General features: G+C 41.2%; 8 protein-coding genes across 31 annotated transcripts; 2 read left to right on the top strand and 6 right to left on the bottom strand.

Annotated features, from left to right (window-relative positions):
• Positions 1-4,234: 4,234 nt before the first annotated feature.
• Positions 4,235-42,912, top strand: cast (calpastatin). 22 transcript variants are annotated; one of them, XM_075460444.1, is made up of 29 exons: positions 4,235-4,344; positions 27,048-27,116; positions 29,520-29,663; positions 30,404-30,505; positions 31,095-31,244; positions 31,584-31,628; positions 31,700-31,801; positions 31,923-32,003; positions 32,840-32,878; positions 34,760-34,846; positions 35,098-35,229; positions 35,758-35,856; positions 36,020-36,124; positions 36,264-36,380; positions 37,054-37,167; positions 37,345-37,458; positions 37,605-37,688; positions 37,850-37,954; positions 38,143-38,259; positions 39,322-39,435; positions 39,522-39,626; positions 39,730-39,834; positions 39,941-40,033; positions 40,201-40,245; positions 40,341-40,472; positions 40,683-40,769; positions 41,059-41,088; positions 41,258-41,358; positions 41,442-42,912. In XM_075460444.1, exons 1-28 carry the CDS (start codon positions 4,297-4,299, stop codon positions 41,348-41,350), a joined length of 2,658 nt encoding a protein of 885 aa, XP_075316559.1. In that variant the 5' UTR covers positions 4,235-4,296; the 3' UTR covers positions 41,351-41,358; positions 41,442-42,912. The 22 variants fall into 22 exon arrangements, with proteins under 22 accessions (XP_075316559.1, XP_075316562.1, XP_075316570.1 ...); XM_075460447.1 differs by lacking the exon at positions 4,235-4,344 and adding an exon at positions 4,787-5,091; XM_075460443.1 differs by lacking the exon at positions 4,235-4,344 and adding an exon at positions 12,531-12,691.
• Positions 42,913-43,167: 255 nt separating this feature from the next.
• On the bottom strand, positions 43,168-45,734 carry cd8a (CD8a molecule). 2 transcript variants are annotated; one of them, XM_075460468.1, is made up of 6 exons: positions 45,445-45,734; positions 45,002-45,337; positions 44,823-44,912; positions 44,628-44,735; positions 44,378-44,417; positions 43,168-43,783 (listed from the first exon to the last, which is right to left on the bottom strand). In XM_075460468.1, exons 1-6 carry the CDS (start codon positions 45,491-45,493, stop codon positions 43,732-43,734), a joined length of 675 nt encoding a protein of 224 aa, XP_075316583.1. In that variant the 5' UTR covers positions 45,494-45,734; the 3' UTR covers positions 43,168-43,731. The 2 variants fall into 2 exon arrangements, with proteins under 2 accessions (XP_075316583.1, XP_075316582.1); XM_075460467.1 differs by having other exon boundaries at positions 43,169-43,783; positions 44,628-44,738; positions 45,445-45,733.
• Positions 45,735-51,933: 6,199 nt separating this feature from the next.
• On the bottom strand, positions 51,934-56,131 carry cd8b (cd8 beta). The gene is made up of 7 exons (XM_075460441.1): positions 56,001-56,131; positions 54,512-54,865; positions 53,548-53,622; positions 53,203-53,292; positions 52,949-52,982; positions 52,769-52,820; positions 51,934-52,670 (listed from the first exon to the last, which is right to left on the bottom strand). The coding sequence occupies exons 1-6, from the start codon at positions 56,050-56,052 to the stop codon at positions 52,802-52,804; spliced, it is 624 nt and encodes a 207-aa protein (XP_075316556.1). The 5' UTR covers positions 56,053-56,131; the 3' UTR covers positions 51,934-52,670; positions 52,769-52,801.
• A 1,181-nt stretch (positions 56,132-57,312) lies between these two features.
• Positions 57,313-65,611, bottom strand: zmat1 (zinc finger matrin-type 1). The gene is made up of 7 exons (XM_075460442.1): positions 65,461-65,611; positions 63,123-63,229; positions 62,943-63,014; positions 62,519-62,654; positions 62,082-62,375; positions 61,678-61,768; positions 57,313-60,032 (listed from the first exon to the last, which is right to left on the bottom strand). The coding sequence occupies exons 1-7, from the start codon at positions 65,597-65,599 to the stop codon at positions 59,093-59,095; spliced, it is 1,779 nt and encodes a 592-aa protein (XP_075316557.1). The 5' UTR covers positions 65,600-65,611; the 3' UTR covers positions 57,313-59,092.
• A 4,125-nt stretch (positions 65,612-69,736) lies between these two features.
• Positions 69,737-71,062, bottom strand: gnrh2 (gonadotropin-releasing hormone 2). Its single transcript, XM_075462047.1, has 4 exons — positions 70,975-71,062; positions 70,392-70,531; positions 70,198-70,281; positions 69,737-69,950 (listed from the first exon to the last, which is right to left on the bottom strand). The coding sequence occupies exons 2-4, from the start codon at positions 70,518-70,520 to the stop codon at positions 69,912-69,914; spliced, it is 252 nt and encodes an 83-aa protein (XP_075318162.1). The 5' UTR covers positions 70,521-70,531; positions 70,975-71,062; the 3' UTR covers positions 69,737-69,911.
• A 4,092-nt stretch (positions 71,063-75,154) lies between these two features.
• Positions 75,155-102,060, bottom strand: ptpra (protein tyrosine phosphatase receptor type A). The gene is made up of 22 exons (XM_075460438.1): positions 101,206-102,060; positions 90,654-90,700; positions 90,383-90,464; positions 89,826-90,281; positions 85,466-85,559; positions 85,274-85,347; positions 84,639-84,775; positions 83,931-84,021; positions 83,390-83,466; positions 83,240-83,276; positions 83,038-83,135; positions 82,614-82,733; positions 82,119-82,285; positions 81,895-82,030; positions 81,610-81,759; positions 81,403-81,496; positions 81,184-81,260; positions 80,868-81,002; positions 80,323-80,448; positions 79,763-79,914; positions 79,348-79,483; positions 75,155-78,926 (listed from the first exon to the last, which is right to left on the bottom strand). Exons 3-22 carry the CDS (start codon positions 90,456-90,458, stop codon positions 78,852-78,854), a joined length of 2,508 nt encoding a protein of 835 aa, XP_075316553.1. The 5' UTR covers positions 90,459-90,464; positions 90,654-90,700; positions 101,206-102,060; the 3' UTR covers positions 75,155-78,851.
• Positions 102,061-102,150: 90 nt separating this feature from the next.
• On the bottom strand, positions 102,151-110,663 carry idh3b (isocitrate dehydrogenase (NAD(+)) 3 non-catalytic subunit beta). 2 transcript variants are annotated; one of them, XM_075460440.1, is made up of 11 exons: positions 110,563-110,663; positions 107,885-108,058; positions 107,292-107,412; positions 107,117-107,177; positions 106,883-107,015; positions 105,988-106,121; positions 105,586-105,688; positions 105,335-105,481; positions 105,068-105,162; positions 104,879-104,939; positions 102,151-102,604 (listed from the first exon to the last, which is right to left on the bottom strand). In XM_075460440.1, the coding sequence occupies exons 1-11, from the start codon at positions 110,614-110,616 to the stop codon at positions 102,527-102,529; spliced, it is 1,161 nt and encodes a 386-aa protein (XP_075316555.1). In that variant the 5' UTR covers positions 110,617-110,663; the 3' UTR covers positions 102,151-102,526. The 2 variants fall into 2 exon arrangements, with proteins under 2 accessions (XP_075316555.1, XP_075316554.1); XM_075460439.1 differs by lacking the exon at positions 102,151-102,604 and adding an exon at positions 102,943-103,990.
• A 1,608-nt stretch (positions 110,664-112,271) lies between these two features.
• Positions 112,272-123,054, top strand: wdr1 (WD repeat domain 1). Its single transcript, XM_075460437.1, has 15 exons — positions 112,272-112,409; positions 113,827-113,948; positions 114,568-114,658; positions 114,753-114,900; positions 115,171-115,351; positions 117,282-117,359; positions 117,742-117,822; positions 118,128-118,361; positions 119,537-119,626; positions 120,708-120,862; positions 120,957-121,044; positions 121,172-121,282; positions 121,502-121,675; positions 121,773-121,917; positions 122,219-123,054. The coding sequence occupies exons 1-15, from the start codon at positions 112,394-112,396 to the stop codon at positions 122,323-122,325; spliced, it is 1,821 nt and encodes a 606-aa protein (XP_075316552.1). The 5' UTR covers positions 112,272-112,393; the 3' UTR covers positions 122,326-123,054.
• The last annotated feature ends 290 nt before the right edge of the window (positions 123,055-123,344 follow it).

Genomic DNA, 123,344 nt, shown 5'->3' with positions numbered 1-123,344 from the left:
ATACAACACGTGGGTGCATGTGTGATAGCATCGTCAGCCTGACAGAGCCCACATAAACTGGTTGAATGCTTTCCTTTCATCCCTCACTACACACATGAATATTTCTGATTGTGTTGATGTCAACATGTTGATGTTAAAACAACATAAATGGATACACTGAAGCTATAAATTCATGTTGGCACGCTTAATCCACAAAACAGGACAAGTTAGTAAAAAACGGTTAGTGTGATTATGAAATAAACACTTGATGTAATTGTTTTTTATGGATATTAGATGGGACATTTGCAAATGCCCAACAAAATATGATATGACCAAAAAGAGTCATACACATATTTCTGTTTATGTTTCATCTCACAGTGTAGCACATATTCAAGGCCAATTCAGGGTTTGGTGTGGATATGGTCAATCATTTGGTGATTCCAAACTAATAATGTTCACTGTGTGAAAAAATATTACCAAAAGATGGATAAATAATAATAATGTCCCAATTTTGTGATTAAAAAGACTCTTCAGACTGGGCTTTTGTGACTCAAAATCAGCAGATGGATCGGAACTCTTTCCCTCACTCTGAAAACCAGCATGCTTTAAAGTGGGTTTAATTACAATGTGTCCGCTCCTTTTGTTTTCCTATCAAACAATGACCACAGGCAGATATTGATGGAAATGATGTGGCCTACCTTGGGTGCTGCTCAGGTTGTTTACTCATGGAAACTGTGTGTCAGTGATTTAATGTTATGTGTTCAATGATCCAGAGATAGTGGCGCTGTCTGAGTGGGGGATATTTTTTCCTCTTGGACACAGTAGAGATAATGCAAATGCAGTTCCTGACGGACGAAATTTAGAACAAAGAAACACAACAATGAGAGCACCACTGCAGTGAAGGACTCTTCAGTTCCCATTCCGATGAGCTGTGGTTTTCTATTCTAGAGAGTTTGTAGTCATTACATGTGGTCATGTGTTCATGTGGCCATGTGTAAACAGGTCTATGCCAGATCTGCAGTATAATCCTTCTTTACCTAGCAACAACTGTTTGCTCTCACCCAGGCACTCACTCAGGCGCGCAGAAACGCACAACCGACGAGCTGCAGAAATATTAGTAAGCTGGGCGGTTTATGTCAGGAAATGCTGCTGTGCTTACAGATCACTGAATCTTTGACCTTGTTCCTCTGTATCTTCCGTCTTTACCTCCGAGATGACTGTTTGTTTTCGTGGAAGGAGATCACTCATCCAGCCTTCCTTATTCCACTGAGGAAAGACTCACATCAATGTACATAACACACACACTCCCACACTCACACACATCCTTCCCATCAAATGAGTTCAGAGGTCTGACTGTGTTTTGTATTCTAATTATTTTTCCAGTTGCACGGACACACGATGTTAAAGGAAAGCTTTTAGCTGGAGGGTGACGCAGATGCAGACGTGGTGGCTGGAAAGCTCCCTCAACACATGATAATTCAACCAAAATCAATTAGGCGTGGCAAATAGATGGGAAGACTTCTACTGCACTTCCTGCTGGTTCATTGGAGGTTGGAGTATTCTGCTTTTACTTCACCATTTTCACTGCAAAAGAAAAAAATGTTATACATAAAAATGCTAATAGATAAAGTCAGTGAAACCAAATCTGCCATCCAACTGGCGGCATCGTCTAATGTGATCAGAAAACAAACCACTATGAAGTAAAGAGACACATTACAACACTGTATGGGATCGATTCAGTCCCGTATTCCTCTCCAACGAAGTAAACTCTGCTGCCCGCATTGACCACGCCGAGAACACATGGTTGCCATGTCAACCCCCTCCTTTTGTCATCTATGATGTGAGTGCGGCCATGAGAGTTCAATTCGTGTGAGGCATCATCAGCCAAGTCACTGAAAGTACAATGAAATCAAAAGTATGCACTTAAGTTTGTCTCAAATACATTTTCCTAAAGTTCTTCAGATTGGTGTTTTGACTGAAATTATGTTAACACGGAGCTGTTGAATATTCTAAATAGCAAATTAGAATTCTATCTTAGTGACTATGGCCAAAGAACTCCCTTTAGTCAGACAGATGTTGCTTTCCACTTATCTTCTGCTTGTTTGACGACCTTTAAAAACTCATGATGAAGCTGCAGAAGAAAAAAAAACAGTCCATTGTTCATCTAAAAACTAGGCTGACATTTTAGCTGGAGCAATATCAGTAATAACAGAAACAAAAACACAAGTTAAGAGTTTGTTTCAGTCATTCGAGACAGCAAAGTTCAAGCGGTATCGTAAATGTCACCTGTTATCTGCGTGTGCTCGGGAAATGTCGTTGCTCTGGTGTCAGAGAGATGGACATCAGTTTGCAGGTGATAGACTGAGGAAACAAGTCTAAGTCTTAATCAATCTCAGAATTTTGCTGGGGTCTGCACTCTTATCAGGAGGTGTGGCGGTCCAGCATCAAGGAGACATGCATGTCATTACTTTGTTCTTTCTGTGCCGCTGACATCAGAATGGTCACTGAACAGATAGAGAAAATGAAGGATATGAGTCTTCACAACAGGCAGATCTGACAGAAAGTACACACCTCAGTGCGGATTTTATTTGGATTTGTTGCCTTACTTCTTAATGTCTTGCAATAAATGTCATTATTTGTTAGTGTTTACGCATGTATCCAAGCCCACAGATAAAAGTGAAATAATGGAAGTACAGAGATGCTGACTTGCCTGGCATACTCTGGCAAATAGATAGAAACATGAGAGTTTTCAAAAATACTTCAGAACAGTACTATAAAACAGCCTGAAAAGGTAATCTGTATGTTTGAATTTAATCAAATGTAATATCAAAGATATTGGAAAACATTAACACAAGAAAAAGCTAAATTACTGGCCGTGACTTGAAAACGTGTTTACAATTAAATATTTGTACCCAGGCTGTATCTGCTGTGTTATCACATGCTAGATTTGACTGGCTGCATCTGGATGCAGATGACACTTCCTTTTTTGGCTTAAAAAGCCATTTTCAACATAATTTAAAAAAATATAAAAAAAGATACTAAGTGTAAATCCCAATCATTATTCAACTTATAACTGTCAAAAAAAGGCTGTGTATCATGATACCATTCACATGTGCCACAATATTTCTACTGTAGTAGAGTGCTCTCTCAGGGTAAAGTGATTGTGGGGTGAAAATCCAACAAAATTAAACTTCTAATTCTGACATAGGAGAATTGTACGTCTATAAAGATGAACTCAACTAGTACGGAGCAGTACAGATGGAATGACTGGGTGTGTCATCGAAAGTTTTAACATTCGTGTGGCGCAGCATACAGTTGGTGCAACTGAGGTGATGAGTCGGTCTCAATAATTGTCAATACAATGGCAGCTCCCATAAATTCACAGCGCCCGGGGAGCATGGGGGTACAGTGACTTGCACAAGGGAACCTCGTCCGTCGCAAGGAGTTGGACTGAGACGGCCTCCAGCACAAGTGGCGAGAGTGGGAATCGAAACCGCCAACTTTCCGGTTATTGGACGACCGACTCTAAACACTGAGCCACGACCGCCCTCCCATGTACAGGGAAATGTATAACAGCAAGGGGTTGCTACAGGCTGTGGAGGCCTCTCTTCTGTAATAATTAACTAGATTTTTTTCCCTTTTTTTTTCTTTCAACAAGCAGTCCCCCTCCCCGCTTAAAAAAAAAAAAAAAAAAAAAAACGAGTCAACGCCAGATGCGGTTTTGTTGACTCGGTCGAGTTCGTGATTTGGCCAGCAGAGGAAGGCATTGCGCTCCTTAAACGTCTCTCTGTGGGAGGAAAAGGATGGTATCTACGGGTGACTCAACTCTTCCGCGGGGTGTGCGGGGTGCGGGGTTGGCCCTGTCAAAAAATCCAGTAAAAGTAAAAGTTTGTTGTTTGTTCGTGAATTCGCAAACATCTTAAATTACGAACCGAATCATACACTTATATCAGATACTGAACCAGATTCAGCAGTTTCTCTTCAAGCATCCGTATTATTATAAATCATGGAAACAGATGATCTGTTTTGATAATGTACTTTAACCAAACCATCCGAGCGACCGTAATTAACCCTAGGCTATATATCTATTAAAGTAGCGACAAAACAAGGCATTACATGTTGCTCCTCGATCAAAGCTACATCTGGTTGAAACAATTTTGGCGTTATCCTCTTCTGTCATCGAAGCCGCGAGCTTTCACGGCGGGAGGGGCATCTTAATACAATCCGCGGGGACGAGCTTCTAAAAATCAGATTTTCCTAAAGTGTGCTGAGGACGCGAAGAGAGCTTAAAAAGTTGGTTCAATCGGGTTTTTAAAAATGCCTCATAAGAGAAAGAGCCATGGTCATCACAAGGACAAAAATGAGGTAGGGTTGCTTTCTTTGCTGCATCAGACACGCAGGAAAAAAAAAGGATCTGTAACACACGTCGATGGTTTATTTTAGCACGTCTTTGCAATAGTTGTTATGGGCGAACAAAGAAAATTCAAGTGGGTTTGCATATGAAAGATGCTTCCTTAGAATATTTGGATTTGCAGGTCGATGCACTGGGCAGCCAAACACTTACAACCAAAATCTATTACAAAAAAAAAAAAAAAAAAACTGTTCCAGAGAGCTGAATTCACTCATTTAGACCACATTCAGATCACCATTTATCGATTATATGTGTGTGTGAGAAATTCCTTCATTGTGGTGTGGACATTTGATTCATTCTTCAACCAGTAAAGCATCCGATCAAACCATTTGGCCAAACCTCCAGCAGCGCGATGTCCTACTGGAAACGATGATGAAGGCGGTGAAGTTGGTGTGTGTTTGTGAGTGTTTTTGTTCATCCGTGTTGGTATAGGAGAGAGGAGGAGTGGTGTTGCGAAGAGATCAATGCTTGATTGTACTTGTTTATGCGGAAAAAGCCGCAAAGTTCTTTGGAAAGAGTTCAACTTAAGCGATTTCACTGAATCAGAGAGACGAAGAGGACGCAGCCGTGCGTAACGATTGTATGAGCCGTGCGGGGAGTGGCACACCTTTAAGGCAGGAAAGCGAGGATGTGAGAGAGTGGCTCAGGATTAAGCCAACATTTGGTTCATCATGGCGTATGCTGCATATTGGATGAGTCTTGTGAGTATATCTGCTTCTTTTCGCCCCCCTCCTTTTCTCTCTCCTTTCGACCCTCCGGCTACACGCTCACTAACTTCCATGTCAAGCTTGGCATCTGTGTGGACGCTGCGTGTGTTTTTAAAGCAGAAAACCAGCACAAGTCGTCTGAAACGGTTTGCTTTTAAAACTTGGCACAGGCTGCACAAGATAACTTTAGAAAATTCAATGAAGTATTGTTAAGGGCTTTGCCTATGTTCTACCATCGCACACGCACTGTTTATATAGGAGGGTGTGTGACTATTTAAACTGAGACAGGCTTCGAAACACACTTGAGAGCTGAGTTGGTCCCAGAGTGTCTTGTGTGGTAGGCTAGTAGTGTTACTGATTGCACAACAACTGAAGACATTGTCTGCTCATACTGATTGCAAAATATGATATAATCTGCCTCAACATGTTTGTTTTTTGTTGATTAAATTAGGTAGCATTACACTCTCTGTCAAAAATGGTTAAAGAAAAAAAAAAGTCAGAGCTACTTTGAGTGACCCACCAACACAATAGGTAAACCCCTGATTTATACCTCTTTTAACTGCCCTTGCGCTTGCGTTAAAGGCGGGGTAGGGGATCTTTTTCTGGAACATTTTTTTACATATTGCTTGAAATACTCTTCACACCCTCATTGCAACCAATTAATTAAAAGTTTTGACACAAATATGAAAAGTTTTAGTGGCCTCTAGAACGTACAATCTAGGAAAAACAGTATCCAATCATTGTGAACGGACCGTTCACAATGATTGGATACTGATGCCGTCTATCAAACTGCAATCTGCTCCTCCCTCCCCCTCCTTCCCCCTGTGCGCGTACCCTGCTCCGTGAACGTCCAGAAGCTTGGCAGGAAGCTAAACTAGAGCCAGCTTGGCTAGCACCTAGCATTATTAAACGTATAGTTAGCATAAACTAAATACTAAATACTAAATACAGAAATGATCGATGCTTGCTGTCAGAACAGCGCTCGTGCACCTTCGTGCTCGTGCGCGTTCATGTACTCTAGAGGCGTGCCTTCGGGGGAAAAGTGAAGAAAAGGGTTGGGACTTTTTACCTGTGTATTTTCAAAATGCAGCTTCGCTGGACTCAAAATCCAGGATCTCCTACCCTACCTTTAATGGCTCGAGATGTTTATGCTTCATTTTGCTTTGTTGGCGGTTGCGTGTGCTGCGTGGCGATTCACCGCCAGGACAGTAGGTGGAGCAGCGGGTTTTTTTCAATGACAAGCCTACTACAATGAAAGGAAATTCACCGCCAGGACCTCTTCGGCAAGTCTATCTTTGAGTGGATTCATGCGTCTTCTTCTTCTTCTTCTTCTTCTTCGCTTTCTCCCATGGCGTTTGAAAACAGCGGTCTTTTATTAGGGGATGAAACCGGAAGATGAACACACCGCCGGATGTGATGTAGATAGTGGCTTGTGCTCGCGTCCAGAGTGGCTATTCTATAGCTCAGCTTGCGTCTTGCGTGAAGTTTAGAAAATTGAGGTGACACACACAAGCATGCAAGGGGGGGGGGGGGGGGGGCTTGCAACCGGGCAAGGGCTTGCGTTGCGTCTTGGGTCACAGACCATAAATCAGGCTATTAAAAGCATTGGATCCCACCCCCATCCAAGCCCATAGTAGCAAATCTTCCGTCTATATTATTACCCAACTGCAGGGTCCCATTATGGAAAGGTACTGACATCACCCATTCCTGAATCCTCATACACGGACACCGAATCATTTTGCACCACTCAAAAAGAATCTTGTGGTATAAATATACACACACACACACATCTATAAGTGTTTACATCTATAATAAGTTTATTGGCCAGCAGAGTAAATTCCATCCATCCATCCATTATCTTCCGCTGGTCCGGGGATCAGGTCGTGGGGCAGCAGCTTTAGCAGGGAGACCCAGACATCCCTGTCCCCGGCCACTTCCTCCAGCTCTTCTGGGGGGACCCTGAGGCGTTCCCAGGCCAGCCGAGAAACATAGTCTCTCCAACGTGTCCTGGGTCTTCCCCGGGGCCTCTTCCCAGTGGGACGGGCCCGGAACACCTCACCAGGGAGGCGTCCAGGAGTCATTCTCATCAGATGCCCGAGCCACCTCATCTGACTCCTCTCGATGCGGAGGAGCAGCGGTTCTACTCCGAGCCCCTCCCGGATGACCGAGCTTCTCACCCTATCTCTAAGGGAGAGCCCAGACACCCTGTGGAGGAAACTCATTTCGGCCGCTTGTATTCGCGATCTCGTTCTTTCGGTCACTACCCACAGCTCGTGACCATAGGTGAGGGTAGGAACATAGATTGACCGGTAAATCGAGAGCTTCGCCTTCTGGCTCAGCTCCTTCTTCACCACGACGGGCCGGTGCAGAGCCCGCATCACTGCAGACGCCGCACCGATCCGTCTGTCAATCTCCTGCTCCATTCGTCCCTCACTCGTGAACAAGACCCCGAGATACTTGAACTCCTCCACTTGGGGAAGGATCTCATTCCCGACCCGGAAAGGGCATTCCACCCTTTTCCGGCCGGAGACCATGGTCTCAGATTTGGAGGTGCTGATTCTCACCCCAGCCGCTTCACACTCGGCTGCGAACCGCTCCAGTGAGAGCTGAAGGTCACGGCCTGAGGACGCCAACAGAACCACATCGTCTGCAAAAAGCAGAGACCCGATTCTGAGGTCGCCAAACCGGACCCCCTCAACGCCCTGGCTGCGCCTAGAAATTCTGTCCATAAAAATTATGAACAGAATCGGTGACAAAGGGCAGCCCTGACGGAGTCCAACCCTCACAGGAAACATGTCCGACTTACTGCCGGCAATGCGGACCAAACTCTGACACCGGTCATACAGAGACCGAACAGCCCATATCACTCCATACCCCCGGAGCACCCCCCACAAGAGTCCCCGAGGGACACGGTCGAAAGCCTTCTCCAAGTCCACAAAACACATGTAGACCGGTTGGGCGAACTCCCATGCTCCCTCTAGGATCCTGCGGAGGGTATAGAGCTGGTCCACTGTTCCACGGCCAGGACGAAAACCACACTGCACCTCCTGAATCCAAGATTCGACTATCCGGCGGATCCTCCTCTCCAGTACCCCCGAAAAGACCTTACCAGGGAGGCTGAGGAGTGTGATCCCCCTATAGTTGGAACACACCCTCCGTTCCCCCTTTTTAAAGAGGGGGACCACCACCCCGATCTGCCAGTCCAGAGGCACTGCCCCCGAAGTCCACGCGATGCTGCAGAGGCGTGTCAACCAAGACAGCCCCACAACATCCAGAGCCTTGAGGAACTCAGGACGGACCTCATCCACCCCCGGGGCCTTGCTACCAAGGAGTTTTTTGACCACCTCACGTCCGAGCTCCCCAACTCTGCTTCCTCATCGGAAGGCGTGTCGGTAGGATTGAGGAGGCCCTCGAAGTATTCCCCCCACCGACTCACGACGTCCCTAGTTGAAGTCAACAGAGCCCCGCCCTCACCATACACGGTGTTGACGGTGCACCGCTTTCCCCCCCTGAGCCGCCGGATGGTGGACCAGAATCTCCTCGAGGCCGTCCGGAAGTCGTTCTCCATGGCCTCCCCGAACTCCTCCCAAGCCCGAGTTTTTACCTCAGCAACCGCCGAGGCTGCGTTCCGCTTGGCCTGTCGGTACCCATCAGCTGCTTCCAGAGTCCCACTGGCCAAAAAGGCCCGATAGGACTCCTTCTTCAGCTTGACGGCTTCCCTCACCACTGGGGTCCACCAGCGTGTTCGGGGATTGCCGCCACGACAGGCCCCGACCACCTTACGGCCACAGCTCCGGTCGGCTGCCTCAACAATGGAGGCACGGAACATGGCCCATTCGGGCTCAATGTCCCCCACCTCCCCCGGGACATGGCTGAAGCTCTGCCGGAGGTGGGAGTTGAAACTCCTCCTTACAGGGGATTCCGCCAGCCGTTCCCAACAGACCCTCACAATACGTTTGGGCCTGCCAGGTCTGACCGGCTTCCTCCCCCACCAGCGGCGCCAACTCACCACCAGGTGGTGATCAGTTGACAGCTCCACCCCTCTCTTCACCCGAGTGTCCAGGACATACGGCCGCAAGTCCGACGATACGACCACAAAGTCGATCATCGAGCTGCGGCCTAGGGTGTCCTGGTGCCAAGTGCACATATGGACACCCTTATGCCTGAACATGGTGTTCGTTATGGACAGTCCGTGACGAGCACAGAAGTCCAATAACAAAACACCACTCTGATTCAGATCGGAGGGCCGTTCCTCCCAGTCATGCCCCTCCAGGTCTCACTGTCATTGCCCACGTGAGCATTGAAGTCCCCCAGCAGGATGAGGGAGTCTCCCGGAGGAGCACTCTCCAGTGCCCCCTCCAGGGACTCCAAAAACAGACAGAGTAAATTGAAAAACTTGAAAATCGTGTACAACAATTCTAACTTTTTGCTGTTTCTCTGAGAATTTTGGAACCCAAAGATGGGGCCACGCAAGGACAGAAATGAGAGATTTTTTTCAGTTTTAATCTGCAACCTGCTTTTCATTTGATTATCTTCATACAGTCCACCAATGGTATGTAGACATTATATAAATCCTGCACAATCGTTCATAGAGGGATGTGACGTGTGAGGTTATTATGGACCGAATTTGTAGTGGAGATGGTGACAATTTAAGTGCTGCATGAGTCTTAATATAAACTTGAACCCCAGCTTACTCTGGGAGTCCAGTTACGTATACTGCATATAGTTTTGTTGATAGCAGCATCTTTTAGTTCCCTACTCATTTTTAGATGCGTATCTATATGTTGAGTATGTCTCCATAAGTTGCTGCTAGAAATACCATGACCTCAGCAAAGGTGAAAAATGTTGTATTTGGGTATTTGTGACTCCATATTTGACCGACAAGAGTTTTGACTTCAGATGGGTATTTGTGAGGTAACAGCTCAACATCTAATTTCCCATGGTGCAACAGCTAGTTTTACAGGCTGGGCCAGCCATCACTTTATGTTGCCAAAGGTGTGTCTGTCAGACAGGGAATGCATAGTGCCTTGAGTTATGTGGGAAAGCCTGTGTTTGAGGTTTGCATCTGTGAGCAATCCTGGCCATTTGTGTATGTGAAGTGCATCAGCACAAAACATTTACAGTATTTCTTTAGGTGTTTGTGTTTGGAGCCGTTATTATGTTAAACCTGCAAAAAAAAAATTCTGTTTCACTAATGCTCATCAGATCGTGTTACTCCTATGTTGTTTCTTCATCCCATTTTGTTTGTTCCACCTTTAGTGATCTGTGTTGTGCTGGGATGTGGTGGACATGCTTGAAAACACATCGCCCCTCTTAGTGTCCCACCCTCATGTGTGTGCTGGGTGGTGGTGTGTGAGCAGGGGGAAGTTGCTTCCAGTGGGCCACCCTCCACTTCAAACAGATCATATCGCCACATGATTTTGGGGGAGTAAACAGGAAGTTTGCCTAATGTTGTTAAAGAGTAAGTGACGGGGCGGTCGGTGGCGTAGTGGGTTAAGCAGGCGCCCCATGTACAGAGGCTACAGTCCTCGCTGCAGCTGGCCCATGTTCGAGTCCTGCACCGGGCGGCCCTGTGCTGCGTGTCTTTCCCCTCTCTCTGCCCCCTGCTTCCTGTCTCTCTCAAACTGTCCTAACATTAAAGGCATAAAAAGCCCCAAAAAATACTTTAAAAAAGAGTAAGTGAGTGAAGTAAGGGTTAAAAAATTGACTCGATATATGTGAATTTTTTGCTTTTACTTACATTTTTGGCACAATTGGATTGAGTACAAGTATGCTAAATAAGCTATTATGATCAGTCCCTGTTTGTAATTGACCCATAAGTCTACAGACTGATTTCACTGAAGATATTTGATACCAAACAAATCATTAGAATTCAAAGATTCTCAGGCAAGTTCTGCCTTTTATAAATCATGTCCTTTGTCTCGAAGTCTCAAATTATGTATTTTATTAGCTTGTGTTGGAGATTATTTCCTCTTGCGCTCTGTTTCTCCTATCAAACACATTTTTTTTGTACAACAATTCTGCTATTAGCTTCAGTCTAGTATAGAGTATATATCCATGAGCTGTGCCTGCATGGTTGCTAGCCATTGCTGATTTTGATGCTAAACGGGCCAAATCACATGGATTTCCTTTGGGACACAACTGCCTACTCCTGGAACCCAAAGCATGCTATTTTTTCAATTTTTTTAAATAGATTGCTGAGTCATTTAGTTTCTTCTTTCATATTCTATTTATTACTCTTGTTCGTTTTTTCTTATCATCACTACTTTATTGTTGCTTGCTGCAATCAAAGTAAATTTATGCTGTTTAAAGGGGCGGTTCTGTTCCTGTACTCGTAGATTTTGCGATTTGACTTCTGAGCAGCACAAACAGGAGTTTCTTGTCAAGCTGGATGTAGCATGTTAATTATCAAGTGGAATTATTTCCACCATGTGCTGAGGTGCTCTTCTAAAACCCTCCATAATGAACAACGACTCAGCTGCCAGACTGATTTTTGTTTCTCTCAATGACTTACTCAAAGGCCTTATTATCTGTTCACTCCACCCATGAACCACCCAGAGGTTTTATACATAGTTGTAAAGGAAGGGAGGCCTTAAAGATATGGCTGAGATTGCACTTTGCACTGTCATTGACTTTAAATGTAAAGTAATGAAAGTAATTCTCCTCGTCCCTGTGTCTGACTTTATTTTGTCACACTGTAATGTGATTAAGTATCAGGACGTACTACAACAACACACATTTATGGTTTTTTTTTTTTTTGCATTATTGTACATAATTAGACGTTTAAATCAATTTTAAAGTCAAATATCTGTCGCAGAAAAACAAAAAAGCTAGTGGATAGATGTAGATGAAGGTACAAAAAGCCAACGCCCATGTCTTAAGCTTCAGAAAATCTATTAGTCATCTATTCATAGAAACCCTCCCTACATTCCTGTTTGTGAAAAACAATTGTGCTGACTTTTGCACAGGTTGATCTGGTGCATCAAATCATGATAAAATCCCCTCCACTTCTCTTAGATTGGCTTTCTTTGGTTCAACCAGACACCAATAAAACCAGTGTGTAATCAATATGTCTTCCTGTTATTGTTTTTAAGAGGTGATATTACTGTAAGAGGGAAATGGGCTCAAGTTTTCGTTTGCTCTCAGTGGTAATTAGGCAGCCTGGGAAGTTGCACAAGTATTTATGCTGCTTGTGGGCATTTGTGCCTGTGTAGAAGCTGTATCTGTTTCCCTGAGAAGCAGCTCAGATGTGGCCCCTCAATCAGGTGGGTGTCAGTCCATGGTCAGCTTGCTTCCCTTTATAGCTCAGTTACAGCCCAGCCTCCTGCAACTTCCTCATCTGATCCCTCTTTGCTGGCTGACCACACCTCCACCTCCCCACCCCTCCCCTTCGGTTTTTCTGCCCTCCCTTTTCCCCTTCTTTCCCTCCCTGCTGGAATCATGCTGCAAGCCCATAGATAAAGCAGGGGCCAACAGACTTACGCACACAGACACACGGTTGGAGACACATTGAGCTAACATGGGCCAGATACTGAGCTGGATCCGAGGCCCACGGGACACCCAGGGCCTGCAAGATGTGGCTGTGGAGGAGCAGGTCTGTGCAAAATGTGTTTATGTTTGTCTGTTTGGGACATGTGTCGATTGACAAATCCAGAAGTATCCACGTGTGTTTTGTCTCGTTAATGTAAGTCATCCTACAAATGTAAAACTATGTTGTTGTTTTGTTAGTCTTCCAAGTCTAGTTTGTACCGCATGTACCAAAGGACTTATAGGGAAACACCAGTCAAAATGTCTTTCACTCCCTCTCTGTTGGAATGTGTGAGGCTCCCGGTCAGCCTCTGAGAGTTCAGTGTGTCTTTTCAGAGTGAGTTATTAAAACAAGACAAGGACAAGGCCTACATTGTTTGCCATTATCTGCTACAAGCGTCAAACTACAGGAAAACTAGATAGAATCATAGTAGTAAACCCTGTTTTGAACTGTGTTGGAGTGTGTTTTTGTTCTCAGACTGTCATGATTTTGCGTTAATAGAAAAAGAACATTTGGTTCTATTTAGGATTTTACATAAAGAGTTAGATTTTTCTCCCCCACCCCAAATAGCAATCCCCTGTGATAATCTGCAGGAGTAGATGAAGCAATCTGACAGTGTGTGTGGCTGGAATAAGCTTAATGGTTCATCTTGAAATTGCATGTATTGTATGTCATGTCCTGTAGCCTCAAAATCGTCTGTTGTGTTTAAAGATGGCAGCCAGAGAATGTGATTGCTACACGCTACACTGGCTGTCTTGATGCGACTACTTTCTTATCAGGGCTGTGCTAGTTTGTTCTGAGTCACTTTATGTGTTAAAGGTTGAAGATAAATGTTTCCCGGACGGAGGGCTGCACACAGAAAACATTCAGAGCTGTGGTGGGAGAAATTTTTCAGGAAAATATTTCCCAGCTCTGGACTGCAGCAGTCTGCTTTCTTTGCAGTTCACAGTCATCTGGCATAATTCGTTGAATTAGAACCAGGCACAACTAAAACAGCAAATGCTTCAAAAGACAAAATAACATCCAATAAACTTCCATTGTCAAATTGGCACATTTATCAAGTCCTAAAGAAGTTGCACAAGTCACTGTGCTGACATTTATACAGTATTACAATTAAAAAAAAATTCAGGGTTTAAATTAATAAGAAGAGAAAAAGAATTGTCATTTGAATGGGAAGCACCCCTTAAGTTGAGCTATATACAGTTAATTGTTAAACTGTCATGGTCAGCAATGTGCTCCATTGGTTTACTCTTAGTGCTCTCATAGGACCATTCCACCAACAAACTGCTTTCTACTAATCTGACAGCCACTGAATGTGTTGTTGCCACATGCATGAGGAAATATTAGTAGGTCAGATAAACAGATGGGTATACAAACAGTAGAATGGTTCCTAAGTTGCCTTATGATCTACTTACTGGAGGAAATCCAACAGATCACGTTAGCCAACAGATGACAGTGTTGTTCTGATTAAGCAGGCATGTAAATGGAAGGACGGGTGTTTTCTGCTTCTGTGTGTTTTACGCAACCATGATACACTTGCATGCTAATATGAGTTGCTTTCAGCAATATGACATGATGTTGTGAGAACTCTATGGGCTTAAAATCGACTGAATGTACAAATCTCAAGCGAGTGGCATGTATTGAGTGTGTACAGTGGCTCACTCAGTTGCTGTCAAAGTTATCTCTGAGTAAAGTTGTGAGGAATGCAGAAGGACTGTCACTTATGTCTGAATGACTGAACGCTGTCGCTTTAACAGATTGATGAACGCTCCAGCTGTTTTGAATGGAAAATCTACACTCAGCCGTTCTTTACTTGCTCAGTAATAAACAAGGAGAAACAAAGTTAGATATACGTTGGTGAACATAGTGAAGCGCAGTGAAAGAAATGCATTTTTCCTTTAAGAGTGGTTTGTGACCAAAAAACAAAGAGCTGAAAGAGAGAAAATATTGGACTTGTGTTTGCCAGTTTCCAACGTATGGTAAGCTCATGTTTACTAACAGACAGTCTTGCTCTGATGGTTATCATCGCCTGTTGATCAGTGGAATTATGTGACACTATTGGCAGTAATATTAGGCATTTCATCACTCATCCTCACGCATGTGCTAGTAATGAATGGGAATAGACGGGACCCACTCAGAAAAAACAACACTCCACAGAACTATCAGAAGTCTTGTGAAAATACTGTGTTGGCAGCCAGAACTGGATCATGTGTGGTTGGTCATGTGCAGCTTACTGACATCATATCATGTGGTGTCTGGGTAATGATGTTCAACATCGTAAATAATTTTCACCCTCTCTCAATCTACCACTAGCTTAAAGTTCTCAGTCAGGAGAGAGGAAAAAAAAAAACAATAGAAAAACTGATATGCATTAACTCTACAGTTTCTAAAAGACTGGAGGGGTGTGAGAAAAAGCATTATTGATGAGATGCTTTAGCATTTGGAGCACAGCCCTAAACCCTCAGGCTGTGTGTGTGCTTGTGTGATAGAGGAAAGGCTCGTTGTGTACATGTTGTCATAAATAAGCATGCACTTTTGTTGACATATATCCAGCTCAGCTCAACATTGTCCTGCCATCTCCTGTAAAAATCGTTATTAAAGCAGAAGTTTGTTTTTTTAAAACCTGGACCTTATTTCTGGCATAAAATACGTTCATCTACTCACAGATGACAGTTTGGTGAAAGTCGGCGTCCTTCGGAAGCTATTTAGATCCGCGTATATCCATATATAGGGGCATCGACCGATGCCCCCTTTATCCGACTTTCACCAAACTGTTATCTGTGAGTAGATGAACGTATTTTATGCCAGAAATAAGGTCCAGGTTTAAAAAAAAAAAAAAAAAAAGTGCTCCTTTAAGTAAAGGAGTTTATCTCATGATTAGGCGGTGACACTCGTTGAGAATTCTGTTCAGATTTTGCATGTAGCCTGGCTTTAGCTTGACTTTTGACCCAAATGTTCTCAGTTATGTAAAAGCAGCCCGGGACAGCTTCCAGGCTTTTGGACATAGCTGAGAAAATGCGTCAGCGATGTGTTGTGCTCGGCATCGAGCTCTTTATGTTTCATCTTCTTTCTGTTTACAGCTGCCATGTTTGAGAAAAAGCATGTAGCCACATGATGTTTGTCCTTAGGAGCAAGGCTGAGTAATGAAGACGCTGCGGCCTCACACTGACTAGAAATTGTAATGTGATACAATGATTGAGGACTTTGGTTTTGCTCTTTATGAAAGCAAGCCAAAGTTATTGATGGCGGTTGCTGACAAATCCCAGCTACTGTTTGATAGCCTTGTAAATCTTGTGCTGTATTCTTTAATTTGGCGATTGGCTCTTTACTCTGTAGGATGAGTGCATGTCATACAATAAGCCTGAGCTATCATATGGTTACAGGTAATAGCAAATTTTTAAGTATCTCTGGTGTTGACTAAAACACGGGTCAACAAACGGGTCTAAAACCTGGGGTCGGTCGCTAAATTTAGAGAGCAAAGGACATCTACTGCTGACTTTGAGCATGAGGGCTGTCAGGCACATGACGGAACCAGAGGAGCGAAGTTACGCGTCAGTCATTCTATTTGTACTCGTGTACCAATATAACACAGGTTTAAAACTGACCACATTTCTTGTCCCGGCATACACGCACTGGAGTGGGTTCATTTTGACTGAAGTGTGTCAGATGCCGTGGACTGTGAGAACATTGGGCGAAACATTCTACCGTGTCTTACTTCTGCAAAATTCAGCAGCTTAATTTTGTCATCAAGAGGCAAACAAACATCAGTTGAGGATGGTCCCTTTTTGGTCTAATATTTTGCCATGTGGCCTTTATGACAAGCTGGTATCCCAGCCTATCACAGCTGCCATCGGACAAGAGGCAGGGGACACTCTGAAGAGGTCACCTGTCCATCAAAGGGCCAACACAGAGACAGACAGGACAAACACCCACGCACACTCACTCCTACAGTCAATTTAAAGTCACCAATTGACCTAGCATGCATGTTTTTGGATTGTGGGAGCTAGCCATAGTACCCAGAGAAAAGACACAGGAGAAAAATGCAAGCTGTCAAATTGTTCGTCATATAACGTCATATATTGCACTGACAGTTTCCTAGACTTTAGTCAACACCAGTGTTGATTTGAAATTATATTGTTAAGAAACTGATAACCAGTTGCTAACGCCCTTTAGATCCGTAACACCTAGATACTATCTTTGCTTTCTGTTGCTTGGTGATGAAAAGCCTTATAACTCCCTAGTTTCTTTATCTATGGTGTTATTTAGTAGCCTGGGTGCCAGCCGAACTTAGCCCCGCCCATAAAATTTTTGGTCGGGAAGTTCGGTCTGGCTCTGCTCAGTTGGGAAATCTCTATGCTCGACATCAAAACAGTCGACCCAATCAGATTGCCAGGGCGGGCTTTATACGATGATGGACAGATGATCAACAAGGACATTATCGACTACGTCACTAAAGAGCGCTTGGTTTGAATTCGTTTGAAACAAACATGGCTGCCGCTGGAGAGCTAGGGTGTGTAGATTCTGCCATCGAGTCTGTTCTACAGGATCTCCACATTGCATTCATTTTGAAAGACGAACAGAGGAACGCGATAAAGACTTTTATCGATAGAAAATATTTTTTTGCCGTGTGTGTCGCTTAATCTACGTCACATACTACGTTGCTCTGATTGGTTGTAGGTCTATCCAATTGAGCGAAGAGGCATTTTTTTTCTCCTGGTTCGGTTGAAACACGCCCCATACTCAAAACTCTATTGAGCGGTATCAGACTCACATTCTGACTAGAATCGTGAGGATGACGTAGTCAGGCTAGTTATTTAGCTACCTCTCTTGATATATTTTATTCTAGTTTCTTTAACTGAGCTGGGAAACGATAAACTCAACTGACTGACTGTATATAATGTCCCAGATACTTCAGAAATGAAAAACATTACTGAAGAACAATTCTTCACATTTCCCTCTCCTTGATGCTTTTTTTTCCCCGCCTCCTGTTTGTTTTCGGTTAGAACAACTATTTATTCTACTGAATTACAACCACTATTAATTATACTGTGACGCCAGGTTTATTTACTTCAAACCAGTCAGTGGAAACCTGTCTCACATCTTTTGAAAAGATCACTTCGTATTTGCTTTGCTAGAGGACGAAAAACCCCGACTTCCGTTCAATGCAGGTTTAATCCATGTTATAGTATTTCTTAAAAATGTATGAGTGATATGTCTCTGCAATTATTTCTGGTTATTTCAACATTGATTTAAAGTTTCCACATCTTAAAAGCGTCCCCATAACATAATCTTACTGATACATATTTCTTCTGGCAGCCAGTGATTATTTTTAGACTTAACATAATGAAGACTCCCTTAATTTCTCTAGTGTCTTTTGGGGAAAGTGTTCCTCTGCCGGTTTAACCTCACTCTGAAGTTCCAATTGGGATCTAAAGCCTGAGCTGAGGAAATACTTTACCATACTGCCTGACTCAGAGTTTTTGTGGGGATTTCAAGAAAAAGAACCACATTTTCAGACAAGTAACCTCCTTTTTCCAGCTTCATGGCTCTGACACTCTTAGAGTGGGTGGGTCTGCTGTAGCTCATTGGTGGGCAAAAACAATAAGTGTTCCCAGGGGTTACCACGTTAGGCATGTGGATCCAGTACAAGCATGTTTTTGTTTTTTTCTTTTAGAGACATACACACACATTCTCTCACACCTTAAACCTTAAAGACAGAAGCAGAGCACAGGTGCTCCTGTGTTTGTGAAGTCAGCAGGACCAAAGCTATTGGAAGAGATTTATTTGAAAGGGTCCCAAAGCAGACAAAATGCGCAACAGTGTGAGAACATCAGAGTTCCACTTGTTTGTCCTATTTTTAGAAAATGGGGTTAGAACCGATCAGACAAAAGGTAGAAGAATGCAAAGTATGAGAACTGTTCTCTTCTTGAGCTCTGTTTGTCATTGTTACATGGGATAACCCCATGTCCTAATCATCAGCTTGCTTCGGCTGATGTTTAAGCAACTATGCTTGAGGTCACGTCAGAGAAGCTTCCCAGGAGAACCAAAGTGTATCTTATAAAGTAGAGGGAATTTATTTCAGGCTGTTGTGGAAGGGGAAAGTTTGCCTATGTCTTTTAGTTTCCTGTAGATCTTACATCAAGTCTGCAGAGACTAAACAAACAAAAACAAACATGACACACATATTTTCCAGTCTTGTCTTTTTTGAGCATAAAACAACAGGTTGATACATTAGCTGACAGACACGGTAAGTGCACACAGCAGTACAGATGACACACATGAACACAGCCACCTTTTATTTTCCTCCAAGTGCCATAAGCATGTTCAGACAGAAGGGGGTGCTGCTCATAAAGCCCTGCCCCACAGGGCAAGGCTGACACTTTTTGTTTTGAGTCTTCCATCCATGAAAAGGGTTTAATTATTTGAATTAACAAAAGCTGATAGGAGACTATGAACTCGTTAGTGCTTTTAAAGTTGAATAGTGTTTGTGCAGAGAGAGGAAGGGTTACACTGTTATGCTTTTCCAAAACTCTTACATAACCATTGGCTGCTGTCCAGAAGCTGCTTCCTGTCTGAACCTTTGTCCAGGTTCTACTTTGAAGACCAGAGAAAATGTCTTGACGACCCCTCCTTGGGTTTTCTCTCTTATGTTTAGCTTTTTCTGTCTTAAATGTGGAGTTTCTTATTTTCTCTGCTCTGGGTGTGGTTTGAACACAACATGTGACATAATTCCCCTCCCACTTTTTTTCTTTTTTCTTGAATGCATGCCTGTCTCTGTTGTTCAAGTGCTTCTGCAGTCTAGATTCCTAAGGAGTGAGTCGATCTGACACACCCTGACTCTTCCAAATAGGACGGCTTCAGTAAATCCACATCAGCCTCTTCCCTGCTTCAGCCTTCAGCTCCACCTCAACTGTAACTCTTCCTGACTTATTGTCTGACTGTCATGTCTGTTATCCAACCACAACATCCCTCGTCACAGAGCCTGCCCTGATCCAACCCAAAGTCTCCCTTGAGCTGGTTTATTTAGTTTTCCTTGCAGGCAGCAAGTAAGGGGTGTGTCATTGTGTGACCTGCCGTCCAGTCTGACTGAACACGCTCTGCTGCCTTTTGGATGAAGAGGTGGCGCCTTATCTGAGTTAAGAGGGCGGACCGGCAGGTTTTTCACCACTGGGCGTGTATGTCGTGTGCTTCTGTGTGTGTTTTACATATGTGTATTTCTGTGCATTTGTCTGTTTGCTTGTTGTGAACTAAAGTGTTTCCAAAGCGAGCGTCCAAGGTGAACCAGGCTTAGGAGAGCATTTTTGGCAGAAAACACTCTCAGTAGAACCTATGGTATGTATCTGGAGGGTATTTCCCTTTATCCTTGCTCTTTTGTGAATGCTTGTGTTAAGAGCCTTCGTGTTAGACTGATACCAATCAGATGTGTTTGATGGCTGTTGTTTGGGAGAATATTTTTTCAGATCAGAGTTCAAGTGACAGCGTTCGGCAGCTACCCTCCATGTTGTGGTGTTGCACAAGTTTGCTGCTTTGTGCATGTCAAGTTAAGGAAAGTTGGCAAAGGACTAAAGTGTTGCTGTTACTTTTATGAACCCCAAGGGGAGTTGTTGCTAAGGTACAACAACAAAATCCAAATAAAAAGTTAATGGCTGCCTGTGTACTGAGGGAATACACACTTAAGTTTGACTTTTTTTGATTAACTATGAATTCAGGTTAAATGAAATCTTAACACTAGACATACTTCTGTGAGTCAGCTTGAACTTTTGATACTTGTGTAATGCAAAACTGTAGAAAAATTCCCTTGTTCCTTTATCAATGTGGAGCAGTTATGATAGACGAAGCGCTGTTGCAAAACTGGTGAAATGTAAAACAGGAGCTGTGAAGTAAAATAGGTATGGTTTACTTTATTTCCTTTGACAGTGCATTAACAGCACCACATCAGAAGAGAGAGCCTATGCCACTAGGTTTTACTGATTGCTTCACCGCTGAGTTCACCCAGCTGCCTGCTTGCTCATGAAACCTTCCTTGCAGCAATGATATTCAATCTCATTCAGTTCTGTGCTTGAACGGAAACTTTTACACTTCTGTACCAAGTTCTTCCCATGACAGACTGGCTGCAGTTTACTGCACTGTTGGGGTGACCTACATTATCTCCACAGACTGCTTAGAAAGTTGCCAGTGCTATTTTAAAACAGAGTTAGCAGCTAGCTAAGTAGTCCTTTCCAGCCATATGCCTGTTGGCGGTGTTGGGTGGGGCACAGCATTAGTCATCAGTTTTCATTACAGGGCCAAGCTTTTATCACTGCTTTTGGGTAAGGCCTGTATGCTTATTGCTCTGTCTATTCACTTCCTGTTGAAAATTGTTTCAGATTGCACCATGACACCCATTTCTACATTGTTTAACTGCACTGTCACTAGCTCCCCTTGTCATGTGATAGGCACTGCTTGCCTTTCCAGAATGACCATGATGTTGATATAAGTGTCCTATTATTAACATTGTCAATCAGTGTTGTCCTCACTGGTTACTGATATGTTGGTATTACCAAAAGCTGTATGCATGTGAGTGCATGTACAGTGTGTCAGTGGACAAAACAGCATGTTAGTTAAGGGTAGTTTTTGCTTTTGAGCGATTATTCACTTAAACAGTGAGCTAAACAGAAGACAACATGCTTTACTGGAGGTCCGTGTGACGTTCTGAATTTTGATGCCTTTCCCAATATTGAATGAGTTCATATCAAGTATTTACATATATGTCGTCAACTGCACTGATTCACTGCTCACTGTATCAACGCGTATACACTAAATAACACATGAATGGCAATTAAGGCCCCTTTTCCTGCACCAACAAGTTCTCTCGGCACTGCTACAAGGATTTTCTTTATCTGGACTCTTGTGTTTGGTCTGTGTGCTGTCAAAAGTGACATCACAAGTGTGTGACTGCACTGATAAAAGTGCTCTTTAAGAAAGTCTCTTTAAGATTACAAAAGGCAGGATTTTTCATGTGGGATACATTTACTTCGGTAGATTCAACCGCTTGGTGTTGGCTAGCATTCCACATTGTAGTTTCAGGTTATCTGTAAATATCTCAGAGATTTTCTTTTACAAATTCTGTGTTCAGTTGTTACCTATCAACATATTCATAATTTTACTAAAGTTCAGTAGCTTATATATTACAGCTAGCATCACAATATGATAGCATCTCTACTCTTTAGGTAAAACATCACAGGTTTGGTCCTTTTTTATTATTTTTTTCTTAAATAATCCCTGAAAAAAGAAGTCTTTGGGCAGAAGCATTTAACACAAAGAAGGTAGAGCATGGGTTTATTCTTCCAGCATCCACTTTCTAATTCAGTCTGGAGTCCCTTTGTCTGTACCATAGAAATCTCCCTTAAAGGTGCTTTAGATGAAAACTGCTATGTGCAACTTGTGCTAAAACAGCCTGTGCTGCATAAATACTGTTTGCTTTGTGTGTTTGTGGATGGACAGCCTGTCGACAAGCTGCGGTTGTAGAGATGATATGAGGAATGCAGGAATGTGACAGTCTGGTGTCACAGCAGCCAGAAATCTCACAAAGACTTTGGGTGGGTCATAGGTGAGCACTGAGAGCTCAATAGGATGACATAATAACCCTCTGCTTTAACTTTTAACAAACAGCTGAAAGCCGGAGACAAGTCAGAGCAGGTATTTCACTCAAAGTTGGGGCGAGTTCTGTGCTTCACTTTGGCTGAAGTTGATGTTTATTCAATTCAATTCAATTCAATTCAATTAAAAAATACTTTATTTATCCCAGAGGGAAATTAAATGTTGATGTAGCTCAATTAAATCAAGGAGTTATTTATGGTTCTTTTTGAATAATTTTTTGATTCCTTACCCTTAAGATTCTTTACCTTTCTGGGCTTATTTCCTGTTTGAGCAACCAGTTAAAACATTTTCGAAGTTTTTTTTCATACTTGTGGTACTCGACGGGCTCGACTTAATATTGCATTTTACATCACTGCGCAGTTGAGGTAAGAGACTGACTTGAAATCACATTAACAACAACTTATATCATTTCCTGATTTTAACAGCATTACTCAAGCTGATATACCATAATGTACCGTAATGGAGTGTGGACAAAATAAGCTGCTTGTTTGTTTATCTACTGCAACAAGAGTTTGTTTTAAGATCTACCTTCAAGGGAAGGCCGTGTTGTTTGTGTAGTGTACAGTGTCAAAGCTTGGTTTCAACATGAAATCGCTTCTGAGATAAAGGCAAATCCACACTGATGTGAGTTGATGCCGTAAAGCATTTATTTTGTTCTCATGTTAGATAGATTTATGTAATTAATGTGTTTAATGGCAACAGACGCATGTCCCTGTCAGGCTGCCATGGCTTTGGTTCAGTGCTTACTGATTTCTGCACAGATTGTGAATGGACAAATGCATTACCAACTTCCATTTTTAGGCCCGAGCAGCTAAGCGCTGCGAAGGCCTATTGTATAGCAGGATTTTACTATTATTATTCATCTTCCGTTTCTTCTCCGCGCGGAATCGCGAATGAGGATGCCTGAACGTATTCGAAAACTCACCAAACTTTACCCAAAATTGTCCCCCGCGTGAAATCACATGATTTTAATGGAGTCGAAAGTGGGCGTGGCCAAACTGCTTAACAGCGCCACCTAACGTGAGATAGCCCGAACCATACAGCGTAGAGATCTGAAACTCGGTATGTATGTAGATCGCCTCAAATCAAGAACAAAAGTCTCTTGGAGGTATGCTCTAAAACAGGGGTGTCAAACTGGTCCATGAAAGGGCCGTGTGGGTGCAGGTTTTTGTTCCAACCCTGCGACAGCACAGCTGACTTGTTTCATTCAATCAACTGCACTGAAGGTCTTACCAGTTCAAAAGTGTAAACGAAACGCCATAACTTTCACGTAAATAGTTAAATCTGCACCAAACTTGGTATGAGTCATCCATGTTGGATGCATGTCGATCCTACGTGGTCATATGCTGACGTCATCTAAGCCCCGCCCCCTCAGAACAGGAAGTCCCTTTTTTTACTTGGAAAGCTCCATCTCTGGCCCCCTTCACCTAATCAACATGATCTTGTGTCAGAATACAGAAAACAAGTTGGTCTCACTTGCTTTAAAGCACCAACAGTTTTCAGGTGAAGGCGTGGCTATGGCTGCTTGGTGAAGTCAGACATCACGCCGTTACCATACGTTTGGCTCTAAATTCTACAGTTTTGAGCCGAGATGCACCAAACTCACTGGGATCGATCCTAATCCACCCCCCAACAGGTGTGCGGTCCAATATTTGATGGGCGTGGCCTAATGCCTCCACAGCGCCCCCTAGAACAACTAAAAACATCAGCCCCAAACCATGCTTTCACCGACAATCATGAAACTCAGCACACCTGTGCGTCTTGTCAGGACCTACAAAATAGTGTGGGCGTGGCAGAATGGCACATTCCAATCCCTCGCCGTTTGCATACGTTCGGCTCTAAATCTCACATGCATCATCCGATTTGCACCAAACTAGATATGAATGACCTTTGTTAACATCTAAAGAGCCCAATAGGATTATATTGGAGTGTGACTCCACTGCGCCCCCTAGATCATTTAAACAGCTATATCTCCTTGAGACATCATCCGATCTGCACTATATTTTTTGTGCATCATTACGGAGCGGCGCTTGACACATTGGCGTGGGACACTTCTGACGTCTCTAAACCCCGCCCCCACAAAACAGGAAGTGACAGTAACTCCTGTCTGGAAGGTGAGATATTGCTCCAACTTTGAATAAGTGCCACTGGTGTCGTACTGTCGTGGCCTCTAGGCGATTTGGGAGATTCGTCGCACGCTCCGCCCGATGGACGGGCGCGGGAGACATGTGACTGCGTTGATGACCACGTCGGGACGGCGGTGCCGGCACTCAGGCGGTCGCAAGGCCGGAGCTGCGCTTGGCTGCGAGGGCCGATATCACTGCTCGCAGTTTTAATTTTAGTTATGATTGTGGTAACTTGGCAACCATTAGTGTTTACTGTGCCCACAGAGGCAGCGTGACTTCCCTTGTAGCTGGGGGAGGGGGTACCCAGGCCCACTGTGACCTCACTTCTTCCTCTGTGAAACTTCCAACTCAATCTCTTTTGAACATTATATTGACTTTTCTAACAGTTGGTTAGCCCATATTAAATAAACGCGTGTCATAAGAGGAAGAAGCAATAATGGCAGAAAAGTAGTGATAGTAATGATTTTACAACAGATTTTAAAGCTACTGGGTTTTATTGTTTGTTTGTTCTTTATATTGATGGTTTTAACACCTTAACTTGGAGTGAGAACCCCCCCCCCACCCCACCCCCAAAAAAAAGCCCGATAGAGAAATGAGGAAACTTCTAATCCTCAAAATTGCCCTTTAGTTGCAACTAAGTTGAACTCTGTGTGTGTGGTTCACTTTTGTGAGCAGGGTTGTGATCTAATTTGTGTTGGATGCACCACCAGTGTGTGAGGCAATCACTGACTGTGCTGAGGTGCAATCACTTCTTAGTCAGAGGTTCAAAATTGCAGATGCCTCAGTGAAAGTGGTGAAACATAAATATCACTCCAACTCTGTAGTTCATCTCCATTTCCCATCACTCACTATGACACACAAGCCTGGCTTTACCATCCGTCCTGTTTGCTTGTGACACTCAGCTGCTCGACAGGTTAAATCAGCCAGAGGCCCACTTGCGCTTTGAGGTGCGGTAATGTTAATCGGTGACTGTGTTTTGGTTTTTTTTCTTTTTTCTTTTTGTATCTGGACTCTTAAGTCCCCTTAACTGGTATTGGCATTTTCTTCGAAAGTCCCTCACACCCGGAGCAGTGATTTACTGCTTTTTCTTTTATATCCAGGTCAACTTGCTCTAGAAACTTCTATTATGAACAAACAAGCAGAGTAATGTTCACCGACAGGCAAGGTTAGGTCTGAATAAACAACTATATGACTCCACACAATGCACTGGGTTGGACATGAAACCAACAGCAGCAATCCTGGTATCAGAAGGGTGGAGGCTCTCTGCTCCTCATTCACACCATCTGTTAGATCTGGGCTTGGCTCTGCAGCATTCTCTGCTCCACCTGGAGACTGTGGCATGCTCACAAAATACAGTGGGGCATCATTTTCTTCTTCTTTTTCTTTTTGTACACTGTTAACAATACCTTTTAATTATCACCTCACACAAGGAGAATACACCAGAGTTGTATCATCGGGGCCTTTACAAATGATTCCAATTCTGTAAAAATGTAATATTTACTTTTTTTTTTGCAAGCATTCCCAAAGGTGTGAAGCTTGTTTTGGAGAACTAAACTGTTGAAGGAATTTTTAATGTACAAACAAATTGTTAAAGAAACCAATGCATGGTTTTTACCAATTCCGAGGCAATGTTATCCTACAACTCTATATGTAGCTTTTGCTGAAGCTGATAGAAGTGACACAAAAAGAAAGAGTTGTCTGACATGGGTTTGCAGGACTTGGGTTTTATCTCCGGAATGCATGGATGGAATGCAGATTACATTTACAACTGGCTAAAAGCCATTCACATTGCAAGTCTGACCACCTCTGAACGTGGTCTGACTGAACTGGTCACATTCTGATCGTGAAGCATTCTGCCTGCAGTTAGTCTGTCCATCAGTATTTATTTTCTCTTGTCTAGAGAGCAGGGGTTGCATGGAAAGCATTACATGTCAGACTTGTCCTATTTAAGAGGGATATGGTACTGATTTAGATTTAAATTGATCAATACTGTGCTGCCACAGATGCTTTGCTAAATATACTAAAGGTGGAGTAAAATAATTTAGCTCTGAAAGGGTCTGAAAGTCTTAGGGGTTATATCCAAAGCAGTGCAGCTCAAATATCGTAAATGTACTGTGCACGTGTTAGCATGAAACATGGCTACACTGAGGCCCTCGGCCCTGCAAAGTCAAAGGCTGACCTCTCCAGCTCTCTTTGAAGACGTATGTGAGCTATTTTAGCATCATATTTTAACACTGTGTGACCTCAGCTCGAGAGGAGCTAACTTTGGAATCATGCGCTGTCACTGCTGCCAGTTGCCAAGGTGATCAACTGCAACAATGCCGGGTCATTTTGCACTTTGCTGTCAACCAACAGTCACACTCTTCAGTGTGGACGTAGCTGAACTCCGACAGGAGTATGATGTCAATATTTATGTTCATTGTGGCGCAGTGCATTGTGCATCTGTGAAATTGAAGCTGTGGTGATTCATTCAGGCATATTTTCCTCTCCATACAGAAACGAGCTTCATGGAATGTGTTTTCCCACAAGTACTGCCCTTGTGAAATGGAGATGTCACTTTGTGGGGATCTTGATATAATTATGATGTTTTCTCGTGCTCACTGCACATGAGTAACTTTTCTCTCTCTTTCTGTATTGTCTGTCTTTCTCCTCTGCAGTCGCAGCCCAGTCAGGCAACACCCCAACCGGCAGCTCAGGTCTCCACTGTGAAGCCTGCACAGTTTGAGGTATGAAACATTCCTTTTGTAATGCTGTTTAACCGTTTCTCCCGCTCCACCTCTTTCTCCAAAGAAACTCATTCGTTAACATCCTGGTGTCCGGTGGACCCCCTCCCCCCACATTATCTGAGCCGTGTTCTTACTTCCTGTACCGTTCCAGCCTTGTGTTGTGTTTAAAAGTTGCAACCTATTTAATGAGAGTGCGGGGATAGGCTTTGGTGTGGTCTCAGAAACGCACAGAAAAGAGCATTTTCCTTTTCCTTCTGTTCAAACACATGGGAGGTAACACCCGGTTTAAGGCATAAAAGCTGCTCTGAAACAATGGATCAGATTGTTAGATTACTCATGTTGAGCTGCTGACTGGATTCATTTACAGACGTAAAGACTGCTCTGTAATCTGTTTTTTTTAATTTTTTTATCTGTATGACTTCTGTTGCTAGAAAACAAATGGCAGATATCAACAAAGACTTTTATGGTATTTGGCATAAAGAACTTTTTCATATACACTTACAGTCCCACGAGTGAAAGTACTGACTGACGGCCTTTTGCATTGACACCTCCTTTTGTTCCCACAACACAACCTGATTGTCTGAAAGGATTCTGTTTTACTTACGGCGTTCAAACAAAGCAGCCTGAAGTTCTTTCACTTGTCCCTCAACAGTGAGACTTAGGCTCTGTTTACATTAATTCATTTCACCATTTCTTCGTGTCGGCGTCTTGCAAACTATTTACATTTACACACAAACGGGGATCGGCTGATTCGCTAGTCACATGACTAATCAGCCATCACATCACATGATCGCCCTTGCTTTATTATTTATTATGCTTTATTATTTATTTCTTTATTATTTATTCTTCGGCGACAACAACTTGGTCCACGAAATTGACCCACCATGCGCTGCTTCTTCCAGGTCTAACCCAAAAGCGGCGCTCCATGTAGGCTACGGTACCAACGATACCAGCCTAGCGAATCAGGGAGGAGTACGTCCGCAGTAGCTGGAGCTCAGCACTGCGGATCCCCGTTTCTCCCCGTTTACAACTGCTAAAATCAGTATCGTATGCGAATGCTTACGTGGGTTCCGGCGTCTTTGAATCCTTCCACCTATGAAGTCGTATTCCAGTATTTTAATGTAAATGGACAGTGCATCCGCGATAGAAACGAGATAGAAACAGATTAGTATAAATGGCACCTTAGACATTGTCTATTTTTAGTTATGCAGGTAGTTTTGTGCAAAAAAGATTTTTTTTTAACCACTTAACTGAGCTCATCAGTCACAAACCTTCAGCTAAAAGCGACTCTTGTTCCTTCTTCCTACCTTGTTGACTCTCGTTTCTCTTCTTTGCTGATTATGCCACAGCTGCTGAAGTTTCATTGACGGCGTGGAAGGATTTGCGCAATGTAATATATTTATGATGCATCATCCAGTATGGTATATAAATCCAAAGACAGTGCCATGAATAACATAAATAGAAACAGAATTTACAAGTTTAAGTTTTTCCAACTCTGTTTTTGATAGAAAATGTTCCAAGATGATATTACATAGTCTTGCCCATTGACCGCTGGGATAGGCTCCAGCCCCCCCACGACCCGACCGACGGATTCAGCGGGTATCGAAAATGGATGGATGGATATTACATAGTCCATGTATCTAATGTTGGGACTAAAAATTGCTTTCTGAAAAATATATGCTCATTTTGAGGATATATTTTGAGCATTACATCTCACACTCAATTAAGTAAACTAGAAACAGAGCTGTAACATTATTGTGTATAAAATGAGCACTTTTCTAGGCCCTTATTCTGGGCCCTCCAGGAGGAAGGGGTACCATCTGGCTTGTTATCAACACTCTGTCCAAAAGCTTGTGATCATTATGGTATGAGTTGTGTGCATGGATGCACAAAACATCTTACACATCTTTAAAGGCATCATTAAAGCTGAATGATCCATTCAGTCTCTGGAGCAACACATGCAGGCATCCAATGCCACACTCTGCAAACAATATGGCTCCAGATGCTAAAGTGGCTCGTTCCTGGTGTCTGGTTTGTCCTTTTAAATCAAATTCTTAATGAGTATTCCTTTCTCAAAAAAAACCCCCAAATTGATATCTTATTTTTTTTTTTACAATTTTCTGTTTAATATAGAGTTTAAATGCTATGCAAATAATTGCATTTTGTTTTCATCTACATTTTACACATTGTCAACACTTTTTTGGAAACGGCACATGAGCTGCGCAGCAGCCGTTGTGAATAAATTTGGCAGTTTTGCACTTTAACATGCAATTTGATTTTCTCAAGAAACGGTGTGTACAAGTCACAGGCGTCACAAACATGTACACACGGGTGATGCAAGCGTCCAAAGAGCTGTGAGAACACTTATTGATGATCAACTTTTCCACACCTGATGCTTTGCAGAAAGCATCATCAGGATCTACCATGGCTACAAAGCCTGGGGTGGTCTCCACATCAAAAGGCGGAGCCACAGGGAGTGGTGTTACAGAAGGAGGAACTGCTACAGTTGGAACAGCAGGGAAGGGGGCATCTAAAGCCAAACCAGAGGTAGACGGACTCTGGGTGACTTGATGAAAGTTGAGCTTTTGGCGGTTTGGTGCAATATGAATCACAGCTTCCTTCTTTTTGGTCTCAACACTCGGTGTGTGCCCGTCATAAGGCAGCACGCACCTCTTCTTCACTTGCTTCATCCAGGTTCTTCATCTTGCAAAGCACTTTTACTTCTCTGTGTGAGATGTCTGTTTTAACTCAACCTTCCACACATCTTGATCTTTCACGTGCATCACAGCCTCGGCAGTCACTGTGCGACATTAATGAGCTCTCATATGTTCTTGCTTGGGATGTATGCTCCTCACGTACGGCCGCTCTGACCACGTGAATAACCTTCTCACGATTTCCTTTAAACTCATGACTTGAAGACTGTGCTGTCGGTTGTGAAGAGATGCCAAAGGTCATGATGTCATCATGACCTTAAAGCCTGGTGGTGCTTTTTCAAGTTGTTGGCTCAAGCATGTAAAAGCACCAGCATTTCAACATACATTGTGCAATGGTCTTAATTCGTCCATCCTGAATCACAGCACAGTTGAGGGTAGAATTACTACCTTAGACAGTATTTGAATTAGCATGACTGATCTGACCAGTTATCACTGTGTACTTTTCTAATGTCTGCTGCTCCTAACATCTTCAAAGTGTCAACACATCTCTTGCAACACATCTACTTTCTTTAGAGTTACTGTAATTCTTTCATCCTTGTGTTTTTGAGTAATCATTTGACTACGTGTTTGTAGACCACACCTCCCTCCCAAGTCAAAGCCACGGCTACAGTTCCCTCTCCTGCCTCTGGAACAGCTGCCACCTCTGCTGCGACCAAACCTAAAGAGGCAGCGAAGGTAGACTCGACTGCGACAGGCTACTCTGAGCCTTTGCCTTTACCACGACTCTTGTGATGTTTCTTTCAAGGCTGTTTTGCCCTTCTGTCTTTTTTTCTGCCTGTTTGTGTTGTTGGCTTTTATCAGGTTTTGTAACTGTTGTTACTTGAAAACGCTCAGGTTTCTGCTTTGGACAATGCTCAAAGAGTTTGCTTGAAAAGAAAATTCTGCTTCGGCTTTCTTCTTTCTACTTCAGAGGAACTTTTTGGAGGTTTCAAAGCTCTCTCTACTAAGCATGCCTCTGCTTGTTGTTCCACAGCGCCACTTTAATCATAGTTTAAACCTGAGTCAGTGAAGGGAAAGCAAGCAAGGAAGAGGAGAGGCCAACAGCTTGGTCATTTGTTTTTTTGGGGTAGTTTCGTAACACATCAACCACTGACATCATCCAGGTGCTTGAGGCTTTTCCTCTGCTGAAATCAACCCCTCGCTTTCCTGTCTTCCATTTGTTCTTTTTTACTGTATATTACAGAATTTGCATGTGTACACACAACCTGTGATTTCACTAGACATGCACCTGGCCTGTAACGGAATCCAATTCATTATATTTTAGAGTGCAACTGCTGCATCAACAGTCAAAGCTGACGTGCTTAAAGCTGATCCTGATAAAACTTCAAAGCCAGTTGCTACAGCTGCTACAGCTGCTGCAGCTGGAAATGTATCTGTGCACGGGAAGAAAGAAGCTAAAACAACACAAACAAAGGTAGCTGATCCTATAGCGACCATGGTGGAGGCTTGTCGACACATTATAATCTGCATTTTCTATCAAATATTGAGTGTCGGATTGGATGTTGTCATAGTCTACTCTAGATATAGCTCAAGGGATTTTTCATTGATGTAAAACTTACCCATTTTCTTGGCATAGTAGGCACATTTTCTTGGTGTAGTAAAAAATTGTCTCAAGGTGGAAACATGACACTTGGTCTGTTAACATTCTTTAAACCCCTATAAAAAATTCCAATAAACTACACTATTTGTTATAACTCAGTGATTTATTTATTTATTTTTCCTATATGGCACCAACTTTGGATCTGTGTTGCAGGTGCAGGTGGAGGTTTCTTCCTCAGCAGCGACGGCAGCCAAAAAGGTAAAGACATAGAGATGCTTTTAAAGGCATGTTGCTTGCCCCTGTATGCTGAGTTGTGTGTGCCTGTGCAGGCTCCTGCTGTGGATCCGTTTGACGCCCTGGCCAGCATACTACCATCAACAGATTCTGTGGCACCCTCGCAGCCTGTTTACACCGGGCCAGAGGTCAAAGAGGTACAGCATAGCTGCAGCTTGCATGCGTTTGTGTCTGTTTATGCAGAAAGGTGAAGAGTGAGTGATCACACTAAGCTGCATGTATCTGGTGTGTCTTCACTGTATGATGCATGTCTCACAGCATGGCGTCACTGATGAGAAGGGTCAGAAGTGTGGAGAGAAAGACAGCACACTGCCTCCAGGCTACAGATTCGAGGATATGGTCAGTTTGTCACAGTTTCTGCCTTCTTGGAAATTCATGAGATTCTCCTTGTTAGCTTTTTTTTTTAATGCATGTTTTATTTTCATACCTCACTGGACAGCTTTTTTTTTTCTTTTTTTTTTTTTTTTACAGGTTGGAATTAGTCCTATGTAAGCTGTTCAGAGTGAGGGTTGTTGAGCAATGAGGATATTTCTCTGACATCTTAAACAAAACTCCATACTCAGGCATATGAAAGAAACAACACCCTTTTTCAGTTCTCGATTTATTTATTTTTTTTTCGTATCGGCACATGATAAAATATCATCTGTCCCTTACCGTAGTCTTTAAAATTAGGTAGAGACGACCTCGGATGAGCAACAACACATGACATTTGACACCATGTCATTATGCAGTTGACAAAAGCAGTTCAAATACAAAATGTCGAAAACTACACCTCATGATGCAGTAGCTTGTAGTTTTATTGGTATTCGTCTACGGATAGCTCTCTTCAGCTCTGAACCCCTGCGTTTTAATCATTTTGAGGTCTGCACATTAGCATTGTGTTTGCAAACGAGAGTAAGTTTAAGGACGAACTCAGTTTTTGACACTCAGTAGATACACAATGTCAGAAAAGTGTCTTCAGTTATTTTGGATTCTTACAGAAGTGATTTGTTTGCTATAATTCCAAAGCCAGATGCATTTAGAGTTAACTTGGATCACCATGTTAGATCTTTTTTTAAATTTTCTTTTTCAATTTGGAACTTAACCTTCGAGGTAGTATTGACTTCTTAAATTATCTCAGTATTGTAATTGTTATTATTTTTTTGTTCTTAAACTAATTTACATGATTTTTCTAGACTCCAGCTCCTGTAGATGTCAAGCCCAAGGATGTGCCTGTAAGTAAAGCTTTCATCCCTTGCCTTTAGTGGACCCATCGCCTTGCACGCTGCTCATATAGCTCAATTTGGTCCGGATATAGTTAGTATAGGACACTCACTTTTTTATTAAAAAGCATAAGCAAGGACTCTCTCACAAAAACTTTGTTTCTCTATGTTTGTGGTGATTCACCATTGGTATAAAGCATTACCTAGCCCTCTGTGTTTGGCAACAAAGAGAAGAGGTTTGCTGTCAGTAAACATCTTGAGTCACTGTCTCTAGAAACTAAAGACCAAGTCCGGAACCTTGGCGTGCTGATAGACTCAGACCTGACCTTCAACAATCATATCAAATCAGTCACCAAATCAGCCTTTTATCAACTTAAGAACATATCCAGAATGAAGGGTTTCATGTCCCAAACAGATCAGGAGAAGCTGATTCATGCTTTCATCTCCAGCAGACTTGACTACTGTAACGGTCTTCTGACTGGACTCCCCCAAAAGAGTCTCAAACAGCTGCAGCTCAGTCAGAACGCTGCAGCCCGAGTTTTAACCAGAACAAAGAGATCAGATCACATCACCCCAGTTCTCAAGTCTTTACATCGGCTCCCGGTCAGATACAGAATAGATTTTAAAGTTCTGCTGCTCGTCTACAAATCACGGAATGGTTTAGGTCCAGAATACATGAATGACATGCTAGCAGAGTATAAACCCAGTAGAGCTCTGAGATCTACTGACTCAGGTCAGATAGTGGAGCCCAGAGTTCAAACTAGACACAGTGAAGCAGCTTTTAGCTGTTATGCTGCACACAACTGGAACAAACTACCAGCAGAACTGAAATCAGCCCAATGTAAGCACTTTTAAATCCAGGTTAAAAACATTTCTCTTTCGGTGAGCGTATGGTTGAGTTTATATCTTTCTTTTTCCCCTCTTCTTTGATTGCTTTTAACTGTGTTTTTATGCCTTGTCTTTATGTAAAGCAAATTGAGTTGCCTGTGGTATGAAATGCGCTATATAAATAAAGATGCCTTGCCTCTGACCCTAAACCTAACCATAAACTAATTCTAATTCTAACCCTGACCACAACACTAGGTTTTGACCCTCAAAAATCTCTTTGAACATGTGGGCCCTAAAAAACACATTGTCCCACAAGTATATATTTTTTTAACTTTAGAAAAACAAGTTCACAAATGCATACACACACATGCAGGAAGCACTATTTGTACTCTGCGACAAGCTTGTTCCTCTAGAGAGGGGAATGTTGCATTGCAATGGGGGGTGTTGGCTCAGCAAACAGCACAGGATCTACCTCCTCTGGCCGAGCCCAGCGACTCATGTCGGACCAAACCCAAACAGTCACATAAATATGTGCTCTTCAACTCATACGTGCATGCAGGGATGTATCCGTAGGTTAGTATTTACTCACCCTCAACACACCCACATTAGTTTCACAGCATACTTCAGCTTCATCATGTTGTCGTGGATCTTTGGTTCTGCGCATTATCTCTTTCAACCCCAGATAGCTCTCTTCCTGTGCAACTTTAGTGTTCAGTTTTTCTGTTGATACCCTTTTTGACACAGCAAATGAATTTTTTGGTGTCAAATCTGTGGTGCAAAAGCATTTATTTGTGATTTATTCGTTTTTAGTTTCAGTGGAATGTGAAGAAGGGTGTGTCTGTACTTTTCCTGCAACGTTGGTACATGTAGTCTGGCTTGTATTATTTTGCCCTATTGTTTACCCTTGTGACTTGGTTAGCTATGCCATCTAGTGGAAGATTATGTGACTGTTTTGGGGAATCATTGGAAGCTGTTTTTTCTAACTGAATCATGATATCGGTTTACCTAAATCTGATCTGGTTTGAAGTTGTTATCTGCAGGTGTTCCCTTTGTTTTTCATCTCAGAAACCTCTAAGCACAGACGAGGCCCTGGATTCCCTTTCAGCTGGTTTCATGACGTCCACTGTTCCTCCTGGACCCAAGAAGCAAGAGGTCAGTGTTAAAGCATGTAGCACTCAGATGTTATACCATCCAGTGTTTCCCTGCTGACAAGTCCATGTTGTATACAGTGTTTGCCACGGGGAGTAAAACCTTTCTCATCTGCAGTTGAGGGTTTATGATTATTCTTTCAATTCAAACAAATCTCATCTTCATGTTTCTAAACCATTAAAAGTAACCTCATTATTCTAGCATCAGACTTAAGAAGCTCAGATCTTTATTCAGTAATATGTTTTCTGTTGTAGAAAGCTGTAACACCTGTGGCCGTTCCTCCTGTGGCTGTGTGTCCTGCTCCTCCTGCTGATAAAAAAGCCAAGATGGAGAAAGTCTCAGATGATTTCTCACTGGAGGCTGGTCTGTCCGCTGCCACTGCTAAGGTACTGTACGGAAACATTACAGCTGCTTTTTTTTTGTATCTTTTGTATTTTTTGGGGCTTTTTCCTCTGCCAAGGCTAGAGTCTGAAGTAGAGGTATGTCTGACAGGCGCCAAAATTCAGCTTCTGTCAGCCGCACCCATGAACCCAGCAAGATATAACATGATGTTTTACTTTACTCTGTGACCAGTTTCTCTTCACACTATAAAGCAAAACAGAAATGCCCAGACATTTCTTCTCAGATCCCACCAGATTTCTTTGTCTGCAAGAAAAAGACGTTGTGATCCCACCCTGTAGCCGGACTCCTTGTGGGCAGTATGAGGACAAGCTGCTGAGGTTTTAAGCCAGAAATTGTCCTATTGACAACTGAGCTATTGACACAGAGATGTTTTGAGGTGTTATAAGAAATGGTTGATATAGAAGCTTTTCAATAGATTGATAATGTAGTAACTAAAATGACAAGACCCTTTCTGTGATTTGTGTGTGTTTAAGGTTGTTACCATAAAGTTGAATTTTGTCTGTGTTGTGTAGAGAGTGAAATCCTCTGCAGTTCCTCCCGTGGCTGTGTGCCCTGCTCCTCCTGCTGATAAGAAAGTCAAAGTAACTGCTGCTGAGTCCAAAACCAATCAGGTGTGATACAGGATTTCTGCAGTTTCCTCCCTTCTCCCCTGCTTCCTGTCTTGCATTTACATGGGAGAGACATTGTGTTTCATCAGTTAAACAAAAAATGTGTGACATAAAGATATACTGAGATAAAAAAAAATAAAAAAAACCTCTCTCACTCTCTCCTCAGGGTGACTCCTTGTCTATGGATGCTCTCAGCGCTCTTGGTGACACGTTGGCAGCAGATGAACCAAAACCTGAACCCCCCAAACTCAGGCCTGAGGACATCGTCTCTGTAAGAACAAGAAAAACGTTCACTGACTTGGAGCTTCAAGCTTTTTGACAGCAGGAAAAACTCCTATTGTTTACATATCGGTTGCATGTATGGCTAAGATCTTCACATGGCTCATTTAGTCTTCTTTTACCTTTTCCAGGAGGGCAAATTAAAGAAAGAGAAGGGTGTGCTTGTTGGAGAGAGGGAGGACACACTTCCTCCAAACTACAGATTTAATAAGGAAGAGCTCAAAAAACTGCCAGCTCCAAAACCAGAGGTGAGATAAGGACAGATGTCATTCGAAGCAGAACTAGAGAAATGTGTGAAAAACCTTAAAACTATGTACTTCTGACTAGTTTTGATGCCCATCAACCTTTGGTATGCACATTCCTGGGCCTGAAACAGCACACTAAACACTTGGTTTACATTCCAGCGCCACAGTTTTACAGCAACACGTCACCCAGCAACATCGATACCGGCGCACTTTTGCCTGTACAAGTAAAGATTGGGGGACAAAAAAAAAATCAATAAAGTGAAAAAGAAATAAAGGGTAGAATGAATATCAGACTGGCTTTTGCTGCTGGAGAGAGCTCAGAGAAAAACAGGACGACCAATTGACTCAGAGTTAACTTTGTTGCTGGTGAACTTGCAATTAAAAGCAGATTAGCTCTCTTGTTTAGTCTTGTATGATGTTGGCCGTGCTTGGCTTTGTGAGTAAAGTTTCCGGATGTGTAGGTTTATAACCCTAAAAAGAATATGACCTCAGTCATCTCTCCGTCTGCTCCGCGTAGGCTGGAAACCGCCCAACCACAACTATAGGGGGAGCCAAAGAACAAAAAATGGCCAGATTCTCTACTGATGCTTTAAGGGTTATGCTCAAGCACTTCTGGAATGAACTCCTCAGTAAATTTAGGATATTGATTGTTCTATCTCTCTCTGTCCCTCTGCAGCCCACCATGGGAACTGGTGATGCTCTGGACATTTTGTCTGGAGACTTCATGACCTCCTCTGCAGCTCCTGCTGTCCAAGCCCCTGTTGTAACCCCCAAAGCTCCTCCTGCACAGGTAATCTGAAGTTAAATCCTGCACATTTTATCACAGTAACGCATGTAGTTTTACAGGTGGTTTTGGATTAGGCCTGGCTAGCTGTTTCTTATCCATTTTTTTTCTTTTTCTTCCAGCATTTCCTTGTACATTTTTAAACAATGTGCTAAAAGCTGTGTCCTTTTTTGCTTTTTCTAGACAAAAGTAGAGGATTTGTCAGCTCTGGATATGCTGGCTGGAGACTTTGTAGCTTCCTCTAAAGCTGCAGGAGTTCAGGCGCCCGTCCCTCCTCCAACCAGAAAGGCACCAGAGGTAAGCACTTATGTGCAAATCTGTGGCCCATTTTCTATTTCTATTTATCTATTTTCTAAGCTGTGTGCCAGTTTTTTCATCCTCTCAACTCATGTCTTTTATTTCCATTCTGCATGTTCTTCATCGTGTGTCTGTGTTTTTTGCAGGTGACAGTTTGTCCCCTGGAGCAACATTCCCCACTTGAGGTCCTCCCTGCGAAACCCCAACACACAAAACCAAAGATGGAGAAGGTAACAACTTTCAACAACTTTCTTTTTGATGAAGTTTTCTTTAATCTAGAATTTTTGTTCTAATTTTATTTTTTAATTTTTTTTTAATTTTTTATTTTTTTTTTTACAATTTCCTCCTCAAGCATTACCTTGGAAAAAAACCTCTCTCACTCTCTCCTCAGGCTGACTCCTTGTCTCTGGATGCTCTCAGCGCTCTTGGCGACACGTTGGCAGCAGATGAACCAAAACCTGAACCCCCCAAACTCAGGCCTGAAGATATTGTCTCTGTAAGGGGAACACAAATGCACATACTACTGTTATGATTCAGTGTAGGAACTCCACACTGATGTTTCTTTGTTTGTTTCCATGATGTGCTTGTTTTAAAGTCGGTTTGTGTGCCTACAAGAGCAAACTAGCGCCAGAGAAAGGTGTTTGCGTTTGCCTTTTTTCATGTGTTCTTTTTCTCTTTTTACAGGTGGACAAACTCAAAAAGGAGAAGGGTGTGCGTGTGGGTGAGAGAGACGACACTCTCCCTCCAGAGTACAGGTTTAATGAGGAAGAGCTAAAAAAACTGCCAGCTCCAAAACCCAAGGTGAGCCCTGGACATCTTCACTTTAACCCATTGGCGCCTAAAGCACCTGCAAAAAAGGCTGCTCAATGCCTAAGCCAGTTTTTAGAAAAGGTCCCCAATGCCTGAGGGTTTTTTGAACTAAAAACAATTCATTGAAAACACCTAAGAAAAATTTAAAAAATTTTCGCTGGCTGGATTGTATTACTTTTTTTTTTATCAATGTTGGACATTTGGTTCATGTAGTTTTGCTTTATGATTCAGGATAATACCCAATGCTGCTATTTATTATACTACTATTACTATACTGTTACTATACTATAACTAAATCATAATCATAATATCAGCAATAATAATGAATGATAAAAAAAAACCTGCAATATATCTTGCATTGTGCAGTTATACTGTAAACTTCAGTGACACGACTTCTAAAACATCATAGTTGTCATACTGCAGTAATTAGCACCGGGCTCTCTTTTTTTTGACATAAGGGCAACGCCACTCAAATAAGAATGAGAAGTCGTCAGAATGCAGCGCAAGAATAAATAATTACATCATGTCGAAACGATCTCGTGCCATCACTCGGGCTACATTTGTCTGATACAGCCACTTGCTCTGCCTCCAGTAATCCCGGCGAGTTGGTAGTTTGATTATTCCAAAAGTTAGGCAGAGACCGATGAAAGATTTCATCTCCTGCTTTGACACGGGGCTCCACTTCGAGTTGGATGGTGTGTGGCCGCGCCAACTCCACATCACTTCCATCGCTGTCACAGTATGTCTCGTTAACCGCAGCCATTGTAGCCGAGCTGTCAAATTAGCTACAAACGCACTATTGCAGAACAGGCTAATCGAAAACACCCACCTCATGTGTATTTGAACCAATTATTGTGCATTACATGCTGCATGCGTCTTGAAAATAATGATAAATGAACAATGTTGCGCTACGCAACAACCGGCGTTAGGGACAATGTTGCGCTACGCAACAACCGGCGCGAGGGGCAATGTTGCGCTAAGTAACATCCGGCGTCAATGGGTTAACCAATCAGAATGAGAGTGAGTTCTTGATTGAAATTTCTCTTTTGGCAGCCCACCATGGGAACTGGTGAGGCTCTGGACATTCTGTCTGGAGACTTCCTGACCTCCTCAGCAGCTCCTGCTGTCCAGGCTCCCGTTGTCGCCCCATCAGCTCCTCCTGCACAGGTGCAGAATTGTGAAAATAATAAGAACAATTTGATGCTGAAAGTCACTTATTTCATACAGCGCATTTCAATCTGTCACACCCTCAGGCCTCTGACTTCGCTCTGGAAACCTTGGCAGGAGACTTTGTTGCCTCCACTGCTGCTCCGGCAGTGAAGGCTTCACCTTGTGTTTCAGTTGAAGCTGACCTGCAGGTGACCACCCAAGTGCAGCTTTTGCCTTTTTTTTTCCCGACTTTTTTTTTTCCTGCAGTTTCATCTGAACCTGTTTTTTTTTCTGTTTTTTTTGTGAACTCAGCTCCCAGGTGAAGCAGACAATGCCTTTGATGCTCTGTCGGACACACTGAAGGATATCACTCCCGCTCCTCAGCCTGCGCCAGTTCCTAGCAAAGACATAGTCAAGGTAGCCCGCATGCTTCAAATGCATGATTTTCTTTTTCAAAAAAGCACACTTAGGAAACACAGTCACTTTAGCTGCCTTGTTGTGTGTGCTTGCTGGGTTGTTGCAGGAGAAAAAGATTGTTGAAGAGAAGCTGATTAAGATGGGGGAGAGGGACGACTCGCTGCCTCCAGAGTATCGACCCACTGAGGAAGACCTCAAGGTAAACTGACAGCTGTCAGTACATTTGCTCAACTTTGAATTTACACTTCTTACAAGTGTGACAAGTAATTTGGCAACAGATTTTTTTTTTCTTTTTAGACATGCTTAATGGTGTAAAACCTTTTAAACTTCAGTTTGTGTTTGATATACATCTATCTGATTTCATAGAGCATGGCAGATCCAAATGTAAAAGCAGCTGCATCATTCAAGGAGGTGGGTCCTCGTGATAAAATCAAACAAACATGTCCTATACATGTTTACGGATGCAAAAGGAGGTTAATATCCTGTTTTTCTTCTTGGCCCTGCAGAAGAGTATGGATGATAACACAGCCTTGGATCTGCTGTCTGGTGACTTCTCTGCTGTTGCCCCGCCTCCTGCACCCGTCACCTCATCCACAACAAAGCTGGAACCTCCTGTGCTTGACTCGGATCCCCTGAAGGTAGCAGAGGGAAGTGCTCATAAAGCACAGGGATTTGGGGATCTTATAAAAAATAGACCATATTTGATATTTTCACTTCCAGCACTTAAGCTCTACTCTTTTTAGAGATCGCTTAAAAGATGCTTTCTGGCGATTTTCTTCAATTCATTAGGAGTCAATTATGTTTAAGAGTTAAAGTTTATTAATAATGTCTTTGTTTTTCTGTCCAAGCCAATGGCCGGTCCTGTTCTGGACTCCCTGGCTGGTACACTCCTCCCAGAAGCCTCCAAGTCCAAATCTAAAACGGATAAGCCGAAGGTAAACTCATGGGTCTGTATATATACACAGATTGGTAGATGCAGTAGTTAAATCTCTTGTTGGGGCCATTTTCTCTATCTGTCATCTGTCAATCAAAAGCGATAGATACCCTTTTAAATGCAGACTTATCTGCATATTTCCATACTGCAGGTCATCCTGCTCTGGTTTAGTTAATGTAACATGACTACCCCGTATAGATTGCTCACTAGCAGTTACTGCACCAGTGCTCACCACCACATGGAGCAGTGTGGAGCTGACGAGCATAACCAGTCTGTCAACTTTGTTGCAGGGCAAGAGCAAGTCAAAGTCAAAGTCTAAAGTAAGAGAAGTGCTTGCTGCATGAAGTTGAACATGCACGATGTTTGTCTTTTGTAGGATCTGTGTGCTTAACTGAGTCCATAAACCAAAACAGTTTGTAACAAGTACGTCGTGCCAGAATGCTGCTTCCCCAATGTACTTTATTAACTGCCTTAAACTTTGTACTTCAGACACAACATGCAGCTGAGCCATCTGCCACTGACCTGCCAACAGCTCAGCTAAGCTCAGATGTTGTACCTACAGCAAAGGGAGGCAAAAGCTAGTCCACTTGGTAAGGTTTGCTCCTAAAGTTTAAGTTGCTGAACATGACGAGGAGTCTTTCTACTGAACTGCTAAATGTTTTACTCCTTTCAGGTCGTGGGTGTAATTTGTCCTCCAGGCCACAGGGACTCATCGGCGAGGGAGCTGCTCTTCGGATAATGATTCTACTTTTCTAAATCGTCAAGAATGTATACTGGATGACCGACATACCTAGATATAGCCCCCCCCAACACTTGCTCAACACACCCACACATAACCATATCTGCAAGCACCGCCTTTTCTCACAAAGTTTTACTTTCAAAGACTTTCTGTCTTTGGAGAAAAAAGAACAGAGACTTTTTATGCCAAGATGGGTGTAAAGGATGAGTGTAGAAACAAAAACAGAAGGAACAAAGGGAAACTGTGGGGAAGCAGACGAGTTTGAGACACAAAATCTTTCATGCCACTGAAAGCCTTGCATCTACATCTCAGCTGACATTCTCCAGTGACGCACTAATATCGCAACCCAGCAGTTACGTAAGCCAGGTGTTGTGGTGTTGGTTGGAGCACTGGTGGCTGTCAGCTTATGTGGGAGCAGTGCGCATGTAGGTGTATCGTGTCGGGATGTTTGTGCAATCTTGATGTGCAAAGAAAAAGCCAAATTTATTATCATGTGCTCAGATGCCATTTAAAACACTAGTGTACAGCTTAGTTTGCATATATGTTTTAAACAGTGCCTAGTTTACATTATTAATTAAGTGGAGGATTTCCAGGAGATGTTTTGCTTTTCTTTTTTTTTCTTTTCTGTATCGGAGAGCTTTTTGCAAATGCTTCTTTCTTGTCTGCAGAGAAATGTCTCTCAAGAGAAGGATCTTTTGCATGTATTTGGCCTTAAAGAAAAAAAAATTCCTGGCATTCAGAAGTGCATTTAGTGAACCGAGGTGTTTACGAGATTTTTAAACTGCCATTGTTTGTATACTGTAAAAAAAGAAAAAAGACAACACTGTACGCATTTACAAAGGGCTGTAGCTTTCAACTGTGGTAAAAAGTCACTAAACGTCATTCTCAATGTTTTTGGTTTTTTTTGTGGGGTGGATACTTTACAGATGTGGGAATGCTGACTATATAATAGCAATAAAGAGAATGTAAAAAATAAAATAAATAAATATTAGAACCAGTAAGTCTGGTTATCATTTGTGCCTAAAAGAGAATTTAAAGCTTATATGAACTACCTTAAAATGTAAAATGCTGTAAGTAAAATCAACAGGCTTTGTCGTCTTGAAAGCGCAAGGGAAATAGGTATATCTGTGTGTGTGTGAGGCGGTGTGTGTGTGCGCATTAAAGTGAGAGGGAACAGAATCTCCTCTGAAAGTGTCTTTCTCTACTCCCTGACGGGTGGTTTTTCACTCTGCGTACGGTTGAAGCAGCCCACTTCCTTTTCGCTCAAGAGGGGGCTTAAAACAAACGTCTTTTTCTCAGATATTGTGCTTTTGTGCCAAGACGCTGAATGACTGATGGGGGACACAAATGAGTGAGTTTTATGTGTGGAAAAATAATAAAATAAAATTTCAGTTCACTACAGAAAGAGGGCATCTTTGCTCCCTTTTGATGTTTGGTTGTGTACGTTATTCTTAAAAAAAGACGAATGATCATTTTTTGTTTTTATAATCCATTTCCAGCCTTCGAAAACGTATGACTTCACCATAAATATCTTACAAAGACATCATAAATCAAAAGTAAAGAGTAAAATTTTAACATTTCAAAAGAAATTAAAACCTAACCCTAAAAAAAATTATTAATTTTCTTCTTTAAAAAAAAAAACAAACACATTAGAGGCAATGATTTTCTTAAATGTGCTTTTATTTAAAAAAGTATTTGTTCAAAAGAAAATGCAAAAAGAGATAAATCATCACTGGTATTTATGATTAACACAGATTTTAAGTGTAAACAACACAAAAGCAATAATAAGTATCTACATTCTGTATAAATTTTACTTGGTGGAAAAATGAGGATTAAAATATGGTCGTATATTCTCAGTATTACTTCCAGTTCCCATCAGCATGAATGTGAACTGGGTAAGTAAGTAAGTTGTTTCATGTTACATCATTTTATTTAAAAAGGAAAAAAAAAGAAAAGCAATTTCTGTTCAAATATCGCAGCACAGTGTTATCAGCCATCAAACTACAACACGGCAAAGACTCAACGAATGGCGCTGATGCGTTTAATTCTTGGACCTCTAAACATTTTCAATTGCACCGCAAAAGAGTTTAAAAAGTGAGCAGATCGGCTCGTTGTTTTGCCAAGACTTGGCAAAGCTGAATTGGGAGTTATTTCTGGCAAGAGATGCAATGCCTTGAAAAAAATGACTGCAGTTTGAAAATGAAATGAAATTTCAACTTTGAGCTCAGCTGTGTCGGTTTGTCATCGGTAGTTTGTCAGTCGCCTTCATCCTCGGCCTGCATGCCAGAGAAAAGTGAAAAACATGAAAAACATTTTAAATATAAACAAGGAAACGTAGCTACAAAAAAAAAAAAAAATCTACAGACAAATACAGAACAATGGGGCTGATATTTAGTGTGTTTACATTTCAGTTTGCAGTCATACATAAAATCTGCTATAAATAGACAAACAATTCACTATTTACAATGTATTTCCTGGGCATGCAGAAGGCTTTGAAATAGTTTAGATTTTTTTTTCATTGGTGGGTGGTAATACTATGAATAAGATGTACAAATATTTCTTATGAAGAGCTCAGGAAATAATTTAATTTGGGACTAATTACAAAGTAAATGCAGCAGTTTTCAGACAAAAACTCGAGTTTTGTTTCGTTTCAGTGAAAAGCAACATCTAAATAAAAGCTTAGTTAAGCTTAAAAAAATAAAATAAACTGAAATAATCGATGAACAATACGTACACACTTCAGTTTTTGGATTTTTTTAAATCTTTTTTTGTTTCAAGCTCTTTGGAGGAAATGGAAATACCCATTTCTAAACTGTGACTGCGGCCCCCAGGTGGAAAGAGGATTTGTGATTAAAGAATAAATAACTTACATTCTCTTGTGATGGTGGGGGCACCTGCGTGTTCTTACGTCTGCAACAAAGAGGGATTTTAAACTCAGCAAATGACTGCGTACAAATTACAGCAAATCCACAAACTTTACATCATTTTTCAGATGTAGAATCACACATAACAATTCTCAGATTTCCAGAGATATTCAATGACAAAATTTTAAAGGTCATACAATGACAAATTGGATGTACAAGGCTGCTGTTTTAGGTGTAATATATTCGATGGACTTACAGTTGCAGTATGAGGAAATGATGATGAGCAGCAGCAGAAGAAAGCCACAGCCGCCGACCAGTGGGGCCAGTATGATTGGAGCGCAAAACAGGGAATGACCGACTGGTGCTGCTAAACATGTACACCAGTTCAACATCACAGCATTATAATGTAGTGATAAAGAGTCATTACTTTGTTGTGTTTTGGGACCTTTACCTGGTTTGCTCCATTCTTTACAAGCACAGCTCGTGGTAGTTGTCGATGGAGTTCTTTTGGTTGTGAGCGGCGGCGATTCTCTTGTTGGCTCTTAGAAAAGAGGAAAAGGTACACGAGAGAGGTTATTCCTTTGAAAAGTATCATATGTGTTTTGGACCACATTAGAGAACAAAACTCACCTCCAACCAGTCGCGTGACTTCTCCAAAACTCAGCTTAGTTCCTCTGATGAGAGAAGCACAGCTGTAGATGCCTCTGTCGCTGTTTTTGAAGGACTTTAGTTTTAGAACATACTCATTTAATTTTGTGTTCCTGTGTTGGAAGATGCTGTCATAGTTAGGCCCGGATGCCTTTTTTGTACCACTGGGGCTGAATGATGCAATGAATTCCATGCCAGATACGTCCAGCACTCGAAACCAGATGACCATGGTCCCCCCCTCCTCAGAAGGTTGACAAGTAACATCAACTTCTTGCCCTTCCATTACCGTCTTCTCTTGAACAGCTCCTGAGGTGATTTCTTCAATGTTGTCGTAAAAGAAGAGCAGTGATTATTCACTTCTCACTTGATCAGAACACGACACAAAAGTAGAAAAAACATATCAAAAACATTTAGGTCTAACTTACGTTGAAAGAACACCAGAATCACCAGGATCTGAATCCATTTTCTGTCCATTTCCTTTTAGAAATCTTGCAGACAACAATAGCTGCTTTACCCGTCTTTGTGGTGTTTATTGGAATCTGTTGGGAGATAGTTCAGTGAGATATGAAACCACGCCCCAGCTGTAACCTTCTTCTCTGCTGTGTCGAATGGTATCATTGCAGTGGAGCGTTTGCAGAGCCCTCCTGCAACGCCGTCGTGGTCTGCACGACGTTTGAAGTGGAGCCTGCTAGATTTGTATTTCGCTCCTCTGCCGCTAGTTTGAAGCATCGAACAGCACGACCTGACCCACAAGTTATTGGCACACAAATGTAGCAGTTCACAGTATGTGGGCTGAAAAGGATGGGGTAGGAGGTGTAAAAAAAAAAAAAAGAGCATGGGGTACATGATATGAAGTCTTTCTGGCAGCTTTACACAATTTTACTTTGTTTTTGCACAAATCAAATGCTGAACTTCGTCCACACACGACGTTGGTAAAATCTCCAACCGACGAAGTTTCCAGAATCTCTGACAATTGCAGTCGGTGGTTGACCTTTGACCCCCCCTTTTGCACGTTGATAGGGATGGTTTACGCTTTTGAATTGAGTTCAAAGTGAAGAGTAAGAAAGTCCCAGATTCTGAAACAACGCAACAATTTTGTTTACGAAAAAGAAAACAGAAAAAAGAAAAAAAAGCCATAAATCTTTATCAAACACTGAATATTTTTTATATAATTATGATTCCAATAAAACTTTTGTTAACTGATCTCATATTCTGCTTACGGAAAAACATGCTCACATGCTGATCTGATGTTTTTTGGTTCCTTCTTTGAAAGACAAAAGGCAGAATCCACAAGAAAATAAGGAAGAACCTGAGCCACTGTTCCTGTCAGTGGTTTTCCTGTCTCTCCCGTCCTCTGCCAACTAGTAATGGGATCAGGTTTTGTCTTGTATTTACTCATCTGAAAAGTGCATCTACAAAAAATTATTGTTTTGGCTATACTGCATAGTCTTGTTCATCTGATAGCTGCCATTACGAGCCTGCACATACGTGTAAATGATCTTCTTTGTTGTCATTGTGCTCACCCTTTCAGGTGGATGTTATGTTGGTTTAACAGCATTTCCCAAATATTAGTATTGACGGCTTGCTGTAATGAAAAAGTGCTCATTTGTATTGTAAGAGTTTTGGCAGCATTTGCTGCAGAAACGAAGCCTTTAAGACACTAGATGGCAGCAGGAGCAGGATTCACAGCTGGGACGTTTTATCGAACAGTCGATAACCAAATGATGAGTCACATTAGAGCGGCTGATGTGCTGTGCAAGAGCCAAAACTTATCGAGAGTGTGCTGAATTTTTGTCAACACCCCCGTCATGACACGACAGGTGTTTCTACCCTTAAAAGAAGCTGAGGGAACTTCAGAAGAAAAACACCTGCTTTGACATCCGTGGTCGGGCTGTGGGCTGTGGCTGCACGCTCATTCAGTATGTTTGGACCAACAAAGAGAAAAACAGGGGGAAATTAATTACTCGTATGTTTTATGGCTTGAAGAGCTAGAGTGGGAATGGACATGACGATGAGGTGTGATTAACTGGAGAGATGGGGAGACACAGAACGTGTAAAGTCTGACAAGAAGAAAAAGCTGGTTCTTGGGTTTTGGCAGCTTGATCAAAACTTGCACAAAAAAGTCAGGATATATATATTCTATTCTATTCAAAAATAACAAAAAATAAAACTGTAGTTGTAGTATTTTTATTCAAGAGCCTGGAGCCATTATTATTACCTGATCCAGCTTTGATCAAAACTAAATATCTGGCCCATAACTGCCAGGATGATGATTGACTGTGACTTGAAAGCAATAGCAAAAGTGAATACATCCTGTTACTTTGTGTAAAAGGTGGTCCTACAGTTGCGGGGAAGTGAAACTCTCTTCAGATTAACTGAGGAGAGCTTCAGCTGCTATGGCGCAACGCAAAGCCCGTCACATTTCCTGTACTGTGATGGAAAATAAATGCGCCAATTTGGTAATGGGCAACAAGAGCTGACATTTTGGTCTTCTGTGGGCGATTTATCTGTTCCATGGGTGGGAGGAGATAGACAGTAACAAACAGACCGTGGGAATAAAATCAGAGACAGGCTTAAGCAATTACTTGTGTCATTAACTTGTGCCGTAGAGCTTTTTCTGTATGCTGTCACAGTTTCCCCTTAATATGTTAGAATGATGGCTGGTACAATTGATACTCTTTATTTCAAATAAATTACTTTGACGTTTTCTTTCAAGTGAAACCTAGATGGAAACCAGGCTGGTTTCAGGCTTGACACTGGTTTCAGTAAGCAGGGGATTCTGTTGATGCTTCATGTCAGAGGGAAGACCCAGTCAAAACGCACTCAATTAGCCCACTTCACCTTTCCATATCTCCGTTTCAGAAGTGAGTCACTCACAAACACACCTGCATGGGCTTCCCTATCTTAGTCACAGAGGGGGTCTCCAACCTGAAACTTGCATGTGTGTGGTGGGTGACCAGGGGAAGCCAGAGAGGCAAAGAGTATACTCGGCTCGTGAACACTTAAAGTGCAGTCAGAAGACCCGACCTTACACTCTGAAAAACGCAGCCTCCTCCATACCTGTGAATGAACATCAGTAGTCTGCTTGTTCGTTAGGGCTTTGACAGTTTGGCTCTCCATCAAGCATTATGGGGCAAGAAGCTGTTACATGGAAACCAAAAGCACCAACAGGAGTAAGTAGAAACTGAAAGCTCTGAAAAAGAGGAATTGGACAAATGCAGATAGCTGCGCGCACACACGTTTGCTCATTATTTTTTCTGTTGCAAAGACTTCCTGTCAGGATACAGGGTGGCAGCACCCTCAATACGAGAGGGGAAAGAAAATTAAATGAACGTGAATGTCTTTTTGGCTATTATTTGACAAAATCATCTTTCAAAGTATGCCCTCTTGATCATTTTCTACAGCGTGTCAAATGTGAAAATGTGTGTTATTTAGAACACCATGTGCCAGCGCTACAGCATAAATGTGCTGTATTATAATGTAGTGTACTAGTCTACTCGGTTTATTGGTTTGACTGTAAAATTGTTGAGAGTCTAAAAAGCATTTTGACCATCTGAGATCTTATGGGAAACAGACAAATAGTGTCCAGCACATTCAACAAATATGTGCTCCCAGAGAGAACAGACAAAGGAAAAATGAATGTTTTTTTTATGCTTATTAAGTTGAGTTATGAGCTGCTGTTGGGTATTGAATGATAAAAGCATATCATTTCATTTGGGAGGCTTTGTAATTTTTCACTGTTGTATCATGATGGGAAAATGGCAAAATAAAGTGGCCGACCGTCCACGTATTGGATTCAGATGATGTGTGACAAATGTAGCTCTTTGAAATTTGTAACTCTGACTGCGTCCTGTATCTGTTAGACAGATTATCGATTGATTCTGTCTCACCATAGAATATTGGATTAGAACGTGACTTTTGAACACTCCTGGTGTAAAGTAATAGCGTACACACGGCTCCATATATAGACTATAGATTTCCCCACAAACTGCTAGCTGTGCAGCTTTGTTGCGTCAGCTATTTGCGGGTTGAGATCAGACATCTTTATCTACTCAGACTGTTCACTCTTTACAGGACAGCTCAGTGACACACTGCATTGTGTATGTTTTTAATTTGCTGAAGACAAACTCTTCTCTTTGAGTAACAAAAAGCAGAGACTGTTTTTTATCAAAATTTCCCTCATTTCGAGTCTAAACATACAACTATAGATACTTGGTTTAAAAGCTTGTCAATTCATGGTGTGAAACGCGGGTTAAGCTGATTTCTTTTCATTGGCTTATGTAATGATTTATTATATAAAACAGAGCAATTAATGTTAATGAGCATTAATGTTTGATGAGAACGCTAAATTCATAAATGTTAGGAGTTTAAAGAATTTTTCACCTTAAGTAAGACTGGGGTCAGAAGAAAAAGCCCAAATGACATTTAATTTTTTTCCCTTATGTCCTGAGATTTTCATATGAGTTTCAAATTTTGTGATCAGAGAAAAAGCAGAAATGATTGGCCCTGTTCATTTACAGCTGCCGCATTCATTCCTTCATTTCCTGGAACGCACAAGAGCAAATACAAGATTTCCTCGAATATCTCTACAGAATGGCAATGTGCTTTTGTAAATGCTGTTTACCAGTTCATAAGGTTCATCTAGCAAGCTACAGCTGCTTAATACAACCATCCTGTAATGAATTTCACACTCTCAAAGGTTGATATTATTTGATAATCTTGATACAGTCTGAGGTGTTGATTCAACCTCGACACTTTGGGGGCTTTTTGTGACGCTGTTCAGCTGTGTTGTCTTCAACTGAGAGAAGATTTATCAATTATGTTCATGCAAGAAACGTAAGTATTCCAATTAAACAAGCAACCGAATATAATAAATGTATGATTTTCTTTGACTGTAAATGTTACAAAGTATAGGTAATGGTTTTGCTTTACCTCTTAAATGAATTCAGTTAATCTTTCCACAATGTACAGGGAATCGCCACATTTGAGTTTGTTGTTATCATGATTTACTACAACAGTAGTTTGTGGTTGTGTGTACATTATTTAATATCTTTACACTGACACTTGTCCATGCATTTTGTTGTGCACATTTGTTTGTTTTATTTCAAATCCAATAAAGCACAAAGGAACAATCATTTACAGCTTTTGTAAGATTTTTTTTGTGTTTTGCAGTGTTCTCATCTATAAACCCTATTTGTGTCTTTCTCTTACCGTCTCTCTGAGTGTGTCTCAGTGCTTGTGGTTGGGTCTGTGGTACTTTTTGCGGTCTTTTTGTTTCTGAGACGAGGTGACGAGCTCAAAGTTGAGCGAAGCGATGGCATCTCAGTGAACACGGCTCTGTGTCTCCTCTCCCTCCAGCACACAGGAAAGGGTTGTGCGCACTCCCTGAGACCCATGAGACCACCAACTCAGTCGAGTCTTCGCACTCCTCAGTCGCACAGGTGTGATCGCGTGCTGCCTGTGTGTGTGTATGTGAGACTAAAACTGCAGGGAACTCAAACTGTGCTATTAAAATGTATTCTTTTTTTAATTTGTAGGATGAATTTTATAACAGCAAAGATTATTTGCACACAGTTGCGACACCATTTTTGACAGAAACTGAGTATGTTGTAAGTTTACACATCAAAAGTAAAGGAAGAAACCGAACCCCCGTAAATCACCTACTCAACTTCCGCTGAACACAATATTGACAATGGAAGTACAACACCCACCTCCAAAACTCTCCATACACGTGAACTGTACGACTCAACGCACATTTTGAAGCAAAGTACTTCTTAGAACATCAGTAATCCACGCAATACACATCCTTTCTGTGATATGAAACATGTTGTATCTGTGTTCTCTCTGCTACTGCAAAAGCAGTGTTGTATAAAGTACTGAAATCTCACACTCAAGTAAAAGTATAGGTACCCCTCCAAAATATGACTTTGGTAAAAGTCCAAGTCACTGACTGAAATGTTACTTGAGTTAAATTCTTAAAGTATCCGAAACGTCTTGTACTTAAGTATGAGAATCACTGTAAAAATAGATGTACTTAAGTAATGTAATGAAAAGTATAAGTAAAAAGTAAACAAAGCAAATGCAGTTTGAATGACATTTTTTATATTTTGGTAAACTTTGAAGGTCAAATACACTTAAAATCTACACACAACCAAGTGCAGGCAAAATTTAGACCAGGTTTAGACAGAAAATACAAGCTTTGTGAACCTTTAAGTTTTTCTTCTTCAAGTAAGGTCAGTGCTGAAAATGAGGCGTACATTACACCATTAAGAAAAAAATTAAACAAAAGAGGCTGCTACTGGTATTGCCATCATTATAAACAAAATTTAAAGAAAAAAATAGGAGAAAACTGAAGCTTATCTGGCATCTGAAGAGGGAGTCTGAAACCCCTTTTGTAAACCTTTCTAAAAAATAAATAAAATCACTCAGTACAGAAAATGCGGCCAACATCACCAAGAAAAAAAGCTGTTACGATTACTGTACTTTACAAGCTACAGGAGGTGCACACACAACCGGCCATTATACAAAAGAAAAAAAGAATTGGGAGGGAACTGCAGCTTATCTGGCATCTGAAGAAGAAGACCTTTTTTGTAAAACTACTATAAAACCTAAAAAAGGGGAGTTTCTGTAAGATAGAATTTCCACGTCTTTTTTTTGTAACGAGTAACTAAACCGAACAATGAAAATGTATTGGAGTAAAAGTATGCAATTAAGTTCGGAAATATAGTGAAGTAAAAATGAAAGTTGTCAAAAAATTTTAAACTCGAGGAAAGTACAAAGTATTCCAAAATATACTTAAGTACAGTAGTGAAGTATTTTTACTTCGTTACTATACAACACTGTGCAAAAGTGCCCCCCGAATTCCATGAATCTCTTATCTGTAGGGACTGGATTGTAAATGTCTCACCACTCTGTGAATGTTTGGAAATACACAGCTTTATTGATTGAACAGAATTACAGTCACAGAGAAATCTACAGGCGATGTGAACATGTGACATTTCCAGGATATATGATGGAGAACAAAAGCCTAAATAAATACAGAAGAAAGCAAACATGCACACACGGTGAGCACCTCAGAGATAAGTATCACAGAAGATGAATTTTTCAGTTCAGCTGCACCGTAATGTTTGTATGTAAAAAAATAAACTTGACTCGGCTACTTTCTATGAATTGGGATGGATCATTTTACAAACGGGACTGTATATAATTGAACTTTGTCTGCTTTCGCTGTAAAATGAGATTATTTTGTTGTGGAGAGGCGCCATATCAACTGAAACGAATAAAACGATTCACTGCCCTGCTACACAACACATCTTCATATTACGGTCAACAGCTCCTCGTGATGCGATATTTGTGATCCGGGCGGGTTTCGTCCTTAATTCAACAAACATCTGAAAAAGCTCAACAACATCACGCTCCCAAACCTTATTTGGAAAAACAGAAAACCTCCTTTATAAATGATGATGCAAACTGAAAAGAGAGCAATGAGAAAAATATACATAGCAGTCACAGTATTTTACATGGTCACCGCTCTTCACCAGCTGAGCGCACATTTCACTGCATTCAACAAGACATGTTTTTATTAGCAGAGCGCGTCTTTGTGCCATTCAAGCTCCACAAGGCAGATAGTTCCAGTGAAACACTTCAGCGTCTGCAATCACAAGAGCGGGCACCGTTAGCTTTAAGTGGACTTTATCAATTAATTAACCATAATAATAATACATTACATTAGACACACAATGGACTTACTTTTCGCTGGATAAAAGATACAGATGCACTGCTTTAGGTCATCAGCCTCTTCCTTTGTTGAAAAAACAAATGGTTAAAGCAGAGATTCAGATTCAAACATTATATAAAGAGTAAAGATTTTATGTGATCATAAAGGAGAAAACATACAGCTCTTTTCATTATCGCTAGTACTGGACTTACTTTACAAAGTGGTGGTGACATTTTTTGGGCAGCCCTGTAAGCAGCAACGTTTCAAAAGAGGTAAAAGAAAAATATGTCAGAGACACGAGAAAACGTTCTAAAACTCTAAGGATTATATTTCAATGACGTAATAGAATTACTTCCATTTGATTGCAAAACTCGCTGCGTCCTTGGACATGAGTCTCTACAACGAGAGTACTTTTTTCCTGCCTGACTTCATATCAATGAGCGCGATAAACAGAAACGGGACTCACGGCTGAAGTAATACAGTGTGAACAGAATCGCAAGAACCAAGCCAGCAGCAAGTCCAACCAGTGGCCACAGAAACCGGGAGTCACAGCTTCCTGGAGTGAACACACAGCATGTACAGCGCAAGGTCACATTTAAATGTGCTATACATTATATTTTCACTGTAGTTTTAGGGTACAATAAATCACTACAAGCTCACTTCTTCCCGCACGTCCTGTTTTAATATTGTCCTCTCCACTGCATTTACATCATTTCCTACCTGAATCCATACACAGTAATATATTCGCAGAACATAAGAGCTTGTGCATATCATGCTTTTAAATACGATGCGAGTGTTGAAGCATTCATACCCTGCGGATGTTTCTTGCAGCGACACGGCATTTTGGGTCTTGGCTTCGTGGTTGGGCGAATTGTTGGGGGGGTCTCTGCCAGATAAAGACCAAAGAACCATGAGGACAAAGTAACAAATAGCAGTAAAGCAAGATCAAAAATGATTTTGTGGAGATCAACGCAGCATCATGATTCGTACGGGGTAAATGAATATGACCAGAATCTTTTGGACAGATTCCTTCTACAGATGTACGCTGAATGTGGCTCTCCAGTTTTCTTTCCAGTATTTCATAGTTTGTGTTTAAAGAAATTCATGCCATGGTTGATAAACCATGTCCACATAGCCATGTTGTTCTATGTAAATACATATTCATACAGATAAACTGGCAGCAACGAGACAAAGATAAGCGCTGATCCCTACACTAAACCGTACCTCTGACATGCTTACATCTCTCGACAAAAGCAGCAACATTTGGAGCTGCGTTGAGAGTGACTACGGCTGTTGAGTGTCCACGAGCTCTTCATAGTTGTATTAGAGCAGCAAAGGCAATCAAAAAATTCAAGCTAAAGATGGCGTAACACAAACATTTTGGTTAGAACTAAAGACTAATCACTAACACTAACTCAGTTTAAATTATATACATCCTTATTTCTCAGATTATCTTCATGTTTTTCTAAAGATTCTTGAATAGTGGAACGTTGCACTGTAAAAGAAGAACCAGGGAGGGGAACTGAGTCTGGGTGCACTTAAACTGGGTACCCTAAAGTTGGAAGGTGCGCAGTGGCATGAGATTATTTCAGATCACAATCTTTATGGTTCAGTAGTTCTTGTTCTACCACATATAAATGGCACCTCATTAAACTGATTACTCCTCCACCTGCCACTTAGAATTAGACAGACATACTTAAACAGTCTCTGATCATTCTAATTACACTCTTATTTAACTGCTGGAAATGAAGCACTTGACATTTTAGCATACAAACCTCCGGGTCGAAGAAGAAAGCCGGGCCTAAAGATTTCTGTCTCCTTTCTTGAGTCCTTTAAGACACAAGAATAAATCCCCGCGTCTGCTTCTGTCACACCAAGGATGCGCAGCACAAAGGACGCACCACCTCTCTTGCTGAATTTATACCGTGTTATGTTCACTTCCCCATAGGTAACACGCTCAGCATTGTTGCATTTCCCGAGAAACTCCAGTTTGCCTTCTGTGGGAACTGTGCGGAACCAGTACACGTTGTCACAGAAGATGTTAACACATTCACAGTCAATCGTCTCATCACTGGAAATGGCAGGATAAAGAACATTGACGGGATCTCCTCGCTGGAACTGGCTTGAGCCTAGGGAGTGGAAACAGAGGGATGTTTGAAAACGTAAGAGCACTTATTGTACACCAAAATACAACCACAGCCGAGTAAGGGAACTTCTGGTTATTTGATTTAACTGGAGGTGAAAAGGTTCAAAGCCAAAAAGCCAAGAACTGTGACGAAAACGTCCGTAACAGGGTTACTGCAACTGTTATTACAACAGCCGTAGCTGGCATGTCCACCATTTATGGGTTTGTAAAGATTGAAGGAAAAAGCCTCAACGCTTCGCCGTCTTTCCTACGCAGCACGGCGAAAACTGATTGTAATGTGAAAAGCACAATGAAGTAATCGTCCTTCAAGTAAAGCAGAAAAAGAATGGCAATACAACAGGTGACGTGAAAACCCTACAATCCCCAAAAGTGCCATAGAAATAAAAATGAAGCCAAACTATGAAGACATCGCGAAGGAAACGGTGCAAAGAAAGATTTCTTTAGTACGTATGTAAAGTTTAAAGTAGGCCCTCACTGGAAGAGCTATTTCATCTCACCACAGAATCAGCTCCAATGGTTCATTTGTTCTCTAGTCATGTTTGTAGGCATGTATATTGAACTATATATATATACTATACTATATATCTATATATGTAAATATATGTAAAAAAGTATACACTGTTGCAAACAGTAGTCTTATAAAATATCTAAGCAGCTGGCCGTGTCAGAAAACAAAACGCAATACATGGTCCACAAACAAGTTTTGATGCCTTGAAAACATGCAAATGGATAAATTACCACCAAGTTGACCTACTGCAGAGCACAAATAGGCTGTGTACCATTTCCCTCAAGATTTCCACAAGTCAGGGGCTGATCGTGCACATAGAGTTTATGTAACAGCACGACAGCCTATTCAGAGTATATCAGTATCAACATAAATCTCTGAAATAACAATCATAATAACAACTAAACGCTGCCACATTTAGTTTGTTTCCACTCTTTTGGACTTTGTAAAAACAAATAATACCACCGCGGACTGTATATGTAAGACTTAAATGTAAGTTAAACAACATGAGTTTGAGCTGAGAACGGCATCCCACGGTAAAGGCCCCTGGCAGAGAAACGATACTGACAACACTGCAGGCTTACAAAATAATAGACAGACTTATTTCTCCTACCAAGTGTCCAGACTGACGCTGTCAGAGTCCATGCCAGCAGCACTGGGATCATTTTGTCAGGTCGCCAGTGTGTGTAATGTGACTTGTAGCTGAAGGATGGTGCTGATACTTTCTTTTCCTGCTTTCTATCTGTCAGAGATTATGGGAGGAACCTGCTGACAGGGCCGTCAAGGTAACACCCCGATGTGACACACGCCGGGCCTATCAGAGTGGCCCGTACACCAGCTATGGAGCATGGGCCAACATAGAGCACATGCACTGTGTCACATACTGCTGGCCAAAATGATCTGAAATGTGGAGTTAACGGAAAAGGAGAAGCATTAAGAAAAAATGCTTATTGCATTCATTCTGAAATGGATAACATGTACCTGACAAGCAGAGTTTGTCAGGTACATGTTATTGAGTTTGTTCTCTCTGTTTTTAAGAGTGTGGTTTGTTAAAGAACAAACAGTTCAACATGCAAAGCACCACGCGTGCACCAACAGCTGAAAGCGTGTGGTAACATTTAATGAGAGCTGACATGATACCACATATCAAACAATGAAAAAGCTGTATATTCCCAGAGCAGCAGTTTGCAGTACTGTGGTCTCTGCCCAGGTGCATGACCTAGAGCTCAGCAGAGCCCTACATGCAGCTTCACGTCTCACTGCAGAGCACAGAGAGGGAATACCAGCGTGCGGAGCACAGGCTTCACGTTGAGATGATGGCCGTCAGCGATGCGTAATGTTGTACATCGTTCTCAAATGGTTTTTTCTTTTGCATGTATACGCAGCCGTCTCAGTTGAGCGTCAGAAAGAAGCGGGCAAAGTGAAAAGAAATATTCAGATAAAAGCCTGTATAGTTTTGGCATTTGGATATATTTTTGTGAAACAAGCTTGTGTCTCAATTCAGCCTGGGAAAAAAAATGTGTAGTCTCATAGTGAAATCATGCGTTCTTGGGAAAACACTGCTCAGTTTTAACATTTGAAGGGGAAACGGACCGATTTCTGTCTCAGTTTAAACCTGCATGAAAACGCAACAGGAGTCCGTAATCTGAAATGAGCCAATAAGGCCCTTCAATCAGCTGTTTCTGATAAAATGACGTGATATTATTAGATTTTATTTTTTAATCTCAAAGGCAATCAAAGACCAAAGGAGATGCATACATACATTGATTTTTATACCTGAACATTAAAAAAAAAGTGGCGTGACTCACTTTTCATACAATGACGCACCATTAACATCTGTATATTGCTGCAACCTTTATAGCCAAATATGACACCCGAAAGTACGTCATCTACTGAAACAAAGCCTTTTTTGTTCATCTGTAACCATTTCCATGATCCTGCAGGAATGAAAGCTAATCAGTTCTTACACACAACTGATCATCCAATCAAGCAGCTTTGTTTAAATTCGACATTTTTGTTTGTGGCCCTCAAAGAATGAGGCAGAATGACACACTGACGTTAGAAATGACAATGATAAGCAGCAGACCTCATTTTAAATGCTTTTTCCACCACTCAAAGCAACATTTCCAACTGACCGATAAACCTTCACTGTCTTGATTTTCTGCAGCACTCAGAACTCCTTGATAAAAACTGAAGATCTTTGGCCTGTTATAAAAGGTTAGAGTACAGAACGGTCTTGCAGGGGTCTTGATGTGAGAGGATGTGGGCAGCCTACAGCTTTACGGGGGTCGAAGATCCGTGCGAGAAAGGGAACGAGACCGCAGGATTCTTTGAAAACAGGAGATCTCGGGGGGCTTCAGAGATCACATCGCAGAGCTGTGAAGCCTTTGTTGGTCTCTGCTTCAGCGCTTCAAGTCAAAAGCGGAGCGGCTGTTTGCCTCTCATGTAATTTCCCCACTCTGCTCAGACAGTTTGGCAAGACTGTAAGATTAACTTCTCACACAGAAACACCTATTTCCACACATAACGTAGGACTTTATTTGGTTCTCATTAAACAGTCCGTTTAAGTTCAAGTCCAGAGCCCGACTCAGAAAACACTCACTCTAAAGCCTCCAAACTTTAAGTTTGACAGACTATAATTCATATTTTCTGTCACTTTGCTTATACAGATGGTTCTTTTCCCATCAGCAGCCGAATTTATTTAGCTACTACCAGGCAGCCACCACGCGGGCCTAATTTATTAGATATCGTTACAGTTTAGAAATAAGAACAGGAATATTTTGGAATACATAGTTGTAGCCAAAGTATCCAACAGCTGACTGGCACGTGAGTGCATTTGGATCGTTAAACTCGTGCACTACTCTCAACACTTTGGGGTGTATTAAGAAGTGGATCCATGTGACGCAAAAAATTGTATGAAATTTTAATGAAAGAACGCTTCTTTTCTGTTGCCACACTAAGTGATAAAAAGTTCATGTTTCTTTCCTTCTTTTTAGCACCGTGAGCCGGCATTTGCGCAACTCGTCGCAGAAAGTTTTCTAAACTTGAATCCTGAGGTCTGCGCTCATTTGAACACTTGCACCTGTATGACCCCAAACATCCCATGTGCTGTTCGGAGGTGCAAACACATCCACAACACAGGGGCACGCACATCGTGCATGGTAGATTAAGGAAATGCCTTGGCACTCTTTTTGCTTGTATGCTTCTGATGTTGTGCTGCGCTGTACAACAGGCCCAGAATTGATCTATTTTGCCTTCCGTATATCCAACACATGCTGACCCTCCACACTGTACATCTCTTACCAGCCTTTTAGTTTTTTTAGCCTTTGCACCTGTGTGTGACAGCACCCAAAGTTTTAAAAGGAATGAAATTACTAAGCTTAACGTGTCTATGTGCTTTTATTCACTTCACTGCTGCTTTCCATGAAGCTCAGCAGCGCCAACCACAGACCGCTGCAGGGATTACACTCCTCATCAAATTATTGCCAGAAGCACAGATTCTCAAACAAAAAAAGTTCAAAGACTACGGAGACTTTGACAAGATGATCAGAGATACACACACTGCAGACAACGATCAGCTTTGTGCAGTAATTGGAATATATTAGTGAACATTGTAGTACAAATAACTTAATAGTGTGCTTATTATAACTGTATTTACCAAAATGGTAGCAATTCAGTGGACAGCGTTGAGCTGATCCTACTAGTTTAACAGCCCAGAATAGAGTCATCCCACAGCTTCTCCTCCTCTGTCCTAGTGTCTACTTTATCTTTTGCTTTCTTCTTCTCTTTCTTAAACTTGGGTTTGGCGGACTTGTCATGTCCACTCTCGCTGTGTGTGTGCAGCTCACTCTCTTCTCTATTCCCTATTACATGTTCTGGCTTCAAAGTGTCCGTCAACCTTCCCCCCCTGTCCGCCTCAAAGTTCTTGTGTTGGCAGTTTTTTTCTTTAGGTCTCTGGTGGCCGTGACTTTTCAACTTTTTGCTCTTTCCCTCCTCCTCTGACTCCACTGACTCTTCTCTTCTCCTCTCCCCGGAGTCATAATCTCCTCTCCTCCGCCGCTTCCTCCTCCTCTCCTCCTTCTCTGACTCCTCATCTCCCCCCCTCCTGCTTCTGTCCCTCTTACATTTTCTAACTCTCGTCTTTCCTCTGTGTCTATATGCACTATCGTCGCTGTCACTTGTGTGAGTGCTGTAGGAGGAATACGAGGCGGAGGATGAGGTGGAATACGTGGAGGAACTTGAAAGTCTTCTGTACCGCCCACTCTTCGTGGGCTGACTGGGAAAGTGTGAGGAACCTGAGCATGGGGGGAGTGGTGGAGGGCAGTTGTAGTCCTGGCCGTGGGATGGCCAGGGTGGCCCCGGAAATGAAGGACGCCATGTTCCAGGGTGGGGTTGTTGGGAAGGGTTGAAATTGCAAGACAGGTTAAGCACAGCTGGATTTGTGTCTACCGCGTCCCATTTTTCTAATGCCTCTTGATTTTTTTCCTCCTCATCTCCGTCCTCTCCTTGCGTGCCATCATGAGGATGATTAGTCCTGGGGGTGATTCCACGAGCCTTCTGAACCTGAATGTAATCAGCCAGTTCATCTGCAAAGGTGCTATAGGCATTTGGTTGGGATTTGAAGAGGTCACTAACCTTCTTCTCCCTGCTCAAAAACACAAAAACTGGAATTAAGTTTCGTCTATTAAACGTGAAACCCAAATCAAATACGTTTGACCAGTCGAGAGCACAAAACAAACTTTGTTTCACAGTTGCATTGAGCGCCTGAAATCATCTTTAACATATTAAACCATTTTGTTCTTGCACATCCAGCAGAGAGAAAGAAATATAAGCATTCATTTCAAGTGCATGTTTAACAGAAGCAGTATACTGCTCAAAGAGGTGCGAAAAGCAGTCAAAAGCTGCATAAATCTGAGTAGGAAACGCAAGAAAAAGTGCTTGAATTAAATGAACAATGGTGGCTCGTTGCATTATTTGAAACATGTGGTTGTCATGTAAAATGATGTTTGCTTTTTCAGCGCAGTAAAGGTTCGTTTTAAGTTTAAGTTTAACCTTAGCCAACATAGCTACACTTAGCTTAGCAACTAGCCGGACAGCTTAAAGAGGAAATATTAAGGAGAAAAAAAATCGACTCAAAACCTTCAGCATAGCACAACCCTGCCTTTTGGGCCCACCTAGGTCTGAACTATCACACTCAGTAAGGGATACAGTTTTGAAGAGTTCATCCAGTAAACTGTGGAATGTAGCAGCTTGTGTCTGAGCTTGGTTTGCTGTGTGTGCTAGCATGAGCTCTAAAGTCTAGCTCTCTTACATGGTAATAACTACTTTCACTGTAATTTTAGTCAAAATCTACATTTGAATGATAACCTAAAGCTCTATGATAGATTTCACCTAAGACACACCCTATGCAAGAGTAGAATTGCTCAATCCATCCCTAAAAAAAAAAACAGCTGCTATAAACTAAGGTGTATAAACATGGTTGAAAAGGGAGCTGTGGTATTGTGTTCCTGTGGCATTCTGACCAAACGTTTACAGGCATTTCATTAATACCTGAGGAAATTGTGCCAGCTTGTGAAAAAAGGGCTGTATATGTCTTCCTTAACCAATAACTCATTTGTTGATTAAGCCATCAAACCAAACTGTTGCACATTTATACAAATTAACATATTAACCGGCAAATAAAAGCAACAACCTGATCAAGTAGCTCTTGCCATGGGAAAGTGTAACCTGTTGCTAAAATATAACGAGCATTATATTCTTTTTTGCCCCCGGTGGAGTGGCATTTACAGACTCTGTAGTGGTCAGGAGCAGCTTCTCAGTGATATGAAGCTGATATTGGTTGAGTTATGTTGCTTGATGCGGTTTGGCCCCTATTCACCGCTATCAGTTTGTCCATTCATAAAGGAAATTTAATGCCAATGACAAGTTTAGCACTACGTTAACACAATATACTTATATAAATTTTACATTTAACTTTTAACAAAGCATAGCATTTAAAAATACACTGTAATGATTTTATTTTTTGTACTTTTCTTGAAATAAGGCTAGTTATTCAAACTGGATGCTAATAACAGTGGGGTCAGCACTAAATGGTGGCTTAGTGGTGTCAAGCAGCACTTGCATGTGGAAAGTAATATTGGTCTGGGAGATTATGGAGGGATGTAACGTCAAACTTTACACGGCTAAAACCGCTTGTTGCAAAAGCTCCGCAAAAGCAGGCTTAAGTTGGGAGCAGCTGAGATGAGATTTTAAATAGAAATGGCGTGTTTGTGGGATAAAGTTTATCTCACCTGATCTGGTGTTTGTTTCCCTGCATGTGAGCCTGGTACATCTCCACAGAGTTTAATTGCACGCCACACATCTGGCACATCAGGGAGTTGGCTGAAAAGAAAAGGGTGCAGGAAAATATGGAGGCAAGTTCTTTTCCGACTCATCTGCAACTCGTCTTTAAGACGTCTCAAACAAAGAGCTGACAAACTATTTCAGGACTCTGTTTTGCATGACAACTGGAAAAACTAACTGAAACTTTGTCACATTACTATTTAACTGAAGTACAACTGAAATACCTGAATCCAGCTGACACCAGTGGATTTTCTTTCATGTTCATGTACATGTCTGACTCAACACTGAGGTGTACATCACAAAATATAGTATTTTTCTCACATCAATATTGCCACCACATTGCCTGCTGTACCTTGTTGCACATCGTCTCCAAGCTCTTTGAGCAGCTCCTGCCTCGCCTGATTCCTCTGGTGTTTGCGTCCATTGTAGTGCTGCAAGGCCATCTGAGGATTGTTGAAGGAGGCAGCACAAAGGGAGCAGTACTTGCTAGGATCCTTCAGATCGGTGTCTGCACTGGGGGTAGCTGGGGTAGCTGCCGGGTTCAGATGAAGCTCCATGTCACCCTCTGGGGGTGATTTCTGGTCAAAGTTATCAGGATCCTTAGTGAGACTTGGCGAAGTATGCGCTTCTGTGTCTCTGTCTGTGAATTCAGTTAGAAATGATCAAACCAAAGAGAGTTTGTGTTCATCCTTCCGAATCATCAAACACGACAAACCTGTACCACTAATCTGTAAATTTCAAAATCAAGATAGAGCCAAAAGATTTTACAGTCACATAACGAGCACTTGCCTGGTGGGCGAAGACTTTGTTTACGTAGATTTTTTGCATGGACTTTGCCTTCATAGTGGGATTTCGCCACCACGTGGGAACTAAACACCATATTACACAGCTCACAGAAACGGTTTTTATCATTCGGCATTGAATGCTGTAAAAAAAATAAAAAATAGCAGACGAGATATTACACTGGCTGGTCAAAGTTTCTGAAACAGCAAAAAAAAATAAAGATAAAGTTAAACTTCTGCAATTTCCTCCACATTCCATTATATTTAATGCGATTTCGTCTTTGTGCCTTTCCTGTTTCTGAGAAAGATAATTAAGGAACCAAAGCAGTGACTCTCATGAGCCTAATTACGAGACTGTCACTGTATTGCATTATGATCGTGTTCACTTTTCAACATTTCAAACGAAGTAAAATCTCTAAGTGAGCACTTACATGGAATCCTGTGGTCTTCTCTGCTCTTACGGCCTTCAGGTATACCCTGACTTTCTGAGCGTGTCTCTTTCCCTGCAGTCGAAGGACACGAGAAGTATTAATACAAAGGCTCCTTTATGTTTGTTGGGTGACTAAAGCTGAAGCACAGTTGTAGAATATGGCCTGGAGAGCACTGCCTACCTCATAGTGGGACAGGCGGTGAGATTCAAACAACAGCTTAGAACAACACACGTGGCAATAATTGTCAGTGAGGAGACCCTTTAGAAGCTCCTCATCGCTCTTTCCTCCTGTGTGACAACATGGCGAATTAAAATGAAGGTTAGGCACGCATCCCGAGCAGATAAAAGGGCATTGATACGAACTACATTTCACTGGCAAGTATGTTTTTTTCACTACGGGTTTGTGTTTGGAGCCGCTGCTTAAACGATAATTGGGACTTTTGTAAATGTGTGGGGAATCTCTCATCCAACATTAAAACCAAGTTTAAATATTAGTTTGGAAAACTGCACAACACCATGCAAGAGGAGGAAAAACTGCCTTTTCAGTACAAACTAACACAACAGCGAACGGTACCCAGAACTTTAATGAATCTAAACGTGCAACCATTCACAAGTCAAATGTTACTAATATCACCTAATTGAGCAGGATAAACTAGTAGAATCTGCTTTTTCTAAATTAATGTTTAGATTTCGTAAACAGCCCAGACGATGTAAAAATAAAGGGGAAAAAAACCCTTGCTTTATGGCAACTAAACATCAGGTAACTTAAGTGGTGTGTCGCACACTACTGGACACAACCAGGCACTGGATGCACCACATAGGAAATGTGCCATTTCATTCTTAACTGACCCCATTCTGCTTGTTCAAGGCCTGATACGTGTTCATGCTTCACTGCTGCTGCATCCCGATGACAGGAAGAAGATTGTCCACTTCGCCCTTCGTAATTTCAACAAACCATATCGTGCAGTACTCCTGGAATCATGATAAGCATGTTCACAAAAAAGGCAAACACCACAAAGCTAAACCCAAAGTGCTTCAATATTATTGACATATTATCGACTGACCTAAATCACATTTGCTTACTCTTCAAAACAGCTGTAGGAGATTTCTATTTAGGAGAGAAGATTCTTGATCATAATCCTGAAGCTGTTTTGAGACGTTTGCTTTTCCAAACATAACCGACCACAACAACCGCTTACTGACATCATTATTTTTGTATGAATGTATCATTAAGCCACATTACTGTGAATGTTTACTGTGCACGTATTGACCCAGTGACTTAGCGATTAGGAAAACACAATGTAATGAGCTATTTTTCCAAAAGAAACACTTAAAAAACTACACAGAAGCAGTTTGACCAGTCTATTTGATGACTCTGATGGGCACTAATGTGTGAATGTAAATATCAATGAGTAAAACTTCTTGCTGCCAATAAATTACCCCTGTCTACAGACTTAAGCCGCGATGTAATCTTACGAAGGATTGATTCGGTATCCTGCCTTTATCTAATAATAGGTCATGTCCCGTCAAATGCATTTTATTTTCAAGACTGAAAATCTGTCACTAATGCAATAATGGTCACTATGTTGCTCAGCCAGTTGTTTCTTACTGCAAAGCAATTACCTCGAGTTTTAAAGAAATATTTATGATGGTGGTGGGGGGTTATAATTTCTCAAGTAATATAAATAACTACTATTCTGGCAGATAAATGAGAAGAAACAGAAATAAAACAAAGGCAATCGAGGATCCTACAAATGTGTTGTCCCAATACATACTTAGCTGTTTAGTCTAACCAGGCTAAATATAAGACTGCTCTAAGTATAACACACATAGGACTGTCTAAAATATATAAAAATCTGCTGATACAGTTAGAATACTATACTTACCAAGTGATAGTCACAGTGGCAATTACCAAGAGCACAAATTATTGTCATAAAGTAGGTGTATAGTGTTTAGTTACAAGCATGTCGTGAGCATTGGTCTTCTGTTACTAAGCGAGCACATCCGGTCTTAACTGTAATCCTTCACATTTACAGCCTAACTACCTTTTCACACACAAGTTTGCCACTAACTTTGCTGACAATGGGGGAATCGACCAAAAATAACTTTGATCGCTGATGTTTTTTTGGCCCACTTGCTACTAAAAATGAGTAAACGTGTCAGCTAGATAACATCGACTACTAACATGGAGAGTTTTATTAAGTTCTTAACGCTTGGGGGTTGAATTCGTCACCAGACGGAGTTTAGACATCTCCCAATTTAGATGGATTTAATCATCGAGATGGTCAGAAGGTAGAAAGTTAGTTTAGGTGGGCTATTCCATTAACGTCATGTGCAAGCGGATCTCCATAAAACACTGAATCCCCACTCACTGTACAGATGACGTTAGCGTATTGGGCTAAGCAGCTAACTAGCTCGCTAGACTGGCGAGCTAGCAAGCCAGTTAGCTAAAAAGCTAACGCTAACGCGACAGTAAGAGCACACAACGGCTTAATTTTCACGTCCTAGACACAACTCACCTTCAACCTGGGTACTACCAATTTTAGTGTTTATTATTGTGTCAGCATCTATGACAGAAGCCACGTTACGTGAACTAGTAGTGTTATTTTGAGCGTCTGACTCCGCTATTAGCGGTACACAAACCCTCTCATCCTCCATTTTTTCCCTAGCTGTCTGGTGCATGCGCAGTAAGACCAGTACTGTTTGCGTTTTTTAGTGTCCTTTAGATGTGAGGTATGGAATGCCGATTAATTAAAAAAAGACCAAAATGAAAATAAAACTACTTAAATAATAAATATGCCCATGAAATTCATATGAAAATCAATCAAATCAAAATTTTTCCAAGGACAACTTATTTGCAAAAACGTTCATTTCTTAATTCTAAATTTGTGTATTTAATATTTCACCTCCCTTTTTATTTGTATTTTCTATATTCATTTTAGACTTTTTTTGTGAGCTTTTTACATCTCTCAGCTTTTGTCCAACACTATTTGTTCACATATACTGGATGCTAGTACAGCCTAATTGTGAGAATGCATAAAGGCATTCTCACTATTAAGATCCTGTTTCTCTTTATTGTGAGAATGCCCTAATGCCTTAATGCATTCTGAGCTGGGGATGTCATGACATCCCCTGCATAGCTGAATGTCTTGTGAACATTTTAAAATTTGAATGGTGTCTCTAGCTGAGAGTATGCTGAAGTAGCTAAGTTTTAAAAGAGGAGGAAGCTTGTTTAATGATTTTAAAGGATTTACCATTACCTTTAAAGGGAGAAAAACTTGCACAAAAAGCTTAATATCTTAAAAAGAATCACATTAATGTACAAGTAAAATGGAGATGTAACATAATTTGATTCTACCTTTTCACACCACTGATGGTCACTGCTTTAAACTGTTTCCTACCACTTAAGCTATCAAACACTGAGGAGTACTGTCTCACTTAGCTGCTTTCAATTAAACCTTTCTTTCTTTCTTTCTTCTCTGTGTTTCTTTGTTTACCCATTTAAGTCCAGTGTTGTGGTCATCCAATTAACCTTTGATCTTTTTCATGACAACTGTTCATCTCTGTGGTGAAATGCTCTGCAGGGGATTCGAACCCAGGTCACCTACATGAAAGGTGGCAACCTTACCACTAGACCATACAGTCACATGAAAATTCAAGTGAATAATACATATATAAAAGAGATGTCCCTAGTGAGAGTAGTTAGTACAAAGCTGCGTTTAACGAGCTGACACAGACAGCGAACTGCAGCTGCTCTTATCTTAAAAAGAATCACATTTATGTACAAGTAAAATGGAGATGTAACATAATATTCAACATTTTTATGTTACATCTCCATTTTAATTGCATAAATTTGATTCTACCTTTTCACACTGATGGACACTGCTTTAAACTGTTTCCTACCACTTAAGCTATCAAACATAGGGATACAGTCTTACATTAGCTGCTTTCACTTAAAGGATAAGACCAGTTTTTTGACATTGGGCCCTTGATTTCACATTATAACATGATGTTCTACTCACCCCTGCTTGTTGTTGAACATTTGGAGCTGTTCCGAAGATATTCGAGAGGCGTCTGGCTGCTCTCTTGAGATATTCGGCCATGAAACGGTTTCCTATGGGCAAGCTTATACAGGCACAAACTATGCTGTTTATAATTTATTAATTACTGTACACTAGCACTGATAACGTGGAGGTGCGTCGCTTACTTAAAAAAATCCGGGTTACTGTAATTTTGATTTTTTTGTCGTAAAGTGGGTGTTACTGACGTCCTCGTCGTGCTACTGCCACAGACAGCCCACAGACCTGCTGCCTATTTATTCATTCGGCTAAAATTCAAAATTAGTAACCCGGATTTTTTTAAGTAAGCGACGCACCTCCACGTTATCAGTGCTAGTGTACAGTAATTAATAAATTATAAACAGCATAGTTTGTGCCTGTATAAGCTTGCCCATAGGAAACCGTTTCATGGCCGAATATCTCAAGAGAGCAGCCAGACGCCTCGCAAATATCTTCGGAACAGCTCCAAATGACCAACAACAAGCAGGGGTGAGTAGAACATCATGTTATAATGTGAAATCAAGGGCCCAATGTCAAAAAACCGGTCTTATCCTTTAAACCATTTCAAAAAGCTGAAGAAGCTAAAAAAAGCTGAAGAAGCTGAAAAAAGAAGAAGAAGCTGAAGAAGCTAAAAAAAAAAGCTGAGAACAAACAGCTGCTGAAGTCTTTGTTGAAGGAGTTTGAAGTTGAAATGACATTTAAAAGACAAAAGTGGAATGATTTCAAGCTATTTGAAGAACCATGCTAAAAAAGCTATAAAAAAAAAGTACATACAGTTTTACTGACAGAAACAAATTATACCTTAAAATGTAGGAAAAATTGTCCTCTTTCAGCCAATGTAACTACTAAAGAGCTCACATTGACAGAATTTCAGCTATGAGCCTTTAAGTGAGAACAATCTCTCAAATTCTGACGAATTCTCCCATTCACTCCAATGTTAAATTTCGGAGCACATAAAAATCAGCTTCAAGTGTGTTCAACCTGCTGCCATTTAAATATGTTTCACTCCACTGATATAAAAACTACATTGCCGCGTTCCTCTAAGCCCTCTGCTTCTGACAGTGTTCAAATTATTTTCCTTGCTCTTATACTTTTCTCAAACAAAGTCATAGTATAGAGTATTGCGCTTCAGCCTTTTGTTGCAGTTCGCTGTTTGTGTGTGTCAGCTCGTTAATGCAGCTGTGTACACTCAAGACATATCTTTATGTACGTAGTATTCACATGTACTTTTGCAGGACTGAATAGTCTAGTGGTAACACTGCCACCTTTCATGCAGGTGACCTGAGTTTGAATTTCCTGCATGACAGATGCATTAACTTTATTTTTTCAACTACTTCAGCAGACTTTCAGCCATTTCAACAATTTTGGTATAAAAAATTTGGTATATTTTAGCTTTTTTTTAGCTTCTTCAGCTTTTTTAGCATGGTTCTTCAAATAGCTTGAAATCATTCCACTATTGTCTTTTAAATGTCATTTCAACTTCAAACTCCTTCAACCAAGACTTCAGCAACTGTCTGTTCTGCTAAATTTTCACTATTTTCAGATTTTTTAGCATGCTCAGCTATCCCCATTCAGCTCATATGCATTCTCACGCAGGAACAGCAAATTTCTAGTCACTTTTTAGGTGTAATTGTAGACTTGTTTCATCGTCTGACAACAGAAAAAAAGTGAATGAGAGAAGATCTATTGGGAATTCGTCTGCCTTGGGATCCAGTTTAGAAAGAAGAAAACAGATGTAAGAGCTTACCGGTGGTACCAGAAGTGCAGTAGAGCAGAGTATTGTCATAGTAAAGTCAAATAAGAATTTTTAAACAAGGCCTTTGCAGGTCTAAAATGAATTAAAGAATTAAGCTTCTAAAGGTGACATCTGCAGTTAGACTGTATTGGGCTGCTGCTTCCGTGCCGCTCAGGCCCTTTTATTTTAATATTAAAAGGAGCCGAGAAATTAATGTTACATTTCTATGTCTCCTGAAATATACGGATACGACATTAGAAATAAAAGTGTATTGAAATAGATAATACACTTTTTCTAAAACATGTAGTTTTGAAAATTGAAGTAGCAAGCATTTTAATGCATTTCAGAGACATAAAAATTTATTTTAGCTTTATTTATTGTTTCATTTAGAATGAAACACCATTGCATGGAGATGTGATCTTTATCTCAATGCTGTCCCCCCAAACAGGGTTATCATTATTTCTCTTCTTTATTTTAATTTCATTACTTTTATTCAACCAGGAAAATACATAAGACCTAAGATTCAGAATCGTTTTGCAGATGACCAGGTCAAAGCGGGCAGCACATCAATTAAAAAGGATCATACACTCGCATTAACAGTGCACTCATCTATATTCACAGAATAAGTATACGCATGTTCAATAAAGAAAATAGAGGATTAAATTAACAAATAACATTTATTACAGAAACCTCCAACTCACGAACATCAAAAACTTTGCATGATCAGAATAATCCATCATCATAATCATTTATGGGCAAATGGATGATGAATAGTTTAGTCCCAAAATAGTCTGCATCTGTCAGGGTGCTTTTTATGTGTGTTCTGTTCAATTACGCTAGAAATCCAATCATCATGTACAGTATTTTTTTTAATATCCTTATTTATTTGTTACTTCTTCAGCTTGTAAGATTCTACTTTTCTCACTCCACACATATGATCAGTACACAGCTCGTGTCTCAGACAATTCTGGACACTAGAAATAAAAGAATAACAAGGTTGATATCAAAATAGGCATTTTATTCTGGGGCATTTTAATTTGAAAAATGAGTTTGCCACAGAGAAAAACAAGACAGTCCTGAAAATAAAATCTACACTCAGGTGTAATGAAAAGATAGTGGAATTACTCTAAGATAAAGATGCTGAAGAGGTAGAAAAGCAGCGAAAGATGGAAAGCAGTCACTTTCTCTTCTGGAGCTCTCTGGCCAAGGCGTCCAACTGAAAAAAAGATTGATTCAATATGTATTTTGAAGTTATACTGATGCACACTTCTCTCGGTACAAAAAAAATCAGCCTTTTGCTTTTTTGTTGGGTTTTACTGCCTCTCAAACTACGTTGATGTAAAGATACGTAGAAAACACAAGAAATGATACACCATTCATACCAACGACAAACATTACACTATAACATTAAGGCGTTAATAGCACAAGTAAGGTTGATTTACTTTTTCTATTTGTTCACTTACAACAATATTTCTCAGGACATTCTGCCTCTGGGGTCTCAAGTAGCTACATTCCCCTGCCTCACACAGTTTAATCTCCTCTGAAATCTGAGGAAAAGAAACACAAAGTAAGATTCACACAATGACAAACGGGTAAACAGCATAAGAGCGGCCCTGTTGAAAGACTAAATGATGCACACACAAAACCTAATCCCAACCTCTGATGTACTGAAGGAGTCAAGCTCCCTCTTGCCTCCAGGGTACCAGCCATGGGACCAGTGCTGGGCGTACGAGAGCTGAGCCCCCACGTATAGAAGCAGAACAAGCAGCAAAACCAGCCGAGACATGTTATTCTCACCTAAAAGTCGATATGGACAATTAGTCTGTCAGTAAGAGGTTAACATGTAAAATTTGCCAGTGGTTTTGGAAAGGTATTCTTGATTTTTTCCCCCCCTTCAATAACTTATATCAGAATATTTTTGCAACATTTTCAAGGCACACCAGCTAAGAGGCTACAATTCTATGGACTGATGGAACTTATTGCAAATTTGCAAACTGAATTTTCTTTGTTCTTTTTGGTAATTTGACAATAGAACCAAATTAAAACACCTGTGTGCTATCATCTTGTAACATATCCAAACATGTAACTGCAGTTGGAACAATGTTTTCAAGAAAAACAGCATTTTAGGAACTTTTATCACTGAATCCCCTTTAAATCGATTAGAGTCACCAGGCAGATTTGAAATGACAGAACAATAATAGGCTTCAAATATATGATATACATATAAGGAAATGTCCTACCTTGTTCTCAGCTCTCAACTTTGTCAACACGAGTGTTCCTTTAAGTTACTGCAGGAGCTCACTTGCTTTCAAGTTGATCAGGTGTTTAAGTTCTAGGTAGGTATTTTTACTGTAGGGATTCTCTTCAGCCTGTCTCTCATCCCTGTTATATGTACCAGTCTCCAAGCCCCCCTCCCAACAAACATGCAACACTCGTCATTGACCCCATTGGTCTCTGTGCCCTCGGGGTGAAATGAACCATCCGTGGTGACGAGGTACAGAATTCCAATTATCATCTGCAAACAGCACCGACACCTTTGGTGTGTCCATCTTTTGATTTAATTCCTCTCTAAATACTGTCGCTCTGATTGAGCAGCAAACCATTTAAGTTTTTTTCACTTTTCAGGGAAACATTTCAGGCTGCACAGTGGTGTGGTGGTTAGCACTGTCACCTCCCAGCTAAGAGGGTTCCAGGTTCAACTCCTGGCTGGGGCCTTTCAGTGTGGAGTTTGCATGTTCTCCCAGTGTATGCGTGGGTTCTCTGTGGGTACTCTGGCTTCCTCCCACTGTCCCAAAACATGCATGTTAGGTTAATTGGTGTCTCTAAAAAATTGTCCTTAGGAGTGAGTGTGCTTGTCTCTGTGTGGCCCTGTGATGGACTGACGGCCTGTCCAGGGTGTACCCTGCCTCTGGCCCGATGACCGCTGGGATAGGCTCCAGCCCTGCCACGACCTGATTCAGCGGGTATAGAAAATAGATGGATGGAGGGCAGCATCCATTGAATTGGTCAGTCTGTATGTTATTCTGGACTGGGCTGTGTCTGAAATGAATCTATAACTTTAATTTCAGTAAGAGCAGATAAACATATAGTAGTTTCCAGATTAAACTACAGTACATGTTCATTCTTATATGTTCCTCTGCCCAAATAGCTCTCAGTACCTATTTTTAGCTCTTCTGATCACAATGAATCATCAAGCATCATCATTTTGTTCCTGTTGACTCCACAGTGAGGGGAAATTCAGCGACATCTGATGGCAAGGGGAACAAACACTGTGGATTCCTGACCAGGTCACAGATCGCAACATTCTTTATTAAAGGAGGAAAGGTAATTCCTTCCTGGAGTTTTAGATACGGACTCAGGAGCCGACTGACTTCTTTTTACTCAGATAATCTGCCAGCTAAAAGATTATGATACAAGACAGTTCAGTCTTTTAAAAAAAAAAAAATGAAAGATAGATTAACTAATGATGCTCTACCAGTACTTTCTGTAATGTTTTATATACCGACAACGAAATACAACGTTAAATTGCTGTTCTTTGAATTTTTTACCTGTCAAAGGAAACAAATTCTCACTGGAGAAATATTGGCCATATATGCAACAGTTCTTTATGTTAAAAAAACTTAAGCAAAACACAGACGAATGAACCGACAGAGAATTCTATAGTCTATGGAGCTCATATGTAACTGAAGAATTATATGAGTTCTCGTTGGTGCTGTTAACCGGCGAGCTGCTGTTACGTTTTGCAGTGTCTCACACAGCTTGGACGGCGTCATTACACGACTCACAAAGAGATTGTGTGTAAAATAGAATTCTGTAGCCTTAATTAGAGTAGAATATAATTCATCAGCTGTCCATAATCAGACTGCAGATGAGTTAAATGTAAGCATCTGAGAATAGAATTGCCAGTCAAGTATGTCTATTTCATTTTGATGTGTGTGGTCTCAGCTCTCAGGCTATTTTCATCATGCTCTCTCATATCATAACGACGCACTCTAACGGTTATCAAGTACTACAGATCTCAAAAGAGGCAGCCTGTGAGGAAGACAGGGGCGGTGTGGAATCAAGTGGATCACTCCACGCCCTAAAATGATCTTCTTGAATAGAGGTGTAAATTAATGGATGAAAAAGTAGCTGCTGCACAGGTACTATATTGTTTTAGCCACAGACATTCCAGTAAGACAAAAGGAAATTGTGTCAGCAAAAAAAAAAAGGCAGGATTTGTCTCCTTTAATCCTGAAACATTAGTTTTTAATTACTGTTCGAGGTGGCACAGAGGTGCAGCAAGTCAGCTGAAGCTTCTCTGAGTGGCATTTGCATGTTGTCTCTGTTCTTTGTGTGGGTTTCCTATGGGGGCTGTGGTTTCCTCCCACAGTCCAAAGACACGCATCAAAGGTATGTGTGAACATACATCACTGTCTCTCTATGTGCTTGGCACTGTGATTGACCGGCAGTCATTTTACAGTACACCCTGCCTTTAATGTCAGCATGGATAGGCTCCAGGCCTTGTGACCTTCTATAGGATAAAGCACATTGCTTTGGGAATTGTCTCTTAAATGGAGGGGGGGCTCTAGCTCAGGAGGAAGGTTGGCAGCTCGAGCCACATAGGCCATATGTCGAAGACACTGAAGCCCATTCTGCCTCTGATACGTCCATCGGTGTATAATTGAGTGTGATAGAGAAAAAAGCTCTGTTTGGCCTGTATCCCGCACATCTGAAGATTAAAACACATCTTCTCACAAGCTGAGGCGATATGTTCAAAATGGTATTTTTAGTCAATCTTTACTTAAAAAGTTTATCCAACAGCCAATAATTTAGGTGATAATAATACCTGAAAATATTTGTTGAATGAGAAATTCCCTTGAGGATTGTCTCCAATTAACTGTAGATATTCAGCTATTTGTTTTTCACTTACAATATGTAACTGAAGAGCTCAGAAAAGGATCAAACCTTCAGAGGGCAGCCTACTATTTTCAGTCAATGCTGATGGTTTAAAGTTAAAGATATCTACATGTGGGTTTTTTTTCATCATATTGTACTTAGCTAGTTTGTTGGTCAACTGATTGATCAAAAATGGCAAGTGAATGTGATGAAGCTGCTGACTCTTTGATTCTGCTTCATACAAATGCACTCCATGATGTAAATAAGCAACACAATAAAAGCTTGATGATTTAAAAAAAAAAGAGTTTTCCTGCATGAGATAAGTAAATGCATTTTTAAATGCAAAAAGCTGCAGTGACATAACTGATAACTGACTGACTTTTAAACCCGCTTAATCCAACTCAGGGTCAGAGGGAGGGCTGAGCCTATCCCAGCTGTTATTGGGCAAGAGGCAGGGTACATCCTGGACAGGTCACCAGTCCATCACAGGGCCACACAGAGACAAACGAGACAAACGACTACCCTCAGTAAATATGACCTCTGTCATTCCATTTTCAGTTGCCTGATTGTCTTTAGTACTCTCTGTATTCTATGTGTATCACACCCATGAAGCACTGTGGTAGTCCCTTTCAAATCTCTTCTTTCCCATCTCCAACTATTTAGATGTCCTTATTGCATGTCATGGACATTGCTTGCCTCTCTCCCTTACAGCGCTCTGTGCTTATTCTCTCCATGTTGGTATCTCTGGCTTCGGAGCTGCATGTTTCTGCTCTGGAGTGACAGGCCAGACAATCCTGGTCACCGTTCCTTGTTGCCTTTCTGCATCTTTTTCATCATTCTTTTTCTCTCTTCCTGTCCCCTCAGCCTGACTCACAATTATCTACGTTTGAAAATTAATTTTAATAAGAAAAAAAAGAAAAAAAAGCATCTTTGTTCTTTAGTTTTGTCATTAGACACAGACACACTGCAGTTAACACAAACTGATGAGTAACAGGTTTTGGGGGTCCCAAAGCTTCCCACTTCCTAGGATCCTCCAATATAATATGTATGTCTATTTAGGTGTTAATACCATTGATTTAATCATAAATCGTACGTTTAATTAGCCTTTCATTGTGCGAAAAATTCACATATTAAAGCACTCACCTAAGTCTAGGGAATTGCAACTACAGAATAACATGGACTGCACCAGATAATCAGGAAAACGTGCAACATCATCGTCAAATATTGCGATTCCACTTCTGCACTGGTTATATATTTGTAGAACATGTACAAAAGCATTTCCCTAATTGGAATCTAGTAGTGCATCTGTGCTTGTCCCATTTCAAGTTTTCTCAGAATAATGAGTTTAAAAAAAAAACAAACACACGTGATTAGCTCTCCAAATGAGCAAATATTTGTCTGAATTACATCAAGCTTATCATCAGTTTAGACAAGCTTGAATCTCTTTTACTGTCGGTAGATCCTTTGTGACAGAACTGCCATTTTGTGACTGAAGTTATATCTAAAGACAATAAATACAGACAAATGTTAAAATCTCAAGCACTTTATTACATTTGAACAGCATCTTGCTTAGAAAGGCCATTTGGCATTATATAATTATATATAATTTCATCATATATATAATTATATACACATATATTCAAAATGTTGAATAACAAAAACACAAGAAACAAACTTGGGGAAAAAAAAGAGAGGATTTACTTAAGACAATTATACCAAATTTAAAATGGCCAAAATATAATAATAATAATAAAAAAACAAACATCCAATACATTTCAAAAATGGTCCCGATACAGTTCAATATACATCTTTTTTTTAAAAAATAAGAAAGAAAAGAAAAATGGGGCAGAAATAAAATAAAATAAGCAAGGCTGCAGGCAGGAATGAAATATAAATAACCTTACATTATGTACAAAAGGGAGTAGTGGGTGTTGACCACTGAGGAAAACGGTCCGAAGACAAAGTGAAATAAAGAAATAAATGGACAACAGTGAATGGAGTTGAGCGACATTTAGGGCAAACAAAGGTGGCAAAAACATAGATGTTGGACTTTAGTTTTCATAAATCTTCCCTCTGTACACATGGAGATGTATTTGTATATTTTCAGAGCATTCAAAATGCTCCACTGGGACAAAACTATCAGAATAAAGGGGACATGGTTTCCATGGGGGTGGGGAATGTTTGTTAGGAGGAAACAAAAAAATCTATACATCTTTTTTTTTGCTCAATAATTTTTGCTTGAAATTTAGGAAGCCACAACTGATTACTTGTCATGGTCCCACTTTCAATTGATATGGAATGAAACGAGGCCACTGCCTTAATATCTAATTAATTACAAAGCAGCCTCGGTGTCAGTGGGAGCTGCACAATAAAAGAGATCCACACATATGCAACTAAAGGAAATGTGAAGGAAAGGATGACTGACCCAGTCTTGGTTTTGGCCCATTGGATTCCCCTCGCACAAAAAGGATTTGTCATTGGTCTGCAAGTGATTGCTGTGGAAACGCATGCGAGCTGAAGAAAAAGAAAAGGACGACAACGGTGCCACCACATACTGAAGATAAAGTTTGGAGAATTCATTTGTTTTGAAAACATACCAGTGAGGCACTTTTTTTTCTTTTCTTTCCTTTTTTTTTTTTAGCTTAAATAGCAGTAGAGCTTCTTGTGGGTTGGCAAAGTGTCATGTTTGGCTATACAACTGTAGTGAGACATTGTGATCACATGATCCAAACACGCACAAAAAAAAAAAAAAAAACCTCATGTAACTTAAGCACAGCTGGAACAGCAAAGCATCTCCTCCTCCATCAAATAAAGACCCAGTCAGCGGCGATGCCAATGAAGGAAGACGATGATGGCACTTAACTAGGAGTGCGGGCACTTGTGATGCTTTGGAAAGAAAGAAGACCTGACATGAAGATGAGGATGCACAAACAGCTAACAGTTTCAGTGAGTGGTCAAATAATATCTGCTACTTTCAGCCCATGTAGGGGCCTAACGGGAGGTTTAAGCCGCAGCTTTGAGCCCTGAAGGAGCTTTTGAAGAGTTAAAACGCAGCTTCCATATTCTAAATCCAAGACCATATCATCATTCTGACTTCAACTCTCATTTGGTTCTGCTCTTTTAAGCTTTAAGAGCTTTGCTTTGGGTGCAAATAGTGCATGAGTGTTCAAACAATCACCTGGATGCTATCGCCCGCTCTCAAAATTTCAGCATGTGCTCTTAAATGACGGCCACAATAAATACATTTGATTGTGCTCATTCCTTTAATAAAGGTTTATAAATATGGGAGTGTTAGTGTAGTGTAGATTGTGCACAAGAGCGGGGCTGTTTTCATTCATTTAAAGTCTACATAAATAAGGATTGAACTGGCTTTAACATTCCTAAAAGAAGTCATTTCCTGTATCATGGCTATGAGGTCGATCAAAATCTCGCCGACATGTATCGTCTGAATGCCTTCGCTTTGGTGGGAGCTAAAACCGCTCATGAAGAAAAACTCAAGTTGAAGCTGTTCAATTGATAAATTTAAACAATGCCAGCTTCAGTCATTTCCTGAGCCGAAATTAGGAACAACCCTGCAGTTAACTGACATCATTTATCTTTCATTAGTGACCTGGGCTGGAATAAGCATAACTGTAGTTCAAATATCCCGACAGGACATCCGGATAAATTGAAAAAAATAAAATAAAAATCAGAGCTTACGTGGCGTGGGCCGCCTCCCCTATGAAAGTAACAATGTATCATATTTTGAGGAAAAAGCATCTGAATAAAGGGAAACATTCTTCAGCCTTAGAATTCATGGTGGGACATAAAAGGACAGCGTTTTCTAAAGGAGTGACAGGTGTAGTGACGTGATGCCAATATATAAAACAGGAGAGTTAATCCCAACCAAACTCAAAGAAAACCTATATAGGGGAGAAATTCACTAAAGAAACACTGGTGTATCTCTGTTAACAAGAAAAACCTGCTGAGTGTTTGGGAGTTGCTGCTTCCGGTGACGCAACAGTGTTTGTGGTCTGGCTCATTGAGACAAGCTGCTGATACTGTATACTGAGACTTTCAAATGATGAGAGAAAAAAAAGCTTATTTCAGAGAGGCTTCGTATTCCCTAACTTTATGGATCACAAATATCTATTTTTATGCATTTTCAGTATTCCCAAACTCCTGTTGTGGTCCAAAAATGTGTTCATTACTGATCCCTGCGCAGTTAAATCGCTTCCTTCTTCTATACGTCTAAACACAACAAACTCAAACTCCAGAACCACATGTGCTATATGAGCGAAGCACGTCACGGAAAGAAGACACACAAGTCTTCTCTGCCAGCTTGTACTTCAGTTCAAACACGCACACACTCACACGTACATCTAAATCCTCCTGATATTTAGTGTGGGGGCTTTGTGTGTGTGTGGAAACCTGAGACTGTGGGCTACATCGCAGAGATCTTCGAAGAGCTGAAATGAAGAAAAAAACGTGAAAGTCGTGAAAAATGTTTTTTTTTTTTTTTTTTTGCCAAGAAGATGGAACCAACTTTGTGTCGAGAAAAACGGCTTTAACTGTGTGAACGTGCATGAATGGCGGAAGAAAAACAGCACACTTCTGCTACCAGACACACGTCGCTACAGCGAGGCTCAGGCAAAGTCAAAAATATCTTTTAAGTCTCTGTCCCTAAAAAGTTACAAAAAAAATCCAAACATCATCCCCATGACTCTTGATGTAGCACATTAGCCACCAAAACATTTGATTTATATTCATATATCTATATAGATATATATAGATCTATAGATATAGATCTATATATAGATATATATGTTAATATTTTTTTATATATCTTTATATACCAATAAAATACATTACAGGTGCCACTCAAAAAATGCAGCCAAACTGAAAACTGTGTCGAAAACCAAAGTAATAAAATGCAACACAGTAAGTATATATACATATTGGGGGTGAAGATGTAAAGCAAATAAAGGTAAAATGGGTGTATTAACATCATTACAAAATATTCAAGAAGGCATCTCAGTTATTCTCTGTCCAACTGCTCTGCCCCGTCCTTCGGGCGTTGACCTCTGTTCCCTTTTCCTGCAGGCAGTTCATCCCATCCAAAGATCAACCAACGACAAGTCTCTCTGAGAGATCCACCAGACTGGGAACGCTCTCTGCATGACAATGTATGGTTGTGTTCTGGTACGCGCTAATGCTTGTGGGAAATGTATGTGGTTATCCATCCTCCCGTGGCAGGTCCCTACTTGAAGTTGGCGTAGTCGGAAAAAGCGTCAATATACTCTTGGACCACTTTGTAGCAGAACTCGTACTGCTCCTGAGGAGGGGATGGAAGAAACGGCCACATCAGCTGAAAGCACCAATCTGACTCACTCAGCTGTTAAGTCCCTGATCTGTAGATTAGAGCTTATAAAACAAACAGCGGTACAATCACAAAGCTATGATGTGTCTTATATGAATAAAACTACTGTATCTTGTCTGTACACCACAACTCTGTATTGACAACATACAGTTCAGTCACGTTAAACCCACTCCCACATTGGTAAATAAAACTTGAGAAATTCCTTAAAGGAATAGTTTAACATTTTGGAAAATATACACTTTCCCTCCCTTGCTTAGTGTTAGATTAAAAGAGGAAAGCAGACATCTCACTTTCTCCGCATGTCTCTGACAGAGATAAACTTGTTGCCTGTTGCGCTTTATGACTAAGGACTGCTTTAGGTTTGGTGAGCCCTTACCAGTGTCTGCACCATGTGGGGTCTCTGCAGTCTGAGGCTCTTCACTGTCTGGAAGACATCCAGGATGCCCTCTGCCTTCACCCTCTCCAGAACTGTACTCAGAGCACAGAAAGTCCCAGTCCGACCGGCACCAGCACTGCAAATACACACACACACACACACACACACACACACACACACACACACACACACACACACACACACACACGCAAAGAAGTTAGCTTAAATACTTACAGAGCAGTCAGTCTGCAGAAATAACACATAAACTACAGCCTTTGCTATGAGAAAAAAAGAACAGTGATGGTTCTGGTAGCAGTTAAAATGGCAAAAAAAAGGAGAAAAATTCATCTGAGCTGTTTGACCCATAACATTTTCTATACAGGTAAAAGGCAATGGATATGTGTGTGTGTCCTACCTGCAGTGCACGGTGATGGGGTGGTTGCCAGACTGCTGCTGTTGTTTCTGCACTGCAGCAATTATGTTGATCATGCCTTTACCGTCTGTAGGGATGCCCACCTCTGGCCAGCCGTGGAAATGGAACAGACGCACAGCTCGAGCCTTGTTCTCCTGGGCCGACACGATTAAAGTGAGTGCAATCATAATAAGCCTGTACAGCCTTAGAAACCACAATATTAATAGATGGTTATGTAATCCGTTTAACCGTCAGGAGTGTTTGCATGTTCAACATCTACTTAAACCTTTCACTCAAGAAGAACTGTGGCATGGTGTGTGTGTGTGTGTGTAACGGAGAGCCGGTGAGAAAAAAAAAAAACTATGGGCTAAAAAAAAAAGAAAAAAAGAAGACACTGCTAATTGTCACACCTCTGATCCCACAACACCAAAGTGTAGTATGAAAGTACACAAAGGAACGACACCACATCGCCTCTGTTTGATAAATACGAGGGAGTCGCCTTTGTGACATTAGAGCGAGACCGCTTCGTGAAAGGTGGCTCGTTTCACCGAATGCTTTCTTACCCTGTTGTTGGTCACCAGGAGGTCACGAACCGTGTAACTCTCACTCTCCTCCTCCCTTTTAATCTCGATGGAGATGTCCCCATAGACCACTGCTCCATCACTTGGCCAATACTGAGCACACTTTTCCTAATGGACACAAGAGGGACACAGTCGATTCTCAAAAAAAAAAACATTCCAAAACACCCAGGAACTCTCCAAAGTCAGCAGCGTTCTAAATTTAGAGAAATTTCCTCTTTATGTATGCACCTCACATATCTGAATGTCAAAATAGTATTGGTTACTCGTATTGGTTACATGAGCAGAGAGAGATGCCGACACCGGATCCACCATGTTCGCTATAAATAACCTCCAATTCCAATATCAATGATGGGTAAGTCGGTGAGGTTTACATTTACAGACACTGAATACATGTAGATGAAGATCAGATCAATTTGCTCATATTATTAACAAAAATGATATCGTGCAGCTAGTGTTCACACTCTTATTCATACATTTTTTGATTGGATATCTAATACGGTTGTTTGTATTTGTGCATACACACACACCTGCCCTCTCTCTTCCAGCTCAGTGAGCATTACTATAGAGCAGCTTCTCCACTCCCAGATCATCCTCCAGAAGTCTTCTATGGTGTGCTGCAGGGGCCCCTGGCTCGCCATGTACGCGTCCTTCTGACGGTAGCCCTGTGACCAGATGGAGGAGAGGACAGTGAGTGACATCCCCCGGCGGAGAGATGAGAGCGACACAAAATGAACATGGAGGGAGAAAAGCGCACTTAAAACAGCTAATCAATGGCTCCCATTAATGAAATGCAATTATCCTCTCTAATCCAGGCTTCAATCCTTTTCCGCACCCAACACTCACATCGATGAAAGAGGCATTGACGTAGTCTGTGTTCTCCTCTCCTCGTTTGACTGGAATGATTACTCTGTTGAACTCATCTGTCAGAAACACAGAAGCATTTGGCTTGACTGAAAGGAGCTTTGACATCGGGGCATATGGAATTATATCACATGTATATTGACATTAATCCCTGCATATATGAAAAGTTACACTCCATATGTGAAAAAGTGCATCACTTACACGGAATGATCTGCAGCACCCTGTTTTTCTTCATGTTGACAGGTAGGTTGCCTGTTCTCATCTTATCATTCTGTATCTTGATAGATGTAAGTTTCTAGAGATCACAGTTGAGTTCATTGGAAGTTAAAATTAGGTTAAAAAAAAAAAAAAAAAAAAAAAAGGAGTAACATGCGCTCATAAGACAGGCGTGACAGCATCCAAACAGACCTTGAATTCGGCCTCTAGACCACTGCAGCCAGCTCCAGGTGAAGGGGCATATAGTTTAGCCAAGTGGGACTCCAGCGAGGTCACCTCGAGCTCTGTGTCGCCATACAAGTAGTGCTCTAACAAGGCCTGGAAGATGAAAACGTACTGCATCTGTGGAAGAGAAAACAGGAATAACTCTCAGATGCCTGCTGATTTATGTTACTGCGTGGCTCTGTGGTACTGTTAATATTTCTAATCTTTCATGATTAATATGTGGCATGGGGAATAAGTCAACACAGGACTCACATCTGTCTGCACCATTTGACAGCGTTGGGCTCTTATCCTGGTGACAAAGCCAAACACGTCCACCTTCCTCTCTGAATTCATCATGTCTAACATGGCGTCGATAACTATAAAGGTACCCGTCCTTCCCACACCGGCACTGACAGACAGAAATGTGTAAGTTATACGGGACATGCAGACGAACACATAACGAAAATAAAGAAGGCAACAAAGAGAGAGACACTTACCTGCAGTGGACAACAATGGCTCCGGCATACTGTGGGTTGAAAGTCTTGACTTTCTTAAGGAACTTAAGCATGCCAATGGGAGTGAAGGGCACCCCGAAGTCTGGCCAGCTGGTAAAGTGGAACTGTGTGATCAGCCTTTGAGGCTTCTTCCCAGACACATCTCCCACCTGGATACAAACAATCCAAAAAATGAATAAAAATTTAAAAAAAAAATAAATAAATAAAAAAATAAAAATAAAAAAAAAAAAAAATCACAGAACAAGCAACAATGCGCTGTTTTAAGACGTGGGGTATATGACATAAATGATTTCATCACTGCAGTGACAGCATTTGGTCATTCAGGTAGAGGTAGCTATTTGAAATTTGAGATAGGACAATATATAAGTAAGGCATAACGCACAAGGTAAGGGGCACTATAAGCATGAACCCTTTTGCTTAATCAGAATTCTGTAACAGTGATTTTTTTACTCCAAACAAATAAGATGTTCATGGTACCTGTTGGATGCAGAACTTGCGAATAGTGTAGTCCACCAGAACCACTGTGTCCTCTACAGAGACGCGAATGTTCCCATACGTCCAGCAGCCCTGGTCCGGCCAGTACTGCGCACACTTACACTAAAAAAAAAAACAAAAAAAAAACAGATCGATTTGAGACACGGCACACAAGTTAACAGCTTCTCTTTTATGAGGAAATGAAAATTAAATTCTGAATCTTTGATAGGATGAATAAGTGGCCTTTCATCCCTGCCCTGGCCCTTGCACGAGGATTTTCAGTACATTTAAAAAGTGCACCTTCATCTCAACTGTATATGTAAATTTAATACAAATTTTAATAATGTAGCTTTTGATATGTTGAGGAAAGTCTTTTAGGGTCTTAATGGAAGCAGCATCATTGTCCTTTCAGCTCCAACTCTCTTACCTCTTTTCTCTCCTTCAGATTGGTCACCATGACGATGGTGGCTGTATTCTGCTCCCAGATCATCCGCCAGTAGTCATTTACCGTCTCCTCCTTTGGCCCTGAGAGAGCAAGAACAATCAAGCAACCAAGAGTATTAATAAGAAGGCTTATTAGAGAACAACAGCAAAGTTTGATGTTGCTTCAATCTAGGTGCCAAGCTCACCTTGAGCTGCAATAAACTTATTCTTCTCTTGGTACCCCTGCAGTCAAAAGAGACCAGAAAGAGACATTAGGGTGACAGTGGCAAGAGCCAATCACAACTATAATATCAAGAGCAGAATTGCTCCTTATAAAGAAAAGATGCTGTACAAACATTTATAAAGGAGGCATTGATGAAGTCAGAGTCTGGGACTCCCTCCAGAGATGAGAGATGCACCCTGGAGTGATCATCTGAGAACGAGACGACAGGGGACGTAATGAAAAGCAAAGCCACAGCAAAGGAACACGAAGAGCACACACCACAATGAAGCTAAACTAATTCCAACTCCAGCACATGATCTTATACATTTTTCCCATCCTAGGGAAATTATAGACCAGTAAACTAACTCCAACTGTTGACTGAGGTTGAATACAACTGTGTAGACCAGTGTTTCCCAACCCTGGTCCTCAAGGCACACTGCCCTGCATGTTTTCCATGTTTCCCTGCTCCAGCACACCTGATTCAAATGCATGGGTCGTCCTCAGCCTTCTGGAGAGCTTTAAGACCTGACCCAATTATTTGAATCAGGTGTGCTGGAGCAGGGAAACATGGAAAACATGCAGGGCAGTGTGCCTTGAGGACCAGGGTTGGGAAACACTGGTGTAGACAAATAGTTCTAAAAGCTTGAATTGGAAAATAAGAACCTGTCACTTACATGGCAGGATGTTGACATATCTGTTCTTTTCTTTATTCTCCTCTTTGGAAGCAGCGTCACATGAAGCCTGGATGGGGCAGACTGGCAGTGCCTAAACAAAGAAAAAACAGACAGATGAACGTCACTTACACTCTACACATATCTTTCTTTATTATGGGCTTCATATATCTGCCAGCTGTGTCAATAGAAATCCCCAAAAAATGTATTTTATGTGAGTGAAAAGCAGCAATAAGATTATTATCCTGAGTACAATGAGGTGAGATGTCCGATATGTGTTATAACATCCTGAAAGTTCTTCCTGGTTTGTGCACTCATGGTTATTCTTTTGGTCCGCTGTAGGCCTACACCACTGAAATATGATCTTTCCTTAACTCGGCAACATTCACCGAATTTCTGTGTTCATTTCAATAGATTTTAAAGTGGATTTTGTGTTTTTAATGCTACTATATTCTAAAAAATATTAATTTACTGGTACAGACCTACTGAGGTATCAGCTTTTGCAACAACCTTTTTAATCTCTTCGGATGGTTATTCTCCTTCCACATACTAGCACTTGGCTGTGCTTTTTAATCAATTAAGAATGTTTATTCTGTAAGTCCAGCATCTCCTGGGAACTGGTATATGTAAGTGGCCTTAGTTCTGAATCATTAATTTAGGATAAAGAGCTGCAGTGTGTTATGAGTGGATGTCAGCTTGAGTGTGCCGTACATTAAACTCCTCTCTGAAGAGCTTGTTGTCGTCAGCCATGCGACGGTTCATTTCTTCCTCAAGTTTGTCTACGGGAAGGGGTGGGTACTTCCTGTTTGTGCTGGGTGAACGAGCCAATAGTGGCACACTCTGGAGTTCTGTGCCAACGAGCAGGAAGGGAGGAGGCAAAAGTGAAGACAGAGGAGGGGGGTGGAGGAACGGAAAGGGCCAGACAGGTGGAGATAAAGACATGGGATACAGGGTAAGAACATGATTGGTACTGTCTTACAGCATGTTACACTGACTTCATTTTTCACTTGCTGTATTTATAATGCCCAGCAGAGGGCGATGTGAGTTCACAATGTAACATAAGGGAGCCAATTGCAGCTCTGCTGATTAGGTAATCGCAACAAACAAAACACTGCAAACAGTCAGACAGTGAAATGTTATCAGTTGGGGAGGCAAAAGCAATAGAGGCTTATCGGGAAAAAAAATTAAAAATGAAGTGCAACAAGTCTGCTGGAGTTGGCTGTAAACATCTGCCTATAGGTCCCAAAACAATTAAATCGAGTATTCAGCATGTTGCATCTGCTGACAAATGCAAAGCGCGCATAAACACACAAGCAACCATTCTCCTGCATGTCTGGTTGGTCTACCTGTTTCATCTGATCTGCCATTGGACAGTCTGAAGGAGGTTGAATGGCTCCCTGCCTGCTTGTACTTCTTAAATCTGTCAGAGATCAAAGTGCATATTAACACACTGAAAAACACTTTGTCACCGCCTGCACGCAAACACACAGTAACGCAGGTCTCCGTCGCCTGGAGATCATCGGCGTTATGCCACCAACCTGAGCATGTAGAGGATGATGACGATGAAGATGATGACCAGCAGGGATGACAGGGCCACCATCACGGCTATGATTGGCATGTCATCAGACTCGTCTACGTTGGAGACAAAAACGAAAATGAGGAAAAACGACAATTAGTTTAAAAATTAGACCAAGCCAACACATGTATTTGTAATAATGGACGTTAACATAACTTTGAATAGTAGAAGTGTAATGTTGGGAGAATAAAAGCTTTTAAAACCTTATTTTTTGGGGAAAACGAGGCCAAAGGACACCATACATTTGCTGTGGTGGCTCTAACCAAGAGGTGTTTTTGTGCTGCTGACCACTGAAATTGCAGTCATGGCTCTTTTCACCTTCATTTGTTAACCCGAAATAACTGCCTGGAGGGGATACCGAGATGTCTGCATAGAGACTTTATTGACGCCACGCTGCCTGTACAGCAACACGTAGGTTTTGTTTATTGGTCACTTCTTCAAGTCCAGCATCCAGAAAGAAAAAAAAAGGCAATTGTAAACATTAAACAGACTAAATATAAAGTGTTAATTAGTGAGCTTTGGGAGAGCTGGCAGGTGGTTTGTAACCCTTGGACCGATTCAACTGTACATTCATCTTCTGCCAGGATTAACAATCTTTCTATCCAACTCTAGGAAACAAGTAAAACAACCTGTCTGAAAAACTGATGTAGATGTTTTTTTTCAGATGAGCACCAAAAAAAAAAAAACAACACACAAAAAAAAAAAACACCCCACATAAATGTCTTTGTAAACATTTTTAAAATCAATTTCCATTCACAGAAAACAAAGTCTCTCATAAGTTATGAAGGTGTCCTCAGCTTCTTTCAACACCAGCCTGTATCTTTCTGTTCAATAACTGGCATCCGTGTTAATATTTCATTCGTTTCAAGAAGAAAAAAGGAAAAGAAACACCAAAAAGACACGCAAATGCAGAGTTCAACAGGTCGTCAAACGGAGCGAGCAGATAAATAACATTTTAACCGAGACGGTCAACCTTTTGCCTCAGCGACTAGTTACACCCAAGTTGACGACAGAGACGGTGAGATGGCATACAACACTGAAACATTTAGGCCTTAGGATGTTAAATGCTTTCAGCACGTCTGAAAGCCTGACAGAATTGCAGCTCCGCAGTTTTGTTTGTGACTGGTGGGGATGGACCGCAGTCACATAGGCTTTCCATTACAAATTAGACATTACACAAGCCAAGTTATCTATTCTTCATGATGCCCCCTGTCGATAACAATGGCTGACCAATTTGTATACATTTCCACTGTGTGCGTGAGTAAACTGGGTGAAGGCAACCGGTTGGTCTTCCTGGTGACCTTTCACTGCAACAGTTGGAACAAAAGACATGAGATTTACCCGAACAACAAGCGGAGTTTGGTGTACAAAAACCGCCTGCTGTTTGTGTGCCGATGACTGTTCAATAAGACTCATTAGTGGGCAACAAAAGAACAGATTTTTCCAGAAAACTGCACGTTGGTGGTGACAATAGAAAGCCAAAAATCAGCTGTTCCATGGATAAAATTCAAGAAAGTTCTTCACATTACAAAAGTATGCTGCAAAGAATGCGTCACTTGACTTCTTGCTCTATAAGCACTTTCTGGGAGAAAGATTTTGGAACGCTGCCCAGTAACGTTGCATTTACACACACAATTCCCAGGACTTTTCAGTGTTCTCACTGGGACAATATGTACATTGAAAAGAGCGGCAGCACAACAGGCCGTGGGTGTCATGTGGTACTGACCCAGCCTCGACGGGTCTAATGCCATTTAGAGCGGCTCGCAGCTCTCCACGTCCAGACTCAAGGATGTCCAGACGGAGACAATGGAGCGATTACATCACACGTATGAACCAACAGTGATCGCGTTATATAATAGGCAGTCTATACAGTAAGTTGATGCATAAATGAACCTCTGCAACGTCCTCAAATACACTCTGCAAGTGTTACTGGGGCTAGCATTTGAAGTCTTGCAAGATGATTCAAAACATATGCAATGTTATTACATTCCATAATAAAAACATCTTTCCACATCAATCGTTGGCATATGCTAGTGATTTGAGTATTCCTCCCTAATCATGTATTGTGAATAATTAATGCAAAAGAAAAGGATGGGAGGTGTCGTGTTTCTCTGTGGAGGACATTCCAGGCTGTTGAAAAATAAAACTCCATAGCGTTTGAAATTTAAAATATTTTCCACAGGTTTGGTGTTGAAGCCGAATGCTGATGCTGAATATACAAGCTTTTTATTTAATACATCTTAGAGGTTATGTGCATGATGTCAATGTGTATTACCACAAGATCCTTGTTTGGAACAATGTGCACATTATATAACTTCCCTTTGGGATAAATACAGTTTTTTTTCCCCATTTAATTTTAATTTCATCTTGGACTTGCTCCAGTATATACCTGACCTCAACTTGAGGCCCCTCCAGTAGAAGAAAACCCTTTTAAATAAAACATTTTGCAGTGTGGGGGTCATCTAATGTGGCCTGTATTCTGATTCTTGTGGATGACTGGTCAAATGCAGGTATGTCCCATCAGGATATTTCCAGCACTGCCACAATGGAGACTAAAAGCAGAAAAATGTTCAACTACCTAAAATATTAAAGGGTGACTCTTGACCAGAGAGCTTGCTTGTATCTCTCACCTACTCTTTTTAGCCATTTCTGCTGCCTTCCCACAAGAATAACACGAAACCCCACCCAAACTTTTTATGTCAACATTTTTATCACCTATGCTGCCTGTATATACTTCTTATTGTTGGCTCTCGCACATAAAATTGATCTCAGGCAACCGGATGACATAAAGGAGGCTCTAAAAACACATACGAAAAAGAATTCAGGAGGAACACACCATTAAGAACCCCCTCCGTCCGTATGCATCCCATCTACCTGAATCAAACTACTTGGCTATGATTTAAATTGTGAACCTGAAGCAAAGCACACATGCCCGAGATAAATTAATTAGTCGGTACCTACCAGGCACTGCGGCTTTGCCACAGATCAGAATGATATGGATCAAAGCACTGCCTTAATTATTTGCCATGCTTATGTAAACGACCAAACAACTTCAGTGAATGTTAACTTCTGACATTCAGAAAGAACATGTCGAGAAAGACTTGACGGCGATGCCAACAGCTTTGCAAGTGAGAGTTTTTCCCATCAATATAAAAATTAATCTAAGCTTTTTGATCACAGCTTCACATATTCCCTCGTGTCATTCTGAGCTTCTGAGGCTCTACGTTTCGAGCCGTTGGAAGAACCAGTGAGAAATGATGAACATCCTGTTGTGTCTCCTGGCGTTGCGAATGTCTGAGCAAACAAAAGAGCGCCTGGACACACCACAAAGATGACTTCCAAATCAGAAGCGTACAATCTGCACCTGTGGAAAAAGACAAAGCTCCCCAGTGCAGAAGGTGGTAGTGGTATGTATCGCCATGGCAACTTAAGCTGGATACCTGACTTGAATAGGAGCAGGTATGTGTATTGGGATAACAGCCCAACAAATTGCATCAAAGTACGTCTGTACATTCATAGACCTATTTATGTCCACATCCATCTTCAAATGCTTCAAAAACATATTGAATTTACTGAACTAAAACCCTCTTTACTAAGCATTTTACAGCCGGATGAGGGTAAATCAACTAAGATAGCTACAATAAGCCCTGCAACTGGTTTGAATCAATTTCATATTTGTTCTTTATTCGATTTAATAAACATTTAAAACATTTAGTGACATGGCAGTAAAATTGATCTGCTCATTGATTGATGGGGGGACCAGAGTTGACTCATAAGGTTGATAGCAAGTGTCTAGTTAAGCCAGATAACCAGAAGATAACCTGCACATGTTGAACATGTTGTGTAGTACAGGCCCCTGATCTCTGTTTATCATATCTATCAGTTAGTCTTCGGTTTCTCCGCTTCTCATGATCATGTTGGGAACTGTGTTGCATTTTTTCGTAGGATTAAAACATGACAAATGAGAAGCTATTGTGTGTGACATGTAAAGTTGGCCGTTTGCTTTCTGCCGTCACTGCCACTTCTCTTCTCGTGGACTCATTCGCTACACTGAACAGCCAGAGTGAGCTCTTACACTGACAGTCCCCTTGCCAATTCAACAAGCTGGCTACAAACTGTTTTCCAGACAGGCTTTAACTACCCTGAGGTTTTGTATGAAACCTGTAACCTATTCATGGAATAATGGTTAAAACATAGTTATGTCTTAAAGTAATAATTTGGAATCATCTTTAATGTATCTTCACACGAAATCCATACTTGAGAAATGGTCTTTGTACAAAGAAATAAAATAAGAAGAGGCCCACATGTGCAGCAGCACTCACCATGTGGGGGGCTGTCTGAAGGGAACTCCTCCTTTGGTTCTGTGGTGGTCTCGTGATCCATATAACCATTAGTGTTACTCTCTACAGTTGGGGTGTCTGAAGCTGAGGTTGTGGCCTTGTCCTGATCCTCCTCCTCAGCCAGGGTGGGAGAAGGAGGGGGCTCAGTGTTTGGTGGTACCTCAGGAGCATCGGTGGGAGCTGCAGGAGGAGGAGGAACTGGCAACACTCGCACAGTGGAATTGGGACCAGATGGTTGGGCATCCTTATCACCGTCCGAGCTTGGCGCTGTGGTGGAAGCTGTTGTTGTTGTTGTTGTTGTTGTCGTTTTTACTGTTGTCGGCACAACAACTGTGGGAAGTGTTGTGAGTGGGCTGGGGGAGGTTGGTGGTGGGACCGTGTCATTCAGGAAGGGTGCAGCAGGAGGGTCTGTGGGTTTGGCTGTGACATTTGGAGGACCTTGTAAAGAAGATGAAACTTGGTCATTTGTCTGTATAAAAAGGTGATGAAGTAAAGGAGTTTAAGAGGATGCAGTTTTAAAATTTATTTATTTTTTTTACTTGTGATGGGGGCTTGATCCTGGGCTGTGGCCCCGAGGGCTAAACCAAGCAGCAGGAGCAGGGGACACACACCCATTCTGCCCTATATGGAGGTAGAAAAAGAGGCAAGAAAAAACAAAAACAAAGAACAGTCGTCAAAATCAGCCTAAAACACTACGGAAATGATGGTTTACGTGCTGTAAAATCAACCTTGCATTTTAAAGTCTTTTACCCTCGTCTACAAAAACAAATACTTTCAGAATATTGCACTTGTTCTTTTGATATTGTTTACCTGAGGAAGCGAAGCTGGAATCAATCAGTCATTCGCACAGTGTGGTCCTATAGAAACCAACAGAAACAAGCATAAGACATTTAAGGAAATCCAGAGGCCCTTATTATGTTCCTGTTCTTTAATCCATTTTTTTTACCCGATCTTTGCATCCTGATTCTCAGAAACTAATGTCAGGATCAACAACTGTATGTAAACACATGATCATACACAGATTCTTTAACAAGTCCCCTAAAATTTAAGCGGTTTATTATAACTGTTAGTTGACTTTCGTTGGGAGTAATACATCATAAGACGAGGAATTCAACGGTCCGAATGAATGAGTCCATGAAAACAGCAGTTAAACAATAACAAAATGAGTAACTGGAGTTGTTTTGCAGCCATCATAGCAGTATTTTAATGTTAGATATAATTATAATAATAAAATCTATATATCATTTTAATGTTAATTTCACAGCACATCCAGATTTGTGCTTGTGAGATCATAAAATGTGCATCAACCAGCTATCGACACTGAACACTCATTGCTCCGAGCAAGATGAAAATAGAATTAGTGTCACACTTAAACTCCTGCAGTAACAGTGCATTTTTTCAACTATTCAACCACGGATACGTGGATGAGCGAGAGCAGGACAGACTTGAGGTGAGTCTGATGAAAGCTCGGGTGGTCTGTCTGGCTAAGTGTCAGTTGTTTGTATAATCCCAGAGGCTAACTGAGCTGTGATAATCCCTGGATCTAATCCCAGGGTCCTAACCCTGGCATAATTCAGTCTGATGGCCTTTGCTTACAGTGATACTTCAGCGGCTTCAGCACTGGACTGAGCCAAACACTACGCGCTGCCACATGTGGACTGATGCTTTACATCACGGATTACTGCATCAGTGGGCAAAGGATACATTGGGCGCTAAAAGCCCTCATGGTGTCAGTTGCCAACGCTCTGATGTTTTAAATGCAGCTCATTCGTGGTGCTACTTACGGTTTGGTTTTAGTGCGGGACAGTTTTGCTTTGACTGCAGCCAGCAATTGGGCATGTTGAGTGAGCTATGTGGTCAATGGGGATGCTATTAACCTACAAATCCAACTGCTTCTCCTCCTCCCTCACCGTCACCCATCTGTGCATCTGCTTAGCAAACAACTGCCTGCTTCCAGAAAACCATTCAATCCCTCAAAAAAATGGGAAACTAAAATCAAACAATTCAAATATCTTTGTATAGTTAATCTTTCGGCAAGACAGAATTTTGCCTTGCAAATGTCAGCCTTTTGGGGAAACTCTTTGGCATCTTGTTCAAAGAAATAGAGGGGTATGTCTCAAGTCAGAAAAGATAACACACAAGAGAAACAGGAAAGGGGAGCAGGAGAACAACCCGGACGCTTGTTTTGAGGGAACCCTTTGTGGGAGCATTGCCACCCTTCTACTAAGTGTTGTGGATCCATTACAAGCTCAAACATGAAGCTGCTGCACAGCTGAACCAAAACAAAAATGGTGCATAGAGGGTATCTGCAGAGTCCCAATTAGTTTATGCATGTGGACTTGGAAACCAAGTACCTAGTCTTAGTTCGTCCAAATACTACTTCAATTCGATTTTATTTATATAGCGCCAAATTACAACAAATGTCCTCTCAAGGCAATTCAAAGTGTCTTGGCACTTCTTGGCATTGGTATCAATTTTCTGTCAGTCTTGACTGTTGAGACCAACTTTTAATCCAAACGAAACATATTTAATCACGTCATGATATGCTTTGAGAGCTAGCTCTTCCTTTGTCTCCCGTCTGATCATATAGAAATGTCCAACCCGCATTTCGACCTCTAACTGCCTACCTCTACTCTCCTTCTGCTCATTAAATTAGCATTATATGCTGTTGAGATAAATTTGATGTGATGGACAGAGCTCGCTGATGGGTATTATCGTCAACGAGCTTTTCTGAGTGACCTTTCCATTATGAGGCATTACTCATCATTTTCAGCCAACTATCCATCAATCGAGGCTGGATTTTTCGTCACTGTGCTGGTGTAAAAAATATATATAAAAATTGTCCTGCAGCTAAAATTCGTTTCACATATGCCGCATGGACCAGAGAGTATTTTATTAAGAGATCGTCTGCCATCCAAAGGACAACTCACCAGAGATGCATCTTAATGTGTTTTGGCCTAGTGAGAGCCTGTCATCTTCCAGTGTGTGTGTGTGTGTGTGTGTGTGTGTGTGTGTGTGTGTGTGTGTATAAATGCATGCAATATTTTGCTGCTGATTTATGTGTTTGGGGTAAAACATCTTTAATTTAAGAGGTACTGGGCAAGTGCTTCTATTTGTGCCACTTTGAGGTTTCGTACTGTCTCTGCATTTGTGTAACTCACACTCACGTAGGATGCAGCTGGCAGTAATTATCACTGTTCAATTAAGCAGGTGTTTAAGCACTTATTTTAATAAGCAGGACATTACATGTTATGTAAATTACATGTTTCATTCTCGGACCAAGTTCTGATAATGTTCCAATAGCTGCGATTCGTAGCTGCTGGTTTGTACTATTTTAAAGAGAAATCTCAAGAACCACAAAACAACGCAACATCTACTAATTGGCGTTGCTTACATTTTCTCTGGTAGAATCGTTCCATTGTCTGCCTTCAGCGCACGCATTTCGAATGAAAAGCAAATGAATAAATAAATGCAACAAGTAAATAAACGCCCACAGATCATCAAACACATGATCAAAGTGACGAGGCTGGTTTCTCTAAGCCTGAGCTGCCAACTACTGGTAATAGCCGGTTAAGCTCGAAATATCTGTCGATTCTGATCACCAGGCAAGTGATTGGTGCACCGTTAGCTGCTATCTGTTTTAATCTTGGCCTGAAGCATTTTACACACCCTCACAAGAAAAAATGTTTACTAAAATCTTCTTAAAGAACAAAGAAACACCTCACTATCCCCCTTTCACTGATCTCAGGTTTATAGATTTCATCCATAAAAGGACTTCTCACTTAGTCGAACTTCTTCCACTTCAGTTACCTACTCGGCACGTTGATGCAACCACATATTAAAAGAGTAAATATCTAACAGTTTAATCGCGCTATTCCCTGCAGAGGGAACATGCACAAGCCTATCTAATGGTGAATGAATGTACTCAAGAGGTAGTCATGCAGCTCAGCCTCTCCTGATGTTGGGTTTGTGCTGTGCAGCCATGTGAATATTTTTCAGACAAGGAGGAGCACTTAGAGACAGTCTGTTACAGAAAATACTTCTAGGACTGAGCTGTCCCATGGCATGAGTGCAAAACTCACCGTTTTCTTAAGAATGTGACATGCAGCACACACACAAAGATAAAATCAATTGTTTAACTGATGTAAGTAAATAACAAACATGACAGACTTGACACGATGGGTTCGTTCTTTCTGATGGAAATGAAATATTCGACTGGTTTCTTTCTATTCCAACAGAACTAACTTTAGTAGTATGACAATACCCAGAATAAAGATCACAATAAATATATCATCATATACCAGATTCTTTCTGGTCAACATTAGAAATGCATCGACTCATCAGCCAATTGGTTTTCAGCATGACCAGCCATGACAATTGACCCAACAATCCCTCTCAGATTAATCTGACTGCGTGCCGTCAAACTTAAACACAAGTCATAAGATGGTCCAGTCACACAGCCACACCGACAATAGCACGACAACTACACACACGCACGAAAAAACGTGTTGGTGTAGAAGTTGTTCAGTGTCTATTAAGATTTTAAAAAGGCTTGGAGCTTTGTTAGCGTGTTTTGGGGCAGAACAAGTATGAAGTGAGTAGATCATGCACGGCACCTGCTCATAGATCCTAAATTGTGTTATAGAGCTAACAATGCAAATAAATGGGCCTTTATACGAAGAAAGCTGTGAGTTTGTCCCACAGTCTCTGGTCCACTCAAAAGCAACAAGCTAGTGTGATTACATCAAAAAGTTGTGCCGTTAAGGAACTGTGGTTCAACACAGCCAGTAGAATACAATGTAATGTCGTCCCTTTGTGTTGTCATAGTTACATGCTTGTACCCTGTGGGGTGGTGGTAGTTACCGGACCAGTTCTGAATGCACAGCAGCCCCCAGAACACTGATGGTAGATGAGCTACTCCAAACAATGGGAAAGGATTCAAAAGGCTTGTTTAAGTCGATGTACCCACCTTTTAAAAAGCTACTTGTGGTGTAAAACCCGAATTATAGTATATATGGGGGTGCGATTCCATACTAATGAGTTAAAATTTAGAGTGCTATTTCTCCCTCGAAAAGTTTCACATTTTTGCCATTAAAAAACAAATAAATAAAATTTTCATTTGAAACATGCAAATACACCGTTGAGCTTCATTGACCTATCTCTAAACAATCTCCATAAATAGATATTTGCATCAAACTTTGCACAATCTGTTGCCAGGGGACAAGATTTTGAGTTCTGAAAGAATTCTGGTTTTTGTTTGCAGTCCAAATTACCAGCCAATCTCAAAACCACTGACTATCATATGATGATGATTTAGGTCTTTATTAGATTTTTCTTCCTTTTTTTTTTTTTGAGACTGGGCATTGCTGTCTGGAGCTTAGTAATCATCAGACAAGCATCCTTAAAAAAAATTTCAACCTGAACATGCTACCAAGTGTTTTTCGGTGACAAATAAAAATGCAAAATAAACGTAAAATGGGTAAATAAGACACAGCAAGCAGCAGCACTTTAGTCAAACAAGACAGCATATTGGACATGAAAACATTTTTTTCTTTTTTTAAATAAATGTGTTGCAATAGCGCCGCTGTGCCGAACTCTGAGCTTAATGAGCTTAATGAGCTCAGCTAACTAATGTAGATGCTCCTCTGCCTTACTGGAGTGCAATCGCACAGTTGTGTGGGCTGGGCTGTTCCCGTCCCATTTCATTGACACAGTGAAAGGAACACTCATAGGTAGAACATAAAGGAAGGCCAATTATATCTCCATGACAACCAAAAGGCCAAGACATAAGATCAGCGCGAGGTTGTTATTTAATATGGCGAGTTCTCGCTCAACTCTGTTGATTTCAGCGATGCCTTTGCATTTATCTATGAGCCTCGGCTCATGGCTGTTACAACAGTTTTCCTGTACTCACATGTAGGTATCAAACAGCTTCGAACGCATGTTAACGTGATTTTTTGGGGGAGGATTAAAGCACTGAAGCATTACAAAAGAACCTTCTGTCATTGCCGATCATGAATGAGTTTACTGTGTTCTATTTAGACTAAATTTGGCAGACACCCAAAGACAATGTGGCCAAAGATTAAAACCACTAAAGCGGAAAGAACCTCTGTGTTTTGCCACACTCTTTAAAAGACGGCACTTATATACAAATTGGACGATACATTGCATTCTAAATTTTCACGAGGACAACCCGTGGCAAGTGAGTGAGTAACCCAACAGACACAGTGACCACAGGCCTCAGCGATATGACACCAATAGTTGTGGGTTCAAGGGGATTTTACCATTCATGCAAAGGAATATTTTCCTCTGGCTTTTCTTACGAGACATCCTGCTTCACTAGCTGCTGCAGTGCTGGATAATGCTTGTCTGTCTGTCTCCATTCATGGCATATTAAAACTGTTTCTATGTCTTCAGAGGGAGGGGGTCTGGGGCAACAGGAACACTGTGAATGCTTCTCTTCACAGGAGGCTGAAGTAGGCCCGACTCAGGGCTGCTAGGACTCTCGCGCCGAAACAGACCACAGATTATACGTCCCCAGTGCCACATACAACAGCCACAATCCTCTGGACTTCCTTTTCTGAGGAATACTACTCCCTGCTTGTGTGGTTTGTGTTCTTGTTGGCTTCATTCATGAGATGGTGAGTTGATGAAAAGACGAAGAGAAGCATGGGATTACTATGCCGGCTAATCACAAGGGCAACAGTGACCGCTGTGCCCGTTATTAAGCCTGTAATGATGATCTGGGTCCATCAGCCTGGAAGGATTAAGAAAACTTGCCTGTTTCAATGGGTGAAAGTGGCAGCTCTGCTCTGTGTCTGCTGCGTGCTGGGGTTTCTCACAGAGGATGCCAGGGGCCTCTCAGGCTTTCCCACATTGGACACAAGAGAGGATCTAGAGGCGCAAAGCATGGCCTCCCCACAAAAGCCACTGTGACCTTCAAGTGCAATGTGGGGCCAAATGGACGACTCAAGGGCCACATTGAAACTTGATTCACTATCACTTCTGCCCTTTGAAACTCGAGCAGCATAACGGATCTCTAGATGCAGCATGCAGTTAGGCCGGACATCGGACCTCAATACATTTCTGCTCATGAACGAAATGTGTGAGTGGCCTTAAGATTCAAAAACTACAAAGCCCTGAGAGCTGGCACCGAACGCCACCTTCAGATCGGTGATCTTCTGCACGTATTCTCTGAGGCAGGCGGCTCCTGGCTTGAATTTTAATTCAGGCAATTTTTTTAATCCTTTTTTTGGGGGGGAGGAATTATTGTTCATGAACGAAGAGTATTGTGTTGTAAACTGTGGACTTTTAAGCAAAGCAAGCATATTTGTCAGGCTAATTAGAAAGAAAAGAAAGCCGACTGAGGTCTGAAAAACAAAAATATGTGAAAGTCAGTAAATCTAGTTGATAACAGCATGATCTAACAAGAAGTCTTCCCATGCAAGATCGTGCACTGATCTGGTGTGTGTGTTTTAATAAGGGAGGAGTGTGTGAGAGGGAGGGGGGGGTGAATCACTGCGTGGGAAAACCTGACTAGATCCCTCATAAAAATGCAAAAGCAGCCGGCTATTTGCTGTACATCTTGACTGCTGGCTGATTGTGAAACGTTCGGGTTGGGGAGTTAAACTAAATTTTAGTGGTTAGACCTGATGGATCCCTGCGAATCTCAACAGAATCCGGCCTCTCTGCGAGGCCAATGCAGAGGTCCTGTTTTGAAAATGCTAGTGAAGCACAAATTCACATTGGGGGAGCAAATTTCGACCACTGGGTTTGAAACAAACAAAAAAAAAAAAAATCAGAGCTGACATATCTCTGAGATACTATGTATAGACGAATTGGGCCAGTTAGAAATCCCTAAAACAGAATGAACACATCTGTGTGTGTGTAACAGAGCGACAAATACAGTCGCTGAGTTCTCCTCTATCACACATGCTTACTTTCAACAACGCAAAAGTTTGAGCAAACACTGCTTTCTTTTAGATAGTCACCATTTTTTCCCCTTTCAGAAGACGACATATTGTATGAAATGAGGTTCCTCTGCCCATCACTAAAATGGATGCCTGCTACACAGCACTTTTGTTACAGAGCAATATTCCAAAGTAACTTTGTTCTGTGAGCACTTTACATTTTGAATCCGCTTCTGTACTGGTGCAGTTTGTTCTAATCACCGTTTTGTACGGTGCCGGGTGGTTCGGTCAGCAGTAGTAGTTGACAAACCTTTGGGATGTTCTCAAACCGAACCGGATCTCACTCCGTCACAAGTACACCTGCATATTACGCACAAGAAAATGAAGAAATATCTAAGTTTGCAAATACCTTATAACTGACAAGTACTGTAGCAGGAAAAAGGGGGAATGTTTACTCGGCATTTAGAAGAGCAAATGTTTTCCAATCCATTCCACTGCTGCTTTTACCCCACCGAGACAAAAAAAATAAATAAAATGATATAAAGCTCGACAAGCAGCAACAACTTGTTGCTTCCAATACTTGTTTTACTTTCTGCTGCATCTGTTTAAGTTTTGTAGCAACAAGAGGCCAAAGTGACAGCGCTTATATCGGAGGTGACCATCCCACCAAACTCATCCCCTCCTTTTCCTCAGAGAGATAAGAAAGCCATCAACAAGACAATCAGAGACTTGACTTCAGAGCAATGTCTTGACAGTGCTCCAAAACCTCACTTACCCCACATCCATTTAAAGGCTGAAAGATTATCTACGGCTTATTTACTGGATTTTTGTATCTTTTATTTGCAAATCAGGGCAAAAAAAAAAAAAAAAAAAGGCCTTGCTCGCTGACCGATGCCAAGGGCAAATATAAATATTTAAAACTATGGCTCTAAGTTTTCAAATCCAACCCGAGACTGGCCTTGACTGCGAGGGCATTGTTTAGAGAAAGTGAATCAAAGTCTCTTAATGGAAGGACATATTTTACCATGACAGAATGGAGAAAAAAAAACAAAAAACATTATAAACCGACTAAACAGCGCACTGTGGACACATTAACAGATGTATTGCTGAACATGAGATTATATGCAGGCCGTGCCAAACCCAGCTGTCCTGCAGGAAAGAGCCATTATCCCAACAATTTAGAGCAAAAAGCAAATGTATCCTAAACTTAACTCTCTAGTGAAGACGCAAAGGAAGGGGACAGTAGATTCCCACTGACCTGGATCAAAAGTAAACTTGCAAGATCTAAATCAACTCATCTCACATCTACAGTAGCTGTTGAACAGAAAAACATCACAAATCCAAATCCACTAACAAGAAACATTTTTTCCAGATTCCTCGTGGTTGCGATGGACATCAATCATCCCACGGCTAAAGGACACACAGCAGCAATTTGCTGAATGACTTGAAAGAGATCTAATAATCGCCACGCTGCGGCTCCAGGAATAAAAAGCAGAGCTGAACGACTCTGGATGAAGACCCTCTGCTCAGCAAAGATTCACCAATCCTAAGTAAATACACGGGTTCACTTCCCGTGCGGTGAGAGAAGCGACATCGAGGCCGAATGACAGAAAACATAAAGCGGCAATCAGGACCCATAAAATCCTTCATGATCCTCTAAACGCGGCGGTGTTTATCCTGTCAGAGGCTGAATTACAGCGCTCTTCCACAGTGAAAAACACGCAGGCCTACAGGTGGAAACAAAAATATACCTCCGGCCCCACCCTGAGAGCCAACTCATAATATTGTGTCAGAGCCCTGAAAAATTGTGAAATTTCCCAACACTGAGGCAATCCACCCATCGAAACTTCATGTAAAGATCCAGAAGGGCAATTTCAAGCTATACTTGCTCTTATTTTTAGAAACTAGGCCAATCACCAAAAATGTAGTGTGAAGATCGCTCAAGCTCCCCTTAGCTTAAACCCCTTTCGGCTTCCCAAGTCAGAAATAACTGTTTTCTTAAAATAGCTCGCAGGAGATATAGAACAAGATGATAACAGCTCTGCTTTTCTCTGTCATATGGCCAAGGTGCACTTTCTTTCTTTCTTTCTGTCTCTCTCTTCCGCAGTTCGGTTTGATGAGATGGTGCAGCCTGACAACAGGAGATGGTGCAACAGCTTTTTTTTCTTTTTTTTAGGGGAAAAGAGGCAGACGTGTTCAAGCCTGACAACAAGCAGAGGTCAAGGTAGGCCTGAAAGAGGAGTAGCGCAGGTTGGAGACTGCGCAGAGGGTTCTTCTCTTTTTGCACTCGGATGGTAGTAATACGACATGACGACCTCGGTGAAGCTGATGTGAGGAAGCACAGAAAGTGAGGAATGGTGAGGCAGTATGTGTGCTGCAGTTCACTGAATCGAACCAGATGTGAGGAGTGCAGCTCCAAGCAGACACAGAGGAGTTTTTTTTTTTTTTTTTTTTTAAACAGATGTCACAATCCAGGCTCTGCCATGCCTCAGCAGCCTGATGATGCTTCACTCTGCTCTGACTTTATAAGCATTCGGGCTACTTTCCTGGTGCAATGAATCGATTTAGCCAAGAATCTTTATCCCACTGCCACCATTTCTCATGAAAAACATGCCTTTTCATAGAAGGGGCCCCATTCATAACTTATCACACAAATCAAATCCAAGTAATTCATTAAAAAAAAACAAAAAAAAAAAACATCCCCAGCACCCACTCAACTCAAATGCTATGCCTGGTTACACCCAAAACCGAGAAAAAAAGACGTGAATATTAATCATTACAAAAACTTTGGGAGAGGTTGTGAAGGAGGGAGGCTTAATTTCAGCCAGCTGAGGAGAAGAAGCACAAAGCAGCCGCTGTGATTTGACAGAGGATACATGTTAATGTTAGGGCGACCCAATTCCTGTTGTGGGTCTCGTGAAGCGCCCCCCCGCGCCCCGAACCCAGCCTGCACCCCTCCCTCTCTGAACGTGTAATAACAAAGCATTGATCAATACAGTGCACTTTCCAGTGAGGCAGTCCAGAGACCCCCTCTTTGTTCCTGTGCCAGCGCAACAGCATCCGTGTTGGCACAACAAGCTGAGTTCTGACTTGTATGTTGTCGCGCTCATCTTTTAAGCTCCCCTTTTTCTTTCTTTTTTTTCCCCATTGAGAGCCCCCTTCGCCAAAAAAAAAAAAAAAAAAGAGAAAGAAAAAAAAGAAATCACCCTCCCTGCCTCCGAGCTACTTTTGAAATGTTCAAGCGTTACAACTATTGAACTCGGCGCTGCTTCCTCGTACATACCTCGCTTCGTCTCTGGCGTGATAAAAGGATCCCGTGAGAATAAACGAGGGGAACGAAGTGTTTGTTTGTGGGTGATACAATTGCTACAGCAAGAGGAAACATGCTTGGACACAGCGACATTGTAACAAGTGTGATTCGGCTTTGCGCAACAAAAACAAGAAAAACTCACCACAACTCCTGTAGCGCACAGAGGGGAGAAAGCGAGGCCAAGTGGGTATTTATCCGCTTTTTTCTCTTCCACGTTTTTCAACCCCGGCCCCTGTCTCCACACCCCAAGAACCGAGAGTGTGAGCGGGGTTGGTGGTGGTGAGGGGGGGGCTCTGGGTGATAGCAGAGGAGGGAAGCACAACCTGGGACACACAGCCAACACTTCGCAGTCAGTTTTTTTTCCTGCGGAATCCAGATTAAGCAGGCAACCCCCCCAAAAATCCCAGTAAATCGCCGGTGTGTGTCGTCTCGTCGGTTGGTTCTTTCTTTGCCTCACTGGACGGTAAATCCCACAGTTTATCCGCTGTATCCGGGCGCGTCAGCCGACTATTCTAGTCCGCCATGTTGTGTGTCTGTCTGCATAGGAAGAATGGGAAGCGAGCAGAACATTCCCAGGCCAGGCCCAGTCTCTTCTCCTCTCTGTTTCTCCATTGCCGACAGCGACCCCTGCTGGCAGAGCCGCAGCTTACACCGTCCACACTGCAGCAGTCCTCTTCACCCACAGAGCACACGGAACGGCTAACTCAGTAAACCATCATATCGCTCTGTGAAAGCTGTGAACTAGAGTAGAAGAATGACTTTGTGCATTCTTTCATTTACTTGAAAATACTTGTCCATGGCCCTAGTGATTTGAAGGCTATGGTACTATCTCTCACTCACACATACATACATATCTCAAGTCTCTGATACAGAAGTTGGCTGTCGCATTCATACATTTTACAGACTACACTTCTCCACCTGATTTTCATGTGTCTGGAAGGAGGGAGGTATCTAGGGTATGAGTCCGCCATGCTGTGAGATTACACATGCTGACCGAGCCACCGGCAGCCACGATAAACTTTTAATAACACTGAATACTGCATTAGTCCCCCATTAACAGTCATGCAAGGATTTCACACACGAGCTGTTACATCCACCTTTTTTTCTTTTTTACTTCACATTGCATCACAAATGAAGCAGGAATATGGCAAAATTTAAAGTTAATAAATATGGAATATACATACATCGTGTTTTGACAGCTGTTTAATCTGCTAAATTAAGTAGAATTTTACAGGACCTAGGCAGGAGATCTGTGAATGTTTGGGAGTTACTGCAAGGAAACCATCTTGTGCCCATTTAAAGACTTAGTAGTTGGTGAACATCTCAGTTAATTTCCTGTAGGAATAAGGGTTTAAACTCAGGCTGGAATACATTGTTGAGTGTGTGCACAGTCTGTATAACAGGAGATAAATAAGAAAAGGATGTGTGCGTCTCAGCAGCTGACAGATTTGCAGTCACAAAGCTTAGACCGCCAGGTTAGCAATGACAGCCTGCGTGAATTCATCGCTTGTTGCATAGCCCCCCAGGTCTCCAGTGCGCACCTGTCGCAAACATAAGGACAGCGTGTTACTGTATGCACAGCTGCTGCAACACATGTCCACATACAGTGTCGTGGCCCGCGTGTTAGAGAGCCTTTGAAAACCGCACACACACGGATGACTTGATTATTTTCAGCACGAGCCTGGGAATTTAAATTTGCCACTCGCAGCTGCACACCAGAGAAAGTACGTCAAAGTGTGTTAATGTGGGGGATAAGAACACATTGTTGGTTCACATGTCTGCTCTTATTATACAATTTTAAAATGTCAAACAGACTGACATGACAAAACAGAACATGACACAGATGTTAAAGGTCAAAACAAGAAAAAAAAACAGTTCATAATATATTACAGAGCTTTATTTTTGGAAAAAAGTTATCACATGTGAGGTCATTTCAGAGGAATGCTCAAAAAAACGAAGAAAAAAAAAAAGCATGATGTTCTGATGGAGCAACGCTAATAACTGAGGAAACTAATTCAATAGCGAATCAACGAATAAGTCACATACAAGTCAACCTTGTATGGATGGTAGGCTGGCTTTACACAGAACTAGCTTTATGGACCCTGTGTCTATCGTTGCACGATTTCTGTGGCTCTTAAAAACATGTTGGAAGCATTAGAAAATTTATTTTGGTTAAACACCAGAAAGATGCCAGAAATGTGGATAATACATTACAGTAACTAACCGTGCCAATTTCAGCCTGTGGTTGGCTTTATGAAGCTTCAAGTGATAAGTTTTTACTAAAAACACGTTTCAGTTATTTAAGTTAGACGCTGTAGGTCAGAAATGTTACAGCATTGGAGGTCAGTGGCAGTTTTTTCTGCTGTTCTTTTTTTTTTTTTTTTAAACTGTAAATTGAGTTAACACTTAGATTCAGTCTTTGTGAGGCAAAAGTACACGTGTTTAGTCAAACTGTTGGTAAGAAACTGCGCCTGCTTTACAGTTTCTAATGCGAGACAGCAAAAACAAATATATCCCCCAAAATGAGTGAAATGATCATTTTTAAATAAACTGAAAAATAAAATGAAAAGGGTTGGACAATAACTATGGAACAGACTGATGTGATTGAGTGGAGGAAGCTGTATTTTTTTTTTTTAAGCAAGTCTTTGCTGCTTCCACTGACTGTCAGCAAACCCACTATGGACCATCAACATGAGGATGCCACTGATGTCAAAGCTGTGTGACACAGCTGTCGCTTAGCATGGAGGAGGGGAGATGGCTCTTAGCATGCACTCAGTTCATGTTAAGATCAATGTCCAGATTTAAGGAAATGTCAGTGAGGAGTGTGACCAAACATCTTAGCGAGTAGGCCGGTGATGCAGGTTTTCCACAACAGCATGCACAAAGTCGCCAGTGGTAGAGTAACCGCCAAGGTCTCGAGTCCGTACCTGGGATGTGCACAAACACACACATATATATATGTGTACACACACACACACAGGATAATGAGGTACAAGGACGGGATAGAATTAAAGCAGAGGAAAAAGTGAGAACTCAGGTGGTGTGCAGGGTAATGATGCTTTCAGCCGTTTTTCTATATTGATTATTCCTTTAAAACAGATAATTATACGATAAACATCAACAGGTGAACAGCCATCTGGGAGTCAAAGGTTGACCAACTTCCCAATTAAGTTTGTGTCAGTGTATGTTAGTCCAAACCGGTGTAAAAAGGAGGGGGGGTAGGATGTGCTGATGAGCGATGCAAATGACATGAACATTTAGAAGGACGACAAAATGAAGCAGGACTACAAATGCAGCAAACACATGAGCAGATTTCACATCTAGTATATATCAAAGGCTCTCTAAGACGCTACAGCGTGGTGTGCGGGTTGTAAAAAGCTGGAATTTGTAGGTCAACAACTGCCAACATCACAGCTCATGTGCTGGCCCCGTTGTTTCTATTTGACTGATTAAAGTGGGAACTCCGAGGTTGGCTGCCCACTGCAAATGAGCTTGCCCTGAACTTTCATTGCGTTTTTCATTTTCTGAAGTGCCTGCAACATTATGACACACTATGTGTTTATAACAGCAATTATTGACCTGCAAAACCAACCAAGAGCATTTTAATTAAGAAACACAAGTTCTGTTGGCTTCAAATATTCCGTAGGAACGCCAGATTCTTTTTTGATTTTTTTTTGTTTCGTTAAATTTTTACTGTTTGGTGTTAATATTGTTAGTGTTTCTGGCATGTTTAGGTTACGATGGATGCCGTTAGATCCGATGCATGCATCCACCAGTAGGCACAGAACAGGTAAAGCCAACCCAAATATATTTACCTTTCCCTGTTTGATGACCCTCTTGACAGCATCTGACACCATTTGGGAGTGATACTCCAGGCTGAAACACAACACGTAGACGATCAAAAAGTGTCCAGAACTGTCACGAATTCACGTTGGGTTGTTTTTAAAACCTCGGGGGTCATGGTGGAATACGTGATAGATACAAAGCTTTAGAAACAGACTCACTTGAGGTGCCTTAGCATGTTAGCAGAACTGAGCAGCATGGCTGTGGGGTTGGCGATGTTCCTTCCTACAGCTTGTGCAAAAGGATGTCGTGCACCCTAAAAGAACATGGGGGGGAAAATAAATAAACACAGGGATTAAAGAGCTGCAGTAACAAATAAACAAAAAAAAAAGGCACATCCCAGTGTTGGCAGTATAAACAATGCTATTTTCTGCGGTTTTCAAATTTTTCCAATTTTGTTCTAAGAAAGAATGAATAACTCAACTTACAGTCTCAAAAACAGCATATTCGGCACTGTAGCTTTCCCCTGGAACAACTCCTGCTCCTCCAACCAGTCCTGCAGCCAGGTTATCGATAATGTTTCCGTACAGGTTAGGCATCACCAGTACGTCAAACTGGTATGGGTTTTGGACCAGCTGCAGCAAAGAGATAAATGCAATGACAGGTTTAGAGAAGAAAGTAACACAGTTTATTTCACCAAACAAATTAAATATGTAAAAGGTCCGAGGGACGTAAATACCTGCATGCAACAGTTATCGATGATTATGTTCTCATATTTGATTTTGGGATACAGCTGTGCCACCTCTGCACAGCTCTGCAGAAACAGGCCATCACCCAATTTCCTGAAATGAGACAGCGGATGGAAACAATTGTTGCCGTAACTGCGGTGCAAATCATGACCCAAATTAACACAAAATTAATTTAAGAATATTATTCCAAAAATAAGTGACGGGCAATTTCTCATGAACTCCAGAACATGTCGTAGCAGCGCTCTAGTTTTGTGTGCATTTAGTATTTTTTTGTGATTTATACTGAGCTATCGTTTTCTGCAAATATAATTTCTCTTTGGGATAAATAAAGTATTCATTCGTTTAATTCAATCTCATGCAAAACAAAGAGACTTGGTCAGAAATGCTCTTACATGATGTTGGCTTTGTGAACGGCAGTGACCTTGTTTCTTCCCTTTTTGGTGGCGTAATCAAAGGCGAACTTGGCGATGCGCCGCGACTTGTCCCTGGTGATGATCTTCAAGCATTCGACCACACCTGTCACACTCTACAGAGGGAAGAAGGCACACAGTTTTATAGTGGCTCTCTTAATCTGAGCACAGCTAAAGAAAAACAAATTACACAAAATATAGAAACCAAATTTTTGTTCTGCATTAGCTTATGTTTAATGAAACTTCTGCGCAATCACACTTTCTTTTTTTTCTTTTTAAAGTTTTCAGGAGTAAAACTCTTACTTCTATATGACTGTCATACTATACTGAAGTACTATGCTGACAGCTGAGGAACCATCACAAGTTACTTTTTCTCCGTGAAGGAGAAGCAGCTCAAAAGAAAACTTGACAGAGCTTGGATTTCAGTGCAGAATTGAGGGGAATGCACATAATGCAAATAAATCCCTTTAAATTCTACACTTATAATGCAGGAAATTCAAATCTCAAATTGATTGATTTTTTTATTTGAATTATTTAGTCATTTATTATTAATATTATTATTATTATTAGTTAGTAGTAGTATTTTTATTAGAATTGGTATTATTGTTGTTGTTGTTAATATACAATCATTGTAAATATTAACAATTTTTTGAGCTACTTGACTAATTTGAATTTCCCCCATTGGGGGATGAATAAAGTATTTTTCTATTCTATTGTATTTTTCAGAAAACTCTCAAGTAGCAAGAAAACAACTACATTTAATCTGAGGTAAAAACTGGACAACAAAACACCTTTGATCGAGTAAATAAGTACAACCCCCCACAATGTGTGTGTGAACTCCCCTTCATGTGGAGCAAGTAGGACCGGCTTTTTTCACCTCGTGCTCCAGAGCGCTGTACTCCCCCTCAGTCTGCTCACGGATGATGACCAGGTCCAGGTTGTTGTGCCGAGTGCTGTAGCCTGGCAGGCTGTTCACATGAACCACATTAGCAAATAGGTCCAGTTTACGCCTGATGAAGGAGCAGAGATGTAGGGTAAGTTTAGAGCGCCACAGACAAACAAACAACTGTTTTATTTCTTCCAATCTTCAGTCTTAAAAAAATATATTTGCCTTAGTTTCATCTCAAAAGAAGCCAGCTCTCCTTTGAACTCCATGGGTGCATGAATCTTACCTAGAGAACACAAAAACATTAATTTATTGAAACACATTATGCTGCATTTGACCTCAAGTAACATTTGTTTTTTTATCTAATGAAAGTGAATGATAAAAGAAGAAATAAATCCACCTTTGAGGGCCACTCTGTTGGTCTTCATTGAGTTCAACACTTCCTCCATTTTCTCATCACTAGCCATGTTCTGCACTTCACTCAGATGGAACTCCTCAAACTCAACGGGAACATCACCTGCCTTCAGACCGAAAAATAAATAAATAAAAGTGTATTTATATACATATATTTATATAAAAACATTTGAATTTTTTATTTATTATTATATATGTATATAAATATATATATTATGGTTACGATTATATATATATATATATATATATTTATATATATATTATATTATATTATATTATTAAGTACAGCTGGTGTCGTTGTTAAGTGAAAGACAGCTATAAATTGAGATTTCATCTGCTTGCTAGCAGCAGAAGGTGTTTCTGCTTTTTCAAAAGCGTGTGAATTTCTTTTTTTTTTTTAAATTTAAAACTGGAAAAAAAAAAAAACAAGACTAAGCAACGTTTGGGAGGAAGAAGTTCCGACTACGTCTCTGTAGCATCACTGGCCCAGATGTATCGCATACTGCGTGTTTTGGAAACATGGTGGAGACGAGGAGAAGGGGGCAGCAATTATTCCACCTCCGTCCTTTTACAGTGTACCTTAAAGACTTCCTTAACAGCAGTCATCAGCTCAGGTCCCACTCCATCTCCAGGAACCATTGTGACCTTAAAGGTAGTATCAGCGCGGGGTGGGGTGGTCTCTGAGATACAGAGACCAGCAGACAGGCTCAGGGGTCGAGCGGCTAGCTGCTGCCATCGTGGGCCGCCAAGGCCCTGAAAGATGGTTACAGACACACAATTACAAGTCATGCTATGGTACATCACGAGCAAATACAAACTTATTGTTATTCTTCGACATTTTCACTGGATGGTTACAGACACCCTTTTGCGTATTCAGGCCTAAGGCTTTTTTTAAAAAAAAAAAAAAAAAAAAAAAAAAAAAGAAGCTGTCCACTGAAAAAAAAAAGATTGTTATGATTCAGCTTTTATTAGAAAATGACTGACTTAATCAAGAGTTTGACCCTCTCTGTTTAACTTGAGCAGTAAAATTATTAAAAATGTCAAGAAGATTATAAACACCTGATGGGTTGTTTCAAATACAGGGTGCTTGCTCTTTTTCCAAATTAAAATTCCAGACTTTTTTAAAACTGATACTTTTTTTCCCCAAGACCTTAAAGGATAAGACCGGTTTTTTGACATTGGGCCCTTGATTTCACATTATAACATGATGTTCTACTCACCCCTGCTTGTTGTTGGTCATTTGGAGCTGTTCCGAAGATATTCGCGAGGCGTCTGGCTGCTCTCTTGAGATATTCGGCCATGAAACGGTTTCCTATGGGCAAGCTTATACAGGCACAAACTATGCTGTTTATAATTTATTAATTACTGTACACTAGCACTGATAACGTGGAGGTGCGTCGCTTACTTAAAAAAATCCGGGTTACTAATTTTGAATTTTAGCCGAATGAATAAATAGGCAGCAGGTCTGTGGGCTGTCTGTGGCAGTAGCACGACGAGGACGTAACACCCACTTTACGACAAAAAAAAATCAAAATTACAGTAACCCGGATTTTTTTAAGTAAGCGACGCACCTCCACGTTATCAGTGCTAATGTACAGTAATTAATAAATTATAAACAGCATAGTTTGTGCCTGTATAAGCTTGCCCATAGCAAACCGTTTCATGGCCGAATATCTCAAGAGAGCAGCCAGACGCCTCTTGAATATCTTCGGAACAGCTCCAAATGTTCAACAATAAGCAGGGGTGAGTAGAACATCATGTTATAATGTGAAATCAAGGGCCCAATGTCAAAAAACCGGTCTTATCCTTTAACTTTATGTACTTGTAACTTGTGTGCCTACTTCATTGGGTGAGATTGTACCAACCGTGTTTATTAGAAATGTTAATTTTTATAGGCCAGTATTCAATGAACAAATGCATTATTCACAGAAAATTATGCTTTTACTGATAAAAACGTTTCAAAACATGAAAATCACAAGTACATGAATTTCACATCAAACAAGTGTCACAAAAACTATCTATAAAAATGAATGGATGGATGAATGTATGTAGAATTCAGTCTCTTCACTCACATCTCATCCCATTAGGCTAATACAGTACGTGACCAGTTAGTAAAATTATAGTTTTATAGCCTACCTTCCTATTTCTCATTTCACAATGCCTTTGAGCATACTGTAAAATTCTACCATACATTTATTTTCCATACTTTATTAAGACTTTCACACAAAATTCAAGACTTTTCAAGGTCTGGAAAACAGTGCTTCAAAATTCCATACTTATTAAGACTTTCAAGACTTGCACAAGCACCCTGAAATACCTGGCAGTCATTTTTCTTGCAACACTCATTTGCAAAATATGTTAACATGTTGGGCATAAAGATGAAAATAATATAAAAAAGAAGTTTTTCAACTCTTTGAAAGTTATTAAAGATGCCCACCAGCTCCTGATATCTTAAAAATAAAACAACCCAAAAAAAATTTTTTTAAACAGACAGTGGAAACACTAACATTCCCAGTTTTGTTTTTTTGTTTGTTTGTTTGGAAAGTCTGAATATTTTCTCCTGTGTTTCATTCACTGATTATGAATTATATTTGCATGTCAATTAGTTATTTTTTTTTTAAATTGATGCCGTTGTCTCTAATTTAGCCTTACGACATGTACATGTATGCATCTTGTTGTGTACTGCTGTGCACATATATTGACATTTAAAACTGAGACAGATGTTTAAAACTCAAAAGTTTGAAACAGCTGTATTACGTAATTTGGGGAAAACGTGCTCAACAACAAACACACAGCACAATCAGATGAGAACTGTCATTCCTGCCGGGACACAGCAATAACATGAAGTGTTAAGAAGGGGATGCTCCTTTCAAGCCTGTTAGCTTAAGTAACAGCAGGGAGGTTTTACCATATCAGGGTCAACAGTCTGGGAGGCTAAGCCACTTATGCGAGCCTAAAGATAAATAAATTAAACACCTGGTGATGTTAACTTACTTGGCGTCGATTTACTGACAACAGAAATCACATAAGTTGTGGTTTCTCGAACCCCATTCGCGTCACCATTACACCAGGCGCTCCACTAATGCTTGTATGGTCCATGACGGAGAGGCTCATGGTTAGCAATAACTTTAGACACAGTTGCCACAAAGACTATTTCTTTGAACGCAGTGTTTGGGCTGACAGTGTATAATTTCAACAGCTCATTTTCTACCAATGTATTAACCCAGTTTGCCTGTAAACATCATCTGGGTACTCACCTTGACCAATGTTACTAAGCTTCCTCTCAAGACGGCCGCCATTGTCCAAAGCATACAACGTCTGTACTACTTCTTCTGTGGTGCTGCAGTGATGCAGTGTTGCCAACGTTGTGACAACAGCGCCCCCTACAAGACAAATACGGTATGACAGCCAAAATGGGGAACCATCGGTTGAGGTATGATGACTCATACAGTTAACATATCAGGTTTTAGAGGTGATATGACAGGAAACCGGATGCAATTTCTCCCCTCGTCCACTGAACGAATAGCTTCCCTCATAAAAATTTCAGCGTACTAGTTGGAGGGTAGCCAACACGAACACATAAACCTGGATTCTCAGCTTGCATGCTACAGTCATAGATATCACAGCTGGTCTGAATCTTTTATTTATTGTACTGAATCGCAGAAACAAAGAAAACAGAACAGAACCAGCCACAACAGAATAACTTTCAATTTAATTTGCCTGTAAGTATTTTTGAGAAAACCCGAGTAAAAAAAGGTCAAATGGCAAAATTGTACCTGTAGGTATTCCCATTCATTCAGCGTTTTGTAGTATTTTTCTGTGTGTTACGTTTCTGCAAAGGTACCAAAGCCGAAGTTATGTTCCTGTGCTTTCTGTGGCACCCTCAACATTGTACAATAAACCCCTTGTTGGGCACACATCAAACGAAGATGGACCATTTGCCTTCGATTCCATTTCTTTTGGACAGTAGGATAAGCTCGGTGCCATTATTGTTTTTAAATGGAAAGCTAATGGCATTGAAAAATATATATATATATATATATATATATAATGAATATGGTAAACATTTCGGTATGCAACACATAACGCAATACAACAAAGTTTAGGCTATTGTTCTTTCAGGGAGCCCAAGATGAAGGAGGGCACGGCCACTTGAACAAAACAGGGTTTCCAGTGATTCACTGTGTCATAGTTGTTGTTGAATTAAACTCAGATGACCCACAATATACCCATGCTGTGGATACACATTCTCACAGCCTCACCACACAAGCCATTCACAATATTGCCCCTAAATTCTATTTTGTTTTAGATCCAGTCACTGAAATAAACTGTCTTGGGGGATTCCCAATCCTATTCTTGGCTAGTGATGCTTTCTACTGACTCACAGGATAATCTAGGAGTTTACAAACACTATTCAGAGACTGTAATTGAGCAGGTTAGCCCGGGATACTTGTTTGATATAGTCAGAATAGACATTTTTTGGGTAATTTGGTTATTCATTCTGCCTTTACATTCCTGGGATAAAGGCGGTTAATGCTAAATGTGTAATGTTGCCCCGAGTTAGGCCTCTCAGGTAAATCTTTCATTGATAATGTGGAATTTTAGCTTTGAGCTTAATATGTGTCCATGAGCCACGAGGATAAAATTGATTTTTTATTTAGAATTGTAGAAACATTTGTGCGTTCTGATAGTCGTTCATTTCTTTGTTTTCCGAAAGGCTCACGGATTCCTGCTGAAAAGGTGAATAAACACTGTGAGCTCTTAGCAGAACGAAAGAAGCAGAGAGTGGCATTTAACCTTTCACCTTTTGACTGATGGGTCTCTGGTAGGACACAATTACCCTGGAGCCTGAAAGACCATATTTAGGTGAAATTTATCCCAAAGTACCAGCGCACGACTACTGGCTGCCAGCTCCAGCGTAGTATCTGAGTTTACTATATATGGGCAAAGCCAGGCAGAGCGAGAGCTGCACCCGCTTCCGTGTTTGTGTGATCAGGGAGGGTAGTGCACACAGGCAGAGGAGCGTTTCTATAGTCACCGTTTCATTCATTGGCAATTGTAACGATAGGCAAGAGGTCAGCAGGGAAAATGCCGTACGAACTGAGTAAGTTTGTCTCTTTTAAATATCTGCGACCGAGTGAAAAAGCAGCGAAGCTGTTGAACCAAAGTAGTCGGCTAGCTGTCCAGGTAGTCCACAGCTAGCTAGCCTCGCCCATCGCTGCGAGATTTTTGACACCTCACCCCGCGTATGAAACATCAAATCTGCGCGATGGCGATGATTCTGCCGAGTTGAACACAGAGCTGTGTGTCTCAAATGCAGTTTGTTGAGAAGATGCAGTGGCCGGGAGGGCAGCCGGTGTACTTTTTAACTCTGGGTTAGCTAGCTGAGCTAACGTCACTCATAGGAAGTAGTTGCGCTTACATCGCATTGTTGTGACATGTCCAGACAGAGCAGGCTGTCAGAAAGCAGGGAGGGGGTTCACTTGCCATTTTTAACGCCGAGTTCCTGCAGTTGAGAAAAAATCTCGTCCAAATGATTTAGATTTTTAAAAATTCTTATTATTTTTTTAATCCTTTGAGGATTTGCGGAAGTCCAATAAGTAGACCAATGTGCAGTAAGTTGAAAAGTCAATGATCCGGTTTATGGGACGGGAAAGAAGCTGAATGAATACATGTTAATAGCTAAAGAGACCTAAAGTCTCACCGATATTTAGGTGCGTTGATTTAGTGACCAAACACTCTTTCATCTTGATGCAAGACACCATACCTTTTGATAAGTTTTGGTATTTTTTTGCTTCCGTAACATATAATATCTCTCTCTCTCTCTCTATATATTTTTTTTTTTTCAGTCGAACAGAAAACATCTAAAATTAATTTAATGTATATACGATTAATGCGTATTTCAAATTCTTTCATATTTGAACAATGTTTGAAAAAACTTGCTAACACTTTTGCTAATCCGCGTGAACTTCTCTGCTCTCTACTTCTCTATTTTTGTTTAATCACTTTTTTTTTGCAGTAAAAAGGGGATTTAAAAAAAAAATCTTTTTATAATTTATTTATGTATGTGCCAAACATGACTGAAAATGTAACCCATAAACGCACCAAACTCTTATTTCATTCCCATCTAGCATTTGAACATTTGTACAGAGATTTGCATTCACGTGTCATTCTTGGTCTGATTTCGCTTAACTCCTGAAATATGGAGGGAGCGGGGGTGGTTATCAAGACGGGCTTAAGTGGGTTGTCTGAGGTCATGTGAGACCGCAGCTCCGTCAAGTCCTCAAAATGAAGAGTTGACAGGTGCAAATGACCTCATCATACCCTTATGTTGTATCTGACACTGTAGATGAGCTTTTAATCCTGGACAATACAGGGAAAACTCTTTCAGGCTCTCTGTACACATGTATCATAGTTTAGTTATCTCTCGGCAAGTGCTGCCTCATGGAATAGTTCAGGGTAATGATTTTAGATTCTCTACAACACTTGTCTAATGGTGACCTTTTTTTGTTTATTTTTAGAGCATGTATTCGCCAGTCTCCCACAGATGGAGAGGGGAGTTGCGAAGGTGATTGGTGGCGATCCCAAAGGAAACAACTTCCTCTACACCAACGGGAAGTGTGTCATCATCAGGAACATTGAAGTAATTATTTTCCTTTTAAAGCGATTTTTACAGATGCTGCTCATTTTGTTTGCTTATTCATTATTGCCGTTTGTGGTCTTCTTTTGACCATTATTTTCATTCGTTGCGTATTTCCACAAAATAATTGAACCAAATTGCTGAATGAAGCGAACTGCCAGCGACGGGAAAACTTTGCTTCCTTTGTATCGGGTTTGTTTGTGTACTACACTTTCAAATTGCGCATCGAACTCATTTAAGCACTTTGCGCGCCCCAGTTGCTGCAGCGCACTGGCACAGCTAAATAAAGTGCGGCCTGTATTATTCCTCAGGGCGACATCGGTGTGTTTTGAGCTCCGTACAACAGCCAAAGTAGGATCTCCATTTCTTGAACCAGAAAATATTGTCATTTGCCAAATTCCAGGGTCCATTTCTAGGGATTTAACACAGAAATTGTTATCGTCTACTGCGCAAACCTAAACCTGCGTCGAGCTAAGATGCTGAGGCCTTTTTATGTGATCTTATTGGTAAATTGGAACCGGGGAAAAAAAAATAAATGTAGCTTTATGTATTGAATTTACGTAAACTACCTTTTTGCCCTCTATGAAATGCTGATATCTCATGTTTTTTGCCTTTTTTAAAGAATCCAGCTATTGCAGATATTTACACCGAGCATGCTCATCCAGTTACAGTGGCCAAGTATGCCCCCAGTGGATTCTACATTGCATCTGGAGGTACAAGATATAACTTAACATGTGTCGCCAAATGTACGCCAGGCTCAGGAATGCCAGCAGTTTTGTGAAATGAATCCCTTTTTCAACCCTTTAGATGCATCGGGAAGGATCCGCATCTGGGACACCACCCAGAAGGAGCACATGCTCAAGTATGAGTACACCCCCATTTCAGGGAAGGTGAAGGACATTGCGTGGACGGAGGACAGCAAGAGGCTTGCCGTCGTTGGGGACGGACGAGAGAAGTGAGTGTCAAAGTTTCTGTTCTAGAAGGGGTTACGTTAAGTCATGGTTAAATGAAGTTGAACCGTGTTAAACTGTGATAAATCTGCCTCATGAGGAACTCCACTTACTGTGAGTGGTCAGTGTGGTTAACTCAAGTGCATCATTCGCTTCAGGTTTTTTCGTCAAAATGGTTATTTATAAAGATGTCGCTGACTGCCATTCTTAAAACAAAAATAAGTCCTCAAGCCACACTCAGACTGGAACAACCGAGTGTTTGTGTCTCATGACAGGTTTGGTGCAGTGTTCTTGTGGGACTCTGGCTCATCAGTGGGAGAGGTTTCTGGCCATTCAAAATTAATCAACAGTGTAGACATAAGACAGAAACGCCCTTACCGCCTCGCCACTGCCAGTGATGACACCTGTGGCTCTTTCTTTGAGGGACCTCCCTTCAAGTTCAAATTCACAATACGGGTGAGTTGGTCTCTTTTTTTTCTTCTCTTTCCTTTTCTTTATTTCTTTCCTCAGTCATTTGAGCAGCTTTGTGTAAGGAATATTTGTTTTTAAACAAAGCATTTGGGGTTAGTTGCTTAGGCTGCCCTGGAGCAAACCCCACTGACCAGACTGATGTTGAATACCATTTCTGACGTGTGCTCTCCTAGGTAACAACATATTAGCCTTCGGCCATTGTAGACATTGCCCTGCCTTTAAGTGCGTCTCTGACCTTCAGCTAACGGCCTTCTTAATACCCTTTGGTCCTCTCAAATCTGTCGCGCTCCGGTGGCTTTTGACAGCGTTGTCTTGTTTTCCTTTTTCCATGTTATATAACCTACTTCCTCCATAAATTCTTGAAGAGTGTGTGAGCCACAGTCCTAAAAACAAGCCGTGGCCTCTTGAAATGTGCAGCACGTTTTTGAGCAGAATAAGTTATGTGTAAGAGTTCATGGGTCCATGTAAAATGTTATACATTTCAAATGCTCCATATAGAAGGTAAAAGCAAATGTTTCAATTTTTGTGTGTGTAATCACATTCTTTTATATCTAATTATAGCTGGAATGTGCAGTTAATTAGGGCTTATGTGACCCCCCCCAAAACCGGTTATTTTCTTATCTGTAATTATGTTGTTTTTTTTCAGACAGCAGGAGGAAAATACTTTTAATGCCCGAGGTTACTCATGCTGTGTATGCCTGCACAGGCTGATCTTTCTGTATTTTCAGTGAACTCCAGCTCTTTATGTTTTATATATATATGAGGTTATGTATGTGTATTCATCTATAAATACCCCCTTTATCTGTTTTATCAATTTTTTTTTTTTTTTTTTTTAAGTCTGCCTTGATCGTGCCAAACGAGGAAGAACAGACTTTCTGTCTGTCATGATGACTAAAGCAGCTTTTTACTCATACAATACAGCCTTTTAAATTTTCTATAGATGTTCTATTGGAGCTACATGTGAAAGCACAAATGTACTTGTGACCTTTTTTTTTTTTTTAATCCCAGCCAACAGCACAGTAAGAACTCCATTAGATCGGCAAGCACGATAGCGTGTGACTTCAGGAGCAGATATTCTGCAGTGCTTACAGCAAATGTCTGTGCTGAGTTTTGTGTTTTCCGTCCTGCACGTTGCTTTCCATTCGCTCAATATGAGGAGGGGGGGGGGGGGGACTAACAAAACAAAAGTGGGTTTTAAAGCAACAGGAAGATGGTCTCATCTGCCACTCTTGACTTTCTGTAAACAAAACATTTCCACTGTGAGCATTTTGAATAGTTTCCTCTGCGCTCCACACGGATGCTTTTTTTTAAATTTATTTTTTTTATTTCCAGCACAGACTCTCCTGCTGTGAACTGCATGTGTGAACAGCAGCTGTGGGGAAAGTCTGCACCGAACTGTCTTCATTCTCAGGAAATTCTCCGGTTTTGTTTTGTGGAAAAACATCGCCCAGAAATAACTGATGGCTAACGAGAGAATAAACACTATTCAGAAACCATCATGAAAAGAAAATAGTTTTAAGACTGTTCAAGGGTAGCTCGTGCACTTTGCAGGGAACGATTACCACCCTCTGTCTCCATCCTTGCTCTCTGAGCAACAGCTGATCTGAGAGCCTCAGCAAGGATGTGAGGAGCAGAAAGGTTGACATAGGAAGGAGCGTGGGCAGTAAGGGATCTTTAGATGCAAGCAAAAAGGTTTTAGAAGGAATTTTTGGTAAGCAGTACAAGGAGGCAGAAATGGGGAAAGCTGATTATATATTCGTATCAGAATGATCAAATATCTTTACGCTGTCGCTACGTTTTGTTTTTATATACAGTTGTTAAAAGCTATGGACAAATGAATGTTCAGATGAATTTCTTTATGAATGATATCTCACCAGTTTTTCTTCACTTCTGTCTCCCCTGGTGACGACTACAGGACCACAGCCAGTTTGTGAACTGCGTACGTTTCTCTCCGGATGGAAGTCGATTTGTCACAGCTGGCGCTGATGGCCAGGTAAGTGTTTGATTACCGTGTGCGATTGTATGAAATGGGGGGTAAGCTGATAAGCAGATGGCCAATTTAATCTGTTTATTATTTATATATATATATATATATACACACACACACACAATGAACAATATCTTACTAATTAGGAAAAGTCTTTAGGCAGAACAGCTGTTGTCGTCAGTCTAATGCATAACTAATGAAGTTATGAGTCGAATCGTGCTCATGATTTACTAATAAAGTTGTGTGAAATTGAGCCTCATTTGATAAAATTATTTAAAATTCAGTTTGAACTCGAATATCAAACTGATACAGACTTGTATAGAAAAATTACTCACACAAATCCCTAATTTTGTGCAATGAATGTTCTTGTCTTTTTGATAATCTCCAGATATTGGTCTTTGATGGAACAACTGGCGAGCGCGTTGGAACACTCGGTGGTGAGAGAGCCCACAAAGGAGGAATCTATGCGGTAAATGTTTATGGAAGAAATAAAAGGATGGGGATGGGAGGTTATAATGCAGCAGTTGTGTGTTATAGTGTTCTTCTTAAGTTTATCTTAAGCTAGATGTCAGCTAACTTGCAGTAACTAGGTCAGATGTGTGGTTTTTGTCTGAGCTAGCTACAAATCAGTTTGCATACAGCCAGGTTAATTTGTTTGAAACATTAAGAAGGCTTATTTCCCTATTCAAATCAGGAATTTTGTTCCCTGAAACCCCCCCACTCCTTCTACCTGTATATGATTTTCTTTGATTCCCTGTGCTTCATGTCCTGCAGGTCAGCTGGAGCCCTGACAGTTCCCAGCTGATCTCCGCCTCAGGAGACAAGACTGTGAAGCTCTGGGATGTTGGTGCAGGTACGGCCGTCACAACCTTCAACATGGGCTCTGATGTGACGGACCAGCAGCTGGGCTGCCTGTGGCAGAAGGACCACCTCCTCAGCATTTCTTTGTCAGGATACATCAACTACCTGGACAAGAACAATCCCGACCGACCCATACGTACAGTCAAGGTCAGAGTTTAATGATGCTCGTTTTAGTGATCAATAGAGGTCTTGGAAGGAATAAAACCCGGCGTATATGTTCACATTATCCCCCAACTGTCTAAGAGGAAAGCTACTTTCAACTTCTCGCCCTGCAATGATTAAGGACTGGCGGTTTAAGGGAGGTTTTGAACTGTTTACCCAAAGACAAGGACCAGATCAGAGGGAAGTGGTGGCAGTTTAAACTCATTCCTACAGTTTTTTTTTTTGTGTGTGTTGAAGTGTTAGTCCAACCTTAACCGGAGTTTTGCAATGCGTAGAAACATGTTAGTCCGACCAAACTCGTACAGAATCAATCTTCTCAAAACTGGACTAATGCACCCAGATAATGCGGTTGGACCAAATCCCTCCTGCATGTGTACGATCAACTAGACTTGGATTGACGTGGGCGCTCCACACACACTTTTTTTTTTTTTTTTTTTTTTTTTTTATAAACGGTGAAATGTAAGTTCATATTAATACAGTGAATTCGCACAACTTTCTGTTTGTGGCCAATTGTGCCAGAAATGGATTGAAAAGCAGCCTTTTCAGATAACTGTCGTTCTGCTCTAATTATATCCTGATTGTTATACTTTGCGTTTTGCCATCAGACAGAATCATTGTTGAAGTTGCTTAAAGCCGACCTCTGCACTGTGAATTCAGCTGCATTTACAATTATCTCCGACAGAGACGGAAAGAAATGGCAGAATATCTAGAATGTTTTCCTCACTCAGTCCACAGCATTGCGACATTAGATATACTTTAGTGAGTAACTCGTCTGCCCCTGTGCACATGTACAAGGATGAGGACAGTGGCCCAATTAAGCTGGAACCGTAGCTCAACTCAATGTGCATGTGTCCGTGCTAACTGCTGTTCCGCAAATGAATGTCATGCAGTGAAAATGTTTCCAGTTATGGACATGAAGAGATTTACATCCATTTAAACTGTGGCTGACCCAGCTCTATACAACAGCTGATGCATTTAATTGTATTATATACTGTCGATTGCTGCAATTGTGGGACAGAAAATGTAGAACCTTCCAAAACTGTCACATGGGTTTAAGTTGAATTAAGGCCATCAAAATTGTGCAAAGTCCTCTACAGGTGGAAGGTAATATTGTATAAAGCGGTTATGTTTTTAAAAACATGCACTTGTTCATCCTACAGGGTCACAGCAAATCCATCCAGTGTCTGACCGTTCACAAAAGTGATGGACGGACGTACATCTACTCAGGGAGTCATGATGGACACATCAATATCCTTTTCCATTATTTGTAGCTATGAAGGGGACTCCATGGTCTATGGGTGTTTTTATTCTCTACCTGAAACTTTCAATGGATTTAGTCATTTGAATCACTTGGCTCTTACCAAGGGGAGACAAAATTGATTGATTAGTGCCATTATCACATATCGTAGAATAGTGTTTAGTGGTCCAAATCTGACAGTGCTCCATCTTTCTTTCCAAGCAGCCTCCATGCGCTTGATGGAGTAAACGTGCAGTCTTATGGAACCTTAGTAGTTACAAATGGACCAGTTTGTTTTAGCAGAGCTAAACCCAACTGCTGTGGAAACACCAGGTGATTAAGAAATGGCAAAAAATCCACCTGTGGTACCTGTGCAGTTTAAAATTTTTTTTAGTTTTTAATTTGATGGCGAATAAGCTTGAAAACAAGCAAGCGTTTGCCCTTTAAAAAGCCCTTTGATTGTGCACATCAAGCTTATTCGCCATCAAACCAAGCTCCTCTGTTGTTTGCCTTTTTGAGCTGGTGTTCCATGAACAAGTGACAATCATCATTTAACTCTTTCTGCACATTTCCTCAAGCATCAGAGAAGCAAGTTGGCACGTTTCAATTTACAGTTGTGCTTAAACTTGGTTGCAAAATGTTGTCAGTAGGTGGCAGTAAATGCTGTGTTACACATGGCTGTGATAAAGCCGAACTTGGAGGAAAAACCGGTGGCCTCCTTTTTGTAGAAGAAAAATCAAGAGAGGTCTTCAGGAGTTCTATGTTTTTGTGATTATTCTTCAAAAATGTATCTTTAAAAACTTGTCAATTGACACTTCTTTCTGGCTTGAATGTTGTCACTTGACAGTGGTGTTTGTCCTGCCCATGGGGCTTTTTGGCAAGTTGCAGGTCCTTGTGTGGCAAAAATTGTTGCTATATCAGGTCTCTTTTGTGTTGATTTCAAGCAGAAACCAGCTTTGTTTGGAAACCACAAAACCAACATGTTGTTGAGTAGAAACCACGAGAGTCCTCTGCTGGTCAAAATTGACTGAATATTTGGCAATAGATACATCTGTGTTCCCTCGGTCGCTTTTTCCTTAACGTCTGCCTCACATTACTGGGATGCAGAAACCGGAGAAAACGACTGCTTCTTGGGTAAGGGCCACAGCAACCAGGTGAGCAAGATGGTGACTGACGAAGCCGATGAGCTGGTGACCTGCAGCATGGACGATACTCTGCGCTACATTGACCTCAACAAGAAGGAGTACAGGTAGGTTTGGTTTCTGCTGCAGCATGGATCATGGCTGATGGTAACCTCGTGTGGATTATTTTTGACACTCTTTGAACATGCTGCTGGTTCTCAGTGCCTCTGATGTGGTGAAGATGGATTTCCAGCCTAAGAGTGTGTCGGCAGCAGTAGGGGGGCTGTCACTGGCTGTGTGCATTGGGCAGGTAATGTCTCTTATCATTGGTTTGCCTTATCCATTCTCCACTCGCCTTAGTATTTTCAGTGTTTTTTTTTTACATGACATGATGGCTCACCCATCGATAATGAGTTCTCTTCGTTACTTTTTCGTAGATTGTCTTGTTGAAGGATAAGAAGAAAATCTTCACATTGGACAATCTTGACTATGAACCAGAGGTTGGAGTCATCCATCCTGGTGGCACTACTGCTGCAGTGGGAGGAGCAGTAAGTGGATGTCTGAGTGCAGATTATTCTGCTAAACATGAGTCGATGCCAGCTTGTGACTACTTTGGCAAAGGCTTTCAAGTTCAGGGAACACAAAATTCCATCAGCATATCCTTCTCTAGAAGAATCTAATTAATTACTGTCGCAGACTACATGCATCGCACCCATCGTCGTGCTTGATGTTGTCAAATTTGATATGCATTTGCTTTATCTTCTCAGGATGGGAAAGTCCACCTCTACTCAATTCAGGGTAACACACTGAAGGATGAGGGGAAAACTCTTGAGGCCAAAGGGGCCATCACAGACATGGCTTATTCTGATAATGGAGCCTATCTGGCCGCCATCGACGAGAAGAAGGTCACCACAGCCTTCAATGTGGCAGATGGATACTCGGTAAAAATGGCCCTTCTCTGTGGATTAATTAACGTTTCCGACAGTCAATGGGAGCTGTTATTTTTTTAATATTACATCTTTTTCTCGTGTTCTCCAGGTCAAAAATGAGTTTTACGGACATCATGCCAAACCAGTGGCGTTGGCCTGGTCACCTGATAATGAGCACTTTGCGACTGGCGGAATGGACATGATGGTCTACGTGTGGACAGTTGGTGACGCTGATCAGAGGATCAAAATTCCAGGTTGGCCTTACAAGTTCTTGTGTACAATCACTTCCCATATCACATATTTCACTTTTTTTTTTCTTTTCTTTTCTAAACCTTAAAAAAAAAAAAGAGGTTAGAAATTGTGCATGAAGGGAGTTTGAATCCCGCAGATAAGTGGCAAACGCAGACTACGCACACAGTCTTACGAACGTGCAATTGCAGAATCATCACAGGCTTAAGAGTTGCACCTCAGTCACTTTCTTTTTCCCCTTTTCTTTTTTCTCCCCTCTGTATTGATTCGTCTGTATCTTTAACTTCCTTGTTTTGTCGTCTGCAGACTCTCACCGTCTACATCATGTGAGTGGGCTGGCCTGGATAGATGAGCACACTCTTGTCACCACCTCCCACGACGCCAGCGTCAAGCTGTGGACAATTACATACTGAGCTGCACGCAAACATTTACACCTCCAGGGACAAGGACTACTGTAGACTTCAAGCTTTTCTTTTCTCTTTCTAAACTGTACTTTCAAATGGTGTTCTGTGCTGTCTGTAAACATCTGACTTGTAAAGGGTTGAGTTTGGAAATCGCTTCCACAGAATGATCTGTTTTAATGCAATTAACTACGCAGACAACGTAACCATGAGTGCTTTTACACCTCTCCGTGGACCCAGAAACGTATTTGTAAGCTCATCATTCCATAGGTGACTCTGGGGACGATGCACCCTAGCTTAGAGGAGGAACCAAAAGCTACTTTTTTTTTTTTTTTTTTTTTTTTTTTTTTAAATCTTTTTATTTCAAATCAAGTAGAATGTTTGAAAGAAATGAAACCTTTTTGGTTACATTCCTGAAATGAGCAGTTACTGGTCCCAGCTGCATTTGCGTGTCTTTTTTTTTTTTTTTTTTTCTTTCCTTCAAGGTTTTTCTTTTGGCTTTGTCGTAAGTTTCGTACTTCTTGTGATTCACCTTTCTACCTGTTGAGCTGGGGAGCAATAATAGGAACTAAAAAGAACAAAGAATACAATCAAAATGCTGTCTGTTCAGTTAGAGGCCCTCTGTTGTTGCCGTCTGTTGTTTCGCTCATCTTATTTTTTTTTTTTCTTATGTCTTTATGTACCTGCTTCCAAAGTGGAAGTGGTTAATCAATAATAAAAAGTTTTATGCGTTCACCCTTACACGCACTAATCTTACTTGTCAAACACTCTGTGCAAGTTCTCATAAACCATAGGTTTACCAGTTATTGGCTGTGATGTAATTGATACCCCTGGACTGATCATTGAACATTGTCAATGTCACGTGTTTTTTTTTTTTTTTTTTTTTTCCCGTTATCCACTGAACTGTCAAATAAAGCAGGAGTCACTGGAAAAAAGTATCTAAGACATTGTGCTAAATACTTAAACGTGCTGTTCTGTCAAACTTTTTATTTCCCTTTTCTTTTAACTCTTAAGAATCTTTTCCTATGAGA

This window comes from Odontesthes bonariensis, chromosome 3 (assembly GCF_027942865.1).
Source record: "Odontesthes bonariensis isolate fOdoBon6 chromosome 3, fOdoBon6.hap1, whole genome shotgun sequence".
NCBI classification, from domain to species: domain Eukaryota; kingdom Metazoa; phylum Chordata; class Actinopteri; order Atheriniformes; family Atherinopsidae; genus Odontesthes; species Odontesthes bonariensis.
This window is presented reverse-complemented; position numbering and strand designations above follow the sequence as displayed.

What these genes read in the sequence shown, in the direction of transcription:
- cd8a (XM_075460467.1), bottom strand. Translation starts at nt 45,493, where the DNA reads ATGGACAGAAAATGGATTCAGATCCTGGTGATTCTGGTGTTCTTTCAA. An exon ending in GATTCTGGTGTTCTTTCAAC is followed by an intron (nt 45,338 to 45,444) that starts GTAAGTTAGACC and finishes ACAACATTGAAG; the next exon opens with AAATCACCTCAGGAGCTGTT. An exon ending in TAAAGAATGGAGCAAACCAG is followed by an intron (nt 44,739 to 44,822) that starts GTAAAGGTCCCA and finishes GTACATGTTTAG; the next exon opens with CAGCACCAGTCGGTCATTCC.
- gnrh2 (XM_075462047.1), bottom strand. Translation starts at nt 70,520, where the DNA reads ATGTCTCGGCTGGTTTTGCTGCTTGTTCTGCTTCTATACGTGGGGGCT. An exon ending in ACTCCTTCAGTACATCAGAG is followed by an intron (nt 70,282 to 70,391) that starts GTTGGGATTAGG and finishes TCTTTTCCTCAG; the next exon opens with ATTTCAGAGGAGATTAAACT. An exon ending in ATGTCCTGAGAAATATTGTT is followed by an intron (nt 69,951 to 70,197) that starts GTAAGTGAACAA and finishes TCTTTTTTTCAG; the next exon opens with TTGGACGCCTTGGCCAGAGA.
- idh3b (XM_075460439.1), bottom strand. Translation starts at nt 110,616, where the DNA reads ATGCTTTGGACAATGGCGGCCGTCTTGAGAGGAAGCTTAGTAACATTG. An exon ending in CAACAGAGTGGCCCTCAAAG is followed by an intron (nt 107,178 to 107,291) that starts GTGGATTTATTT and finishes TGTGTTCTCTAG; the next exon opens with GTAAGATTCATGCACCCATG. An exon ending in GTTCACAAAGCCAACATCAT is followed by an intron (nt 105,689 to 105,987) that starts GTAAGAGCATTT and finishes GTCTCATTTCAG; the next exon opens with GAAATTGGGTGATGGCCTGT.
- wdr1 (XM_075460437.1), top strand. An exon ending in GACCCATACGTACAGTCAAG is followed by an intron (nt 118,362 to 119,536) that starts GTCAGAGTTTAA and finishes TTCATCCTACAG; the next exon opens with GGTCACAGCAAATCCATCCA. An exon ending in TGGCTGTGTGCATTGGGCAG is followed by an intron (nt 121,045 to 121,171) that starts GTAATGTCTCTT and finishes ACTTTTTCGTAG; the next exon opens with ATTGTCTTGTTGAAGGATAA.
- cd8b (XM_075460441.1), bottom strand. Translation starts at nt 56,052, where the DNA reads ATGATCCCAGTGCTGCTGGCATGGACTCTGACAGCGTCAGTCTGGACA. An exon ending in CTGCAAGAAACATCCGCAGG is followed by an intron (nt 53,293 to 53,547) that starts GTATGAATGCTT and finishes TGTTCACTCCAG; the next exon opens with GAAGCTGTGACTCCCGGTTT. An exon ending in CACACTGTATTACTTCAGCC is followed by an intron (nt 52,983 to 53,202) that starts GTGAGTCCCGTT and finishes TGCTGCTTACAG; the next exon opens with GGCTGCCCAAAAAATGTCAC.
- cast (XM_075460443.1), top strand. Translation starts at nt 12,617, where the DNA reads ATGGGCCAGATACTGAGCTGGATCCGAGGCCCACGGGACACCCAGGGC. An exon ending in CCGGGCCAGAGGTCAAAGAG is followed by an intron (nt 31,802 to 31,922) that starts GTACAGCATAGC and finishes CATGTCTCACAG; the next exon opens with CATGGCGTCACTGATGAGAA. An exon ending in CTAGCAAAGACATAGTCAAG is followed by an intron (nt 39,835 to 39,940) that starts GTAGCCCGCATG and finishes GGGTTGTTGCAG; the next exon opens with GAGAAAAAGATTGTTGAAGA.
- zmat1 (XM_075460442.1), bottom strand. Translation starts at nt 65,599, where the DNA reads ATGGAGGATGAGAGGGTTTGTGTACCGCTAATAGCGGAGTCAGACGCT. An exon ending in ACCGCCTGTCCCACTATGAG is followed by an intron (nt 63,015 to 63,122) that starts GTAGGCAGTGCT and finishes CTTCGACTGCAG; the next exon opens with GGAAAGAGACACGCTCAGAA. An exon ending in AGAAGACCACAGGATTCCAT is followed by an intron (nt 62,655 to 62,942) that starts GTAAGTGCTCAC and finishes TTTTTTTTACAG; the next exon opens with CATTCAATGCCGAATGATAA.
- ptpra (XM_075460438.1), bottom strand. Translation starts at nt 90,458, where the DNA reads ATGGGTGTGTGTCCCCTGCTCCTGCTGCTTGGTTTAGCCCTCGGGGCC. An exon ending in TCAATGCCTCCTTTATAAAT is followed by an intron (nt 83,277 to 83,389) that starts GTTTGTACAGCA and finishes TTTTGACTGCAG; the next exon opens with GGGTACCAAGAGAAGAATAA. An exon ending in GTCAAATGGTGCAGACAGAT is followed by an intron (nt 81,760 to 81,894) that starts GTGAGTCCTGTG and finishes TCTCTTCCACAG; the next exon opens with ATGCAGTACGTTTTCATCTT.